At 42.7% G+C, this 131,429-nt stretch overlaps 10 protein-coding genes across 16 annotated transcripts; 3 read left to right on the top strand and 7 right to left on the bottom strand.

Annotated features, from left to right (window-relative positions):
• Positions 1-2,178: 2,178 nt before the first annotated feature.
• Positions 2,179-11,413, bottom strand: wbp1 (WW domain binding protein 1). Its single transcript, XM_084035761.1, has 4 exons — positions 11,221-11,413; positions 10,271-10,373; positions 9,903-10,070; positions 2,179-7,499 (listed from the first exon to the last, which is right to left on the bottom strand). The coding sequence occupies exons 1-4, from the start codon at positions 11,281-11,283 to the stop codon at positions 6,958-6,960; spliced, it is 876 nt and encodes a 291-aa protein (XP_083891887.1). The 5' UTR covers positions 11,284-11,413; the 3' UTR covers positions 2,179-6,957.
• A 1,776-nt stretch (positions 11,414-13,189) lies between these two features.
• On the top strand, positions 13,190-15,035 carry LOC311029411 (ADP-ribosylation factor-like protein 3; the record flags this gene model as incomplete). Its single annotated transcript, XM_084034545.1, has 5 exons — positions 13,190-13,351; positions 13,509-13,625; positions 13,740-13,790; positions 13,919-14,104; positions 14,686-15,035. Coding segments are annotated over 5 exons (564 nt in total), but the record flags the coding sequence as incomplete, so codon positions are not given.
• Positions 15,036-29,687: 14,652 nt separating this feature from the next.
• On the top strand, positions 29,688-40,972 carry pax8 (paired box 8). Of its 4 annotated transcripts, none has more exons than XM_084034535.1 (12): positions 29,688-29,830; positions 32,057-32,214; positions 34,888-35,029; positions 35,140-35,337; positions 35,549-35,625; positions 35,848-35,973; positions 36,632-36,807; positions 36,985-37,105; positions 37,315-37,551; positions 37,899-38,000; positions 39,189-39,275; positions 39,942-40,972. In XM_084034535.1, exons 2-12 carry the CDS (start codon positions 32,193-32,195, stop codon positions 40,010-40,012), a joined length of 1,359 nt encoding a protein of 452 aa, XP_083890661.1. In that variant the 5' UTR covers positions 29,688-29,830; positions 32,057-32,192; the 3' UTR covers positions 40,013-40,972. The 4 variants fall into 4 exon arrangements, with proteins under 4 accessions (XP_083890661.1, XP_083890660.1, XP_083890662.1 ...); XM_084034534.1 differs by having other exon boundaries at positions 34,864-35,029; XM_084034536.1 differs by lacking the exon at positions 32,057-32,214 and having other exon boundaries at positions 34,864-35,029.
• Positions 40,973-47,314: 6,342 nt separating this feature from the next.
• Positions 47,315-56,394, bottom strand: LOC311030122 (uncharacterized protein). Of its 2 annotated transcripts, none has more exons than XM_084035702.1 (16): positions 56,009-56,394; positions 53,679-54,390; positions 53,254-53,335; positions 52,764-53,088; positions 51,628-52,629; positions 50,845-50,925; positions 50,640-50,752; positions 50,475-50,533; positions 50,294-50,383; positions 50,160-50,203; positions 49,879-50,051; positions 49,534-49,604; positions 49,291-49,436; positions 49,068-49,212; positions 48,271-48,417; positions 47,315-48,182 (listed from the first exon to the last, which is right to left on the bottom strand). In XM_084035702.1, exons 2-16 carry the CDS (start codon positions 54,204-54,206, stop codon positions 47,895-47,897), a joined length of 3,294 nt encoding a protein of 1,097 aa, XP_083891828.1. In that variant the 5' UTR covers positions 54,207-54,390; positions 56,009-56,394; the 3' UTR covers positions 47,315-47,894. The 2 variants fall into 2 exon arrangements, with proteins under 2 accessions (XP_083891828.1, XP_083891829.1); XM_084035703.1 differs by lacking the exon at positions 56,009-56,394 and adding an exon at positions 54,734-55,247.
• A 1,108-nt stretch (positions 56,395-57,502) lies between these two features.
• Positions 57,503-61,331, top strand: LOC311030121 (uncharacterized protein). Its single transcript, XM_084035701.1, has 2 exons — positions 57,503-57,812; positions 58,528-61,331. The coding sequence occupies exons 1-2, from the start codon at positions 57,614-57,616 to the stop codon at positions 60,123-60,125; spliced, it is 1,797 nt and encodes a 598-aa protein (XP_083891827.1). The 5' UTR covers positions 57,503-57,613; the 3' UTR covers positions 60,126-61,331.
• Positions 61,332-61,583: 252 nt separating this feature from the next.
• On the bottom strand, positions 61,584-64,263 carry hcar2 (hydroxycarboxylic acid receptor 2). Of its 2 annotated transcripts, none has more exons than XM_084034709.1 (2): positions 64,131-64,263; positions 61,584-62,995 (listed from the first exon to the last, which is right to left on the bottom strand). In XM_084034709.1, the coding sequence occupies exon 2, from the start codon at positions 62,953-62,955 to the stop codon at positions 62,098-62,100; it is 858 nt and encodes a 285-aa protein (XP_083890835.1). In that variant the 5' UTR covers positions 62,956-62,995; positions 64,131-64,263; the 3' UTR covers positions 61,584-62,097. The 2 variants fall into 2 exon arrangements, with proteins under 2 accessions (XP_083890835.1, XP_083890834.1); XM_084034708.1 differs by lacking the exon at positions 64,131-64,263 and adding an exon at positions 63,769-63,834.
• Positions 64,264-67,351: 3,088 nt separating this feature from the next.
• Positions 67,352-77,592, bottom strand: sapcd2 (suppressor APC domain containing 2). Of its 2 annotated transcripts, none has more exons than XM_084035724.1 (6): positions 76,589-77,592; positions 73,627-73,760; positions 70,311-70,457; positions 69,844-69,945; positions 69,047-69,154; positions 67,352-68,944 (listed from the first exon to the last, which is right to left on the bottom strand). In XM_084035724.1, exons 1-6 carry the CDS (start codon positions 77,376-77,378, stop codon positions 68,816-68,818), a joined length of 1,410 nt encoding a protein of 469 aa, XP_083891850.1. In that variant the 5' UTR covers positions 77,379-77,592; the 3' UTR covers positions 67,352-68,815. The 2 variants fall into 2 exon arrangements, with proteins under 2 accessions (XP_083891850.1, XP_083891849.1); XM_084035723.1 differs by having other exon boundaries at positions 69,047-69,157; positions 76,589-77,591.
• Positions 77,593-80,020: 2,428 nt separating this feature from the next.
• Positions 80,021-82,340, bottom strand: tmem141 (transmembrane protein 141). The gene is made up of 5 exons (XM_084035278.1): positions 82,198-82,340; positions 81,947-82,013; positions 81,187-81,270; positions 80,990-81,100; positions 80,021-80,817 (listed from the first exon to the last, which is right to left on the bottom strand). Exons 1-5 carry the CDS (start codon positions 82,249-82,251, stop codon positions 80,756-80,758), a joined length of 378 nt encoding a protein of 125 aa, XP_083891404.1. The 5' UTR covers positions 82,252-82,340; the 3' UTR covers positions 80,021-80,755.
• A 2,611-nt stretch (positions 82,341-84,951) lies between these two features.
• On the bottom strand, positions 84,952-90,298 carry zmynd19 (zinc finger, MYND-type containing 19). Its single transcript, XM_084035220.1, has 6 exons — positions 90,028-90,298; positions 88,324-88,383; positions 88,134-88,240; positions 87,425-87,565; positions 86,996-87,176; positions 84,952-86,770 (listed from the first exon to the last, which is right to left on the bottom strand). Exons 1-6 carry the CDS (start codon positions 90,076-90,078, stop codon positions 86,627-86,629), a joined length of 684 nt encoding a protein of 227 aa, XP_083891346.1. The 5' UTR covers positions 90,079-90,298; the 3' UTR covers positions 84,952-86,626.
• Positions 90,299-111,784: 21,486 nt separating this feature from the next.
• On the bottom strand, positions 111,785-128,684 carry LOC311029410 (uncharacterized protein; the record flags this gene model as incomplete). Its single annotated transcript, XM_084034544.1, has 12 exons — positions 128,614-128,684; positions 121,520-121,631; positions 120,234-120,717; positions 119,485-120,081; positions 119,192-119,341; positions 118,690-119,050; positions 118,078-118,146; positions 114,548-114,659; positions 113,277-113,760; positions 112,529-113,125; positions 112,251-112,400; positions 111,785-112,156 (listed from the first exon to the last, which is right to left on the bottom strand). The coding sequence occupies exons 2-12, from the start codon at positions 121,603-121,605 to the stop codon at positions 111,785-111,787; spliced, it is 3,462 nt and encodes a 1,153-aa protein (XP_083890670.1). The 5' UTR covers positions 121,606-121,631; positions 128,614-128,684.
• Between the last annotated feature and the right edge of the window lie 2,745 nt (positions 128,685-131,429).

The raw sequence follows: 131,429 nt of genomic DNA, 5'->3' as shown, positions 1-131,429 counted from the left end.
GGTAAAATTGCTTTCACTTTCCCAAACAGCTCCTCAAGTAATGGCGTTAGGTTCAAAATGATGAATGAAAATGCTTTGCTCTCCCCCTGAAATTATGCACATTTGCCGTGTAGGTGTGAGGCTCTTTTACCACATTAAATCACTTCTAAATCATGTTTTTTCTAAATATCCAATTTACTGACTCTCAATTTATAGATAACCATGATATCATTTCCCTGAAACTCTACCAACTGACAATGTTGCGGAGTCGAAAGGAAGAGGAAGAGGAGGAAGAGGAAGAGGAGATAACTGTACCCAGTGTGGATAACATTGAGCTCCTCAGATGTAAGATACAGACACCACTCTCTCCTGCTGTCTCCATCCTCCATCTTTCTATCACCCTCACTGTCATCTCTCCATCCATCCTCTTTATTTCTCATGTCACCCTTCCTTCTCGTTATAACTCCCTGACTGTCGTCCTCTCTTCCAGTGGGGTCAGAGTGACGAAGGGATGAGTGGATTGGCCATTTTCTTCACCGTGCTCTTGTCCATGCTGGGTTGTATCTTCCTCATCGTCATCTGCCTGGTGGGCTACGGCCACTGGAAGGAGAACCGACGCAAGCGCTTCTACTGAGGAAAAACAAAGCGAAGATGGAGGTGGTGACGGCCGTGGACGCAAACGCACTGAGTCGAAAGTGAGACGCTGTTGGTGAGCAGTAGAGCGCAGTAGGTTGTTTTATCCTGAGGACACTATCGGACAGGAGTAGATGTATCACCTGCTACAAACAGCCTTGTCCAACTTTGCCATTGGTAGTCACCAAGCAGTAGGAGGACTATGTTTTTGTCCTCAGCTCTGCCTGATGCACACCAACTCTGCAGTATGACATCTTAGCGGCAGCTACTGTTTTTGTCACCGTTTTCTGCAAGTTACAAAAGTAAATTCTGAGATTTATTTGTACTGATTCTCAGTTCACTGATGTTTTTTTGGCTTAAAAAAATAAATGTATAAGCCATGTTGTTCCTACTCTGCATTATGACCTGAAGTGCTAACCCACTAGCAGTAAAAAACAAAACAACCTTAATGCCATCCTTACTGTAGCCCCTTGCTGCCTAAAGACGCATCTCTGCTCTTCTTCATGCTTTGATATCATATAATGTGCTGTATATTCTCAGCCTGTAGTTGTAGTATGCATGACATATGTTCTGGTTATTTTTTATGAATCGTCTAGGCTACTGCTGTGCTTGGGTTACATTATGCTTGGCCTTGTGTTCATGGAAAACTGATGAGCATCATTGATGCATGTGGCAAAGATTTGGGAGTTTTGGGGGAAATATTTAATTTACATTGATCAGTGTTCCCTTCCCCACATTGTATGTGTGTAAAATGTTTTAAGAGTAAACATTTCTGAGCATATTTAAATAGAAATGTCAGGTATGAACTTTGCACTGTAGGGAATTTTAATGACTACTCACTTATTCTAATTATTTGACACTATCTTTTTGCACATTGAACTCTGACCGACATTGTGTCATATGATGCTTTTGCAGTGAACTGAACAAACACGCTGGATTGGCCTCAGGCTGCCTCATGTGGTTGGAGATGTTGGCCAGCAGTTGTTCTCTGTACGCGTTTTCTCTCAATTGTGCAACGAGTGAAGACTTCCTTGTTTCCTGTAACCACTTTGACAACCGCCCTACCTTATTTATATTGTTTTGTTTGAATGGAAAACTTGTGCCTCATGTATCAATTCAGTCTTTGTCCTGAACCATTTGTATCATTAAAGACCAAACAAGACCTCCGTCGATATCGTTTATGATCACCTGTGTGAAGTGGATTTACATGTAATGTATGGATTAAACCAGTTTATGATAAATAGCACACTGTAGAAACTTCAAACTGAGCAACAACATTGTAAATTATGGATGACATAGCACCCCGTCAATGCTTTAAGCCAACTGCCTAAGGTGCTTCTCATCCAGCTGTGCGTGTGATGATCCTCCAGATCGATATCAGCTTTGTCATGTTAGGGTGGGGTAGCATTTTCACTCTCAAGTTCTTAAGGTCGGTTCCCCTTGATGCATTTAAGGAAGCTTTTTCAGTTCTGGCTTTACAATTGTTACAGTAGTATACCAGGATCCAACAAAAAGGGTTATTGAGGTTGAATGGATGAAGTTGAGTCAAGGAATGGCAAGAGTTAGTCAGTTGAGTGCCAATCTTTGTTTTATTAAAAAAATAAAATACAAATGATGACCCAACAAGTACACAGCAGACTTCTTACTATAGCAAAAAAAAGAAAAAAGATTCAGTGCTTTAATTTAATTCATTCTCTTCCTCTTAACTCATTTTGGCTTGTTTAAAGTTATTGGGAAAACCATGTAGAAACAGTTCTGTGTTTAAAGACACCCTCTTCCTTCTCAAAATAAGAGGTTTTTCATTTTGGCAAAAAAAACAAACAAAAAAACTATCGCACCTCCAATCAGTTTGGTATTAATCCACGGTTAAGAAAAACTTGTAGGACAGAAACAAGGAGGCTGATAAGTTCAGTGTTCCTGTACGAGCCAAATCAAATGTAAGCCGACTGTGTTCCCTGTTGAGGTCTTTCATATGTATATAAAAGTCTTGAAATTGATGGTGTTGTAATAACTGAGGATTAAAAGGCAACAGTCAGTGAAAACACATCATGACAGGAAAAAGAAGAAAGTCGTTGCTTTAACTGAGAACACACTGAATTAGTTCAACAACAGTGAGGGATGGTAAAGTGGCAAACGGATTAAAGATATCAAACACGAATAATTCAAACAGAAACAATATATTCAACTTTTCCCCTCCGGTTTAAATATCTTAATGTGGTTTATCCATAAATCAGGGAGTAGAAAGTGTTAGTGGCTGAGGGGGCAGGAAAGAAAACGCCAAAAAAGAGGGGGGAAAAGTACATATAAACCAGAATGGCTTTTAACTCAAGCCCCCTCAGCCGACACCGAAGCATACGTTCTCACATCATTGCAGTAGCATTACAAGTCTCTTTTTACAAGTTTTCTTAAACAAATACACACAAGTACACTCGCACAAACCAAAGTAGATTACAGTACAGTGCAGTGCCACGAGTACTCAGAGTTATATTGCTTGTACTGGTGCCCACACATAAATGACAGAGAAAGTGAGAAAGGGGTCGCAGCATATAACAGTAGGTTATATATTTATATGTTTTTGCATAGCCTAGTTGAGTAAATTACAATAGACTACATGCGCGCACACACACACAAAGAACTGTGTAGCATGGAGATGGCAGCGACTTTGGTAGGTTATTTTGTTGACATTTTCACATGGGTGGCTGTGCCCCCACTGTTTCCAAGGGCCCACATGCAGAGCAGTTGGCTACACTTTCTGTTACCAAGACAGAGCCTGGTGGGGTCACGGCCCACAAAGAGCAAAGTAAAAAAAACCTGTCACAACCACACCTGCGGTTACATAGGAAATGATGGTTCTGGTTAGGCAGGTTGTTGGGAGGGATGTCGCATCGCGCAACTCCACTGACAGAACAAAAAAAAAAGAAAAAAGGCAAAGTTAAAAGCCTATGAGACAAACATACAAAGTTATATACAATCAGCTATTGTTAATTATAAGCACCACCACGACATTAAAATAACAAACCCAAAAACTGACCATGTTCAGATAGTGGATCCCAGCAACTTTAAGTGAACAGCACATAGGAAACGAATCACTCAGTGAAATGGATGGAGAGATGTTTGTCCGCAACTGATGACTCATATAGCCCTTAATCTTGGTAAACATGTGAAAACCAGAGAGACATAGTAGGACCTCTATGGACCTCCAGTTTAGATCATGTACAAAAGAACCCCCACCATCACCCCCTATTATTTTGTCTACAAAAAAAATGTATACAAATAAGCAAAAATGCACCTTAGCAAGGTTAAAAAGCAATCTATTGGAGTTCATTTTCGACCTCCAAAAAAGAAAGGATGAATCAAAATAAAACCATAGAAAAAAAATCTTTTTTTTTTTTTTTTTTTTTTTTCCCCCTCATTTCCAAGTGACCAGACCATAGAGCAAAAAACAGACTGAGCTCCAAACTCCAAATCTGGTCTCGACTAATTCCATCAGCGCCACAGCTAACTTCATGCACGGCATTTTGAATTCAACACAAACAGCCTTGATTACAAAAACAATGCACGTAAAACTCTAAAGAACAGGATGGTTTCAATCTTGTGGCTTTAAACCACATCCTCATAAAGCGAGCACACGTTCTCGGAACAAGCGCGGATGCTGCGCAAACACAACTATTACCATTCAACAGAAAACGATCTACTCTAATAAGGCAGTGGCAACGTCTGTTTTCACAAACAGAGGCTAGATTTTACTGGACGACTCCATAATCAAGACATTTGCTCTCTAGAGATGCAGCAAGGCAGCTTGAGGTGTGTTGGTCAAAAAAAAAAACTGTCTTGTATTACTTCTGCTAATGGGTGTGCAGTCATGCTCACAGTGTAACAGCTCCTCTGAAAAGGTCGTTGTCATGTTAGTTTGGCTTCACGCTTAAGCACCTGCTCGGCAACACAACACAAGGGCCACAAACCTCGACTCGGCCACGAACATAATCTTCATTCAATTTAAGCCTCAAGGCGGCCGTGCATTCATTTTTGGTGCAAAGGCCCTCGTGTGTATTTTTCCGTGCTTTAGCCAGAGAAGCTCAAATGACACAAACAAGTCAGCACAGAGCTGCGTGAGGACACACCTATACACAATGTACAGAACCCAGAGTGGAGTCTTGTAAAGAGGCCAAGAATTTCCTAAACGTGTCCTTGTCAGAGTTCAATCAGTGCCAAAAATAAACAGACAATTCATTTTAATGGCTGAGTAATATATCTGGCAAGCATGAAACGTTGGCCCCACATTGCCAGTTGTTAACGAATGATTGATAGCCACATGTTTGGAGTCTGTTAAGCGATATCAGCAATTTCTAACCGCTGATTCAGCAAAGACAAGTATCCAGGTGTCTCTTTTTTACCTTTGATTGATGTATGTAGGACAGAATAATAATATGGAGGCTACAACAATGATGACTACAATCAGAAGCAGTACATTGCGAGCGTGTGGGCTCGTGTGAAGCAGAACAATCGACCCGAGTCTTTACACTGTGACTAAATGTTCTTCCACAAAACGTTTATCTTTAAACAAATCTTGTTTTGCTGTGGTTTACCTGTATAACGACAACCAATTTCACTGCAATGCTTTGAATACGTATGAATGTTATTTTGGCAAGCAACATGCAAGGCAGCGAAGCAGGCAGTTAATCACAATAGTTACTGCAGCTGTGCCAACACGGACTAGACTGCAGAGCAGAGCCTGCAGCCACCTCAACTTTCTAATGCACCCACCCTCCGCTGCCAATGGAAAATACCACTGCAAATCTCTTACACTGTAGGAGAGAGCCAGATGGATACAGTGACAGCATCAGCTAACTAGCTACCAGTACTGTACAACAGCATAACATGTCTCGCACAGTCCAACACAATGAAACTAGATCCAGGGCATCCAAACTTAAACCACAGTCCATTTCTTTAGCCCGACATCTGGGTACACAGTCGTGTTGCCACCGTAGCCCACTATCATTTTGATACACAGATGAGCAAAGCAAGTAGCTTAAATGCTTGGAAACGACGGCAAAATATAAAAACGCAGAAATTCATGCCTCATGCAAAATAACAGTTAGCAATAAATCCAGCACTTGCATTACAACCAGATGCTACAGCACTATAAAGATAGACAAATGCACATGACTTCCCTACCGCACTATAACATCCACTCACTAGTACACACTCAAGCAGCCCCCAGGAGCTTTGCTGCAATTAATGATGACACACGCGGCCTTTATTGAAGCTGGTTATGAAAAAAAAAGTACATCCTCCGTTATGAACATCTAAGCTATATACTACTTTTGTTTAGAATGAGCCACTCCTCTGACATAACACACTAACTAAAATTCAGAGCCTCCTTGTGGCTTTTTATGGATTACTAAAATTGGTGGCATAGCCCTCTTGGCTATTGCTATGAATTTAATACAGCCAGAAACCGCAGTGATGTGCACATAATCAATAAATCATTCTTTACCTACAGTAATGCTAATAGGTGACCACAGAGCTGTGCGGAACACAATCAGGATATCAAAAAGCAATAATGGGCTGGGGGCATGACTGTATGACATTTGAAACCCAGAGACAAAACAAACTCAACTACTTGCATCTCTCCTCTGCCGTTTGCCGTTGTTTAGATGTCAAAAGTCCCACAGACTTCACACCAGATGCCGGTTGCCATGACCTCAGAGCTGACATCATCCTGCAGCTGTGCCCTAGATTTCACAGCACACACACCAACTCTCCCACACACACACACAGCTTTGGGTAAAACGAAATGTGTGCTCTCGTCGATTCAGTTCGTATTGGACTCCTCTGCTTCAGAGTCATAGTGGGTACAGGGGAGAACTGTTGTTGACCGTGTTGGTATGTCCCTAGCTGACCATCACACCGGAGGTAAAATGTCAGATGGAAGGATGGCCAGAAATGTTCTGACCAAGGATAGCGGCGAAACGGAAACATGGCGGCATAACTCAAGGTTAGGGTAGGAGCAAGGGAACCGGTCAATTCTGGTTTCAGTCACAATCAATTGCCGCCTTCTCACTACCCAATGACATTATCGAATGAAAAAAAAACAAAGAAAAAAACATAACACATACCAAATAGAGCATCAATATCGGTTTGCTGGTTTGTCCACACAATGTTATTCATGTTGCCTAATCAGAAGCCATTAAGGATAAGTCATCATCATCATTATCTTCTTCTTAACGTCATGCCTATGCGTTAGTTAAAATAATTAAAACAGTCTCTGTGGTGATGATGACAGCAACAGATCTTTGCATCACCCTGCGTGAAGCCGAAAGCCACGCTGGTTTATGTTGCGGATCACACCATGTGGTCTCCAGTGCTGGTGCTGGCGGTCTGGCTGGGCAGCTCAGAGGAGTGCTCCTTCTGTCTGAAGGTCTGCTGCTGGCGTCCGGAGCAGCAGTCCTGACCGGTGACCTTGCACATTCGGTGATCCTCGTCACTTTCCTCCTCGAGCCCTGAGCCCTCGTCTACATCCAGCTGGCAAACGCACACCTCGATCCCAGAGTCACCGGTCACGTGGCGACGCCGAGTGATGAGCTCCTCATCCTCCTCTTCCTGCTCTGCTGCCGCCATCAGAGAAGCCTCAACGTTCTCCTCTGCCTGACATTGTGCCTGGATCGAGCTCACCGCTGCTTCCTGGACTGATGATGAGCCTGAGGCCTGACTGTCCACCCTCAAATCTGCCTCAGGCAGGGGGGGTGCTGTGGCTTCTGGCTGGCTCACTTGTGGAATGATTGCTGGAGTAGCCTCAGGAGGGTTTTCAGAGTAAGGAGGGGGTGGTGTCGGGGGGTGGCCTACTACCTCTTCGTAGTCCGGAAGTTTGCAGTCATTCCAGAATCCTGAAAGTCAGCAAATACAGATAGATTCAGCTTTCAAATCATCATCCACATAAAAGGCTACATTCATGTAGAGCTGCCACAATAAGTAATTTCATCGATTAGTCAAACAAACCTTGGATCATTGATTTATTAAATAGGGTCACGATTTCTGCCAAATTAAAATCAAACTGAACTTTTGATTTTGGCATTCAAAGTCAAAAGTAGGATTGCTGATTCTCAGTATTTTTTCCTCTCTTTTTTTTCTCCTTACATGTCCGAAGGAAAATAGAAAACCAACACATCAAAGACATCATAGCATAGGTTACCGGTAGCCTGCAGCTCTGTCGGAGATGACAGAGAAACAATCCTCCTTCACTGAAGTCACCGTTGTGACAACATTAAGTCTTCCCCGCGAGCTACGTGAACAATGGACACGTCGTTGATGGAAAAACTATAGTTCGTAGGCTGCATAATATTTAGAGACAACAGCAACTAATGGAGCCCCCACAAAGGAAATAGCACTCAGTGAACGGTTTGAAAATCGCATCAGTGGATCTCTACATAAAATCAATTGTGTCTCGATGCTTTGCTCAGTAAAGCACTGGAGCGCCAACAGTAACTTCATGTTGCATTCACATGTACCTCATAAACTCTGAGAAACTAAGGCTGTTATTGTAAAAGTTACCCCCGGGCATCACATGCATCTTCTTTTTGTTGTTTTAACAGTTTGCCTGGTGACTGGTTTGACTGGTGAAATAAGTTATTTTTATTACATATTAAATCATTATTTAAAATTTGACCACATAGTGCCTTACATTCAAAAGAAATGATCATGCTTGATACCATGTAGCTCGTCTTTTTAACAATGGATTTTTTTTTTTTAATTGATTCGTGACTAGCCTAACAGTTAAGTTATGGGCATGATTTACCACAATTTTATGGACCAAACACTACATTCTCACTCATCACTCTTACATCCATGCTAATTATTTCAACGCGGTGTTATACAGGCCAACCCACTCACCAATGGAGCCAGAAACACTTGCAACTACTATCCTGTCACTGCACACAATTGTTACCCAAGCTAACTAGTCCCCAGACTCACCATGTTATTTCCTCTCTAATTAGAACGAGTTACAGACACTGTCTCAATAGGAAAGTGCATCAGGTAAATATCTCAAATGTATTTGATTTGGCTTATATTGCTGGGTAGTTCTAACATTATACAAGTAGAAGCAATGGATGGAGATTGTACAACCACTTCAATAATAGTTAACCGACTACTACTGGGTGACGTTTTTGTATACCTACGAAGGATCAACTTTCCCATGTGTTGAAACCTAATCTAACCACCCATGAGTACCGTCGCTATGATTTGTTGATCTATTTCGGCACACACTTTATATTCCTCTCATCTATTCAGCACAATAGCATTTCACACCCACATGCCATTCCTAGACACCAGTTGAAACTAGAAAATTTCAACAGGACATTATGTTGTCTTTGAAGCTGCATTTAAAATTACGATAAAGGGGGTTAAAATGCCACTGTATACAACAAGGCTAAAGGTGTTTAAGCTCTAATAATGTCAGAAGGCATGCCCAAGAAAACAGATAAAATGTCTCCCTAGTATTTGGAAAAAGCTTATTACTACGCTCCCCATGATAGCCTGTGGAAAGAGATTAAAGAGCATGTTACCACAGTCTCTGTGTGAATATCTGTCTGTGTACAATTGTCTCCACAGTCTCTGTGTGAATATCTGTCTGTGTACAATTGTGTTCACATTCTTGACGTTAAGTCAAATCATGTACACTGTAGACCTTGGACTCGTGACGTATACCTCATCCCATTCTTGTTTGTAATATTGGGGGACACACCATAAACTTTCAGCCCAGGTCAAGAGTGACCAATGACATTAGGGTGGCACCTCTACTGTCAGATGCCCCTCTGACAATATGAGAACAATATGTTCTCCAATATACACTCAGGGATTTTGCAAGAGAATAGAACAGGATCAGGATGAGGAACAGCATCTCCAATTCGAAGTTTATGACTCTCAGTAAAAGATGGCTTGATGGAAAGATGGTTTCATTCACGAAGAGGAGCTGCTTCAATGTGAGCGCAGGTATCTTGTGGATCTGAGTAATCGAGATTGGTAGATTTGATGCCATAATGTGGATGTTGTATCGTACTTTGGTAGTCGAGAACATTAAGCCTGTAGGAGTGCCTCAATGTGTCCCATAGGTAGAGGAGTTAAGTTATTGACAACCATGATATAGACCTGCAGCTCTGTTCCGATTCAGGGGAGACCTTAGGGCAGACCCAGTAGTAAGTGAATGTCCCAGCAGGTCCACAAGCACTTGTAACTGTTAAATACTGGAGGGCCTCTTTATCTTTGCCATAGAAAACACAAAGACTACTCACTTAGATTGAGTGGTGGAGGTGAAATGAAGGAGCTGGAGGCTCCCTGGTACGCCATGAGGCTGATTTCACGTTGGCGTTGCTCCTGCTGAAGGCGCATCTTAACCCTACGGTGTCGATAGGCACAGCAGCAGCTAAGCATGATGATCAGGGTCCATACCAACCAGAACCCTATGAGGGAGGACAGACTCAATGTAATCTTATCATTCACATGCAACTAATGAACAGAGCCAGGTGAAGGCAGTAAATCCATGGGTATTTTGGCTACAAATATAATAAATCAATCTTAAAATTGCAGGCTTAAGTGACTTTTCAGTACATTTTTGCTAAAGTAAAACTAAGAAGAAGAAGAGAGAAAAAAAGGAACTTACACCAAAGCTCATAGTAGTAGGTGCAGCACTCGGTCTCGCCACAGCAATACCCCATCTCACAGTGGTACCGTTTATTGTTTACCCCATAACACAGCTCCTTCCCCTTAAAAAACACACAAGAGGAACACAAAGTGAAAGTCAATACTCAATCACACAAGTCAAAACGAAACTGCACAGCCATCTCTTGATAAACTGACCTGTTTTAGAATGTATTTAAACTTGGTCGTTTATTGTGTTTACACGTATGAGCTCATTTTCTGCACTGTGACGCATATTTATACCAGGCAAAATACACTGAGATTAACATACAGATTTTTAAAATTTACAGAGACAAAGCCAGGAGCCAATGCTAAATGTGACGGTACAATTATGTATTACTGCAACAACATTTAAAGTTAATTTAAAATCGGTTTTGAGAACGACCTGAAGTAATAAAACAAAGACGATAAATGTTACTGCTGAACAAGGTCAACGCGTCAACACATTTGCAGATAAAAAAAAGGGGGAAATTGCTTCAGTGCCATTGTGACGTTTAATGTCGTTATTAACTTACTTTGACTTAAGTTAAAATAGTGGTATAGTAAAACTGGATAAGCTGGGGGTGACTGCCCCGTCCCGCTAGCTAATATCAACAACTGTGAATAAACACGTCTATTTGCCGGGGCACCAGTTAGCAATGGCTAACGTTAATCTTGATACCGTGGTTCAAACTGTAAAATGTGGGTAATAAAACCCACCCGCGTATCGTCGAGTTATAACCTTAATATTCTAACAAGTAAACTGTCGAAATATAAATTAAAACTTTGACTAAATGACGTCATTCGCCAACCGTGCCCAGTTTCCTTTGTGGAGGAAACAAAAAGGATAGGAAGAAGGCCTTCACCCACCCCAAGAGCAGCGGCCTCGCCTAGAAGCGTCAGCCGACCCCGGGAGAGCTAGCGGCAGCTTACCTGCACCAGACAGGTCCCGGTACAAAGAAGACCTACAATGGATCCCAGTGCTTTCTGCGGCATCTTTCTGGGTTGTCGGCGGGAATCATATAGCAATCGGTGGAATCGATAACTTATTGAGATGACTGAATGTGGCTCTTGCTGGTTAAGGGTTCTGCCTTGTCGCACTCGGACATGTTTTTGTTGTTCCTTGACTCTCAGAAACAGTAGTAGTAACATGAAACGGAGACGGCTTTTAAACTCCAGGGGGCGCTGTGAACGCGCGTTTGAAACCGTGGTGATCTCAATGGATGTCTTTTAATGGCGAATTTGCAGCCTGGTGCATTGTCGACACCAAACTAAGTCCCGCGTATTGTAGATAGGTAAGCCATTCAAGTTAATTGCCGAAGATTACTACATAAAACGACACCAGTTGCTCATGATTATTTAATAGTATATAATCATTAATCGTTATTATTCACAAGGTTGGAGCGTTAAATGTCGACACTAATAACTTGTTTCTGAATGTATGTGTTATCCAATCAGCAGACACAGATTATTACATAAATAGCCTAAATAAAACTGCATAAAAGGCGGTGAATGCTTGAAAAGGCAAAAGTGCTTCAAAATAAGACCCAAATAGGCTTACACACAATTTTAAAATAGTGTTATGGCCATAATTTGCATGGTACATTTTAGTTTTCCGGGTTTCTTTGTTGTTGCGGTCTCATGCAGAGAGACGCCCTGCTATCACGTTGTTTACGCTGACGTCACAGTTTCCCTGGCAACAGAGGTTAACAGCTGTTCTCCCGAGAAGCATGGTCAGAAATATGTTAATCCACTCAGTCTGAGCGAGGGGCCGCAACACCAACGACTGACAAAAACATGGTGAGTTATAATGATTCACGGACGGGAACAGGAACCTTTCTTTTTTATATTTTATATATATATATATATATATATATATATATATATATATATATATGTAGCCTATAGTTTTATAGTTTATAGTATAGTTTATATTTTGATTGAATAATAATGACGTTTCTGAAAACTGTTAAAGCTATAGCTAAAATTAACTACATCACAGTGGATGATTCACCTAGCTAGTTTGGATAGATACTTAAAAAACTACTGCATTCACTTTGTGTCACTGTTTAGTTATGACGGTAAAAGAATATAACAATATAATAATATAACAATAGGTCAATACTGATGCTAATGCCGATGATGATACGTGTTAATTGCCACTGTAAATAACTATTCCAAAATTCTAATTTAAACACTGTTTTATTCTAATTCTTTGGACCATTCACTCTCAGCAATCCAAGCTCCTTTGTAGTGCAGGATAGCAAGCACATTTTATTAATATAGCACTTTCCAAAAAAAAAAAAACAGTGGTTACAGAGTGATGTAGGCTACAGGAGAAAGAAAACCGAGAAATGGGAGATGGAGGAGACAATAAAGGGAAATAAGAAGTGGACTAACCACAAATAATACGGTTTCAAAACAAGGTTTGAGACCGTTTTTAAAGATGGACAATGAAATGTGCTGTTGAAAATTGATTGTTTCTGCATTTGGCACAGTGCCCAAGCTCCATGTTGCAGTGAGTGCTGTATCGGCATTGTCATCTAAACAGAACACACTTAATGGCTTGAGCCAAAGCCTTCCTTACCACCTTCTGGACACAACCCGTTCACAGCACACATGCTTAATCTTGTCCAATGAGAGCTTTTGGCCCTATTCATGTGTGGGTCAGCGGCTAACAGCTAAGTCCTCGCGTTGGAGATGGTTCCTGGTCGGGTGTTAAACCCCCTTACACGCTGCATTGGGTTCCTCTGCCAACCCCTGACGCAATGCCGGCCTGTGACGCCCGGTGCTTCACCTGATACAGCTTAGGCCATGTAACAATATAATGAGACTATGTTTGCAGACTTCTCTGTGTCAACTTTGAACCTGCGGTTCCATTGAAGCTCGTCACCTCTAATGCACTCTGATCCACCTGAAGGGCCTGCTGTCCATTCTTCGGAGGCTGAAACAGTCTCCAGAACAGGAGGTGCGCTTACTGCTGCTCGGCTTGGACAATGCTGGAAAGACCACTCTGCTGAAACAGCTGGCAGCAGAAGATATCAGCCACATCATCCCTACACAAGTACAAATACACACACACACACATCCAGTAGCCGAGTCACCCACTGAGAGGATAAAACTTTTCCACAACTTTTCCATTTCTTCATTTTCCAGTCAAATAGATTTGCTTTATTTCTGTGTTAAATAAAGACTTAAGCATTGGCGTTATCTTTCAACAGGGCTTCAATATAAAGAGTGTTCAATCAGCTGGCTTCAAGTTGAACGTTTGGGACATCGGAGGTCAGCGCAAGATCCGCCCCTACTGGAGGAATTATTTTGAGAACACAGATGTACTTGTAGGTTCTGTTTGGTGTATTAAAACCAATTGTTACACAAATTCAACATCTCCAGATAGTATTTCATCTATGTTATGAACCATGTCGGTAATATCTATGACTCTGTTTTTGCAGATCTACGTGATTGACAGCTCAGACAGGAAAAGGTTTGAAGAGACGAGCCTGGTGAGATACAAATGATAGTTTCTTTAAAGGAGTGCACTGATAAGATATTATACTAAGGCTCGACCCTTCTACTGCTGACTCACACAGAGTACACGTATGTCACAGGCTGCTTGCATGTCTTCCTCCAGGAGTTGGCTGAGTTGCTGGAGGAGGAAAAGCTCGCCGCTGTGCCGCTGCTCATCTTCGCCAACAAGCAGGACCTGATGACAGCCACCCCGGCGTCTGAGCTGGCAGAAAGTCTCAATCTGCACACTATCCGGGACCGTATGTGGCAGGTCCAGGCCTGCTCTGCAGTCACAGCTGAGGGAGTGCAGGTGCATACCGACACACACTGTCTGCAAACATGCATAAGCAGGTTGAGACACAACCAAGCAAATGAAAAATTTCCATTTCTTTTTAGTCCGTTTGTATGTTTGATTACATATAAATGCAGCAGGAAATGGTGAGCTAATAAACATGACTGATTTTAGAAGAATGCTGTAATGTACAATACGGCCGCAGCCGAACCGATAATAAAACGTTAATATTGCTTCTGTATGCCACATTAAAACGTCCTGGCAAATATTCACTGCTCTAGCTGTGTTCATGTTCACAGCAGAAACCCTGCAGTTACTTCCTATTATATTCAGCCTCCTCTGGGTGTTGAACTGAGAACTTCTCCCTCTTGGCAAACTATACATAGATAAAAGGTTGAGCGTGTTTCTTACAGTCAGAGAGGCTTTGCTGTTGTGTAAATGGCTCCTATGAGAATGTCATCACCAGCTGCAATAAGAAAGTCTTCTTGAAACATCATCTCAACATATTATAGATGTCATAAAATTGTTTTATTATGCTTTCGAGCTGCGGCTCACATTGATTTCTCACTGACTTTATCACACTGTCTGCTTCTTTCCAGGATGGCATGAACTGGGTTTGCAGAAATATAACATTTCGAAAGAAATAATTCAGGAAGCAAAAGACCAATGAAGAACTGCAGTCGCACTTTACGTTTGACCTACGCTGTCATTTGACGCCCGGTACAAGAATGTGTTATTATTTTTTTAATTAACCACTTTTGGTCATTCTGTCTTCACTTGGCAGTATAAAAACTAAGCAGAAGTATTAAATACAGTGATGTTTTAACCCTGTCAGTGCATATCTTGAATATGTATATACTGTATATATCAGTTTGTTTTATTCAAAATGCTTTTGAATTTTTGTAATGAGGCACTTTGCATGTAGGCGCTGACCATCTGAATAAAATTCAGTCTTTAGTGTGGCAGATTCGACTGATTGTTGTCGTTCGACTGTGAGTCTCTGAACTTAAAGCTAGAGGGCGGCCTTGCGCCAGTGTTGCCTCTCACAGCCCAATGCCCAATTTTTACATCCTCTACTTTTCATGAATGATGTGACACCCTGTGCCATGTTTGATTTGTTCATTTCATAATCATTTCATAATCATCATTCCGTTCTCCAGTTAATATAGCATGCTTTATTGCCTTCCACAAAGTCAGTCTTGGGATAAAAGGCTATAAACAAGGCGGGCAGTCATCGGCAGTAATTAATTTAGCGATGCTTCAACATTTTTGCCCATTCACACTTTGACAGAGTTGCTTATGGCCACACCGTGTACTTCTAAGGTACAGAACTAAATCTGTACCGTGAACAAACATGACCTTAAAGTACTTGCAAATGCACACAGGGAGCAGAACTCAATACATCTCTCTTGCATACACAATAAACCATACAGAAACGCCTCGGTCATTCAATTACTCAGCTGCTCGCCGTGTTCACCGTGATTTACCACAAGGCAATTGCATTTTTCTGTTTTGTCTTTTTTGCAGCACACTCGCCACAAACCCCACTAATCTGAACTGGCCGAGTGCTCCGCTGTGGTCCTATAGGGCATTTACATACAAACCTTTTTCAGGACTAATAGCTCTCCAATACAATTTGCATTTATATAGCCCCCTTCATACCAACATGATTTGGCGCCTTTACCCATGATAAAAAATAAACCTCCTCCTTTGGCCTTGAGTTACTGCCCTGCTGCCGCTGGCGAGTGTGTGTTCGCGTGCAACCCTCTATGTATGTAAGGTTGGTTGATTTTAATATGTCAGAGTTGCTTGATCCTCAGATGGAGACCGAAACAAGTGTGGGAAGTCTCAAAATGGACCTCGTAATGATCCAGTGCAGGCTTTGCTCTCGTGTGTTATCTGCAATACAGCACACTTGAATACTGTTGATACAGCAGTGTCGGACACTTGACCAGGCCAAAGAGTCCCAAGGTAAATATTAAGCTACAACAGATTTTTGTGCCTATCGTTATTCAGTTGAAGCTACTTTCAATTTGCCCGTGCAAACGCATCCAACACTTTTACAAGGCTCCGTGGAGCATAGATCAAAAGAGAGAGAAAAAAGTAATGAATAAGGAAATGAAAGTCTACCATGTGAGACTGAGGATAAAATGTCCCCTCTCTTCCTTTGGAGTGCTTAATCATTAACATCTAATCTTTGTGATTATTGCCCAGCCTGACAGAAATATACCCAATTACACATAGAAGTACTCTGATAAATCTTTCCAATTTTATATACCAATAGTATGTGCATCACTAGCAAACGCTGTGGAGTACCTGTAATTCCCAAATGAATAAAATTGGATTTAGCAAATAGAAGAGTGGATCGGAGCAACCAGTCCTCGTTACCTCTGGCTCTATCATCAGTGAGGTGAGGGGCAGTCAGGCCTGCAAAGGGCCATAAATCATGGGACTTTCCCAGCTACTCAGGCCAGCACACCGGCCTCCCACACAGGGGAAACGAAGGGCAGAGAGTCTGATTGACTCCCAGGGTCAGAGAGAGAGGAAGGGGGGGGGGGGGGGGGGGGGCGAGATCCTGTGACTTAATTAAAGTGTTGTGCATCTCACACACTGTAACTACAGCCCAGTCACTTTGGTACTACAGCTGGTGAGGCAATTCAGACCTCAAGTACGTCTGAAGGAACCGCATATCTGTGCCGCTACTGCCAACAGGAACTACTCATTTCGAAACCGGTACTTGAACCAAAACATTTACATATCACCCTCTCTGTGTGTCCGTTCATATATTTGACCACATAGTGCAGGTTTGTCTGTGTCTGCTGTCAACAGAGGGGGTAAGACCATGATGGCAATGGTCACACAACACAGGTGATTCTACGATACGATATATTGCAAGGCAGAGATCTAAAATACATTAATACATCCGTATAACTGAGGAGGAAAACGTACCCTAAACATGAAATGTTTCAAAAACAGGAATCAATGCAGCATTACTGCTTGGAGGGTATCGGTTCTCAGCAGTTTTAGCATGCAAGAAAATGTATGTGCCATAGTTAAAATTAAATAAAAAGTGACAAATGGCTGAAATGCCAGAAAGCAAAAACATTTCCAGAAATAAAATAACTGTAATTAAAAGGGAAATACCTGGTTCTAGCACCTCAAGTATGAGGATTTGACTGTGAATTGGACATATTTGTTCGTCTGTATATGAAGAAATCACCCGAGGCTCTGGGAAATTGTGACGGACATGTTTTCACTTAATAGACCACTTAATTAATCCATTAATCAAGAAAATAATTGTCAGTATCAATCAATAATGAAAATGAATCTAATGATGTATGGACACCTGATATATGATGCCAGTGTATTGATGGTGTATCATAATATTGTTATCAGATGTCTCCCCCCTATGCAACCCAATAAAAAGAGAACATGCTACGGAGCATCAACAGTGGAATAGCTGCAGCTGATCCCTCGGATGCATCTTTACCATCAACAGTTTGTCCTCTGCACGGACTTGTGACGTTTAAGCATTTCTTTAAGTGAAACTCCCATGTACCCTGTAAGCTGCCACAACGAAAACAAACCGGCCTCATCCCTCCAGTAACAATATCCGTTTGTTTGGCCGGCACAGCGTCCCTCCTGCCTCATTCCCAGGCCAATCCTTTATGATTAAGCAGATAAGTGCTGGTACTGGATGATAAAACAAACAACAAATGTCCACATTCCTCTCATAGCTCCTTTGATGTGTGTGTGGTTGCCTCTCCGGGGCTCTTACCTCTCCAAGCCCCCTTTGCTCTAATCAAACTGCAGAGTCATAAAGAGCGAGGGATGGGGACTATAAAAATGATCGGGAGGGTCTATCAGCTGGGGGACAGAAGTTCACACCTCGGAGCGGGTCAGTCTCTCAGCGCGTGGGGGGCTCGGCCTGGTAGGGGGTCCGAGGCTCTGTTTGATGAGACAGGAAGCAGAAGGTTGTGGTGGAAATATAGTGGGAACTCAGACTTTTCAAGAGGAAATTTAGACAATTCAGCAGGTAGACCTCAGGTATGGGTTTGGGAGATTGTGTGTGTGCTGTTTCAATTTATTCTTCTGGACAGAATTCTTTGATCATATCTGGGAGTCCATAAATTCTGTTTTTACGGTGTAATATTCATAATGTTCCTCTGAGGAAGGATGGTCTGTTGATGTTTGGTGCAAAACATAATTTATATATATTGTGTGGGATATATTGTGTCATGAAAAAAACACAGAATTTAACCAAAAAGTCAAGATTTAGTTTTTCTTATTAGCTCTAAAATCTCAATAAATTACTGAACTAACTGATTATTTGCGGCCTGCGAGGCTGCATGGTCAGTGTTGCAATGGTTGTTCTGCTGCTCAATTGAAATGTCTATTGTTTAAAAAAAGAGTATTCTTTCCCCTCCATTCTCCTTTTGGAAAACCTAACCATGTCTGTGCCATTTTCTTGCCAAATATTACGTGCATGATGATGATTTCCAATATCTTTTATAGAAAAATCATTGTTACTTGCTAGTCAAGTCCTTGCCACTCCTTTTGTGTTATTTAAAGTCATTTCACTACAAATCACTGTAATTGGAAACCAATCATGTCCAATAGATAATAACATGAGTAAACTGTGAAGACCATGAATCAATAACTGACCGACTGGTGTCTCACTCTTCACTATAGCACCAGGGCAGAGGTCATACTCTTGACCCCTCGCCGACCCTTGACTCCGAACTGCACTGGGAGGAAATCACACTTTCCATCGTCCGAAACGCTCTCAGATTGACTGATTGTTCTTATCATTTGACGGATCTGGTCCAATTCTCTTTTCTCTGTCTTTGCTCCCCCACACTCCCTTGTCCCTCCCCGGCACTCGTAATACCACTTTTTTATCACCTCTCGCTGAAACAGAGACCCAGCGCCATCCGTCATTACGCCGCGCACTGACAGCTCCTCACACATGCATGGATTTCTACATTTGACTCAATCCAGGGGCTTACTTTACTGTAACCGATTCAATATTCCTCAAATGAGCCGACCGATCTATATACACGCCACGGTGGATGGAATGATCTATAGCACTGCCTTAATAGATTTCCCAGGCCTCGGAGACTGGCTAGTTTAGGGGACAGGGCATAATTTGTGCAATAAAAACATAATTATTCATTTGACTTGCTTGATAATTTATGTTCTCAAGCATTACAGCTAAAATGTGTGTGTGTGTGTGTGTGTGTGTGTGTGTGTGTGTGTGTGTGTGTGTGTGTGTGTGTGTGTGTGTGTGTGTGTGTGTGTGCCTGCTGGAAACAGGATTGGGCGGCACCATCTATTCATGAATTTATTAATACGTTTGTGAATTTGACAAAGTGAAGTGCCCTGAACCAGGAGGGACTAACTGGTATTATTCCCGTAGTCAGTTTAGAGTGATAGGGAAATAATCGATAAGGCTAACGTTATCCTGATCATCATTTAGGCAAATGCTGGCAAAACAATTTCTATTTTTAGCTAATTGTAAGTTTAAATCCTCATTAATCAGCATTTTGATCATGTGAAGTCCTCTGAACCGCTAGGGACTAGCTAGCAGTATTTATGTACTTATAGTAATTATGGTAAATACGATTTGCCGACTGGGAAATTGCACGTGAAGAAGTCTTCATTTCGAGTGGGAAACGGAGATCATTTTGATACCCGAGTCTCCGAGTTGGGCCGACCAGAACCTTTCAACATGGTGGGGTAGAGGACACACTCAGTAAGGGACGGTAGTTAATTCTTTATTTTTAACAGTGCTACAAGTATTAGCTGTGGTTTGTGTACATAATTTTAACCTGGAATCTATGGACACTTAACTGAATATATTATAAATATGCTATTTATCGTTCTAACCTTAACACAAAGAATATTAGCCTGCTAGTGTGGTGCAAAGTTAGCATAAACAAAATTAGCATAAAAAAGATTTTCCTTATATGCAGGTAACGGCAAACCTTATGTCTGCCACTTGTCAAAATCATCCCGACAACAAAGCATTTGAACATGACATTCAAGTAATTCCGTCTTCACAAATGGGAAGTGTGATCTTCCGACTACGTGAAGGTAGCATTCGTTCGAGTTATGAGAAAATATCCGATTAAGTTAACGTTAACCTCACCAACGTTGGCAAATGCTGGTAAAACATTCTCTCATTTTAGCTATTTGTTAGTTTAAATCCTTATTAAACAGCATTTTGATCAAGTGGAGTCCTCTGAACCACCAGCTTGTATTTATGTAGTATGTTCAGAGTTATACAAAAATGTCCAATTAAGCTAACGTTTAGGCTACCTAACAAGTGTTTGGGCTAATGCAGGCAAAACATTTTCTAGTTTGAGCTATTTGTTTACATCCTCATTAAACAACATCCCCTCTAGCTAGTAGTCTTCACGTATTTATGAGTTATACGGAAATATCTGATATAACTAAGGCTGACCTAACTGACGATATTTGGTCATTTAAGCTAACATTGGCATAACATTTTCCACTCATCCACGAGGCATTTGTAGGTTTACAGTATTTTGATTTAACGTCAGGTTAGTTATGTCAGCCATATTATCACGTTAACTCTTCAGTCTAAACAGGAAGGCTAATATACCAGCAAGCTAACGTAACTTTTGTCAGCCGGTTCAGTTCCACGGTACAGTAACAACGATGTGTGAGAACTAGTTTGTGAGGTGCAACCTTTTTTTAAAATGTAGTGATATAAAGTAAATATAAATATCCGCTTAGTAAACGTTAGTTTTATATGTCATTTATGAACAGCTTAGCACTCGCATCCAGAACTAGACATAGCTTAACCAACTGAGAACAAACGGAGAGCTATCACAGTACACACAGCTTTTGTGTTACCTTATCTTTAAATAAAAACTCTGATGTTTATTTCCTGCAGCAGAATGAATGAAATGTTCATGATGTCGCTTAAATAAATTACAGCAGAACAGCGGTGTGTGTTTGTGCACAAATCTCTGCGCCGTTGTGTCTGACAAGCCCAGTGAGTGTGTGTGTGTGTGTGTGTGTGTGTGTGTGTGTGTGTGTGTGTGTGTGTGTGTGTGTGTGTCAGTAGAGAGAAAAGGGAAATATTGTTTGTTTTTTTATTTTGTTTGTATCGCCCTGCCTTTTATGGCCGACGCCGTAGCTTTGCGAGTGCCAGAGAGGGTAAAAGAGAGAGAGTGTGAGAGAGAAAGAGAGTATTCTCAATTTCCTTCTAAAAAGAAAATTCATTTGCAGTTGCTAATGTAATGTCACCGTTGTGTTTACTGAGCGTGGATGATGTATAGGGGATGTTGCATTGAGTGAGACTGCTTAATGATGCATAGAATTAAGTCTGTGGCTTTCAGCTGAGCTCCCCTCTCTCTCTTTCTCTCTCTCTCTCTCTCTCTCTCTCTCTCTCATACTCTCCCTCCCTCCCCTTCTCTCGCTCTCTCTCTCTCCCTCTCTCTCTCTGAGACTCCCCATTCCCCTCCTCTTCTCTTCCCTCCCTTTTACCTCTCTTTTCGTTTAATCCCCACCCTCCTCCTCCTCCTCCTCCTCGCCTCCTCCAGCACCACCAGCCTCTCTCTTTCCCGTCTCAGATGCAGGCTGTCTTGGACTGTTGGCCACACGTTGCTCTGTGCTCTGTTGCCTAACTCCATCAATCACTAGGAAGGGGAGAGGAGAGTGTGAGGAGGGAGGGTGCAATAAAAAAAGAATAGAAATAAGATATGGCTCGGGGGGGTGGTGGGGGGTGAAAACACACATTCGGTATAGACGTTGTACAGTTTTAAAAACCTGGAGGGAAGAGTGCAAACGAGTGGGAAGAACACCTTCTTCCGTTTAATGATTCGCTGTGCGCGATGGCAGTCCAAATAATTGCCCGAGTAGCGCGTGAATATATGGGATGGGACTGCGTTATTCCTGGCTCCAAATATGATTGTAAGTGTGCTGGGACCAGGGATGATGATGATAATGATGATGATGATTATGATGATGTGAGTTTAGCGCTTATGCTAACGGTTATTACCTGAGCGAGATGACTATCTGAGTGGGATGAGAGCTGAGTGGGAGGAGTGAACTGCAGGAGAAAGAATAAAGATGCTTTTTTAAGCTTACTATTCCTTAATTCATACATCAGGATGTGACTGAAATACATATATTCCTGGTATGTCAGTTTACTGCTTAAAACTACTCACTTGCTGAGAAAACTGAAATGCTAATTCTTGAAAAAAGCTTTGGTTTAACAGCCTGTTAAAGTTGTATAAGTGACATCTCTGACAGTTACAGTATTTTAGTCCATACGTAGATACTTAGATCTAAAGGTCACAGTTCAATCAAAAGGTCACTCATTTCACAAGCTGCATTTTATTATCTATTGCTAGAATGATGCTGCATTAAGTTTAACTGGGTCATTTTCATTAATTCTTTGCTAAGTGTGTAAAATAAAAATGCACTTCTAGGCATAATAACATAATTAGATGTAAAGGTTTAGTTATGCAGCGTGAATAAATACATTTAAAAACATTTTGTTTGCCAGGTCCACCAGAGATATTATTTTACAGTCTGGTTTGGAAGATCTGAACTTCATCCAACAGCTCTGCGATGAATTTGAGTGCACGGATGCTCTGTGGGAGAGAAAAGGCCTTCATAGCAGGATATAAATGCCTGTGCTTTTGAAGTGAGATGTCCAACAAACACAGGTATAGGTCCAACATGCAGGTGTACACATTTGGGATTTGGCCCATTTGAGACCGCATGTGATCAGACTCGTCCACCCAGAGTTGTGAGTAACAAAACAACCACGTTTTGTTTGTGTGTTGATTTTACAGTTTCTCTCACACATCTTCCTCCTTCATCTCTCTCTCTCTCTCTCTCTCTCTCTCTCTCTCTCTCTCTCTCTCTCTCTCACACACTCTCACTCACTCCATTGCTCCGTTGTGATCCAGCTGTCCACCCCATTCATCATCCCGCCACTCTCCCTCGCACAGAATTATTATTTCTTTGATGTGTTACTAGTTGAAAACAAATCCATTTTTCTGGCCATCAATTTATCATTCGGAATGGGAAGTCACACTTGAATTGTAGGGGCAACCCCATTTTCCCAGTTCCAACTGTGTGTTTGTGTGTGTGTGTGTATGTGTGTGTGTCTGTGTGTGTGTGTGTTTCTGTGCATGTGAAATACATGCCTCATGTTTAGATCAGAGCTTTGTACATGTGAGATGCAGGATGAGACAAATCAGAGGTAAATAGAAGTGATGGGAGGAAGTAGAGGGAGGAGTAGTTTGGGAAAGTGAGTGAGGCTGGGAAAAGGGTGCGTGTGTGTGTGTGTGTGTGTGTGTGTGTGTGTGTGTGTGTGTGTGTGTGTGTGTGTGTGAGAGAGCGAGAGAGAGAGAGAGAGAGAGAGGGCTTCCCTCTTCCTCCAGTCACCCTCCTTCACCTAACGTCTGTGATAATTTATCACTCCTCCTAGCTTGGCTGACAAACTATTTGCAGGAAAATGAGTTTTTCCGCCACGGATTTGTCCTCTGGGAATCGAAAGGGGAGCTGCTGTGTTTTTATTCCACCACACACACACACACACCCACACACACATACAGATACGTGGTTGTTCACGCGCTCACACACACACTAACGCACACACACACACACACACATGGATTGAGGTCTCCAGTATTTATTGGGGGGAGGGGGAGGTGGTTAAGATAAATGAGGTAAATTAATAGAGTTACTGAGGGAAAAGATCTGCTTCCGCACCAGCAGATCTGCGACTGACACACAAGAGATGAGCACACACACACACACACACACACACCCTCCCCTTCCTTCACCCCCCTCTACTCCTCCCTCCCTCACCTGCCAGGCCATCCCGCCTTCCCTCCCCTCTCTCACTTTGCTCTCCAGTCCCGCTGATCCCTTGTTTGCCCTCCCACAGATGACAAATGTAACACTCAGACAAACAGCGATCGGGGCCATACAGCATAATGTCAGCTTAGATCAACACTGGGACAAAAGCAAATATCACAGCATCAACACTGCATCACAAGTGTGTGTGTGTGTGTGTGTGTGTGTGTGTGTGTGTTTAGTGTGTGTGTCTGCGCGCATGCACGTTAATGTGTGTGTGTGCCGGCATTACGGTGGCTGACCCGGGTCACTGGATTCCAATCTCACTTTCAACCTCATCAACCAAGCTATTGACAATGTGCTTGACGGAGAATTACACGACAGTAAAGGCCTAATTACATTGCTATTACCCTGGGCTGTCCATAATCATCAAACACGACGCATCAGTGGGACACCGCCGCAGTAAATCTGCAGGCGCTCTCCGTCTCACTTAACGCCTGTTACCAATACAGTGTTAACATTTCTTTCCATTTTATTATGTCTGTTGACAGCAGAGGCAGGCGGATATACTGAAGTCAGTCACTCGCACTGTATCAGTCCAATAAATATAACACTCAAATATGTAGGCCGCAGGGGAAGCCACATGCCTAACTCTACTCTTGGATTCTTACACACCTTCCCATGTGCAGCTCCACAATAAATAGAGCTGAGGCTGATGGGAATGTCATAAACAACAGTATTGGACCAAATACAATGTTTATGGATGAAAAAATGAAGTTCTTCACACACAAAATCGCAAATGTATACCTCATGATGGTGCAGGGGGGTCGCCAAAGGCATCAGGGTTCATCATCTGGGTACCATGAATGTGGGCGCAAAATTTTGCAATTCATCAAATAGTTGTTGAGATTTGGACAAAAGAGGCGGAGCAACTGACTGACCGGCTTACAGCCATTTCTTCCATCACTTCCTACTGAAGGCCATTTGGTTGATCTAACCTTTTCGGTTCAGTGGATTATAAATCTAGAGTGTTTTTCAAAGACACTTATGCATTAAAAAAATCTGGTGGAAAGCGGCTCTAATGTGTTTTCTGGCTCTGTTTGGCAAGTTAATTAGAAGCTGAGAGTAACAAGATTGTTACTCAGACAAATTGATTTGGTTTCCTCTCTGACAGTCGCTCAGCCCGCCAACAGAGTGGTGCTTTGATATCTTCTGCATTAACAACACGGTGCTGTTCGGATAAACTCTTCTCCCTTTGGTGGACTTGCTGGTCTCCTCTCATTAGAGAAGCAACTCAGTTCCCATGAGGACTTTCAACTCCACAAGCCTCAAAGCCTATCGTCACCTGCGTGATGCCCGTCTCCGTGGAGACCAACTCTGACTGGCTGGCATGAAGACGAGGTCCACTCTGGTGGACCGCTCTGATCATCAAAGTCTAATGCAATCACTAGTGTGTGTCAATGGGGGTGCGTGCGTGTGTGTGTGTGTGTGTGTGTGTGTGTTTGGCCTGCGTCACCCACATTGAATTCATTCACATTCAGTTGGTAAATTCTTTCACTGTTAGATGTTTTAGGCGTTAAGAAGGGAGAGGGTAGCAGATTAAAAACTTGACTCACTTGACCACCAAACCGCATGTGGACTAAACACTACGTTGCACTGCCCGCAAGCCGAGCCCCTCTGTTGCTAATGGCCATTACTGCCTGTATGCCATTGTAGGCCCCACAATAGCAATCAAGCTGGGATTTTGTGTTGAGCTTGCTGGCAACAGTTATTAGCCCCCCGAAGGAAGAAAAAAAACTTAAAGGGGGAGCAGTCAAGAGAAGAACAAGAAGATTTGGGGTCCTGCACAGAGGGGGAACGTCAGCAGGAGGGACGGGGTGTAGGGGGGACAGGGTGTGGGGTCAGAGGGCAACACCAAAGCGGAAATGGGAGGCACAGGGGGAACAATGGACGGGGCTGGACTAAGACAGACAAAGCTGGAGGGGTGCACAAAACACAGGAAGATGAGGAGAAAAAGATGAGAGTACAGAAAGGAGAGGAGCCAAAAACAGATGGTAAAGGCTCGTCGCAGAGAAAGAGGGCGGCACTGAAAGGATGAACGGGGGGACAAGCTGAAAAGCTACTGGCACATGACAGTGCCACCTTAACATGACTGAATCCCATATGGTAACAAATGGGCAACACACAGACCACAATATGATGTTAAACAAAACTCTTCATGTACCTTTATCTGTTTGTCACTCAGTCTGAAGGGGGGATGTGTCCCAGTTGTCATGGTGACATACTGGGACAGTTCCCAAATCCCTGAACAGAATGTAAAATGTTATTTTATTGAAGTCACATATTTGTGTGAATAAACGTGAATTATGACGTGAATTCTCCTTCATATGTTGCAAAAGCTGTTTTTTTTTTGTGAATGTCCAAATGAACGAAAAACGGGCCAGAAAATATACGTTTCAGCGCGTGCGAGCTGGGGAAATCGTCGCCCTAATGGGATCATCAATAGCGAGGTGTTTCTGCAGCTATTACGACCTAATTATCGGGCTCATCTCGACTCGCTGGCCGCCAAGGAGACGTGCGCTCGCTCGGCTGGATTTTATAAAAGTTGCCATTAAGTGGGTGGCATCCATCTTTGCGGGAGCGCGCAGGGGACCAGGAGGCGACGCATCAGAGCGGGAGCGCGCGAGCTGCGAGTCAGGCGGTCGGTCACGGCCGTGGATGTAAAATATCTGCTTAGTTTTTTAGTGAGGGGTGAAGGACGACAGTGTGAGTGTGATAGGATTGGTGGACATCAGGACTTTTTAAACAATAAAATCCCAATAGCGTCTTGTGTGTCTGACACTGTGTGAGATCATAATTCATCCTCAACAGGTTTCACTTTAATAGTCTTCAGGCGCAATCTGATTTTACTCGTTTATAATGGGCTTTATATTCTTTATGCACTTCTCCTGTTATTACTTTATTTCGCCATGTGGGTTTTAGTGAAGTTGTTTCATCGTAATATTTCTGTCATGAATTATATTAGACGTGCTGAATTATCTACAACCTGCAACTCAACTTCAGAAGTCAAAAAACAAACCTCAAAATAATGGATTTGATATTAAAAAAACAAAAACAAATAGAATCGTACCTTTAAGTAACATTTACGCATTTTTTGAACTATCCTCCAGACATTTAAGTCGTTTTGCATGTGTGTCTCCTTATCTGTGCAGGCGGAAGTGTTGGCTCTGACATTTTGGCCTCACCTCTTGTTGCCACCTGTCGCCGCAGGTTACTCCGCTCCACCCCTCCTTTTTTTTTTGTTTTTTTTTTGCAGATAGCACTGCAAACTTTGCTCGGGGAAGTAAATCCGGAGATCAACAAAGACACACCCGGAGACCAGAAATAGAAATAAATAAACATAATTGCCCAAAGTCCTCAACCCCCGCGTTTACAGTTCAACTTGTTCTGGAGAAACTCAGCTGAATTTGCTCCACAGAAGTGCATTAATGTGAAATCAGCAGATTTACGTGTTAAAGGTTTGAGTATGGATATTGTTTGGAACTATAACCCTCAGTTTGCATCAAAAAATAAACATGAAATATGATGTGCCAGTCGGTGTATAGCCTACATGCAAAAGACAGTTTAGAAAAGCGTTGGATATACTTGGTTGTATTCCGAATTTCTTTCCCAAATTGCACCTTGTCATGAGTCAAGGCGTTTTATTGAGCCTTTATATGTCCTTTAAAAACACATGTTAAAAATGTCTTTAGACATCTGTTTATTAAGGCAAATGGCCTCATGTGCAAGTTCATATTTACACTCGATGTACATGTTGTTTTAATGAAACTGACCATTGTCTTCTTACCGTCTTATATTTACTTTGAACATAGGAAACGGTATGATTTTACACATTTGTTCAGTTCGATTGTTAATGACATTAAAGCCAATAATTATAACGAACCATATCTCTGCCCATGTGTCTTATTCTTGGATTTCTCTGACTGTGATCTGCTCTTTAGATGTCAGGATGCTGTCTCAGTCACTTGAGGAGAACACGGAGATGCTGCAGTGGGATCTTTCCTATAAACATGGCCCTCTATGCGTTACCAGAGTCCGTATTTAGGGCGTATAGTGACTCCTGGCCCTTGGCAAGTGGACCCGTATAATTAAGCGCTATTTTAATTCACGGCATCATCAATGATAGATACCAATCTGTGAGTTTTAATCCCTTGTTAAACTCTGCGTAACCTCCCTTTCTTCTCCCACCTCTCCCCCTCCGGGCCACTTGTCGTTTCTCTCTGGTCACTTTACAGAGGAGCTTCTCTGTTTCCATCTCAGGTTATGATTCCCTTTAATGTCCTGACGGGGTTTTATTTATTTCAAAACAGTCGCGCCATTGTCCCGCAGAGGCGCGTAAATGAAGGACTTCAATCACAAGCGGACCAGATAAGGACTGAAGTTGTATTTCGGGTCCCCTTTCTTCTCCTAAACCCCGACGTGAAACTGAATAAAAATGTGTATACGACTATTATTTAATTCCCGCAGATTAACAGTGACTCCGATGGAAATCATTTCCTTAAATTGGCCTTGTTTTCTTGCTCCATATGGCGGAATAACGCTGCTCTCGTGGCAGACAGACGACGGACGGCGCTCATCAGAGGCGTCGTGTTTGTTTTACAGGCGCGTGAGAAACAACATGAACAGCGATTTAACTCAGGGGGGGATCGTGACACCCTGGTGTGACATCACGAGCCCCGTTTCACGCGGGGTGCAGGAAAGTTAAAAAAAAAAAAAAAATCAGCTGCACTTTCCCCCGAAGCTTCGAGTCGTTTTTACGCACGAACTGTGCGCACTGCACCGAGATCATCTCACAGCGTTCCCGAGGCAGCATCATCACTGTCGCCTGTTTTATTACTTATTTTAATCTGGCCTCGTTTCATTTCCAACACATTTCCAGCATTCCAATAATATGATCTATGAGACAACCCAATCAAACGTGATCCATGCAGCTTTATTTTATTGTTATTATTATGTTTTAGATTTTCTATTGCGGTGCCATTTGAGTCCAATATTCAGAACGTGATTACGAATTAATTGACAAGAAAATATGCGTCTGTGGAAGAAACACACTTAAGATTGAGTTTCATCATTTCACGTGTTTTCATTTATTTGAGTCAAAGATGAAAATGTCTTTATCTGCATTTTACAAAGAAGTGAAGAGATTCATGGAATTCATTGCCCTTTAATGAAACGCCTGATTCACTGTCAGCCACCGTCAGCTTGGAAACAGCAACACGGTTTGGACCGAAATCTGCTTCCACTTTCTCCCACTTGCATCAAATAGTCCCCCCTGGTGTTTTCAGCAACAGGTTTTTGAAACATATTTGGGGTCAAGCCGCCGGCGTAGCTGTCAGGTTCAAACTGTGACTGACTGCGCCAAAAAAAAAAAAATGACGCAAAATAGAGTGTGAACTCAGTCTAATTAAATCGGCGCTGTCGCTGGAGGTGAATGGAAAACAAGCCGTCTCCTTGACAAGAGTTTCCGTACAGTCACTCACTGGGTGTAATGTCATCAAAACACAGGGTCAGTCGTACTGTCTTTTTTTTTTAGGGTGGGCGCTCCTCTCGTTTCCATAAAACCACACCTCCTCCCCCCTCCTCCTCCCCCTCCTCCTCCTCCAATGGCTGCGGGGCTCCGTCCCGTGCGCAGCCCCGGTTGGATAAAACCTGGCAGAGTGCTGGCAGCACACACACAACACAACCGCAGCCCTGCCTCCTCCAACACGGACGGGACACACACACTCACACCGTACACCAGCCTTCAGCACCAGACTCCTCGTCATTTTGGATAATATCACAATATCTGCTGGGGGACCTTTTTGATATATTTTATTTTTTGGTTTTTATCGCTGAAAGGTAAGCTGTCGTTTCGATTCCTCACTAGTTGTTATGTGATGTCTGAATGGCCGTGTCGGTCCGCAGTCCTGACAGCGCAGCAGAGATGTGAAACAGAAACAGAGGGCTTCAGTTATCCAGAAACGCACGAGAAAGACGCACGAGAGCTGTAGACTTCGTCTCGCGCTGCTCTGAGGAGACAAATGAGACGTCACGATGAAGAGCAGTTTATTCGGGTGTAAAGATGTGGCCCAGGTGCTCATGAGCAGAAAGTTAAAAGAGCAATGATAATACAAAATAATAATAATGCAGATTCAACTCTTATAAAATGCACCAAAAGAGCTGAAAATGTGGTGAATTCCCCGGAATGAAAGGCCAACACGTGTTTGTTCATTTATTCATGCAGGATCCTAAAAATGAACCTTTGGCTGAAAACTTATGTACAAATCTTGATTTCTGTCATCCTATGCAAATTATACTCTGTAAAATAACCGTGAAAAGACAAAAAAAGGCTATAAATCAGTCAAAATCTTCCGTAATATAAACAGTTAATTAATTATTAAATTAATTAATACAAAGCAGATTTAAATACTTCACAGAAACACAATGGAGAGCTAGATGAGTCTTATAATGCAAATAGCCATTTTGAAAGACATTGACAGACGTGAGATGTTAACTGCTGAAAAATAAACGTAAAGTTGCTGCATATTCTGCAGAAAGTAATTGTTCAAATGTCCATGTTAATTTACAGGCTGAAGAATGAGTATAATAATACAAAAACAATTAATTATCATTTTAAATAAGAATAAATAATAACAGCAGGTAACAGTTGTTATATAGTATTCATATTATAAAGGCTAGTTACAGTCTTCTTCACATTTTTAAAAATGTAAAACTTTGTGTTTTTTATGTCCCTCGTCACAACCAACTGATTCATTAGTGATATTTTATTAACAGAGATTCATATAATTTTGTTATTAATAGTTATATGGTTTTTCTACATTTTATTGTAGCAAATTAAGCTGTAAAAGTATTACATACTGCATATTTAAAATCATGTTAAATGTGCAAACTTGCTGTTTATTTTTTAATCATATGTTTTCTTTTTATTTACTTCCACTCACAACTTGCAAACGTTCATTCTGACTTAAAACCCGCCACGAATAATTAACAAAAAAATTACACTGCAATTTCAATGCACAGTAGGCAAAAGGTAAAATGTTGTTAGCTACAAACCAAAATAAGTTTGATGTCGTCAGTGATCACAGCTAACAGATATCTAACAGCGTGTGACAGTCGGCTAATTATTTGGTTAATTTTTAAGTGTCCACCCAGCAGGACATGACAACACCTGATACGCTTAAATGGCTTTAAAACAGCTCCACACACCAACACAACCAGTGGCTTTAAAAACAAGAATTGCACAGTCCTTTTTCCACTTATGTCGCCTTTAAAATAATATGATTGCAATAATTGCAGTGATTTTTATCACACGGTGTTTTGCAGTTAGTTAGTGTGGAGCTGGAAGTTCATCAGCAGAGTGAGAGGTGTGCAGCAGCTGAGCAGATGGAGCCTGTAAACAAGGCTCACATATGGGCAATGACTGCTGCCAGCGACCACATTTACAGCAGATTTAGCATCTTTTAGTTAAGAGTTGTGCTGCAAATCATTTTTCACATCTCTGAAGTCCGTCTGTGTAGTTACTTATTTCTTTTTTTTCCATTTCATTCCTGTTCAACAAGCCAGAGATGAAGCAGTCACTCTTTAAGAGACGTCCTTTCATTTATCTTTGCTTGGTTTTCGTGATTTGATTCAGGTTTATTAGGTTTAAAAGACACGTAGTGCATTCAAACACAGTCCTGCAGTGAGTCTTTCTCCTCAGACTTTGCTTTTTTTTTCTACCTCCACATGATGCAGTCATCACTCGTCCAGATTTCTGTCCAAATAAAACACACTCTCTGGTTCTAATAATAATGAGCTGATTAATGCAACCAGTCATTCCTGATGACGACGACGTTAATGAAGGGGAATTGTATGTATAACAGGAGCAGCCATCTAGTTTGGCTGGAGGGGAAGACATATCTCTCCTCTTCTTTATGGTGTTACGGGAAGACGGACACGTGCAGACGATTTGAAGACAAATATTTGGTATCTTAGCCGTATTTTCGGACCACCAGCTGAGTATCTGAGCTCAGAGGCATCACACATGACAAACAGCCAGTTTGATAAAGCACTGTCCTCCTGCAGCGTGTGGTCGACAGTGCGCTCAGGAGCACACTCATGCCAGACGAGGCAGGACGGGGAGTAAAAACACTTTAACTGGGACAGCGTGGAGTCGACAGTCACGTTCAGCTGGTGGAGCGAGGACCAAAAGCTCAGGGATATGTCCAACAACGCTGGAAGAGGTAAATACACAACACAAGTTGGCCTCTCTGACTCCTGTGAACAGAACTGTGATCTGTCTTCACATTAATAACCATTAATAACATCCACTTTCCCCTTTTATCTATACAAATCCCCTAAATCGCCTATGTATTATTCAAACATGTACTGCTTAATGTAGTTGTAAGCAGATGGAAGTGCTTATTTATGTATTTGTCACGTCTCCTGTGGAGGCTGCTTTCTAAACAGATCACAATCTTCATAGGGGACGTTATAACAAACATTACAAAATACCCACACAGACTGTCTTTATATCTGCTGACAGCTACATTACAGTGTATTATAAACCATTTATTTAAAATGTGCATATGTGCTGCTGCTACATGGGGGTCTTAAAGTTACCACATGAGCTCGTTCCAGCTCTTGATGATGTCCCCATGTCGCTCGTGCATCATTTTATACACATCTATCCAGCATTCGGCCTGGCATTTGGTGTATTTGGAGATCTCCACTAGAATTTAAAATAAAGCCATGTGTCTGGCTGACTTTTAACAGCAGTTCGGTCACATTCGGCCCAATATGAAACATTGTTTGGAGAGCATAGGCCTACAATGGGATGCAGCTCGTCATACTCACTGTGATCCTCGAAGGAAGTGTTATGTTCCTCTGGTCTTGTGCAGGATTTCCAGGAAGTTAATTGGTTGGCAGTTAAAGCTGTCAGATATAAATTTAGAGTCACTTCAGCTGGGTCGATCACAGAGCATCTATCTATCTATCTATCTATCTATCTATCTATCTATCTATCTATCTATCTATCTATCTATCTATCTAGTTTTAACATAATGAATTCACGCTGTGTTTTTTGGTGTGCACGCGGTGTCTGTGCACGGTGCGCGTATACGTGCGCGTGCTCCCCCCCCCCCCCCCCCCCTACTCCCCCCCGGGTCTGCTCGGCTTTAATATCCTGCAGGTTGATGAAGCTTGGCGGGGAGATTTTTTTCCACACTCCGCTGGCAGCGTTAATAGAGGCTCCCCTCCCTCCTCCTCCTCCTCCTCCTCCTCCTCCTCCTCCCCCCCTCCCTCCTCTCTCCCTCTCTCCCTCCCCTCCCTCGGCCTGGTCCGGACGCTGTTTGATGTGGAAATGAAAGCTGGGAAAAGGCTGAGAAAAAAAGAAGCGTTTCAATGGGTTAAATTAAAAGCAATGGTGTTCTTGCGGAGTCACCACCGTGCAGTCTATAGAGAAGATAGTGGAGGCCGCTGGTTGGACGCAGCGAGCGCTTTGTCTGCTGCTGTTTACCGGGAAAACCGGTTGTTATGGTGTTGGAGGTTATTTTGCAGAACACTTTGACAGATCTGTGGGTTTTATTTTTTTTATTTTTTTTTTTTTAGATCAATGCACGTGCAGTATATTTGATATTCAATCAAATTTAGGCTTATTTTTTGTTTTTTTTTAGTTATCTAACAATATTTTCAGCAAACGACATGACATTAGAAATAAATTACCAGCTTCATGCATTAAAGTGTCATTTATAATATGGATATTTCTAAAAACGGATACCATAATATTCTATATTGTTTCCCGAGGTAAGATTATTTCTATTATTAATAATAATAATAATAATAATAATAATAATAATAATAATAATAATAATAATAGTCATTATTATTACAGTCATTATTTATATTTTTCATACAACAGATGCAATGCCACCTGCTTCAAAAAGGTTTCAAAAATGCACATAAAAAATATGGATAATTAAAAAAAATAAACTATATACTACAGTCACTGATGCCCAACAAGCCTCATGTTACAGCCCTCAAAATAAATTTGCTGCAATATAAATGAGAATTGGGAGAATAAGCCTGTAGGTATTATTATTTATAAGGAGTTGATTATCCTCGAATTAATCAAGCAATCATCAATTTAAAAGTATGAGCTTCACTCTGGGGTAAAGTTAACATAATCTGATAAGTATTAATAATATTCACATAATGAATATTTGATACCGTTTTTCCAGACTAATATCCTAATAAATTAAAAAATAACAAGTATGAAAGTATTGAAAACAGACTTCTCAAAACTTAAACTAGATCCAATCTCCCCTTTTTAAGTCAGTGTGAATAAATCAGCTGTGAAACACAAATGTCACAGTCTTCTACCATCACTCACAGCCTTCTTCTTCGGTCGCTGCAGTGAAGGTGTGTTTTCTTCTCACTGCTCTCATCTTCTCCCGTGTCCTCGACTTTTTTATATTAAAAAGCTTCATTATGCTCCTGACAACGCCGGCACTGCTACTGTTATTTATTACAGTTTAAGACACATCTCATCTGCAGCCTGTTCAAGAATGATTGACAAATGTTGCAGGTCATTTTAGGGACGATAAGAGGGACAACATATGTCATATACATAATCTTCCTTTATACTTTATAGATTTCCTAAGCTTTTGTCTTTTTTTACAGTTCATTTTTCATTATCACTTACAACAGTAAATTAGTTGATGGCTTTAACAAAAATGTGTGTGTGTGCGTGTGTGTGTGTGTGTGTGTGTGTGTGTGTGTGTGTGTGTGTGTGTGTGTGTGTGTGTGTGGGCGTTGTAGTCCGGTGACCTTGGCATGTCTCAGATCTCGGGTTCCATGACATTTATAAGTGTTCATCCCCCCTCCTCCCCCAGGTCATGGGGGTCTTAACCAACTAGGTGGAATGTTTGTTAATGGACGTCCACTTCCGGAGGTCATCCGGCAACGCATCGTGGACATGGCCCACCAGGGGGTTCGACCCTGTGACATCTCGCGGCAGCTCCGAGTCAGCCACGGCTGCGTCAGCAAGATCCTGGGACGGTAAGTCTTCTGACTTCCTGTTTAATCGCCCGGCGGTGTTCTTTGACCTCTGAGAGTCTGTCGACTTATCAGGAACACTTTGCCTAATGGCTGGAAAACTTCTCTTCCAGTTATTACGAGACGGGCAGCATCAAGCCCGGCGTGATCGGCGGCTCCAAGCCCAAGGTGGCCACCCCGAAGGTGGTGGATAAAATCGCAGAGTACAAGAGGCAGAATCCCACCATGTTCGCCTGGGAGATCAGGGACCGGCTGCTGGCGGAGGGCGTGTGTGACAGCGACACGGTGCCCAGCGTGAGCTCCATTAACAGGTGACAAGCTGAGTTATGAAGGAAATCACGTTAGAGGTGCGGATATGCCACTGAGGATCAGCCGCTTCTTGGGTGTTAGGAGACATAATTGAGGATATAAAATCAGCTTTTATATGCTCATCATCCCGACAACGCTCCCACCCAACGAGCAACATTTACACACAGCTTTACGGTGACATTCACTCACATGTGTTTCTCCTTTCGGTTTCAGAATAATCCGTACGAAGGTCCAACAGCCGTTCAACCTGCCTCTGGATGGGAAAGGCCTGAGTCCGGGACAAACCTTAAGTAAGTCTTCCCCATTTACAAACACGCGCATGCACAATGGAGGCGGCATCACCATCCATATCACCGAGCATTATCATGTGGTGGTGAAGGATTAAGGTTAAAGAGAGCGTGCTCATTGTTGTGTAGGATTAAGCTTGTGACCTTGTGGAGAACGAGACTAGTGAGATGTACAGTATGGCTTCCCGTTCCCCGTCTCAGATCTGTCCCCTCTTTGTTTTTCAGTCCCGAGTTCAGCAGTCACCCCTCCTGAGTCTCCCCAGTCCGACTCGCTGGGCTCCACCTACTCAATCAGCGGCCTGTTGGGTATCCCCCAGCCCAGCGCCGAGGGCAAGAGGAGCCATGATGACAGTAAGAATCAGATCGCCACACCATTGGCGTCATTGTTTTTTGCCATTAGATGTGTATCTGTGTGAAAGAGGGAAGATTATTGCTTTATTTTTTGATGAAAAAAAGTTTTGCAGCAAACACTTTTTTTCAGGTCGACATTTAGCATTTGCCCGGAAGTCATTCACTCGGATATATCATCTCTCGAAAAGCTAAAAAACATCTTAAATTGCTTTATTTACTGTAATAACTCTTTTGACCTTTTGTTTTACCTGAAATTCATTAAGAACAAGTTCCTCTGTCACAAGGGAGAAACGAGCCGAGAGGCACCAAACGAAGAGCGGTGAAGTGGAGAATAAAAAGTTCTGTTAAATCAAATTCAAAATACTTAATTCGCCCCTTAAAGGGCAATTTGAGGCTTGTGTTGTGAGCGTAAAAAAAAAAAAAAAACACGAAACAATTTATTCACACACTTAAAAGACAAACCTCATCTTGTTTGGTTAAATGGTCGCGAGTAGCATTTTAACATTTGAATAGTGACGTTTTTCAGCACAGAATTCTTGGTATGTTTTATATTTTGCTTGGGGAATTTCAGATGTGGGAACTTTGACCTTTAAGCAAACACAACAATGCATGGCTTCCTACCACACACATCACATGGGCTCTCCTCGGTGTCCATCAGGTGATCAGGAGAGTTGTCGGCACAGCGTGGACTCTCAGGGCAGCGGAGGCGTCCCGAGGAAACAGATGAGGGTGGATCACTTCTCTGCGGCCACGCAGCATCTGGACTGTGGCTTCGATCGTCACCACTATCCCCCCGACTCATTCGGCTCCACCTCCAGCAGCAAGACAGAGCAGGTAAACAACGTCTCCAAAGTCATGTATACTTGAATCATTTTCTTCAATTTCAGATTCATTTAGAGCCGTAAATTGAAAACATAAAATCCTGCTTTGACTTGCACGCAAACATTTTTGCTCCTTCTCGTATAAAAGCACACTTTGCAACAATAGCTGATCTCTGTTCATCATTCTCAGACCTTGTACCCGCTGTCCCTCATCAACGGCAGCCTGGACGAGGCCAAGACCAGCCTCTCCACATCAGGCTCCACCATTGGACGCAATCTGACGGCGCACCAGAGCTACACCATGGTGACCGGTGAGCCTCTTAATGTTCCCTGGTGACCTTTGACCCGTCAACCGTCAGCATCTTGTTAGACTGTTGCACAACCGCGTACCGGTGTCCTGAAACCACTCGCTCCTTCTTTGTTTTTTTACATCTCACTCTAAGTTTGTCGCACCGTGCTCGTGCTCACCATTCGTTTTCATTTTCTCGCCCGCCCCGCACACCGGCCGTCGCCGCCTCAGAGCCCCTGCCGCTCTGTCTAAAACAGGAAATGTCCCCAGAAGTGACCAGCACGAGCCCCTCCCCACACATGGCAGCGTCCAACCTGGCGTTCGTGGAGCTGCAGGCGCTGCAGAAGCCCGTTTCTGTCAGCAGCAGCAGCAGCTGCAGCAACTCCACCCATTTCCCCAACACCTTCAACTCATATTCCCATCATGCACCAGTGTACGGGCAGTTCAGCAGTCAGTCTCTCATCTCAGGTAATGACAGCATCCATCTCAGTCATGTCCACACTCATCTGTGCTGTACAGCTTTTCGCAAGGGGCAATTTGTGCACATTTCTTTTCATTTCTGCTTAATCTGCCATTTATTTGTCTCGATTAAGAGCTCGATGAATTGACATAAAACTGTGAAAAACCCTTCCTCTTCAAATATCTCAAAACCAGCTGAAACCATTTAATTTTTGGTATTTTTCAGAAGGAAATAACCTCAAACGTTTATTTCTATCTATTCTATCTTCTATTTCTATCTACTATGAGTGTGGCAAATGATGAAATAATAACTTAACTTCATGTTAATGGTTTGTGTTTTTGGTGTGTGCTTTCAGGGCGTGACATGGTGAGCTCCACCCTGCCGGGCTACCCACCTCACATCCCCTCACATCCCCAGTCAGGTTACTCTTCGTCTGCCATCACGGGCATGGTAGCAGGTAATGGAAAATAAATACATCTACAATCAAAAAGTCAAACAGGGAATAAGGTGGAAAATAAAAAGCACCAAATGAGTCAGGTAGGGAGAAAAGGAAAGGAAGGGCGGTGAAGGCAGAAAGAGAAAGAGAGGCAGGGATGGAAGCTTATGGATTAACAGGAAGACAGGCTGAGTCAATGAGTAGTCTTGCCAGGGTGGTGAACTGTGTGTGTGTGTGTGTGTGTGTGTGTGTGTGTGTGTGTGTGTGTGTGTGTGTGTGTGTGTGTGTGTGCATGCGCGGGTGCACGTGGGCCCAGGGGGTATACAGGGAACAGGCTGGGGGTTCCACCCTGCTGCCCACACCCCCCACCCAGACACCTCTGACCACACATCGCCATGGGAACCAGGGGGCCCAGGAGGGAGATGCAGGGTGGGCGGAGGGGGTGTAAAGTCTGGGTATGAGCAAAGAGGAGGAGGCGTGTGTGTGTGTGTGTGTGTGTGTGTGTGTGTGTCTACGTCAGGATGCCTGCATACGAGAGAGAGAGAGAGAGAGAGGGAGAGAGAGAGAGAGAGAGAGAGAGAGAGAGAGAGAGAGTGTGTGTGTGTGTGTGTGTGTGATGTGCCTTTTTTATTTGAAGTCTGCCCTCCGAAGCGCGAAATGAGAGGGTCTGATTTATTATTTTTCTGGTGGGCTCGCTGTGAGGAAGCGTTGATACACAATTACTGAATTAAGGGGGGGGTTAGGGCAGGAGGGGGGGGGGGGGGGGGGGGGGGTGTAGGGATTCATTCCAGCCAACATAATTACCAATTAGATATTAAAAAAGAGAAAAGAAAGAAAGAGGAGTGCCAGAGAGGCTAAAGCAGGAAGTGTAGGACGTAGAGAGGAGGAGGAGGAGGAGGAGGAGGAGGAGGAGGAGGAGGAGCGATGCGAGGGGCCAAGTGCCGAGGAGAGAGGGCGTAGAGGCTGGCTGCATGCACCACTGGGTCGAGGGATTTTACCCTCAGCCATCCACCTGCACCACAGATTAATGGTTTACAGGCTGCTCTAACTGTTGGTAAATTATGAGCTAAACCCGAGCAGACGCCGGCACACAAACAACCCAACTCTATAGAGCTATCGGCGACATCTTGGGTTCGCCTTTTAATAACGATGTTTGTTGCATCGATGTGGCGTTTGATTAAATGCTGTTGTTTTTTCTCTGTCTTGCAGCAGGCACAGACTACTCGGGTCAGACCTACAGCCATTCGCCCTACACCTACAGCGAAGCCTGGAGGTTCACCAACTCCAGCATACTGGGTGAGAATACTGCAGCGTTTATGCACTGTTGACTGCTCTCTGAATAGATTCAGCTTTACTAAAGATAATCATTTTGACCTCCACAATAAAAGACAAACTACTAATTAAACTTGTAAAAGTCCCCCGGGAGTTTAGAAAAACTCACTTCTAGAATTGAACTGAAACAAGGAAAGGAGTCATTTATTCAAATACTAAATTCCTTTTACAGACTATTCCAGACAACATGGAGGCATGAGACGCCTTCAAAAAATAAGTGTAACAAATGGGGTGGGACACACAACAGAATTGTCTCTTATAGTCTGAGATAATGATTGACCTTTTTGTCACATGTGGGTACAAACAAACATGCAAGTTATGTGTTTTTGCTATGATAAAGTCGACTATGATGAATCGTCATCAGGTATATGAGCCTAGAAGCTGATTTTCAGAGGTACAGAGCCAAGTTTTGGGGGAAATCTCCACCACAATCACCACACCACTGGCTAAAAAAGAAAAGCTCGGCATGAGCGGGTTAAAAAAAGTCAGCCTCTCTCACGCAGGACAAACAGTCCAAGCAGCTCAACCATCTGCTTTAAAACCTCCGATAAGATGGATAAAGAAAGTCTGATCCACCGCCCGCCAACGCCTCCCAGTTATGAAGGCCTCCATCTGTGTCTCCCCCCGCAGGTTCACCCTATTATTACAGCACGGCCTCCCGCACCGCTCCACCATCTGCAGCCGCCTACGACCACCTCTAGTCCCCCCCACCCACCCCCCAAGGCTGCATGGGACCTGACTCCACCTGGACCAGGACTGGAGAACATCAGCATCAGCGGACACATCCGGTTACAGACCGAGGCATGAAAGTCAAAACTGGATGTGAACTTGAGACTTTTTTTTTTTTTTTTTTTTTTTACAGCACCTACTCAAATGTTATTTATTTGCCATTACTGAAACCGTTGCCCAGGGTAACTGTGATTCATGCACGTTTACACATTGCTTAAACTCCTCCCGTGCAGGGCCTGTTTTCCAGAGACTCAGCCCGCCATCTCACATCAAGGTGCATACTTTCACCTTAGAGCTCTTTAACGCTGTTTTGGCCAAAGACTTTCTTTCTTTGCACACCTCCAACTTGACACCGCCGATCCAGTGAATTTCAGATCTGCAACTTCTTTTTTTACTGAACCACGCCTGCTTTTGTTTACAACGCTTTCCGCATCACAAATTGATTCCTATTTCTTGATCTGTGTCTGCTTGCAAATTAATTTTTATGACTTGTTTTCACTGTAAATTCAGTTCTTGGGAGCTTTTCTGTCGTGAAAATAAACTAAAGGGTGACACATTAAATCACAATTACAACCAGATGCCCGCATATGCCCCTCAAAGACAATAAATGTGTTTGTCTAGCAATATGTACATATTGTAAATGATGAATTACTTATGGGGAAGTGATGCAATTTTACTCAGAGAATGACTGATGAGGGAGGGGGATGATAGTGATTTGGCTACAAAAACCAACAAGGCTTGAAATACATTTTTGTTGTTGCTTTGAATACATTTATTTTGTTGTCATGCTGATGTTCTGATTTTTGGTAAGAACTGTGACCTATTTTTTCTTATACTGTTATTAATATTATTGCAGATGTAAATATTGAATTTCTAAAGAATTATTTTAATTAAAGCATGACAAATTTACTGTTGTTTTTTACTGTTGTCTTCTTTTAAAGGGTGGCTTTGATTTCATAATGATAAATTAGTAATAAACTAATGATGTTTTCTGTAATTAATACTAGCAGTACTCATGCATTTAAAGTATAGTTATCTCAAAACATGGCAGCCAAGGTCGTTCAGTGGGTTTAAGTTTATTTTCAAGAGTATTTGATTTTAAATAGCTGAGTATATTATTCTCATTATTATTATTATTACTATTATTATTATTTTTATTTTTGAGGAGTAGTACTAACTCTTTTATACGAACATGCCAAAAGTCAGCTTTTTTTGCACCTCAGCATTTTAAAAGGACGAAACCAGCGATCCTGAAAACACGCGCATCTGTTTAATTCCTTTTTTTATTTTCTGCATCATGTAGTTTTATTCGCAATTATTTCGTCCCTCTTTGCGGCCTCATAATTGCGGCGTGCTAACGACGCCACGGTTCGGCGGTGCCGCGGCCCACCTGGTGCCGTCGCGCGGGAAGGCGCGAGGATGATGGAGAGGGAGAGCTAGAGGGCCGCGCGCGCTCCATCATCGCTGAGACCTGCAGCACGTGAAACTGGGTGTTTAGGCACGCGCTCCATTGTAATGACTGTGTTCTATAAGACATTAGAGTTTTATGTTTTATTGTTAAAATCAAATGACTTACCAACCAAAAAAATAAGGTTTATTTATCTATCTAAATAGATAGTATTCATGTGTAAGTAGGCTATACATATTTGACCAATAATCAGTTTATTATCAAGCACGTTGTTCATTGGACAAACAATCTCAGTCCTGTAGCTCATTTGGAGCTTTTTTTTTTTTTAATATTTGTAATAATACATATTAACAAACTTTAAACTATATACAAAATACTCAAATAGATGAAAATAAAGTTTCAGCCTATAATTTCACCAAATTTAAATACCAATATATGACCAATAAGTACTATTTGTTTGTATTTGTCTATGTTCTCTTTTTGTTGACTTATTGACTTTTGACCTTAAAAAAAACACACTTTTTTATGGGTTTTGTACATTTTTAAATTAAACTGTATCCAAAAATTGTCATCGGTGGGGAAAACAAACGTGGTCATTAGACCAATGAGAGTTCTGCAGTTACTCTCAGTCTAAGAACTTCATGGCCTAATTCGCCATTAAAGAAACCCTCAAACCTGATTACGCAACCCTTGAGTGACGGTTTTTGTCTGACTTCTGAGACAATTACTCAAAGTCCTGGATATCAGTTCAGTCGGAGCGATATCCGTCTGCCGATGAAGACCAACCCTGACGTCTTTCTGTTGACAGTATGCGCTTCTCTCTCTCCCTGCCTCTCCGAGCCTCCCCTCTCTCCCCGACTCACCTCTTTACACCCCTCCCTTTGTATCCCCCTCCTGCCGCCGTGCTACTGTACACACCCTGTAAACTTTAAACAATAGCTGCACTTCATCCCATTGTTGTCCAAGTGGCCTGGCCCACTCCAGACAGCCCATCAACTGACTGGACGCCCATTCTTTCAAGTTCCCTGCTCAGGCATGCAGAAACACACACACACACACACACACACACATCCATATACACTCATACATACAGAAGAGCTTTCGAGTTGATGCGCCTCACAGGGACGAGGTAAACCTTTCTCCACCGGACCCGGTTTCAAATTCCTCCGCCAGCTGATGGCCGGCCAGAGAAACGAAAGCAGTTAACGTTAAACATTAACAGTCTCGCTGCCAAAAAGAGTAAAAAAACAATACATTACACTGCTACACACCAGGCCCCAGCAGAAATAACCCCTCTCTGTCTCTCTCTGGGCCTATTAGTGAGGAGGTTTCGGGCCACAGTGCTTCTGGTAATGAGCCCGGCAGCACAATACAGGCACCGGGCCGGAACAGCTGAGGGCAGACAAAGCTGGCAGGACGGGGACTTACTACATTTAACACAGAGCCATACTAACACAGTGTGTGTGAGAGAGTGTGTGTGTGTGTGTGTGTGTGTGTGTGTGTGTGTGTGTGTAGGATGGAGGAGAAGGCATGTGTCCCATCACCATTATGGGGACAAACTCAAAGACAGAATGGGGGCCCCTGGAGAAATTGCTGCCAAAAAGGCAGTAGAGGAGTGTGTGGCAATCAGTGGGATGACGGGTCGGGGTTGTCCTGCGTCAGTCATCTGGAAAGTTCTCCACTTATCTCCGGGCTCGAGACACTGCGCCAACCAATTCGGCCCCGGCGAATAAGTATTATGTAGGCTGACAGAATTTGTCCGTCCAAATGAGCTGCAGAACACGCTGTTGTTTTAAACCTTGAATGGCGGCGCTGCTGTGTGGGCCCCGCCCCGGGCCTGGGCTTCTTTGTGGCCCTCCAGAGAAACCCCAGATTGTGTGAGTGAACCCATCACCTTGCTTGTTAATTGTATGCTGATTATTTTGAACCCTTTGTCATCTTATTGCACTGAACCACTTTTTTTCTGTGAATATTCTGCTCTTTCAGAGTGTGAGATTCTTATTCTGTTGCATTGACTTCGCCGGCACCAGCTCCTCATTCGCACACTTAACGATACCTTTCTGACATTGGGACAATCTCAACCACTTAACGCAGCAGTCTAAACAACAAAGCATCGGACTCCATTCTGGCCTGATGATGGCACTAAATGACAAGGTCAGGGATCACCAAAGATCACCAAAATCAGCAGGATTCTTCTTCTGAGAACCATGAGTTACTAAAGAAAGGTTTGAGTAAATGTTGAGAAATATCCGTGGGTAACTGAAACATTTAACCTATTGGTGGCGCTATAAGTAATAGGATAAAGAAACTCACTAGGATCCATTTATGAGGACCACACATGTCAAAAATAGATATTTCCGTCTGGACCAAAGTGGCGGACCGACCGGCTGAATGTATGAAAGAAAAAAAAGGGGCCTCCGAACACCTGAGCGCACTTCAAATGACAGCACCTTCCTCGAGTTTCAAGAAGCTACCTAATCTTCTCCACCTTTAACCATAATGCACCTGGAACAAATGTGCCAGTCAAACAGAGCTAAGTGGCCAAACAGAGGGTGTTTCTGTGTCGGTGCAGGCCGAGGGAGGAAACACAGGTGCCCTGTGTCCGAACCGGCCTATTAAACAACACGCGGGGCCCCCGAAGGCAGGAAGCTGCTATTGACTGGAAGACATCAAGAAAAACGTGCCTTTCAAGGCACACACACATTCAACACTATACACACACACGGAGGTGGATAAAATCTGCCAGGTATCAGGTACTGCCCCGAGGGAGAGGGTTGACCCACAGGGTGAAGGAGGGGGGGGGGGGGAGTCAAACACACAGCTCATTCAACACAACGCACACATCTCCGTGGTTTTTTATCCCCGAGTTAAAGATTATGAATCAGAGAATGAATTCATGCAAATGTTATTAGCTTTGGGTGATAGTTAAAAGTGATTTCTGTGCGAGTTGAGAGATGGAAGGAGATAAGATGGAGAAGATAAACTCTATGTGTTGCGTTAACTCACAGAGCGCCGTGTTTGTCCTGCATCTTAAAAGCTGCCGAGTCTGTGCCCGAGGAGTGTTGTCAGAGGTAGGAAGAGGAGAGGGCAAAAGGAGGTCATGCGTTTAAATGCCCTTAAGCAAGGCACTTGCCTCAACCCTCTCAATGAGAGGCTCCTTTGCTCCAAAAAGCCTACATTTATAAAAAAGGGATACGAAGGGTTGGCTCTGATGTAATCTAAAGAGCGATTCGTGTTTGGGTCTGATAGGCAAATAAAATGAAAACGTCTGGCCATGGGAGAAGCTAAACTAATGAGTGCAGTCTGCAGGGGGAAAGGAGGCCGGGAAGATGTTTTTCTTCAGTGCCTCCCTCATTTCTTTCAAATCAAGACACAGCGATAAAAGAATATCACTTCCTCACTGGAAATTACACTCATGGAGGCCGAATATGAACGTACAGGACGGAGTTATTAGTTAATGTCTCGATGAAAGAGACGGAGAAACAAAACCCCTTAAAAAAGAGTACAGAAAGACTTGGAGGGCCCTGGACGGAGAAATCACAACAGCAGCAGTCAAGAGGGAAGGGTGGCGGGGGGGGAGGCACACTAAGAGGGAGACAAAAATTGTTTTTTTTTTCAATAGCCAGAGTGGGAGGAATCAAGTGTTGGTGCAGATAAGAGATAAAAAAGTAACAAGTAGAGCGTGCGAGGCGTCGGCAGCAGATGGGGAATGTGCGTCAGGAGGAGCATTAAGGGCAGAAAAAAATGCCAGGGATGAATGTGAGTGTTTACAGTACAGTTTATGTTTGTTGGCAGTGTTTGCAGGCGCTTGTATTTACGCCACATTTCAGAGCCATTGTGGATGTCGAGCAATGTTCAAAGCAACGTTGTGTGCGAGAGAACGGAGGAGGAAAAAAGAGGGTGACCTTACGTCTCAGGGTCTTTTTTTTTCGGAGCCCATGCTGGACGAGCCCCTAATGATCACAACTTGAGCTCTTGCCTTTTTAATTACCCACCCAGGCCTGACTGAGTTGCACAAAGCTTGAGAATGGAGTGGCGCAGATGGAACAAAAACAGGCCAAATCCTTGGGAAGGATGCCCTCTGAACCCAGCAGCTAATGCAGCCCCTGCTGCTGCAGCCGGTCATTATTGTTGTTGGAGAGGAGGAGAGAGATGGCACTCCAAAACAAGGCCACCACCACCGCTGAAGTCATGGTCCACAGGCCATGTGAGAAGGGGCTTTTGGTTCGAGAGCTCCGGTGTGACGCCAGCACACAACGAGCACCACCAGCGCAGATTGTGTCCCAGTCAGAAGCTGAACACAGCGGATTATTAAACATTTCGTTTTTCTGAAGAACAAGAGGCACTAATGGCTTCCTCCCGCTGCTGATATTTCGTCACAGTCCCGAGAGCATGTGGGTTAGAGCCAAGATGGCGTCACCTTTTTCGGCGTCGCCTTCCGCCCCTCTTCAAGGTGCTGTGATGGCCCCGGGCCCCTGTCACTCACGGCGCCCATCAGTCACTCTCATCTGCAGAATCTGACTTTATCTTAATGAGCTGTTGTTATTCCTGGGAATGAATGGAGACTGCTTCCATTCACGGGGACAAGAGGTTGAGCTTTTATCACGTTAAATAAGCGCCACACATGATCAGGGTTTCACCCGATGAAGGAGACTCTCAAATAAACCTGAACAAGGAGCTCGTCGGCTCGTTCAGCTTCATAATGAAACGTCTGCTTTGATCCAATTCAGACACAACAGTCCCCGTCTGTATTGTCTGTGTTCTTCATTGCATTTCCTATTGTCACATCACATTCCTGTGTGTGTGTGTGTGTGTGTGTGTGTTTGGAGATGGGGTGTGTGCTGGGGTGAGGGGGGGGGCTTAATTCCAGACATCCTGCTCTTATTGTTGACCGCCCCAGGTCGACTGCTGCTCAACATGTCAGGCTGAAAGAGAACAAAATGGGGCCCGTGCCACTGAGAGCGATCACACACACACACATACACACACACACACACACACACACACACACACACACACACACACACACACACACACACACACACACACACACACACACACACACACACACACACACACACACACACACACACATACATATGAACACACTCCCAGGTCTGCTCCATCTTCTTTTTAGTAGTTGAGGTGACATACCACGAGAATAATTCAAATAAACAGCTGCAAAAGGGCCAAAAGTAAATTATTATCATACTTGTGGTTCATATTGTAAAAGCCCCCTTCCTCTTTGAGCTTTCTTTCTTATTAAAAAAAAGATACATTTTGAGATAAGAAAGTACATTTTCTCAACACACAAACACTCCGTAACTGTTTTACCACGTTTGGCGGCTTGTAGCTAACAGTGCTAGCAGTACAAACTACAACAAAGCTGCTGACAGAGCCAACGGTGTTTACCTGAGCGGTAACCAGAGGGTGGGTGCTACGCTTCTGCTGAGGGTGCTGTCGGTCAAGACGGCGTCATCAGCTGGAACAACCATATCAGAGCAGGGAGCAGCAGCCGGTAGCTAGCCAGCGGTGTGCTAAAAGCAATGCAGCCCGGCTGGTTTCGTTAACGAAGCAAGGAGAAGCTCTGATAACAACACACACAGAGGGAGAGTTAAGTACACAAAAATGCACTGTTTCTTCACATAGAAAATAGTGAGCTGCTATTTTAATGCTGAAGGTTGTATATTGCCCCTTTAATTAAAAACAAAGCAGGTTTTGGGGGGGAAAGCATCAAAAGCATGTAACTGAAAGGTTGAAGATTACTAGTAGATTAAAATTACTACTAATTGTTGTATATAAATTTAAACTGAACGGCCCTCAAACCTAAAGTGTTGCCATCCATAAATAATCTCACCCATACTGATTGAACAGAAGTAACGTTTTATTGTACTTGGAGGAAATAATACATGACATTTTGGAAATAAACCCTTCATTTGGAAACAATATGTAACGATAACATCAACATATTATACACAATATTAAAAACTATAAAAGTGCAATTAGGATTCTTAAAGAAACAAACATACAATCCTCACTCACCGTTGTACTGTGCTGCAGCACCCTCTAGTGGTTTATATTTTAAAGGCACATTTCTTTTGCCCAAAGTAAAAAACAACAAATGGAAGCAAATTTGTAATATTTTGAGTACAAATACAGACCAAAGTTCACACAATAAAACTAAATAAATTAGGTCCAGACATTTGAGTCATTCAGCAAAATGAAACCGGTTCCTGCTTTCTATCCTGAGGAATTTAAGTTTTGGGATTCCCTGAGGTTTATTTTTGCAAAAGTGCACAAGAAAGAAATGCATAAAAACTCTAAAACAATAACTTGCTGAGGCCTCAGATATGACTCCGGTGTTTCTACTATTCTCTTCTTGGTGCTTCAACAAACCAAAAGACTCGAGTCCCGTCAGTTCACAGCAGAAGCTCATAAAACACCGTTCAGACCTCTTTATTCCACCGAGGAATGATGGTCCTGCGATAAGTCCGTCTTTCTGAGATGTTGCGTCTGACTTTGATCACCGCCGGAGGAGCCAACTCCAGGTCCAGAGAGGGGCTGGAGTGGGACTTTTTCAGCATGCCTTCATCCTCCTCTTCCTCCCCTACAGAGTCTGCACACACTGTTTTATCAAACAGTTTCAGATCTGGGATGCTCAACACGCCGTCGCCCGTCTTCTTCATGCTCTTCCAAGCCTCCAGCGCCTGGATGTAGATCTTGTAGCGACACATCTACAGGGTTTGAACAGCAGGCCCGGGGTCATTTGTGGGGATGTTTACACTCATATAAACACACAGTCACTCACGGCTCTTTCATTACCTCGTGCTGCAGGTACTCCGCTCTGATGCGAAGCTCCTCCAGCTCCTTGGCTTTGGCTTTCTTGCCCTCTGGTGGGCTTTCCTGCAAGTGCACCAAGTCCGCCTTGAAGGACTCCAGCATTCCTGCATAAGACTGCAGCTGACGTTCCTGCAGCGAGAGAAGAGCAGTGAATCGGATAAAAGGCTTCATTCAAATCCATTTTAAGCAAATCCTACTGGTGAACAAACATAGAGTGAGTGGAAACTGTGTCTTGCTCTGGCTGCAGAGATGAAGCACTCCAGGAGAGTTCACAGTACAGGTGTTCATCATTAGAAATGTGCATCATAGGAATCACATCGGTACTTTGTTAGCTGTTATGACCAGTAGGTTAATGTCAGCTTATGTTGAGATAAAGTAGATGATAATTTGACAAAAGAGGTTGTTCGAAGTCCCTGTCTTGTTTTGTACATTCTAAATAAAGTTTAAATAAAAAAAATAAATACATTGCTTGTAATTTGTGATTTCTGACTTCAGCTGTGTAGCTGGATTGTTGTATTTTTACAGCTATTTTGAGACGTACCTACTTGCGTAGGTTGGGCTAGATTCGTAACATAACAAGGTTCAGTAAGAGTTTTGTACAAAACATTTTTGGAGCGGTTTGGATAAAGTGGCGGGTCGGCATATATCAAGAAAAGTCACCATAGACATGGGATTGCTAGAATCTCCCAGGAATTGAGCCTGTGACATTTTCATTGAAAACAGCCAAAATGTGTGAAAAAATATTCATACACAAAAATTGCAATTATAAGCGTGTGTACCAGAGTGTGAGCAGACTGCGACGAGGGGAGGATGGGTCTGAAGAATCTCCTCTGAGAGCCGACGGCGGCGGGGAATGGAGGCGAGGAGTGGAGGGCCGAAACCAGGTTGATGCGGCTGATCCACGAATACATCTCCACTTTGGATCTGAGAGGAAAACAAACAGTGGCACTGACCGTCCGGCTCACAAACACACGCACACAAACACAAACCGCTGTGACTTACGAGGACTGAAAAAGGAAAACCCTCCAGTCAGCCGTCTGCAAACGGAAGACGTGCGGCTTCTTGGTGTACTCGGCTGCCTCCTCGGCCAGAGAGTGGTGCAGACTCACCACCTCCTCGTCAGTCGGCTGATCCCTCCTGTAATCATCCTGACACACATATATAGACGCCACGTTATCCATGCTGCAGAAACAGAACATTAATCGTGACATTGAGTGCGACTGGAGATCCTATCAGATAACTGACCTTCTGCAAGTAAAGGACCATTCCCCTCAGCACGCCGCAGAAAGTCTTCCAGCTTCTCTTCCCCCACGGAGCTGCCACACAAACAGTCGGCAGCGGCAGGAAGATTTGTAAGTATTGGTATAAAAGCCCTCAGTCAGTGCATTTTATGGTTATGAATAAAAACTATAAATGTAATAACAATAATAATGTTAAATAAAACAAACCAATAAGTACACCAATATACAAACATTTTAAAATCTTAAAAAAAAACACAAATACCAAACATTAAATCCCACTACAACACCGCCACATCTCATTCTGACCTGTAGGAGGTCAGAGTTTATCATTTTAATCAGCGACACTCACTGCGTTTGCCGTCAATGTCAGCATGCATCTTCCTCTGGAGGAATCCCTGTTTGACCACCGAGGCCGTTTTGTCATGAGGAACGTCCTGGAAGGGGTTGGCTTTTGAACGCAGCGGCGCATCTTCTCCTGCGTCTTCATCCACCAACACAGAGCTCTTCAACTCCTCCTCATCACTTGAATAATGCAAAGAGGGATTACTTACTGCGTGTGTGAGATGACATATGTGAAGAATGAAGAAGAACACGTGATGTTTTATTATGTATTTATACCACTGCACTTACACAGCCCACTGCAGAGGCTCACTCTTTATGGAATTGTAAAGACTCTGCAATGTAGATGAAGAGGAAAGGGTTCAATTATTTTCTCGGACAAAGATTTGACTTTGCTTTGTGAAAGAAATCAGGGACAGCGTTACCTTCAATAGATCCTTGCTGAAGTTTTCTCCTTCATTCATTCCATCGAGGTTGGACACAAATTTAGACGAGGACATGGATTTTCCTACATTCTGTTAAAACACATAAATCATTGACTAAATGATAAATCACAGAGTGCCATGTCAAAACAAATCTTAAGATGTAAACAGAAGTGTGTTCCACCTGTCCATGCAAATCCGTGTTGAGAAGCATCAAAGCACACGTGAGTGCCAACACAGACTCTGAGGATATAAAAAAAAAACAAAAGAGGGAAAATGATCACACATCAGTGCTCACTGCTGTATCTTTGAGAAAGGTGACAAACACTTAATCGTGACCGGCGCTCACCTGAAGAGGTAAAGGAGTTGGGGTTGCACTGATGGAAGCGACAGGCGAAATGCTGCAGCACGCGCTCTCTCTCCTGGGTCTCTCCTATCAGTACCACCACTTTGAGAAAAGATCTGACGGAGAGAAACCGCAAGGAAATACAAGCATTTATGGGATGCAAGCAAGAAAAGTATGAAAATCTAACCTCCACCTCTGAAATTCTCACCTCAGGGCATGATCGAGAGTTTGCCCAGTGAAGTCAAAGAGCTTGAGGTATTCCTCCCCGACAGCACGACTGAAGTCATTACTAAATAGGCACAAATCACATTCTGTTATCAGTGTTATGACAACTTTAGAATGATAGAAATATATCAATCTGAGGGTGTTTTTCTTGGTCAGAATGGAAAACAAATTCATTACTGCAATTCAATATTTTCACAAATATTTCAGGGTTGATTATTTGTGCCATTTAATCTAAACTGGAGGCTAAAGAGGATGATGATGAATGGAAAGTATTATATCACACTAGCGTACCACAGAAAGTTTTTAACAGAACAGTACTATGTTTTGCCCTCTCATTCAACCCTTCACACACACACACACACACACACACACCCACAGACACACACACACACACACCCACACACACACACCCACAGACACACACACACACACACACACACACACACACACACACACACACACACACACACACACACACACACAGACACACACACACACACACACACACACACACACACACACACACACAGAGTTCAGTGTCTTGCTGAAGGACGCTTCAATATGTAGTCAGTATTTTTTTTCCAATGTCATGCTACACAGGAACTTATTGGTTTTAACACATTGAATCGGTCGACAAAGTGCAGCAAACTGTTAAAATGTACTGCATGTGACTTGTTGCAGTCACATGCAGCTGCAGTGCTTATAAAACCACCACCCCTCAGTTCTAAAGAAAGAAAGATAAAACAAATAAATAATGCGTGCTTACTCTTTGTCTAAGTGCTTCACCACGTCCGCACGTTGGATCCCGTCCAACTTGTACAGCTGCTCAGCGAGGCGGCGGGCCATCTCCCTGTTCACCTCGTCTCCGTTCATACGAGGCACTGCCGTCTCAGAGGGTTTGGGCTGCTCTCCATTTGCAACGACTGTTTGCACGGACCCATCCTCAGCACCTCCTACTTCTTCACCCCGACGTGACGTCTCAAACTGTTTGTCCACCTGATTGAACTCGGCCTCCGCTGTCTGCTGCGTGACCTCGGGCTCGGGAGACAGATGCTCCGTGATTTCAGGCTCATCTGTCTCCGGCTGGACCAGCTGCCCGGAGAGCGTCGGCTGAGGCGCGTCGGCCGTTTGCAGCGTCTGCTCATTCTGCTCTGCTGGCTCCGTCTGGTCTTGCTGCTCTGCCACTCCGGGGTCTTCAGCCTCAACACAAACTGTCTGCTCTGACTGAGTAGACTCCTCCGGCAGGTCTGCGGTTTCAGGTTGGGTTGACTCTTCCGTCAGCTCCATCTCTGGTTCTAGATGTTGCGACTGTCCTAACCGGTCGGAGTCTGGTGACACCTCTGCTTGGACCTGCTCTGACTCTTTGGTCATCTCAAGCTGCTCAGACTCAGCAGGCTGCGGTGACAGTTCTATGTCCTGTGAAGTTTGGTCACTATCTCGTCGCTCTAAACTCCTTTCCTCCTCAAGGTTTTCAGTCAGCTCTTTTATCTCCGGTGTGCTTTCGCTCCTCTCTGCATTATCTGCCGCCTGTGTCGAAGGTTCTTCGATGTCAGACTGTTCAGGGTCCACGTGCTGATCTACATCTTCACGCATTTCTGGCTCTGCAGCCTGACTGGTGGGATCTTCATGTAACCCTTCGAGTATCTCTATGTCCTCTCCAGTCCCTGAAGGTTCCTTCAAAAGCTCTGACTGCTGCAGATCAGTTAGCTTATCTGGGTTTACGGTTGGTCCAGTATCATCGGTTTGTAGTGGCTCTGCAGGAAGCTCCCTACAAGGTGTGGATAAAATATGCATCGTCGTCAACGTTATAATAGCAATCTGACATGATTAACATAATGAAAGCGTTTACCGATGATACACACTTCCTGTTCCCCTTTCTCAAGTTAAGTCCGTGATACTCACACATCGCTCAGAAGACTGACAGCTTTTGCCTCGACGCTTTCTTCAGTACAGGTCACATTTATCTGCTCCTCCTCTTCTTCCTCGCCTTCCTCCTCAAGCTCAACACCATTCACTGAAGTTTGCTCTTCTTCTGAGTCTCCACGTCCAGTCAGCAGACCGCCGGGCTCCTCCTGTTCCTCTTCTAGTTGTACATCTACACAGCTGTTCGCTTCATCTTCGGAGCCGTCAGTCTCTTCAAGAATATCAATTAAGTCCACAATGCCAAGAGGATATGAGGTCACTGGCGGTCCCTCCTCTTCTTCTAAGTCAGTCCTCAGAGGGATTTCTATTAAAAATAGTTCAGGTCTCTAGCATTAATAAAGCTTTCTAACTACACAAACTCCAGAAACCAAAAGTCATGATTTGTGAATTCTCAAACAGACAAATTAACAGAAAAAACATTTGCTTTTTAACAACCAATTCAAGTCGTCTCCCTCCAAGTCATACGTACCGTTATTACTGTCTAACAGCTCATGTGTTGAACCTTCCCTTTCCTGTGTCGGCGGCTCTTGCACATCTGCAGCATCACATGGCTGGAAATTGCAACACAGGCCATTGATCATGAACATGAGTTGTGGGAGAAAGCTTGTGATTGCCAGTAAGACGCTGCGCTCTCAGCCTCATCTGACCAGCATTATGTCCACGCTATTCCTCCCACCTCTATTCAACCTTACAGTAATCCAAACACATGTCTCTAAAGAGATCAAGACTGAGGTGGTGAAGCCAGAGTCAAGTCAGTGCTTAGTGAAGAAATGGCTCATGACATAGGAAATCTTAAGGTGGTCAAACACGTACAGCAAACACACAAAAATAGACAAAATACTAAATAACGTCAGCATGACAACATCACACCTCGCTCCGTCTCCGCTCACATACCTCTGAGCCGTTTCCTGTCCACTCTACAGCTGAGTTGCGACGCAGTGAATGGAACTCATCTCCTTCCGCTCTGCCGTCTTGTATGAAAAGCTCAGCATTCACATCTTGATATTGGTGAAGTGATGGGGAAGTGGTTTCTAGACTCGTCACGCCGGCAATGTCCAGCTCATTGGCCAAGCTGCTTTCAGTCATGAGCGGCGGCGTGTCCGCACAGGGGTAAGGCACGTCCCACTGTACTGTGGCGAAGGAGAGTGGAGGACTGGTACAGGTCATGGGGTGCACCGGCCATATGACCGGCTCCCACTGCTCTGCCTCCTCGGGAGTCTCTCGTCCTGGCTTCGGGGAGAGTTGATCTGTCCCACGTGCCTGGTTTATCTGCACCTCTGTGTCACCCCACACTATGGTCTCCTGCTCTCCGTTGATGTACTGGTGGTCTATGGAGGTCCATGAGTCCTGTTGAGGCTGCTGAGGGACTGAATCTGTAACATCTGGTGAAGAGGAGCACAAGGTTTCCTCCTCCATTAGCATGTTTCTCAATCAGTTCTGTCGTTGGGGCGTTTGTGGGTTTTAGTGAATGAGTGCTGTAGCTGTAAACGTCGTCTTGCTACAAAACGTCCTCTCCTGCTGTATGATGGATGATCATTTTGTAAGATCCCAGAAACGTGAAATCCTGAAGCGTTTTACGACCTCACAAACGGTGCCTTTCACAGATCTGTAACGAGAGAGAAAAAAACGTTCACAGATATTTTACCACACTCCCTTGTAACATCATATAACAACAAATTATTTTCTGAGGAACAGATTCTCCTTAACATGAAAAAGAAAAAGAAAAAACTGGTTGGTGACCTCCGGAAGGAACATCTGATAAGCTGAGGGACAAAAAGGCCATTCATAAGACTCTACTATATTTGGTTGTAGAGTAAAAGTGATGATTTGTGGGTTATCTTTTGGCTCTATTTACTTTCTATTCATCTGTGAGAAACAGTACATTTTAAATTACACATAGGAAATATATTTTACGGCCCTGATAGCACAAAAACACTCCAAACACTCACCACTTGTGTGTCAACAGAATCCAGTCTGGAGAAGGTTTTTGAGCATTTGCTTTTCTAGCTCGCAATGCTCATTCGTCAATGTTTTTTTTACTCAGCAGTGCAGCAGTGCAGGTGTGCAATGCAATAGACGTTCAGTGGAATGCTACAAAAGCAAGACTTTACTTCCTGACCACAGACGCAGAGAATCATCAGAGAAAGTGAGCAAGAGACATAGAGGAGCGTGGTGCAGATCGAGGCAGGGGCAGAGGGGTGGGGCTGAGGGGCTGTTTCAGGGGAGCAGTTCAACTGCCTGCGTCCTGTGGTTATCATTTTATCGCCACGCTGCATGGAGTCTCTGGGCAAAGGATAAAAACCACGAACCACCTGCGTGTTGTGAACACAAACCAAGGCCAGCTACAAAATATTATGTGTTTGTATGTGATGAACACAGTTAAAATGCCTGCCTGTTTTAATCTTTGATGTGAGCCCACCATCACATCTTCCACTCTTTCTTATAACACTTTTTCTTTCTTTTTTTCTCTCTACTTCTCTTCCTGTCTTCATTATTCTATTCACGTCATGAAACCAGCATCCGGCACAGACCTTTACCACATTTCCTGTGTGGGTGCTTACTTCTCAGTTCCTGTCAGGGTGGAACACGCACTGGGGTAAGAGGGTTAACGAAGATGAACAAAGATGATGTTTGTCAGTGAGAATCGGAGTTATATAAACTGAATTTCAAGTTGGACCACTCGGATATCATATCATACTGACAATCTCTCACTGCTCCTTGATAAAAAATATTGTGTCACATGATTACACAGTTAATCCTCTGTCTTTGAAAACACTGTTGATGATTTAAAAAAACTGTAGCAGCAGATCTGCAGAGATTTCTAGAGATTTCACCTTCAACAAATATAAAACAGAAAAGACATCAGTGTGCCCTAAGTGGAGAATACCAGAAGTTGCATGTAATGCATAGGAAGTTTATAAAGCACATCACAGCCAAGAGAGGATGGTGAAGACAAAATGAAAGGAGAAGTTAAAAAAAGAATTATACAAAAAATAGAAGAGAGGATCATATTAAAAGAGGAACACGGCCACACTGGCTAAAGCGAAAGTTTTGAAAGATGGGTAGTTATAATAATAGAATTTCCCTAGAGACGATAAACACTTGCTGTGTTATTCATTACCATCACACGTCACGGACATGAATTTGAACACTCTCAAACCTCAAAGAGCTCAAAGTGGAAATCTCATTAGTAGGAATCTTTTCAACTGTGAAACATGACTTACCCCCTCCAGGCTCTTTAAAGCACCATCATATGATCGGCAGACTTGTGAGGTTCTAAGTCTTGTGGGAGTGAGAGACACGCTGCTGTGTTATACTGGGTTTATATCGCTGTCAAAGTGCTGCACCTTCACAGGCATATTCACCCAGCATACAAATAACCCTCAGTTGGTTATGTCTGATCCTGCTGCGCACAACAAACAAGCCTCACATCCGCTCCTTCTAAGCCGAGCAGTTTGTGGTGTCGCATAACGATGCATGCAAGTCACAAGTCCTAGTCTGGACCAGGTCCTCCCCCTTCTTCTTCGTGCTTGCTGTCCATTTTGGATAGATCGAGATCAGACCTCAGTCTCCCTCTGTCCCTGTGCTTCTCCCAGCAGGTACGGCTGTGGGGAAAAAAGGGAGGGAAAGGTGCAACAAAGAGGAAATTAAAAAGGCTACATTGCGATTGGCAGATGACTCAAAAGCTCAGAGACACCTGAGAGGTCTGGGTCCACGCCCACTACCCCGGAGGCATGCAAGCAAGCACACACATACAGTACAGGTCAGGTGAGGGGAGTGGCTCAGCTTCATTCCTGCAAATGCACCTAGGAATGATGTGGTAGAACCAGATGGTGTCCACATTCAGTGTGCTCTAGTCATCAGCTGTGCCTTTTACTATTGATTTACTGGCGAGCTGTGGGGAGAAAAGCCTGTTTCTCACAGACGCAAGTTGTTGTTTTTAGCCTTATCAATAATAGTAATACTAAATAGACTGCAAACTTTTGTAGCCACTACTTAACCACTTTAATAATGATAATAACAATAGAAAACAGAGTGAGTTACTGTTTGCATAATTAGTTACTCACGTGAATAACGTAAGAAATCATTATTAGAAGCATGTTTAATTAGCATTGTTGTTGTTACTGACTTTGTTGCAGTTACCTAGCGTTAACAGTATAGCATAGTAACTATCACATTAGCTAAGAAAAGCCTACATAACACGAGGTAGTAACACTCTTCTATGTATATTCGTTTTTAAACGAGAAGCATTATTGCTAGTAGCTACAATCTTTGTGTAGCTAACTAGCTAACTTGACTAAATATAAGCAGTGTCATTAGCATTGTTAGCATTCAGATGATTAAAATATTAGCATTACCTAGCATCTATGTGAGCATCCTTGAAGCCGTTGCTAGGTAGAGCTAGTGGTTGCAGTAGCTGACTTAGTAGGATTATTATTATTATTGGTGGTGGTAGTAGTAGTGATAGTAGTAGCAGTAGTAGTATTAGTAGTGAACCAGTAGTACTGCTATAGTTCTTCTTGTTATAACTTAAACCATTTATCCCTGTGGTTATTTGTGTAAACTGTCACAGAAACCTCTCAGCTAAAGGGCCGCGGCTAATAACGACTCCCCTCCACGCCAGCAGGGAGCGCTACTTACTTGTTAGCGATAACAGCTTCTCCTCATCGTCACTTTCCTGCGACCGTCTCTGCTTTGTTTGTTCCGCACACGGCAGCAGAGTCGCACACACCCACTTTTTTTCCTCCTCTCCCTGTAGCATATACTTTCAAGCGTGTACCAAACCATCCGGTGGCGAGTTGTCCGCCGCATCGACCGCTCGGTCTAACATGGCCAAGTCCAGCGACCTGAAAATCTTTCTGGAATCTTCTCTGAATGAGATCTTTAAAGCGACGGTGAGCGACATCCTGGACTCGGTGGACCGGACCCTGTCCGAGTACCAGGGCACAATACACAGGATCGAGTCTGAAAACGAGGGCCTGAAACGGCTGCTGTTCGCACAGAAGTGCTCCGAGTCCTCTGCCAGAGGTATGCTTGTCCACACACTCGGGTGTAGCTTCGTGCCTTTTTGTCCGAGCGTCCCCCTGCGTTGTCAGCAAATTAATGTGTTTACCTACGTAGATAAAAGGCAGCGATGCGTTTATGAGGTGGGAAATATGCCCTGGGGTCACTGCGTCACACAGTAGCCTTCTAATTTACACTGTAGGACATGACTGTCACAGTGTCCTGCCCATGCTAATGATGGTGGCACATCACCGGCCATTCTACAGCACACAGTGGACCACAGTGTCTGTGTACCCGAAGATGCTATTATGAATCACATGTTTTTATTGACAGCGTCATCTAGGACGCAAATAATATGTTAATAACTGCAAATAATGTGTGCGCGTGCGTGCGTGTGCCTACCCAACTCAGTATTTGACAAGTAAAAACAACACTACCACTGACTTTAATGGTACAACAGATCAGGAAAAAGCTCTCATAATCACACTGTATACTACCTATCCAACACCAAACAACAGCCGGATAATTCCCTTAGCGAGTAGAGATAAAAACAGAGGGGTTTTGTCATTAATCATATACAAATATTCTCCATGTCCATTTATCTTACCCATGTTGTAGGTGTATATTATGTACATAGAACTTATATTTGCATTTTATGCTATTGTCTTATTTTAATTTGTATCTAACTTGCTGTTTTCAACCTCTTTTTGACTGTTTGATCATTGTTTTGACTTTGCAGATAGTTGTGAACAAGATGGCAGTGAAAAGCTTTCCACTTCAGAATGGAGCAATCGTCCCATCAACGCCAGCCAGGGCACGTTCAAGATGTCCATATGCAGCAGTGACAAAAAGAGCTTCAGACGGAAGCAGAAAGACAAGATGAGGGAGAGCATATCCTCTTCAGCCTTTTTACTGCAGACTGATCATATGGTAGCAATGCCATGTGTGACCACGGCAGAGGTTGGCGTGTCGCCCCAAAACCTGATATCGGTAAAAGCAGAGCCAGACCTGGATGAAAGTGTTGCCGTTGACCTCTCCCAGCCTTCTTCCCTCCTCAATCTGTCAGTGAGGCCAATAAAAAACGAGACAAGGGAGGTCAGTTTTGATAGTTATGATGCATATGTGCCTCTACCGCCATCTACAGGCCTCGAACAAGACTCCAGAGGCAGCAATAGTGAAGTCAAAGTCACCATTGTTTCTGACTCTTACATGCATGATGGACAGTTTATCAAAGCGGAGGACGAGGAGCAGAGTGGTGTGTTGCAGTATGGTGACTCCAAGCAAGAGCTGAAGCATGCGTTGAGATATTACCCTGAATCCGATATACAGGAAAGACAGGTCGCAGAGCCAGAAGTAGCGGCACACGAGGAGAGCGCTGTCGTTCCCGCGGATGAGTTTTTGGAGATTCGTGACAACTTTTTGCGTTGTCCCACCTGTCCCAAAACGTTTAGTCGAGCAGCCTTGCTCAACGTCCACATCAAGACACACAGCGGTGAAAAGGCCCACGGCTGCAGCTACTGCGGTAAACGCTTCGGCCGGGCTGATCTCCTCAAATCCCACAAGCGCACCCACACGGGAGAAAGACCCTACTGCTGCACCCTCTGCAGTAAAACGTACGCCCATCCCAGTCAGCTCAGAATACACAAGCGCGTCCACACTGGAGAGAAGCCGTATTCCTGCTCGCACTGCGGGAAGCGCTTCAACGAGCACAACCAGCTCAAAGTCCACTTGCGGACTCACACCGGGGAGAGGCCTTACAGCTGCCAGGAGTGCGGCAAAACGTTCAGCAACGCAGGTAACCTGCGTATACACGAGAGGATCCACACCGGCGAGAAGCCATACTGCTGCGCTCAGTGCGGGAAGAGGTTCAACGGTTTGGGGGACCTCAAAACGCACTACAGGATTCACACTGGAGAGAGGCCCTACAGCTGTGAGCTGTGCAAGAAGACCTTCAGCCAGGCGGGCCACCTCACCATACACATGCGGATGCACACGGGAGAACGGCCGTACAGCTGCAACGAGTGCGGCAAGAAGTTCACGGTGGCCAGCAGCCTCAAACTGCACCAGAGGACTCACACGGGCGAGAAGGAGTACAGCTGCTCGTACTGCAGCAAGAGCTTCAGCAGGTCCGGTCACCTGAAGAGACACGAACTGGTCCACACCAAAGAGAAGGTCTTCCTCTGCAGCCAGTGCGGGAAGACCTACACGGACCAGTCCTCCCTGAAGAAGCACCTGAAGATGCACGCGGCCAAGGCTCAGAGCGAGGGAAGCACCGGCGAGGCCGAAACGAGCCAACCGTCGGCCTCAGAGACACTTTCAGACACTGATAGAACTTAGAACCAAATTCTTAGAAGAGGAAAAACGTAAATGCTGAGAATGTGTGCTGTGTGTGATTTCACAGAATCGTCTTAAATCCAGCTTGACTTGCGAGCTTTTTCTGAAATGCATCTTGCAGCCTACATCAGCAGGTCTGCGTTCTGGTTTCTAAGAAACATGTAAAAGGCTTTAATTACTCAAAGTGGACCTCCCTATTTCATCGTCTTTCTGGTAAGTAACAAACCTCTTACGACGTGTTGATGCAGGGCTGCTATTGTGGTTGAAAACTCCAGGAAAAGCTATTAAGTGGAGCTTGAGGTAAGATTATGCTATTCTACTGCTGTTCCCGAGGTGAAGAGTGACCTTTCACGCTCAAAACTGTATGTCATGTTTGTGGTACAGTGCAATACACTGTTGTCTGATCGTAGCTGTGATTTAATAGATCAAAGTATGTAGCAATACCTTTATGATTGACTGACACTCTTAATATTCCTCTCCCGAGGCGGGACCCGAAAAGAACTGTTGTTCTTTTAAACATACTGTCTGTTACCAAAATGTTGGTAATATGTTTTTTTGAAATGCTTTAAAGGAAAAGTTATTGAAATGATTGTGAGATTGGCAGGACGGATTTTAACCCCCATGCTGGAGCGAGTGGCCGAGGTCCAGGTTTCTGTTCTGTGGTCCTGACCTTTGACCTCTCTGTGGAGAAAATGAGAGTCAGTAAAAATATAACAATATAATTGTTTTAGACTAAGATATTAAGATGCTTCTACATGCGTGCAAACACTTTGTCGTAGCCAGAGGGTTAGAAATGTGCACCAGTGTTTTAAGGTGAAAATTATTAATATATTGCTGTATATAGCTTTAACTACACAGTCTGATCCATTGAACTGACACGAATGTAATTGTGTAATACTATTACTGGAATTAATGTTACTGCAAGTATACTGTATTGATTGACCGGCTTACAATAGTAAATTAATAATAGTTTTGTAAACCGTGCTGATATTTGAAGAGTGTCGAGCTTTTAGGGGATTTGGTTTTGCGTCTCTTACTGCAAATTACAGCTGACACACACGGGAATAGAAGCGCCATGTTTGTGGTGATAGGGCTGCTGTGTGTCATGGCAACGTGTTGCTATACATGCACAGCAATGCATACTAAACTGAATGTTTGCTACTAGGAGTTTATTGTGAACTACTTTTGTGTGATTTGTGTCTAAATTAAAGGGAAAAGTTAACCAAAATATTTTTTATGTCTTATGTATACTTTATATTTGAAATTGAAGGCAGTGCTATAGAAACATTAACAACAGTACAAATACATGCTGACACAATGTAAAAAAAAAAATTAGTTGATAGAGTGGAAGTGACATTTAATAAAATGGAGATAAGGGGTGTTGAAAACATAAAAAAATAAATAATTTAAAGACAGAAATCAAGACATTGCTGTTGTTGTTGTTTCCATGGGGACTGTGGAGACAAGTTGCTGTTTAAGTTTTGTTTTGGTGTCGTATTTGAGTTAATCAAATAATTAAGTCTGAAATTAGGAATGAAAAATGTAATGCCCATCACACTGTCCCATCTTCTGGAATTTCTTTAGATTCTAGATTTTTTTTTCAGTCCAAAAAGCCCAAATAATCAACTACCATGTAAGAAAAGGAAAAAATATTATTATTATTTAAATTATATGCTTAAAATTACTTAATTGATTAACCGTAATGATTGAGATGGCTGGCAATTAATTTTCTATTGATCAAATAGTTTATCAGTCGAGTAATTGTTCTTCTTACAACCTGAGTTGACAGAAGGGAAAGCTATCCATTTTAACAATATGCTCTACAACTTTAGAATCTTTAGAGCCAGAACGCAGGATAGGAGCCACTTCACAAAATCTTTTTAACAATCAGCTTTTTCAACATCAGATAAAACAAGACTAATAGATTTTTCACAGCAACAGAGCGTTATGTTATCACCTCACATCAAACACGTGTCTATGAGATCTGTGTGGCTCCCCTGTGGCAGCAGTTGAGCTTTTCCTTGGACAGATAAAGCATCGGCTGAATGCTGCTGCTGAAGTCCATCAAGCCAAACGCCACATAGTGAATGTAGCAACGAAACACGTCGGGGGAGAAGTAGTCCTGGAAGGGGAACAGCGCCACCGGCGGGAAGTAGTTGAACACTATGATGGCCAGGATGATGAGGACCATCTTGAAGGCTCTCTTCTTCACGGGGTGCATCTCGTCTCGGCCGGGCCCCGACTGCCTCAGTGCCCAGAGGATCGCAATGTTGCAGAACACCATGAAGGCGAACGCCGCGAGGATCATCGCCGTGAACACCTTCTCGAAGTTGACGATGTTGCCCACGCACTTGGCGGCGGCGTAGGCCAGCGTGATCAGCCAGACCACGATGGCCAGGGCGGCCCTGTGGTGACGGTCCTTGAGCTCGGTGAAGGTGATGGGGTGGACCACGGCCATGTAGCGGTCCAAGCAGATGCAGGAGAGGAAGAGGGGCGACGAGTCCTTGATGCCGTAGAAGAAGCGCAGGACGTACCAGGTGCTGCTGGTGTTGAGGAACACTATGTTGGCCAGCTCGAGTGGAGGGATGAGGCAGAAGAGCACGTCTAACACCGCCAGATGGGAGATGAAGATATCCGAGGTGGAGGTGTCCCCCTTGGTCCTGTGGATGAGCCACAGCACCATGAGGTTGGCCGGGATGCCCAGGAACATGTTGACGAACTGCAGGCCCAGGTACCAGATGATGACGGCGGGCATGTCCTTGCAGCTCTCGTACACCGTCTCGGGTCGGAGCGAGACGAGCAGCAGGGAGGAGTTGATGTATAAAACCTCCATGAGAGACGGATGAGAGGACACCAGCCGGAGGAGCAAAGGTCTGTCAGGTATCAAAACAGAGACGCATCAGGTTCAGCTGTTCAATAAAGTTACATGTAAAGCAGAAGTCAAATCTCGCGTGTCCACATGCAAATCTTTTTTCAAAGGAAGTGACAGTTTCTCAGTCCGAGTTCAGGTGAAATACTGGATGAAAGCGTTGAATGTCAACACATACACTGTTAAAATTAACTCAGCCGCTTCTATGTGATTCACTGCAGTAAACAGAATTAACAGCAATGAACGGGAAGTGAACTGTTAGGTGCTAAACGTATCACTGTTCTTAGAAATCCAACTTTTTTGTTGAAAAAACAGTTTCAATAAATGCACTGCAGAAATGCCCTTCTGTTTTTGTTTTGTTTAGTTTTGTCATGTTTTCCCTTGTGTAGTAAATGGCTTACAACTGCATTTCAACCCTTGAATCCTTGAAATATACATCCCCTAAATACACTGAAAATAAACCTCCTGACTCATCTACAAAAAACTAAATTATACTGTAGACCACAGCAAAAAAAAAAAAGAAGAAAAAAGTCAGAGTCATCAGGTCACTTAGATAAATAAAATAAAGAAAAATGCATATTTAAGCAGCTAATGCATTGGAACAAAAAGAGAAAAACAACATTGTTGTATCAGATCTAAATTAATACTGCCTCAAAAGAAACAAAAGTTGTAACATGAAGATAAAATTGTCTTTCTTTCACGTAGTACTTAAAAAACACTCACATATGTGAAGTATCCATATTTATCTACGTTTTGTATGGTGAGCCAGTCTCTTACCTTGAATTGGCACTCGGTCGTCTAATGAACTGATCTGCTCTAGACTGTCTCTGCCTCACACTTGCTCTTCAGACTCCTCAACCCATTTCCTTTCCACACGGCCACACAAAGAAATGACAGTGTGTGTCGAATGTGACTTCATGAAAGGGCTTGCACAATTATTTATTTTAGTTTCCAACGGGTCAACAGCTGGCTCATTCCACTATCTCTGTATCTAAGGCGACGGGTAGATGTGCAGCCTGTCTGCAAAGAGGGCCTCGTCTCCTGCATCACATAATGAAGTAGTATTGCTGCTGTAAATGACGCGGCTACAAGACTGGAGGAGTCTTATCTAATTGAGAGATCCGAAAAATGACACTCACCTGTTTGACAGGAAACTGGTGTCCCAGCTCCACCTAATCCTTGTGATCCCTGTGTTCTTCTGTTCCGGTGGGAGGAAACATCGAGCCCTCGCACCTCAAAGTGAACACAAGACATCTTTTCGGAAGATGACCCAACACTTCAGGGATCCTGATCATCCAATCACAGCGTGGAGGCGAGGGCGTGGAAGCAGATTATCCCCCCCCGGATGTCTCGTTTGGACTCATGTACATCCATCGCACATTTAAAAATGAAGGAATAAAATAATCGTTAAACAAGGATGAAGATGAATGACACAAACATGTGAAAGTGAGTTGGGGAGTGGGGGCAGTAAAATATTAAAACAGGTGTGTGTGTGTGTGTGTGTGTGGAGGACGTGTTGTGGCAAGTTATCATCCATTCACACCAATTGGCAATGATGCAACAAACCAATGGCGCCTGACGGAAAATCGGCAGTAAACAACTGATGCAACAGTCCAGAAAATCACTTCTGATTCAAGTCAGTGTAACAATGTGTAATGTGTTACATAAGGATGACACGTTTCGTGATATGAGGTCCGTCGGTGGGTTCGTGCCACACCCGACATGCAGGACGGGGACGCGTATCCCTGCTGAGAGCTACAGACGACCGCCAACGATTTGGCACATTTAAACACGAACGAGTGTTTAAATGTGCTTTTCTGCATCCAAGGAGAGAGAGAGTTGTTTTCCAGGCTAGCGGAATGACCTCTCAGATGACCTTTTGACCTTTTACTCCTACTTTATTAGACTTGGAAAAAGCAGTGGTGGAAGATTGACTACAAGTAGCAATGCCAGAGTGCAGAAACATGCCATACTTCCAAAGTAAAAATTAAAGTAATAGCATCAAGATATACTTGTATACTTAATTGCTTATTTTAGAGAATAGCGGACATATATTCAGAATGTATGGTATCATATTATTGGATTATGGATAATGTTGTGAATGTGTACATTAATTGTACTTTAATACTGCAGCTGGTGAAGGGGAGACCAATTTTAATTTATGTATATATGCATTTTAAGTACATCAAAATTGTGCTTAACATGATCAATCATTGTTAACATAGTCGATATATTATAGCATGTTCCTATAAGGGCCCATATTTTACTGATCACTTCTCTGCAGGTTGTGTATGTTCATGGTGTCCTTCCGTGTGTGTTTCAGGCTGTTTGAACAGCTTGATGACTGATTTGAAACTTGACCCTGGTTTGTTTACCTTTGCGTGTCTCTTTCTGAAGTTGTTGGTATGGGTGTCAGGTTCACAGGAGACGCGTCGCCTCCTATAAGGTTCTAAGATTCTCACGGGTTTGCTAAATTCTGCATCAGAGCAGAAACACACACAGCAGCACACCGCGGCTTTTGTTCAAACAGAAACTAGTGGAGCTTCACAGTTGAACACATTATCTGCAGATTAGTATGATGCATTTATTTTCCTATCACAAAATCACTTCTAATATCTCCACTTTACTCAGATTTTGATCAAACCTAACCTAAAAAAGATACATACAGTATATACAATGTTTGTATGTAGATGTAGAAAATTATGAGCTGTCATATTGTAGATAGTAATCCTTTATTTGTTTATTTTTACACATGTAGATAATTATATTTACTATATATATATAATATATAGCACTTAAAATAATATTGTGCTTAACAGCCACATAACATCAAACAAGAGGAAACATATAAACAACTGGCTTAACCAAAAAAAAAAAAAAAAACCCTTACCTATAGCACTCTGATCGTAGCACTGTTGCTCTTGAAGTACTACTTTACTCAGATGAGGACCTAACACTTGTTCTATTTTTAGCTCTTACCTTATCGGCAATGATTCGTTGTGGTTTCCATGTTTCCTTCTTTTGACAAATGTACTTATTGTAAGTCGCTTTGGACAAAAGCGTCTGCTAAATGACCTAAATGTAAATGTAAATGTAATGTAAACCACCACAAATGTCAGCAACAGCAAACTCATAAAACAACTACTTCAAGCATAAATTACTTCAAGCCATAAGACGTAAGTTATTTAGCCTAAGGATGTTTGTTTTGCATTTTTTTTATTTTTACATTCAATTTTGCTTGTTTGGTTTACTCCATCTACCTCATCGAAAGAATGCAAAATATCAAAATATTTTTCATTTCAAAAGTTGATTGATTGATTGTCTTTAAAGTCAGCTTTAAGGTTCAGCAGAAAAATATAACAGTAAAACGTATAGCAAGTATATTCTGCACAGTGAAGCTTAAACATCCAAGTAAAGCTATATAAAAAAAGCCACTAAGCAAAACACAGTTGAAGCAGAGGAGGGACTAGTTAAATGTTACAATGAAAAAGCTGGCATAAATGTATATTATATGTGGATAAATGTACATATTCATGACTATGTAGTTTCTTGAGTTCTCAGCAGCACCCATCTATAATTCCCTGCACCCACTGTGCAGCTCTCCAGCTATGCTCCTCATTAAAGCCCAGCAGAGCTGATCACATCTGAGGGTGAAATGAACAATCAGATCATCCTCACTGTCTGAGGACATTGCCTTAATTCATGACAGGAAACGATAACAGGACTAAGCAGCGCAGGCCCTCCTGGAAATTCAGATCCTATAATAGAACGTTGAGTTGTTTCTTTTCAACGACTCATTGAAAACCAGATGGAGACACTGTATGAAATCGCTTCCCATGGTCGCTGCAAGATATGGAAGCATAAAAGGAGATGTAAAACTGCCAGGCGGTTAGGGTTTCTCTGAAACTGAGCCATCATTTACCACAACATCCGTACAAAGATCTTACAATATCTTTTCTCTGCTTTTCTTCAGGCGACTGTGGCTCAGTTGGTAGAGCGGGTTGTGAATGTGTATGACTGCTGTATGTTTGAGGTGGTGGTCGGAGGAGCCATAGGCGCAGAACGCCAGCCACGCTTCCATCAGTCAGCCCCAGGGCAGCTGTGGCTACTATCCTAGTTTACCACCAACCTGGAACCCTGTCAGAGCGCTTTGAGTGTCTAGAAAAGCACCATACAAATCCTATCCATTATTATTGTTATTCAATAAGCTGCAAGGTCTTCACATGAAATATGACTAAAACTGTGAAAAACGTTTTCTTTTAACTTTTTACTTAAATGTAAGTGTTTAAACAATTGTATTTCGGCTTTTTATTTTATACATCATGAGAAAAACACATTGCAAGTAACCACAGAACCATAGTCAGCATTGTTCGGTCGTATTTATTTCTTTACATTTTATCTGAATTTGAGTACTCTCGATAGAAAGCAGAAGGAAAAAGAGTTTCACTCATAAGTAATGTAGTTAAAGCAGCAACAAACATACAATCAAACAAGTGGGAAACAGACACCAACATGTGCAGACATCCCAGCAGTACCGTACAGAGCCTTTATAAAACTACCTTTCTTTTATTCTACCGCCACCCACTAACTACATAATTCTCTTGTAAACTTTTGTGGAGTGTTTTTTTTTTGTTTGTTTTTTTTACAGTTTTAGTCTAGAGCCAACATTTCCAGGCTGATCCTGTTAAAGAGGGACACTTACGGGGACAAAAATGGGTTCATATACATCAGGTTTCACACAGAAATCTCTTTAGAAGATAAATACTTTGGAGCTGAAAATATGACCCATGCTGACCCATGCTGACCCATGCCCATGATGTAGTAATATATCGCCAAAGTGACATTTTCTTTTGTTTCTGATGTGGCATCAGAAAATCTCCCAACCAAGGAGCTCGGGCTCCGACATATTCCCCGTCTGCCATGTTTGTCCTCCTCAGCTCTCTTCTACGTGCAAACTTCCACACTTCTCCCGCCCATCTCCACCTCTACAGCTCGTAGGCTGTCCTTCCATCTCTTTTCACCAACCGAAAAATAAAAACATCTCAAAAATTCATAAAAGTTCTTAACGTTAAACATGCTACCGTGATATTAAAAAAAGAAGAAAAATCTGTTCTTTTCAGTAATTCCTGTCTCTCAGTGTTTGAAATGAAACACTCTAAAACCCAGAAAGCCAAAATAACAGGTAAACACATTATTATTAATTGACATTAAAAGGAAGGGAATACTGAAAGACAAGGGAAAAGTGTATCTTATTATCATTTATATCAGAGTACCAAACTAACAAAAATGGAATTGATAGGTCACAGCAAGCAGATGCAGCTTGTGATTTGTTTCCGTATTAAACTGGAAGAATATGGCATTTTATTCCAACAGAAACCCACTAAGTTCATGTTTTGTATACTACCTGTCGAGCAGCAGAAGTAACAAAGAAACAATCCTTTGGGTGTGAGAGTCGAGATCTAGCAGATGCTGTAATCCTGCAAGAATCGGAGTGGTGAGATCTCATGAGACCCGACTGGTGTCGTTGATAGCGTTCTGGTCTTTTCAGCTTAGTTGGAGTGTTCATGCAGGAAACGTAAGAAGACAGCGAGTAAAAGACTCCCAGGTCAGGTTAAGGCTTTCCTCGCCGCGCTCTCATCTAGGTAGTGCATGGTTTGGTTTGGTTTCGGAGTGGAGTGGTCACATGGTACAGTCGAACGGGTTGGCGTGTCGTGGCTGAAAAGGTGCATCGCTGCTACAAGTGTTGGTAAACAACAGTCAGTTTACAGTCTTATGCTGTAAGACTGGGTTTGCTGACATGCTACGGGGTTGGGTGTGATGGTTTTCAGATGAAGGTGGAGTCCATGGTGCTGGTGTCGTGCGCGCTGCGGGCTCGAGCCTCAAATAGCTGTTTTATCAGCGACGACTTCTCCTGCTCCAGCTGGGCGATCCGCTCGCTCCTCTCCGTCACCTCCTTCAGGAAAAGAAAGAGTGACTGTGTGAGTGACTGAAAAACAACTGCACTGACTGTTAAGCATCAGAGACTTCCGCCTATTAATGTAGACTGCATCAAAACCTGTGTGAGAAGTCGGTTCTGGTCCTTCAGTCTCTGGATGGCTTGTGGCGGAGCTGGACCCGGAGGTTGGCCGTTAGCTGCTGTCTGAGCAGCGCTGGAAGGAAAAGACTGCTGGGAAACGAAGAGGAACCGGTGTCAGGTACACCCAGCTTCCCTTCTACTCAACAATATTTGGGGTTTGAATATTCACTGCATCAGTTGCACTCAATTCCCCAAAACAAGTGTTTTGTCAGCATTTCCAAATTGTCTACAGCGATGTTAGCACTACACTGCGAGCTAAATGCTAACGGTACCATACTAACATGCTCATAGAGACGCTGTAAACATGCTGATGTTTAGCAGGTATAATATTGAGCGGTCTAAGTTTAGCATGCTAACATTTGCTAATTAGCACTAAACTCAATGGGAATGTCAATGGTTCAAAAACATTTTGTAGAAATCTCAAGTCTCAATGCAGTTTCATGAGATTGCAATCCCGAGAACCAAGTCACAAAATATGGCTAAAAAGCTCCACAAATCATAAACCCTGCCTAGTTAGCTAAAATAGGGACATGAATATGTCCAGACACAAGAATCACATGAGCCTACTGGTATTCATTTCCAAAACATTGTGCAGTTCTAGTCTCACAGTGAATCGCATCCTGGATCGTTAACAGTGAGCAAGTATTGTTTCATCTATGAAAAATAAGCATATGTCCATCCACATGATGGTTTCTAGATTCTATTTAAATTACAAGACACTGACAATGCTTGAGAATTGCATAAAAATGCAAGTCAACGGGGCAGGCAGCACTCACCATCCCGGAGCAGGAAATAAGGTCGTTGAGGCAGCGGTTGACTTCTTGCAATTTGGGTATTAGAGCATTCATGCGACTTTGATTGGCTTCTGTGAAGAAATCCTGAGATGAGAGAACATAACAGACAATTACGATGAAATTCAGAAAAGAAAACAATGTCCTTTTAAAAAAGCTGAAAAAAGAAGCCATTCTTTTCCCATCCTGTGAGATCGTGTTTATTTTTTAGGTCAAACCATAAATCTCTGCCAATAGAATTAAAGTTCATACATTATTTTCTTTTGAAAACGTTATTTTACTTTGAAACATAAAAAGGCCACATTCAACAACTATAAATATTTATCAGATAGTTGCTGGAAATATCTTCTCATGATGAGATACTTTCTATTTTTGTACAGTTATACATACAAATAATAATAAAAATGCATCTCCAATCCTTTTAGTGGTTTTAGCCCAGTGTTTGAACTGACCGTGCAGTGGGAGCTCTGGCCGACCTGCCGCTGTCTCTCTGTGACATTGTGGATCTGGCCCTGGTACCAGTCACGGGCCCGCTCCACCACCTCCAGGCCCGTCAGCAGGGAGTCCTTCTCCTGCTCCAGCTCTTTCATTTGCTTCAACTGTGTGAGTTGAAAGTTAAAAGGGAGAGTGTGTTGTTGGTAAGTGAAAAGGAGAGGGACAGCAGGGTGGGAGAGAGAGGAAAGACAGATTTGATTAAGAGCAGAGAAAAAGAAACTTTCTGTGCAGATCTCACATAGAGACAGAAAGCATCTCCTTTTCATATTCCCATCGCGATTCCAAGCGCTGCCAAGATTACATCTAATTACAGATTTTTGGCTGCCAGCAGTCTGCATGGTAGACAAACTCCCGTCTTTCACCAGGGCATCTGCAGCAAACCCTTTGTGCTGGCGGAGACAATGGCGCCGTACCAATTGTGCCGGACTCTCCTCCCATCCTGAACAATGTTTAGAGGAGCAATCAGTCCGGCGTCATGACAACCGCGCAGCAACCTAAGAATGGGATAAACAGCACTTCAACTATGGCCACCCCAGTGTGTGTGTGTGAAAGAGAAAGAGAGTGTGTGTGTGTTTGTGTGTGTGTGTGAGTTGAGTTGTGCTGACCAGGCTGTCCATGCAGCACACTGCCACAGTCCAGGCCTCATTGCTGGCATTCAGCCACCTGGTGTGTCATCTTTCTATCCAGCCATCGTCCCTACATCCCCTGTGTAGCTCAGTACATTCCTGTGGTCATCGCTCATCAGTGCCATTTAAAACACTGCCATGCTCGAACACATTGTGAAAGTAAACCAAACCAGGACAGGTTCAATAGTCTTTCTTTAACATATTTGTGCTCTTTCCCAAAGAGCCTGAAGCAAGAGTACACACAGAGGAAGAGAGTAAGGGGGGTTTCGGGAGAGGAGGGGGGCATCAGAGGGGTAGGGTCTGTGTCTAGAATGAAGCATGACCCAGTGTCAGGCTGCATGAATGTGCCGTAGTCCACGGGCAAGAAAACCATTAAAAAGAAAGAAAGAGAGAAAGAAATAGAAAATACACACAGAGAGGGAGCAGAACAGCAAATGGCTGAAAGGTTATAGAAAAGTGCATGTATGTGTGTGTGTGCTGGCTGAATGAGCAGGCATGAATACACACAACAACGCACATACAATACCATGGCACCCATTGCACAAGCGGGTGAGCTAAAAACACAAAGAAGAACATAACGGCCTTTCAAACTGCACCATGAAACAGTGTGGTCTGAACCTTGAGGCTCCACAATACCACAGCAGACCCAAATATATTCAATCTAGCTTTAAATTATAGAGAGAAAATCAGCAAGTCTACACATTTAAAAGAAAATAGAACCAGGATATATCAGCATTCTTGATCAATGACTTGTGATCGATTAAATTCATTGTCATTCTGACACTCAACTGATCGACTCTTTTCAACGCTCTACAATACCACAACAGGTTTGGACTAACAAGACTCGAAAAGTGAAAAGATTTCATTATTGATCTGCCAGTTATTTTTGTGATAATCAATTCATTGATGAGTTTATTAAATGTTAGAGAAACACAGAAAACTGCCCATCAATTATTAGTTTGTTTTCAAACAAAAACTTCATAAATCAAAGATATTCAACTGACAACTACAACAAAGAAAGTAGTCTGTTTGTAACCAGCACATAATGAAACGTTCGCTTGATAAAACACCTGTAAACATTGTAGTCGATTCAATTCTGGCAGTTTATTATTCCATTAGTCGTCTCAGCACTAGATCAAACCCTAAAGCTCGACAATACAACAGCAGTTTAGCCCCAAAGTCCGTAAAACTGGCTTAAATAAATAGTTTAACATGTTCAACAAACTGAATTCCCTCTTTTCTATCAATCACCATTAAACATGATGCAAATTTTCAAATATCGAAAGATGCACCAGTTACAGAACCACCTCAACAGATCCTCTACAATCATCTCTCCCTGTCCTTCTGCGTCTTTCCCTCCCTCTCGTCCTACTCACCCAGAGGAAAAAGTGCAGGGCCTTGCTGCTGTAGAGGCTACTGCTGAGGGGGATGAAGACGGTAGTGTAGGCAGCCAACACAGCTGTCCAGGCTGGGCCGGGCCGGCCGAGCGGGTCCTCTACTTCTATCAGGCCCCTGGGCCGGACCCGGCTCACTACCATCAGGGCAGCGGCGGGCCAAGGCGGCCTGGGTGGGAGGGCCAGAGGGAAGGGGGAGGAGGAGAGGGGCAGGGAGGGGAGGGGAGAAGGAGGGGAGGCCCTCAGTCAGCCGCTCCAGACACAGAGGCCAAGGGGAGAAGACACGGAGACGGCGACACAGACAGGGAGAGAAAGAGGGAGAGGAGGCGTGCTAGAGAGAGTGAGAAATGTTGAGGCAGGGGGAGAGAGACGAAGAGTGAAGGGAGGCATGACCTCCCGACTGGAGGGTGGGAGGGGCAGAGTGAGGGGGAGGCAGCGGGCAGAGGGATGGGAGGGAAATGTGGGGGCCAATAGAGAGTGAAATGGAGACGAGCTGCTCCTGGAAAACCCTTCCTTCATGATTTTACTGTTTACTTTTCCATGTTGATGAAATATTTTCAAAGCCTCAATCCTTGTTATGCAATCACACTTCAAATCATCAAAGTCCTAGTCCAAGCTGACCTCGGCCTCTCTACTACAGATCTGGAATCTTTTGCCCAATGATGATAGGTATCCAAAAAAAATCGTTCAAAAGAATTCACGTGTAACCCACTAGTGGGTGAAAAGCTGAAAATTCTTAAAAGAAATCTCCCCTACAACATCATATTTAGTTACTTAGTGTAATACTACACCTTCATTCACTGTTGTTATTGTCAGGCCAACAGCACAATAGCCAAAGATATTCAAGTCCTCATATACGGTGGAATGGGCATATTAACAGAACCCACTGATTGCTAGCACACTGGGTTTTTTAGCTGTCAATACCAGAGGTTGTCAAACGAAGTGATATTTTATAAGCAGCGGGTTTGAAACGGTGAGTGCAGCCGTCTAAGTAAGTAAAGCAACACAAACTGGGTGGATCCACAGCACCCATGCAACACTAATTTCAAGGTGGTTAGCTGTCTAGGCTGGGCTGGGCCGGCCAAGCGAGTTCTCTACTTCAATTAATGAAATGCATGTGTACAACACTGACATTCAGAATCGTCTCTCATGGGTAAGACTATGGCCCAGGCGTGGCCCCTTCATAAAAACTTTTAAGATGCTTTGTAGAGACACTACACACTGTGTGTGTGTGTGTGTGTGTGTGTACCAACCATTCCGTAATCCACTCCATTGGATATGGTATGCCGCCTCTGCTCTTCCCGACTCCGCCCATGTCGCCTGGAGACGCCCGTAAATCCTGTTGCTGATTCACTGTGAGATCTCGGTAAACCTGATTTCACAACACCTAGACAAATGTGAAACATCACAGATTTAATCAATATACACTGTAGTCATGCACTCGGCAATTACTACAGTTGTACTACTTGCCTGCTAAACACAGCTGTGATAACAGTATAGAGGGGGAACACATGTTATACAATATTTTCTGAAACCAATTTGATAATATGACTCATATGTACTAATTATTTAGGCAATTCAAATGTACCACTTTAGTAGTTAAGAGGCAGTGGTGGTAAAAAACATTGTTATTACAGCGGGCATGCCACGCACGCAAGCTTTATTTTTTTATTATTATTATTATTTAGAGGGAAACATTCAAATTGAATCATCTTAAAAAAGGTCTCATATTTATGTTAAACTTTTCAGTTATGAAGTCTAAATCAGTCCCTGGTCTATACAGCATGAGATAGAATTTCTCTGGGCAAAAGACGTCCACATCTGTAGACAGACAGTAATGAATGAGTTGCCAGTGTTTACCACAGGAGGGAGCTGTACTCTGCCAATGTGTGTGGACACTGAACTCCACCATGCTCCCTTGTTTGATTACGTGACCGAGGATGAGTTCAGTGGAGCAGACAGAAATATGTGAAGTATCTGATCTTCATCGAGCCCTGGAGAGCTCCGAGAGCTCAACGAGACACGACAACCCACTTGAATTAATGAAACCTAAAGCAAACACCACTTTTTAGGCAGGGTTTCCCAGAAAACTGCTAAAATGTTTGCTTTGTTGTACAACAGGAAGACAGAGTCGGAAATCTGTCCACTTTAGTGAACCTCATCTTCCAAAGAGATTGTGTAATATGATCGAAAGCTCCAAAAGAGCTACTAAATAGACCTCACGTTGAGACTGTTTTGTCAGCTGCTGTTTTCCCAAACTTTGGAACTCAACCCAGTTATTCCAAAAATAACATATAAAAAAGGGTTTCCTGTCACAGCTGAAATACATGCAGGTCCGATAAAGCAGAGGCTGAGAGCGTCAGGACTCTGGTGATGTCCAGGGTGTTGGGGAGGATTTCACCACTGCCGTGATTCAGTGAGCCCTGATCGGTCTGCTGTAATCTGGCCTAATCCAGCAGGGTTTGGCTGCATGTGAGAGATTACAGCACGGTCACTGCTGGTCTGCTGGTGGATGCCCGAAACAAAATAAGTGGACATAATATCACATACACGTGTGATATTTGGATACAACATCTCTTATCAAATCTATGGGATTAATAAACTGCTAACACCCTCCACTCCTGGGGAAACTTTCCATAAGATTTTAGAAACTCACTGCAGCGGTTTGCTCCCATTCAGCCACAAAAGCAACTGATGCTGAGCGATTCATCCCAAAGGTGCTGAAATGTAGGCTCAGTTTAACTCAGAAAGCCTTGTTCTTCATGGATCTCGTTTGGGCACATCGTGATTGTATCATTGCATATTTTAGGATTACGATATCCCTTTCTTTAAGATAACAAAAAACTGACAAATAGCACAAAAAAAGCATGTAAACTTCCATCTATCTATCTGAACAAAACCACTGTATTAGTGTAACGCAAGTGGTGTAAGCAGTGAAAGCCCCGAGGGCTCGACAGGGAGAGTGTGCAAAAGTGTCACTCTTATCACTCGAGACAGGCCTGGCTGTACAGAGATCAGGCAAACTCGGACAGACTCTAGCTGAGGATGTGTGTGAGTGTGTGTGTGTGTGTGTGTGTGTGCGTGTGCGTGTGTGTGTGAGAGAGAGAGAGAGAGAGAGAGTGCGTGTGTGAAATAACTCTTATGATTGTGAGAGAAAGAAGAACAAAAGCTTGTATGAGAGTGAGAGACTGTATGTATGAACAAGATAATGAGCAGGCAAACTGGGAATTTCTCAGCAGCGGCAGCTCGTACCAGCCTACATCCGGCTCACCAGGGAGGAACGGATGAAGAAATGAACGTGCATACAACCGACCATCACCAGTTTCCCAGTCAGAGGGGCCGTGGCAGGAATGACTGAGCCTCCACAAGACGAACCCCCAAGATAGTTAATGCTCTGCAGGAATTTCTGACACGACCTCTGACCTGACCGGGGTTAACAACAGCAATTATTCAACTAGCCACCCATCGATGCAGCAGAGGTCATTAAACAGGGCCTGTTTAAGCTGTGACATAACACTGACACCTGAGAGGTGTCAACAATAACGGTTGTTGACCCCCACTGAGACTAAAGACTCCCTTTTAACAGTAACCATTTTAACGTTACAATACTGACATGCAAATACAAGCACTCTGCATACACTAAACAGTGTTCTACATGGACCGCTGCATCCAATTTCAATAGAATATGAGATCGAAGCTGGCAAGACTGCAGTGGACATATCAACTCAGTTATGCATGTAATCAAGTGGCTCACGAATTCAGCCTTAAGTGTATTTTTTATTCTGTGTTCTGTCTTGGTGAGTTAATTTGCATTTTTAAGTCAGCAGCAAATTGATAAATTCTGAACTTAGGATGGGAATAAAATGCAGATGCAACTGCAGGCAGCAGCATCTTAGATGACTATTTTGGTAGTGCAGATGTGCTGAGGGTTTTTATTATTATTATTTTTTATGTCATTGCAAATTTAGCATCTTTGGGTTTTGGGCAGTCAGTGTATTTGTGGCTTTTTGTGATGGATTTTCTTCACCATTTTATGATATTTTATGAGCTAAAAATAAATAGAAAACCTCTGCAGTCCTTGTTGATTGTCAGATGAGTTGAGGGCCAATATGCGGTGTGTGTGTGTTGATGTTATATCTGGATTATGGAGTTTAATTTATTAGACATGATTATTCCGGGAGACATCATTGATAAGTATTTGCTTTCGCCACTTACTTGGTCCTTGGAGCTGCGGGGACTCCAGAGCGAGCGACTCGATGGTCCTGACCCGGCTCTGCTGCAGCTGTGTGGGTTTGGTGGCGTGGGCCGGGTCGGCCCGGTAACACCCGCCCCCCGGAGCGACAGAGTTCTGCTCCAAACTCCGCCCGGTCCTCTCGAAGCCCGCGCTGTACCGCACCGGTCCACACGCGGGGTACCCGGACCCCTCCTCCGGCCTGGCCCGGCTCTGGAGGGAGGACGCCCGGTGCTGCATGGTGTTGGTCACGTTGCTCGGCCCCAGCGGACGGACCTTGTTCTCGACCCGTGTCCCGACGCCGCCCGCGGACAGCGGGGCGGGTTTCTGGGTCTGCTTCGGTGCCTGCTGCGGGTGCACGGCAGCCTGGGCCTTGAAGTGGGCGCTGTGCTCCGGGTTCAGCATGGAGTAGCGCAGCCCCGCGACGAACCGCTCAAAGGTGAGGCAGCCATGCGGCGGAGTGACCCTCCTCAGGCAGCTCAGCACCCCGCCGGGCAGCTCCCGGGTGTCTGCCCCCTGCCAGCGGCTCTCGATCTCCGAGATGTGGACATACCCCCGTCCACCGTCATCCAAAATGTCAAACAGGGTCCTCAGGCTGTGTAGGAAGGCTTTGGGCAGGCCATCTGTTGAATACTCCGTCTCTTTCGGCTGCACTTTTGCCGCTTTAAAGCCCTCCGCTTTGCCTTGTAACGCTTCTTTTCTGGGTCCAACACGGCTGTAAATCGCCGACGTCCCATTCAGTTTGCAACCCTGCTCGGTCGCTATCAACGCCATGATTGTACCGACGTTCTCCACCGACTAATCAATCAAAAACTCATCAACAGAAGTTGGCTAACTTATATAACTAATATTTAACACACAGCCCGAACCTACAGAATAACACGAGAGATACACGCGTACCGAGCAGTAAAATACATATCCTAATAAAGCCTTTTTACTCAAAACAGTCCCGAAACTTCACCGTTCTGCCTGCCTGTCCTCCCCTCGAAACTCCGCCGATCTGTGATCCATACTTTCCTTTTTCTAGCGAGGACCGCCCTTCAAACGGCTGTGCGCGAGCGTCCCGGGACCAGCCATTGGCCGCGGTGGGCACGAGCTCGGCGCTCATTGGTGCAGGCCCGAGGTAGGCTCCAGTTTGAGTTGTGTGCTTTTGTTATTACTAATGCTGAGACGTTATTCATACAGCCTGGATATTATTATCCTCCCCTTCCACATAATCAGAAGGAGCTGGATAAACGATCCCCTTACGGCCCCACACACACTCACAACGGTGCTTTTGTTTCACATTATTAAATAACCTGGGATAGAATGAATATAAACAGTTAACCCATTAATGTTGATTATATGTCACACAAATCACACAAATGTTTACTATCATTTACTGCAACATAGAATTCCGTGAAAGTAATTAACTAGTAACCAGTAATTACTGTAAAAAAAACAAAAACACTTAATCCTTCAGTTTATCACAAAAAAACAACAACCACCAAATAGGGAGTATTTAAAACTGTGATCTTAAAAGTAACTAAGGCATTAAGACACGTGTATTGGAGTAAAAGTATAAATAATAAAAAATTATAATGTAATGCAAACAAAATAGGGTTTAATACCTCTCTGGCAGAAAAACTGAACAAAGAGGTCCTTAAAATGTAGAATTCATTATAGAGCTATTGTTCCATGTTGCATTAGATTGTGCATTATTGTACACACAGCCTTGCTGTTAAGCCTATTAGCCTACCTTCCATAATCTTCTAGAATTTAAAATAATCTTATTGACCATACATGGGATACTTGCCTGTATACATTTTAACAGTAACCACTGATGTTAGAAGGATTTGGTAACACAAAAGTCACAATGATCATATTCAAATAAAGCGTTAACTGTGTCTCTTCCTCCCTCCAAAGACCGTTTCGTCATGCGGAGGCTTTGACGTGACCTACTGTGATGCATATCAAGTTTTTCTCTCGGTCAGGCTGCTCCACACAAACACATCGCAACCATTTCTGGCGTTTCAGGGACACTTCTGTTTTTCTTTCTTCGGCGATGAGTCACATGAGAGAAACTCCCTGCATAGAACCGTATTTATCTCTGACCTGCCCAGACTTGAGCTCTCGTCTCCACATCGAGTGTGAAAGCCTTCGCACTGATTAACGTTAAAGATATTGGCACACTCTATGTACCGCCTCACATGTTATTCATGTTATTTGTTTAACAAATGCAACTTTACATTTGTCTTTCGTAGAGAAGAGCCTGAACGATCAATAAATGAACCCTCCCTCTGACAGTCAATCCCACACACCAGTTGTTCTTGTTAACACATCAATTTGTGGGAATGGATTATGACTCAAGGCTAAAACGGCCAAATAGATCCAATTTTCAAACACTCAATAGTGTGTCAGATTATACTGTGGGGCTGAGATAATTAAAATAAAATAAAAAAAATGCTACAAACTGTGTGTTTCAGGGCTGGATTGTTATATAAGACAAGGTGAAAGAAAGAGCAGGAGACAAGCTCGCTGTCCAGTTGCAGCCCAGTTAAGTGTGATCACTCAGGGTCAGACACCCAAGCTCTGACTCCAGCTCTGCTCATCTCTCTCTCTCATGTTGTCACGCACATGCACTGCTGCCAAACACACACACACACACACACATTAGGCTTCATAAACCATGCCAGTGGTTGCCAGGCGTGCCAAAAGAGCCGGTCCATACCGCTGTTTGTTTTAGTTATTGGACACGTAGCACCGCGGGCCAGTCACTCCTCTCATGTAACACACAGTCTTCTCCCCTCATTATCTCCCTCTCTCTGCTTCTTTAATGTCTTTTCATTCAGCAGCATCAATGTGCATGTGACAAAGGATTTGAGAGCTTATTCAATTCATGAAGCCTGCTGGGTTTTTTTTGGTTTTTTTTCTCCTTTTGGATGGAGAGAGACAGAGAGAGAATTCAAACCCTTCAAATCTTGGAGGTGTTAAATCAGATTTGGATTGCAGTGGGAGGACGAGAGCGAGAGGAAGCGGGAGTGGGGGTGGATTCGGGGAAAGGGAAGAAAAAAAACAAAACCTTAAAGCTTAAACCTTATCTGCTCTTATTCAGATTGCCTTAAGTAGGAGACATGTTTTCATTTTACAAACGCTGTAAAGATGTTTCCCGCTGCAACGACATGAGCTTGTTCTCAGTAAATGAGACCTGGACTTTGGTCACTTCATTCACTCGAGGTGTTAAAGCTTGAAAGACTCTATTGTTTCAAAGGCCTGCACTGCATGGTGCAGCATTTACGTTACTAACACCTTATTGTACAAAGTGGTTCAGCTATGCAAATAAACTGGAGTCACAGTGTTGTTTTAAGAAAGCAAAATGTAACCAGAAGCACTTTTTTTCTGTCGTGGACAGGGTTACCAGAACAAGAGACTGAGGGTTATCGGAGATTTTGGAGCATTTATTCAGAATTTAAAAAATAAATGTTTCACTTACATGCATCTAGAGCCACTTTCAGCCTTTCAGGAGTATGGCAGCAGTTGCATATCTGAGTCAGAATAGAGTGTCATCATCCGTTAAGGGTCTGGAACTGGGCCTCTACTCAACATTCAACCATTTGGAGAAGAGTGCAGCACCTGGATGAGCTTGTCATCTTCTATCTGAGGGGTGCTGGGCACTTCTCCCTCATGTAGTCCAAAGCACCCATGGTTTAAATCATCAATGTGTAATTTAGATAATCTGCTCACCAATTACTACAATATACAGCTCTGCAAATCCCATACCGTGACAACTAGTGGCTGGTTTTGGTACAGCAGCGTTAATTCTGTTGCATGTCAAACAAACGCATCCAAATAATAATACCGGATCACAAGCTTAACATCAGATTCCTCGTAAAAAAAAAAAAACACACTAATTCCTGACCTCCGATTGGGGAAACTCATCTGTTTATCCACACAGCGATACTGTTATGACATTTAAAAGCTCCTCAAACTCTTGAACCGGACAAAATGACTTCATTCATGAGCTGTATTGCAGAAACAGGGGGTGAAAATTTGAATGCGATATGCATCATCTCACATCCACCGCTCTCTCTACAGTCAGTAGAATATCTAGTGCATTTTCTGAAAAGGTGTAGTTATATACAGCAGATACACAAGTGTGTTTAAAGCTCTGTTCATTCCATTGCATCGCCATACTTTGTCTTCTCAGGTCCTGTCGGTGCCTCTGGTTTAGACACTGAAAGACAAACAGACACATATTGACATAAAGCGTTAAAGTCTGCAGGACAAAAAGGCCGATTTACTTCCATAAAATGACTGTTGCTTCTCCTGTTTTGAGGTGATCTAACAAGGCATTTACTACCATAAACAAATTTCATAACGGCCCAGGATGAATCGTGTGTGCTCACCCTGCGGTGGTGATCTGTCAGGGACTTTACCGGTTTCCAGCAACAACCAAAGGTCTGTGCATTTCTGCGTTTCCCAGCGAGTCACTGCGTAACTTCCCACTGAGGACGCCACTGAGAGGGAAGAGAGAGGCGTGGTTGGAGAGGGGAGTAAAGGTGAGCCACGCATGTTGAAACCTATTGACGGGTTCATTTCTCACCGATCGCAATGAGAAGGTTCCATTGAAGAGGATAAGGAAGCTTCCTCTGGAGAACCTTCTGAACAGCAAATAACCCAGCAGTGCCTGCACAAGGAAGCCAGGAGACATCTCAACAGCAGCCATATCGAACATTAATACTTTCTTCGATTCGTTAAACCACAACATTCATTTTCATTATGGCAACATCACAAATGCTTTGTGACACTATTGTCCTCTTCAGCTTCAGATTTTTGGTTTTCTTTTTTTCTCCCTCTATTCACCAAAGATCGAAACATTATCGATTGTGGTTTAGTCAGTCTGCATCTACGTTGATCTAGATTTCAGTCAATTAAAAAGTACTCCAGTGGAAAAGTGGGTTATAATGGCAAAAATGATACTTTTTATATCAACACCTACGATATCACAGAGTCCTGTCTGAAGTCAGATGAAGCTGGTGCTCTCATGTATTTTCATAAAGTGTTTGCAAATAATCCATATCAAAGCTTGTATTATTACCACTATTATGAATATACAACCATCGTCATGACTCTGTGTAATGGAAACATCCTGCTTTGCTGACACTAGAAACATTGCAGAATATAGCTCCCTCCTGTGGTTTACACGGGAAAAAATAATAATGTAGTTTCCTTTATCTTCTTACTATTTCCTTGGCGTTATAATATAAAATCCAGTATAATGTATTATTTTAAAATGCCTGGTAATTCAGTGATGACGATATAATAAATAAAAGACAACAGTGTATTTCCTAGTAATGACTTACCAAGTATAAAGGTCCCAGTCCCCTTCATGAATGCATGAGACTGACAGGCAGCATAACTCTGTAAACCCTGAAAGACAACGTGAGACAGCGTTTACTACTACTACTACTACCACACTTTACCACGTATATAATATAATGCAACATTTCCAGTACGTTACAAATGTTATCAGCTAAATCATTTGACTGTCACTGTCCTCCAGAGACGAAGAGAATAAAAAGGTTAAAAACAAAACACAAACGAAAAAACCCACGGGATGTTTTGCTGCTAACGCGTCGTCCACTTTGGTGAGCCCGATATTGACCATTTTGCCGGCTGTTGGTGGAAGTCCTACATGAGAAATAACATTAGCTCATACGAGACTGTTTTCGTAAGCCCACTGTTATAAAACTTCCGTGCTGCAGAACAAGAATGGGTAGAGAGAGGACCGGCATTTTGCATGTACACCAGCGACGCCTGACGGACTGGAGGTGGTACTGCAGCTCACCGCCAAAGAAAACTAAACACATTTAAAAAGATAATTTATTAAAAATTATAAAGACGTCTCACAAAAAAAAAAACCATAGCTTTCATTTAAACAAACTAAAAAAATTAAATGATTCTGAAACAGATACTTCCAGTAAGATGAATAATTTATAATTATTATAATGTAATAATTATTATAATGTATATCTTTACTGTTCCTTATTCATTACATTCTAATCTCTAATGCAATATTATGATATCCAAAATCTGAGACGATATCAAGTCTCATGTCACAATATCTAAATGACATTGATATATTGATATATATGGGATTGCCATTACTGACATTCATTTTAAGGCCCTGTAAACAGATTAATACATAAAGGTTGGTGCTTACATAAATTCATCAGAGTAGCCAGTCTGTAAATTGACATGTGTGACCTCAGACCTGCCACGCCACAGCACGCTGACCCCTGCAGCCCCTCTGTTGACCTTTGACCCCACAGTGACTTTGAGGGTTCTGCTGAACGCTGGAGATGAGCGGGAAGAAGAAGAAGAAGAAGACAACGACGACATATGGAAGGAATCCAACTACTGTTGAAACACAAAGGCTTAAGTTACCAGACATCTGTCACTTGTTACACAAGACAAAGCATAGAGAAGACTCCATGACTCCACAGATGCAAGTGACAAAGCCACAGGCTTCATGTGTTTACAAGGTATTTTAAATACAGGGTAAAAAGACGACAAATCAACTACAAGTATTAATGGTGGTACAGTGGTTAGCGCTGTTGCAGCACTGTATGGTAAACAAGACTAAACTGCATGAGCGATCAGGGTTAGGGTTAGGTTAACATGTAACTCACCATCAAACCAGAGGGGGCAGTGATGTAAGAAATTGATCTGATTTGACAGTTGGTTTGAGTGGGGGATCAAATGTCACTGATCCCTCCATCAGATATCATGTAAAACTACTTCACACACAAAAAGAGGGAAATATGTATAATTATTTCCATTCCCTATTTTTTCCTATCTTTAGATATATTTTTTTAATTGACTATTGATCTTGATAAAATGTCAGAAAATTGTGAAATAAGCATCGAAGAGATTAAGATATTTAATTTACAATTGAGTAAAACAGACAACAAAGTTTGAACAGCCTGAATTGACCTTAGTTTTCTTGCTAAATGACTTAATGACTAATCTATAATGAACATGCATGTTGACTGATTCTAAATTGATCGTAACAATGAGTCGTATTTGTAGCAACAGACTCCTTTGGTGAATCTTGGAAATGATTTTAACATAATGTTAGTGAAAAGTCTATGGAGGGATTTACAGTCAAATAAATAAATAACTGGTAACACACTTTAATTCCCTTGTTTAGCATTTAAAGGCCATATGGAAACATTAAGTAAATGGTTTATAACACTATGAGGTACAGTAGTGGTAGGCAGATATATGTTTGTTCATGTATTTAACAACACACATACTTCGGAAACAAATAAAGATCACAATTATAAGACCTGAAGATGTTCAGACTATTCAGGCTGGTTGGATTGATTTTCTTGAAACTAACTTTCATTATTAAGGAGCTTCTACGTGTTCTTCTGTCTGTGACCAAACACTTAACTATAAGCCAACAATTAAACCTAAACATATATCATTAACTTCTTAACCTTGCGCAACCTCCAACTGAAATAAGCATAGTTTGAAATGTTACAACACTCCCCTCCCACATTTATCGGCATTATTCACACTTAAACTCCACAAGCCCACTCCAACAAATGAGGTTCATTTTATTTATTATCATTTAACATTGGAAAAGCAACGGTCAGTTAACCCCCCTCCCCTCCCACCCAAACTGTACCATTCACATATTGTAGCTCTTTATTTCTAGGTGATTAATGTGTATATTCTTACAAAACAAAGATTTCAGACACAATCTGTACACTCCAAATCCAAGTCACACCCCTCCCGTCAACCCATCGATGACAAACACACTAACATGGGGAAGCCAAATGTTTTAGTGCAGTGTTGAAAACCTGTTCGCACGCACATACAAAATAAACAATCAACAAGTCGCATGTACATCTGTCAGTTACATGCTCGCTGTGTGTCTGGACTCCTCATCGAAGACACGAGAGGACACATGAAGCAGGTGTGCGTTGTACGTAATACAAGGAAGGCAGGCGATTGAGGAGAAAGTGGACACAGAGCCAGGACTGCCGTGTCTTCGGAAAAAGAAGCAGGAAATGGTTCAGTTCATGAAACCACTGTCCAAAATTAAATATACCAAAAAGGTGAGTAAAAAGGGGCGGGGGGAGGGAGGGGGGATTCAAGTTTTACACTCCAAGATGTTTCTCACATGGAAGATTTTTAGTGATGACAGTGTGCAGTGTGGAAAATCTGGAAGGGCAACACAGAGGCAGACTCACTCACTCATGATCAGAAAACACAAATAAAATAGATCAAAGTTAACAGAGTTGAAATCTTCAGTCCCCCTCCCTGCCCAAAAGATGTGACATTAAAAAAGGTCCCATAGTGTACACTTTTTTTTTAATAATGTTTGCCTTCAAATATCACCAGGACAAAATGACATGTTTCACAATCAAATGTTTTAAATAAATAAAGCTCCATTGATAGAATTTCTAAAAAAAAAAAGAAATAATAATAATAATAATAATAATAATAATAATAATAACCCTTAGAGCAAACTCACACAAGAAACTGAGCAAATCCCCCCCCCCCCCAAAAAAAAAAAAAAAAAAAAAAAAACACGCATACCATAACCCTGCAGGTGCAAAAAAATACAGTTTGAAAAGACTGGTGTCTGTTAAAAAAAAACAAAAAAACAACAGCAAACTAAGACTGACTGGAGGGATTTAAACCAGTTGACACGGGAGTGCCAAACTACAGGTCACAGTAGACTTTGGTAGAGATAATCATCAGAAAACCTTGAGAGCAAGATACCACACTTCTGGAGAACATGAAATAAATTATTTTGAGATCACAAGTAAGAAGTTTCTCATACCGTGACCAACATAACAAGCTTTGTTTCTGTGGGATCATGACAAAGGCCCGTCAAAGTGCTCATATCAACCGGAACAGCTTTCTAAATAGCAACTGGAGAATTTTGACAATCGTTTTTTAAATGTAAGAAATCCAGTTACTTCAGGTGATAAAACTTTGTACCTTGTCTTAAACAACAAGTCCGATCAAATTGATAGAAAAATTAAATTACTCAACGGTCAAGAAAACCTCTAGAAAAATTTACTTTGGCAGCTACTTTATTACAGAACAGCGAAAAATATTTTAACCCACCAATTTATGATTAAATATGAAATTTAAAACTGTAATATGGCCCCTTCAAGAAGAGAATAGACATACATTAACCCTGCCCATAACCCAGGTTGACCATTTCAATGTCCTTCAGTACATATTGGCAGCACATACATACTCTCACATACATACTCTCACACACACACAAGCATACGCAACTACACACTCAATACTGGTAGTGTGATTCAATCAGTGAAATCTCTGATGTGTGTCGTGGTTGGCTGCGCGGGGGAGTACGACAGACAGGGAGGCGGCTAAGGTGTCGATGACCATGAAGACAGCAGCCGTGTGCACCAGAGAGGTCAGAGAGGGAGCAATACAGTGAAAAGGTCCATGTCCCATTGTACCAGCTGAATGACAGGTACTGCAGCCCCTGCGTCCCCCAGTTTGCACAGACGTCACCACACCCAGCGGCTGGGTGGAGGAACAAAAGTGGATGACGACAACGGTCCATATTGTGGTCCAAAGAAGCTTGTCTAGTTCATCAACAAGACTACTTTTCCACCTCACATAGAACCATAGCAGCAGGTAGAGCTCGAGGGCCTCTCTCCTCGAGAAAAATGGAAAAAAAACAAAAAACAAACAAAAACAAAATAATACCTTTCCCCGTCATCCAGCAAGCAAGCTATGGAGAATTACCAGTTCTGGGAAGTGACAGATGTCTTTTTGCTCTATTCTCCTTCCCCCTCCTCCATCTTCTTACCCCCTGAATCCATCAAACAATCAACCAACATTGTCCTCTGCCGTTAGTCTCTTGTCATCAATCCCCCCCCACCCCCCCATTTTGCACTTCATCCCCGCTCCCCTCCCACAAGTCTATACCTAACCCCCCGCCCCCCGTTCGCCCTCCTCTCCCAGGCGAGGATGAGGGCAGATCATCGTTCAGGCTCCGACTCCAGGGCCAGCACCCGCTTGCGCTCGCGACACTGCTTCTTATGGGCGGGCCAGTCCCTCTGCTGGCACTGGGAGCCACAGTAGCGCGCCACCTGGCAGCGGCCGCAGATGTTGAACTCCCGCAGCTGTGGAAAAGCAAGGAACAAGGTCACGTATGGCTCTGGGCCCTTCTATCTAATGCTTTGGTACTGTGACTGTAGGTAACAATTTGAACGCGTGGATGGGTTCATGAGGGGGAAAACTATATAGTTTTCATCTCACACTAAAATAACTTAACCACACATCGAATTGATTAAAATCTGACTTGAAAATCATGCAAGTATCAGAAGAATGCCAGTTTCAGTACATACCCTCCTCTCGATGAGTGAACAAGGGGGATAATGACACTCATAGTAGGTACAGGAACACTCCTCTTCCTCCACCAGCTCCCCATTAGCGTTGTAGTAGCGTGTGCGGCTCAGCTCCAGATACTGCTCCTCCACGGGGTCGGCCGGTACCTGCTGGATGGCCAGCCAGTACAGAGACTGCTCTCTGGACAAGTAAGAAAACATGGGGAAACATACAGTCACGTATATGGGCTTTTACACACAGCAACACAAGAAGCCAGTTCTTAACTTTTATATATTACTCACTCAATATTGTTGAGAACCGAACATAATTATTTTCCCCTAATTTCCAAAATACATAACTAGTAAATGTACACAGTGTGATGCTAATGCAATCCTAATTTTCTGGGACCAAAAGTCAAAATGTCAGCACCAGTATGACTGTATTCCTACCTCTGTTTGCTGGAAATTTCTTCTGGCTTGGGACTCCAACCCACTGGGACAAGTCGCAGGTTGTCTAGCCGGTTGTCCACTGTCACAGAGTTGATATGGATGACTTGAAAACTGGGGGCAATGCCTCCTCTGTGCTTCTCCCTGGGTCAAGACATGCATCCAGATCATAAATCAACCAGTCTTTTACCAGCTACAAAACTCATTAGGATGAGATCCACTAATATAGGTGTGTTAGCAAGACAGCCAGGCCTGCATGTTGGCCACTTCCATGTTTAATTCAACACTTCTCACATAAGAAGAGCATGGTTTCTAATGGCCACAAGCAGGGTTTTTTAAAAAGAAAGGCAGCTCACAATTTTCACAAATAATACTGTGCAGATAAGTTTACACGCTGATAAACATGTGATAATACAACATTATATGAAAGGTAAATAACAAGAAGAGATGCAATTTGTGCATAATAGTAGCCTCTTCAGCATTCCTCTTGCAATTGTAATTGTTTTCAAATTGAAAACTGACTGTTGAAACTATATTCATCCATCTCCTGTTGTCCTATTCAGAATATACAGATCAATTATAATCGGAGGACCCCATCAAGGACACTTCCCGCATAAGAATGATAACCTATGTTGTCCAAGACTTGACCCCAGATGCTCCAACAGGAAAGAGGTGCTTATTCCACACCTGACATGCTGAACAATTTACTCACCAGAGCAGCTCATGCAAAGGCCTTCCAGCCCAGCGGCCTTTGCCAATGTCGAAAGCGTAGGCGAAGATCTTAGCTCCATTGCCATCTGCATCTACCTCCATGCGTGCCTGGAAATGGTATAACGTAACGTTTTGACAACAGTACTATTGGAAAGCGGTAACAGTGATTAAGTTAAATTATCATGGCTTACCTCAAACGCATAGTTTTCCACAAGCGGTATGTCCTGCTCATCAATCAGTGTGTATTTTGTCTGGAACGAGAATGGAGGGAGAATATTTTCATGTCAACAGCCACGACTCTTTTGTAGGCCTGCTTGAGCACAGGCCCGACTGTGATTACATTTTGGGAAACTTTACAAGGAACTTTACAAGGAATCCAAAGGTTAAACAGACAATCTGAGAGTAGGACCCATATAAGCCTTCAAGCATTCACCACCAAGTAGTAGTATGAAAATCTAAGCAGTAAATGATGAGAGAATTCAATCTGTGAAGATGTATAAAACAATTTGATATGCGCATGCTTGTCTATTGCAGAACCGCCTGTTATTTAGCTATGGCTATCAAGAACTTTGCATTCATTTACAACTTATTTACAACTGTGTCCAACCTGAAAAAATGAATCAGATTCAAATCACGCTTTAGTGAACACCTATCCACAATTCAACTGGTTTGCACAGACGTACAAAGTCAAATAATGATAAGCAGCTGAAGATAATGTTCAAACTCCTGCATGGGGAATTTGCCCTGCACGTGACAGCTGCAACACAGATATCAAACATCATCAGACATGTCCACCTTAACAACCCATTTGAACCAATCAAACGGTTTCATCTCGTGTTGACAATTTCGCAGCCATCCGAGCTCCCGGTTAGTAGGAGGGACTCGCAAAATGCACGTGACGACATACCAACACAATAGCCCCACGCTACACCGAGCGTGGTACAAAACAGCACAGGGTGGTGTTGTCCACATACCAAAAGGTCGACACATGCAATGTGACACTTTGTGTGTACTGCCAGACTATTGTGGAGCTCGTATAGAGGGGAAAAAAGCAGACACGCGGCAGGGGAAAGTGACATCATGTTAAAAAAAAAAGTTTCGTGACTGCTGACTGGAGCCCAGGAGCGCTGTCACTCAGCAGGTGGGCAATGGATTTGAACCAAACTGCCTGCATCATCTATCCTGAGTGTCTTGTGACACGAGCGGCCAGCCAGCAGCCTATCTTGACCCATCATTCAGCCACAGTATAACGTCACAACCGGCGTGGTGCTCTAGTGATGCTACTTAAGCAAGAGATAAATAAAATAGAGGCAGATTTTGCGCCACAGATGTCGGCTGGTGTGCCCGTCTTGCCGATGCTTTGTCACTTGCACAAAAGAATCAGTTGATGGAGCATGGCAATGGCTTCCTCATTAGCCAGACACTACACCATGTAATCCAAATAACACAGCTAGCGTGGCACTGCTAACTCCACCGCCGGCCGTTGTAATGCGACCCGCCGCTCGGAAAGAAAATAACAACGGTTCGCCGTTTCAACCCGACACCGGTCACGACAAAATAAGCAGCCCCTGTGTTTACCTTGTGGTGCTATTCGACCGTTAAACGTCAGCCAACGGCTAACGTTACATGCTAGTTAGCGTTAGCATCATAGCGAGACTGTGTGGTGGCGGCGGAGGCAACACAGAGAACCAGTCTGGCTCGGCCGGCTTCTCTAATCCGTTCAAGTGCAGTTATATTCGGTAAAGCCGTGCCACTCCCGCATCGCCAACGAGTTCGTGACCATAAACGCCGCTGACTAGCACCGACTCATCACCGAGAAACCCATTTTCCATCGCCTTTTGTGGTCCCCGCGGGCCCTCCCCGGCCGCACATGGCAGTCCTGCGATCCAGCTCACCTTCCCGGCCACACGGCCGAGCCGTACGATCCCGAGCTTGAAATCCGACATCAGGAGGACGGGGCGGTGGTGACAGAGAGAGGCGTAGGGTCCAAACGAAGCTGGTTTCAGGTCTAACACTCGCCGGGGCAGCCTCTCAGCCCCACCGCGATGCCAGTTTGGGTTAACTGGTTGGGTGTTCGCCCTGACTCCGGGTCTCTCCAGCAGCAGCCCAACCTCGGTGACACACCGCTGCTGGCGCAGGAAAGCCGAGCGAGCTGCTGGGGGCGGGGGGCGACGAGCCACTAATCTCAACGTCCAATCAAACTCGACGTTACGTTTTTTTAAAACAGGAAGCGTCCGATCACGTTGTCCAATACTAAACGAATATTTATAACGACCGCCCTTTTCAGTTATTACGTCATTGAACTCTCGTGACCACATCCAGCCTTTTTCGCGCGAAATGTTTGATAGATGGGTGGGAATATGTCTTTCTCCATAAGAGAGCTGAATACCACCGTATCTTTTATTATTGTCCTAAAAGTATTTCCCACATAGTCCACCATTAGAAAATACACACTCATAACGCTGTTGACAACCTAAAACTGCAAGAACTCTCTGTATTATATATATTTTATATTTGCAAATGTTCCCACGAGTCAAGGAAGGTTTGTTTATTTGCATGACATCATTATGATCTAAAAGTCAATGGGGTGAGTGGAAACACATGAGCAGGCACGGAAACACTACTGGCCTCTCTGAGTCAATCATTTGCCTTGTGTTCATCTGTTAAGTGGTGTTTGACATCATAAAGTTTGCTGGAAAATTGTAGACTTAATCATGCAGGGCCATAGAGGCTTGTATACTGTACATCAACAACCCTGCACTGCTACAGTACCACAAATAATACAACAATGAAAGCAAATACATTAAAGTTTCAATGGGTTTTTTTGTGTCATTTTTGTTTAGCATAATTGATGATGGTAATCTTTGGGCTATTTGTTATTTGGTTTCTTTGTATGTCAATTATATATGTTTTTACAGTTCAAATATATTTATTGCAAATATATTTCTTATAATGTTAAATAGACATTTCAATTGCCCGTCATTTTATTTCCATTCATTTAGAGGAATGAACTAGAAATGATTTAATCCTCACATAATCTAATGCTCCTTTGGTAGCACACTGGAGGATGTAACTAGTTGCATTCATTATTACCTGTCCGGATACAAAAGACTTTCAGTGAAGTGAGTGAGCACCCTCTGGAGATCAGGACCTGTATTACAGAAACTTAATAATATGGAAAAATTGTACATTTAAAAAAAAAAGAAAGTTTGAGATTAAGAAGAAAATTAGAAGAATAATCGGGGGAAAAATCTAATATATATATACCTTTTTTTTTTATACATAATACAGTTAAAGAGTTTCCATTGCTTTGTTGAGTTATTGAATGTCTTGGTTAAATACTTCTAAACAAACACAGGACATTTTTTCCAGGAAACCACAGCTCGTGTCCTGTGCGAAACTAAAAGAAAACATTGACATTAGCAGTACAGGGCATGTTACTCAGAAAGTGTAATAAGCATGTTTTTATTTATTACTCCATAAAAAAAAGTGGCAAATGGAATAACCTTTACTAAGGCAGGAAAGTCAGTAAATCAGTCTACATTGATGAATGTGGTTGGTTCTTACAGTACTTGCTTTATACTGTTGGAGAAGCTCCTCATTCAGCTCATGAAGTCCCTGCAGCATCATAGCACGACACGTGTTGATACGTTTGCAGCCTCTGAGAAGTGCTAGAGTTGATAGACGCAGCCATTCACTTTATTTGTCACTGCCTGAAAACATCACCAGGCTGCCACGTTACAACCATAACTACCCCAGCACACATCACACTGGTCAGTTATGACTCCATATTTCTGCTTGTTTATAAGGAGGTGTCCAGTTAAGTAACATTTAGTTGTTTTTCCACTTTTTTACCAGATAATATTAACAATAATAAGAATTAATTTAATTTACAAAGCACGCTTCATACAACGCAATCTAAAATTGTGTCACATACAAGGAAAAACAACTATAGTACAAAACTAAACAATTTACAGAAGAGAACCATGCAGTTTTAAGGGTTGGAAAAGGAGAAATAAAATGATTAAAAAACAAAATGTTCCAAGCCCAGCTTAAGACCGGTAAGTAATCAGCTCTTTCTTCCACAACAAGCTTTACTCAACTTTTGTTTGCTACCTTTTTCCATTATAAAACAGCTTTTTATGTTGGAAACAATGGCAGCCTTGTGCCTCCGCTGTTCCCGATTCAGAGTGAAATATGTGGAAACTCACCTTGTCTCAGCCAGAAGGCAGCACGCTCTTCTGTCAATCACTCCTATCCAGTTACTCACAGACATGGAGCTGGGAGGAGTGGGAGGTGTGTCACTTCTTGTGCAGGTTTAAATTTCATGAGATTCAAACTCTGTCCTTCCAAACGTGTGTAGCTTTAACAAAAAGTCTTTCATTTAAAGTTGTAGTTTAAGTAATGGGTAAAGGGATCCAAAGAGGTTTACAAAGCCTTTTACTTCCCTTTGATTGAAACCGCTCATCCTCCTCTTCAAGCATTTAACAGGAAGTTAGCAGCCTTTTATAACTGGCGTCCACTGGTGAAAGCTAAGCATGTGGGTAGAAAAAGGTACAAATAAAATCCGCAGTTAAAACAACAACAAAATTAGTTTCATGTGTAAAACATGGGATATGTCTTCTCATTTTATATGGCACGATACTGTAAACATTTATGTTAACTTGACTTTACGATAGTTATTTTAGGATATTTTATGGTTACATGCTGGCAACCATAAAATACTGGTCATTTTTAATTAATTGAAAAGGCGTAGAATAGATTACATGAAGTGAACACTTTCTCAGAGTGGTTGACTGATTGTCTGCACCTCCTGATTTGCTCCCACCTGCTGTAGAAGATATTTTCACGACATACTTTTTCTGTAACTTCCTGAAGAAGGCTGGATGCTGAAACACATCGAGGTATTGTTTGTATTTATTTTCTACCTGTGGGGGATGTGATCGTTTTAATAAAGGCATTTTAAAACCTTCTTGGAGACGAGTGTCTGGGTTCCATTCACCACCACTGTATTTGGGTGTTCTTGTTGAGATTGTTTTGTGCATCAAACTGAGAAATGTGAAGAGCACTTCAATGATTTAGGCTAGAAGTCACATGAAGAACACATGAAGTGTCATGCAGACTTTTACTGTTTCAACCCACTTCATCACTCAGACGTACTGCAGTGGTGGAGACAGAGATTATTATTAATGTAACTTCTACCATTACTATTCTACTAAACCATACCACTGTGATGTAACTTCAGACGTGACACACCTTTGACCTTTTATACTAGTATGGGATTAATCCTAATTATTGTTGGTGAGACAGAACAGATCAAAACAAACACACAGTGGTTCAAATGGACATTATGGAATCAGTTTTCTCCAGATGTGCTGAGAATCAACACAAACACACAATGTGGCTTCATGTGAAACTGCTTTATTAAAGACAAATGCAACAATAAAACAAACATGAAGGATGTTGATCATGTGACGACAAAGATGATTTTATTGGACGGATTCATCCATGATTGATTCAAGGAACTCAGGATTTCCATGAAATAAAAAATATTTTCACAATTTTACTAGCTATGTTGCCTCAAAGCAACAATATGCAACAGTGGAATGCGGATTCCCAGTTCTTATGCTAGTAAGCAATACTAATAGCAATATAACATTTCACACAGATGGCAGGATACCAAGAATTATTAAAGTATTTGTCAGTTAGTGCCTTGTTTTTTATTTTAAAATACTTAATAACAATAGTTATGATGACAGTTTAGCTATTAGTATTCATAGGCATAGACTAGAATTTATAGCTTTGTAAGCTCAGATGTGCATGTGTGTGTGTGTGTGTGTGTGTGTTTGTGTGTGTGTGTCAGTCAAATGTTCAATCTGCCACTAATATTCCTAGATACATATAATAATTGTGTAATTATCCTTTTCAGTGACAGTGGACCGGCCCCAGTCTGCTTGGACCGCATAGACCACTGGTCTGTCTACAGTGAAAACAGAGGGAGGTGTAAATATCCTGGATGTAATGGCATAATCAAGGCCATAAAAAAAAAAAAAAAAAAAAAAAAAACTGCACTTTTTGTATTTATTCCACTTATTGCATGTTGTTGCACCAAAGTAACATACCCAAATCTACCCCCTATTATTATAATTTGTCTAAATTATGTGTTGAATTGTTCAATGTGCTCTATGACAGGTAATAAAATGTGTGGAAATATTTTTTTCTCTCTATTATTTCATATATCATGCAATGGAGGGTTAAATCAAATCTGGTCATCTGGTCTGGTCTGGTCTGGTCTGGAGTGGTTTCTTCCTCATTTCCTCTCCTCTCTCTAAGAGACTAAAGACAGACAAGAGGAGACAACAGAAAATAAATACATTTGGCAAAATTATTTAACTATAAAATAATTCTGATTCTGAAAATGAGAGTAAAGTTACCTTTTTAAAATGGAGGGGTCTCAGTGCATCCTGTCTCCTTTGGTCATCTGGTCTGGTCTGGTCTGGTCTGGTCTGGCCTGGTCTGGTCTGGACTTGTTTCTTCCTCGTTTTGTCTCGTCTCTCTAAAAGACAAACAAACAAGACAATAATGAATAAACCAAATCAGGAACAAACAAATATTAAACTGTGTAAGAATTCTGATAACATAAAAAATGGTATATTTGTCTTTTTAAAGGTGAGGGTTCCTGGCTCCTGACATCTCTAAAACAAACGACAAGAGAAGAGGATAGTTAATAAATGATGTCAACAACAAGCACAATCATTATTATTATTTAACTGCATAAGAATTCTGATAAATGTAAAATAAATGCATATTGATCTTTTTAAAGGCGAGGGTTCCTGACATCTCAACGACAAAAGACAGAAAATAAACAAATCTGGCAAAATTATTTAACTATAAAATAATTCTGATAACATAAAATGAGAGTAAAGTTACCTTTTTAAAATGGAGGGGTCTCAGTGCATCCTGTCTCCTTTGGTCATCTGGTCTGGTCTGGTCTGGCCTGGACTGGACTGGTGGTGTGGTCTGGACTGGTCTGGTCTGGTCTGGTCTGGACTGGACTGGTCTTTCTGGACTGGTCTAGTCTGGACTGGTCTGGACTGGTCTGTCTGGACTGGTCTACTCTGGACTGGAGTGGTCTGGTCTCGTCTGGACTGGTCTTGTCTGGACTGGTCTGGTCTGGTCTGGACTGGTCTGGACTGGACTGGTCTAGTCTGGCAAGAGGGGACAATAGTTGTGTTATTTTAGGACATCTCAGTACAACATGAACACAATCTATTTCACTTCTAGATTTCCTGTAAAGGACGACTTACTAAAGCTTGATCTCAGCCGATGATGAGTCAGCAACATGAAATGAATGAACTATTTACAAATGTACAATATTTACCCCTCAGACACCCATATCATTCATATGGTGCAGTATGTCCACAGGGGCCCCGGTGCAAGACGCTACCAGGGGCTTCACCGGCCCGGCCAGACGCACAGGCCGGCTCTGACAAATAAAATCCAAATGTCTCTCAGCACGAGGATGAAGCGGTGGACAGTCCCCGGTGCAAGTCGCTACCTGGGGCCTGAAGGTTTCCTTTACAAGAAATCCCTTCACGCCATCCAATCACAGTCTGAGGCGTTTCTTTGCTGGATGCAGATGGCTGCTGCTGCTCTCCTCCTCACAGTTCTTTCTTTTTCGTCCCTGAGTCTTTAAACACTGAGCAGACTCTTTGGTGAACCGACAGAGGGTTGACATGAGGACTTGTCCATCTGCCTCGTAGTCGCTCACCCTCCAGCGGTTTGTCAGCTTGGTGCTGGAACAGCGGTAAACAGGAGAGATGACTCTGGTAACATTCCTGCCATCAACCTCCATGTGTCGGACACAGTTTCTGAAGTCCCCCTTCAGGGCTCCCAGGCTCGCCTTCTCAGGAAGAGGTGGTGTAAATATTGGACGAAGAGAAGGAATGGAGCCTGCAGGGGGCTCCACCAGACCTGACGGTGTGATGCCCTCTTTCTCCTCCTGCTCCGCATCGTCGAAGAAGGGTGTGGCGGTCAGCTTGGAGCGGAAGTTTCCCTTGTAGGGGATCATCGGGAAATCTCTGGAGCCTGTGATGAGGTTGTGGTACAGGCTCAGGATGGAGTCCCTCATTGACTCGATGCTGGAGCTGCTCAGAGGACGGTTCCTCATGTTAGTAACCATGAGTTGGAGGTCTCGTCCTGGCCGAGGCAGAGCAGCTGAATGGAGGGTCAAGAACAGGAAAAGGTTAGTGACATAATCAGGATGACATGATTGGACTCATTAAGACCAAGATTAACGAGTCAAAATAGTTTCAAAGACACACAGAACAACATAAGAGAGTCTTAATGAGGAAAACCTTATTTAAGATGATTCATGTGGTTCAAGTCCAGCATGACTAATGTGAAGACTTTACCACACTACATGATGTTAAAGAGAATCCTATTTATTACAATTCAAACTAAAAACGGAGATTTTGACACACACACACACACACACTTACACACACACACACACACACACACACACACACGCACGCACACACGTCCGTCTCCATGGCGCGTGCAACATACAGAACTTTTAGCATAGTTGGTCTATGCTTCCCCAATAAAAACACTTTCTCTCGGTCACAACTTCAATATTCAAACTTATTTGTTCTCGGTAAAATCCATCGTCTGTCGTGATTTTATATGGAGATAACAACTTTAATCATTCATGTTCCCTGTGTCTGTGCTGTGATTTACCATCACGGTCATCCAGCAGGCGGAGGATGCTGGCAATAAGCAGGTGCTTCTCCCGCAGGAAGACCATCGTTCACTCTCTCAGATGTCAGGAGGTCAACACAGATGTTTTACGAGCACAAAGTTTCTCTTTCAACAAATCACCGCTGGCTCGTAACAAGTCTCTTCACTTTCTGCACTTCACTGTCAGCGTTCAGGTGCGGAATGTAATAGAACGATGAGGCTTCAGCTAAATGAGCGGCGGAACGTATGGAGTTAGATTTGTGTCTTTATGACATGCGAGAAAATAAATGATCTGAGAGAAAAAAAAATATTTGAGAGAAAAAATTATCACACTGATAGCAAAAGATAATATTTGAGACTAAAAAAAGTTTTGAGAGAAAGTATTTTTTCATAGAACATAAAAAAAATATAAATTTTAAAAATTATTTCTGAGAAAAAAAAATCTCTCTCAAAATATATTTTTTTAACTCTCCAATATAGATTTTTTGCTATCAGTGTGAACACATTTTCTCTCAAAACGTTTTTCTTCTCGCTCTCAAAACCTTTGCTCTCGAAGCAATTTCTTCTCGTGTCAGGATTTTTCTCTCGTGTCAGGATTTTGCTCACGCCGTGAAAATGATGTCAGGGGCAGGGCCACGTTCCTATTGGCCGGTCGGGTGAGCCCGACGAGCCTCCTATTGGCCGGTCGGCTGAGCCCCGTCTTGGGAGTCGAACTGAATCATTACGCCATTGTCGATTCACAGGCATGGGCTGTGTTTGAAATGCCATACTAACGTACTGCCTACTACATACTCAACGTGTATGTACTGCATACTGCCTACTAAATGACCGTTTGAGTATGCTGCTGTTCACATGGAAGTTTACACATATCATACTACATTTTTTTTGTTTTTTAACTTTATTGACATCTTCTCTCACGTAACTGAATCGATTACATTAGCGGTTCTAGCTCCCGTTTAATGGAAATTACTTATCAAAATATAAAGCATGATTATTATTACACTTAATTAAATATTTCTAAATATTTTAAAGTCAAATTACAATTGTCAAATGTTTTCTACAGTTTATATGCGCGCTCCCACGCTTTCCCTCTTTCTTCCTCTTACCTGAGTAGCTGCTTCACTCGCCATCGATCGCGACTATTAAGCAGCTTTTATCGATCATTAATCGTCCGTTCATAGATCGTATTATACCTCTGACCAGGGAACACCAGCAACCTTCACCGCGGAGACGACGGAGGCAATCGGCCCGTCGGAGGAGCTACATTATTCACATGCACATGGAATTTGGATTTCCCTCTGAAGTAAGTAATATGACTTATCTGGTTTAAATACGTTCCTTTATTATTTGATTATCAATAGATGTGCATATGCATGCATAAACAAATGTAGGCTACATGTAGGCTAATATAAGTGGTTTTAATAATATCATGTATGAGTTTGGTGTGATTAAAAATAAACAAGTACAAGCAAGTGGGATATTAGTGAATAATTTATTAGACAAATAATCCATGTTATATATACAGGTTGCAATACGTGTATGATAAGAAATAAGTAGTTTATCAACAAATGAATAGGAAAGCATTCAGAATAAATGTAATATCTGATGTTTTCTGTTACAGGTTGGTGCCAGACGGCCGTACTGCAGGTCAATCCTCCTGTTCCCCCGCTGGGCCTCTACTTCGGGAAGGGGATTTAAGGAAGGACTTCTGTCTTTCAAGGTGTTCCACGGAGATCCTCGTCCACTGCTTACTAACAGAACAGATGGGTTCCATGTCCATAGTTCCACGGTGGTGATGGGGGTGACAGCGACGAAGTCAACGAGCCACTCCAGCAGTCCTGGGACATCCTCAGAGGCTCGTAGCTGCAGTGTCTGCTCCAAATGTCCAGATCCCTGGTGTTGCAAGAACATGATTATTGTTGAGGTTTTATTTGTGTTTATCAGTAGTGCAGTTTATAAGTAATACCACACAGTAGTTCTTACAGACAAATGTTTCCTGTTTAATGATTTACGATTATTAGGTTGTGTACAAATCTAAATAATAAATATCTGAATATATATGATTGTTGACTCATGTTTTAGGCCTGCAGGTCTTTTTCCCTCCTGCTCTGGAGGAGAGACCCTGCTGCAGTGGTTGGCATCATGGCTGAGGAGATGGGGTGTAGTGGAGTAATAGCAGGTCTTTGCTCCATCACCTCATCCATGACAACAAACACTTCCAGTGTGCAGCAGTGACCTCTCCTCCCTCAGTGCTGACACTGTCAGTTCCTATAAACAACATATACATACATACAAACACTTATCGTAATCATTGTTTAGATCAACTATTCACCACTAGTCATATATTAGAATATGGACAATAATACTGTTCCACATGGGATAAACTTAATGGACTCTGATGTTTTAACACATTGTAGATATTACCCAGCACTGACTTTGCCTGATTATTAATAAGAAAGACAACTTCATTCATGTTCAACAGAACGTTTCAGGTAGACATCTCAGGAGAGCAGGACATCTCCCATCTATATACGCTGGTGTTCAACCTTATATCATTGAGTAGCTTAATATGCAACAGTAGTAGTTAAGCCCTGCATATGAGAATTATAACATTTAACACCACATTTTTTAAGTGAAGCCTCTCAGAGCAGCATTCCTCCTGCCGATGAACGTCTCCTCATCGTTCCCTCCACTGAATGAGGCGCTCGGTGTCTGCATCCGTCCCTTTAACGAACGGTGCACCGCGTTATTTACCGCCGTTAGTAAATATATAACCACGGTTTAACATAAGCACTATATTCTTAGTTAACGTCAGTAAAAACGGCACATTTGCCGCTTCGGTTACGCTCGCTAACCTCTATGGTAAATTACCGTCAGTAGGCTAGCCAGCTGGCAGGACCTTCGATTCGTAACGTTAACGTACAATTCCAACAACAATAAAGTAACGTTCATTATCAATACGATTTAAAAGTCAGCTGGAAACATAAAAGTCATGTTACAGTATACTTACATGTGTACCCGGTTTGTGTCGGGCTGTCGCAATCGTCGGCCATTATCCAAAACTTTTCAGAAGTCAGACGAGCTGCAATGCATTTTGGGGAAGTTGAGTAGATCTCCCAAGACTCCCAAGACGGGGCTCACCCGACCGGCCAATAGGAACGTGGCCCCGCCCCTGACATAATTTTCACGGCGTGAGCAAAATCCTGACACGAGAGAAAAATCCTGACACGAGAAGAAAAATTGCTTCGAGAGCAGAGGTTTTGAGAGCGAGAAGAAAAACGTTTTGAGAGAAAATATGTTCACACTGATAGCAAAAAATCTATATTGGAGAGTTAAAAAAAAATATTTTGAGAGAGATTTTTCTTTTCTCAGAAATAATTTTAAAAATGTATATATTTTTTATGTTCTAAAAAACATGAGCTGGAAAGATCTTGGCCGCATAATCACCGCAGCTGAAGAATCAGGGGATCCGTGGGAGGAGAAAGGTGGGGGAGTTAGCTTTTCACCCAAATTGGAGATTTATATCATGCAGCTAAATTGGGTAACAAACGGTAAAAAGGCTGTTCATCTAAAAGGGGGGAACAAACAAAACGTGGCAGAATGATACCAATTAACTGAAGAAGAAGAATCAGTTAGCAGGTGTTCCACTAATATTATGGTCAACTGCGTCTGCAGATGTGGGTAAGATATAGAACCGATAAAAATTACACCAAAAGGATCATTAAGACCATATCAACGTCAGTATCCACTAAAACCAGAGGCCGAAGCAGGCATAGAACCAATCATTAAAAGATCTGGCTAAAGCAGGGATCATCATAGAATGTCCTGATTCACCCTGTAACACACCTCTGTTTCCAGTCAAAAAAAGCAGCACCATCTACAGGATGGCGCATGGTTCAAGACCTGCAGGCTGTCAACAGAGCTGTGATACCAAGGGCGCCCGTAGTGCCAGATCCACATACGCTGCTAAATGAGTTAAGTCCACAGGCCAAATTCTTCTCAGTTATTGATCTAGCAAATTCTTTCCAGTGCACCCAGACTCACAGTTTTGGTTTGCATTTTAATACAGAGGAAAGAAGTACACTAACACAAGGATCCTTCAGGGATATTGTGAAAGTCCTACCATTTTCTCGCGGGCAATGTCATCAAATCTAGCCAAATTTAACCCACCAAAACAAAGTCAAATTCTGTTGTATGTCGATGATATTTTGATAGCTTAAAAAACTCAAGCTGACTTTAAAACAGACACTCTGGTGCTGCTGAAGTTTTTAGCTGAACAAGGTCACAAAGCAAGTAGAAACAAACTGGATGGATTGCTAATTACGCTGAATTAGCACAACCACTGCAGGGTCTAATCTATGATCAACCTATGGCAGCCGGGGATAATATTATTTGGACACAGAACAATCCTTCAAACAACTAAAACAGGTTTTAGTGAGCACATCAGTATTAGCACTCCCAGACTACAAAAAAACCTTTCATCCAAACATGTGACGCGAGAGGAGGATTCATGACCAGCGTTCTAACACCTTTTGGACAAAAACTAAGACCGATAGCTTACTACTCTTCTAAACTTAATCCCATAGCAAGAGCTATGCCTCCATGCTTGCAGGCAGTGCAGGCAGCAGCTATTGCTGTACAGAGTTAAGCTTTGCTCGTGTCGTTTCATCCATTGACATTGAAGGGTTTACATGCGGTTTCTGTACTTCTGATGCAAAACAAAGTAGCTTTCATGTCACCAGCACTAGGGGTTTGAATCTTCACTGGTCCCACGATTCGATTCGATTACGATTATCCAGTCAACGATTCGATTCCACGATGCATCACGATGCATCATGATTACTGCACGTGGCTATGTTTTCGTCAAAGGATACAAGCAGTCTGATATATATATGAACTCCCTTTTTATTTTATGTGCTCTGGGAAAGCACAAACATCACAAAAGCTAGAAGAACAAGCTTATGTAGTGCTGTTACTTGTTAACAATATGAACTGACATATGAATTGTTACTGATTTAAATGTTTACAGAAATAACAGATAAGCCGAGCCTACCTGTTGTGTGAATAAATCTTCAAAAAACAAAACATTCTGCAGTTCTGGAATATAAATATCCATAAAAATATATAAAGCCATAACAAATGTGAAAGTAAACAAAAATAAATAGCATAGGCCTAGCCTAAGCCTGTTGTATGCATATTATAACTCTTCAACATTCTGCAGTAACATGCTACAACAAATATAAAAGTGACAGTAACAGCCAGGACACTTCCTGAATGTGCCATACAATGTGACGGTAAACAATAATAAATAGCATAGGCCTAGCCTAAGCCTGTTGTATGAATATTATAACTTTTCAACATTCTGCAGTAACATGCTACAACAAATATAAAAGTGACAGTAACAGCCAGGACACTTCCTGAATGTGCCATACATGTGTGCCATACATCACAAACATGAATAACTGCTCAGCATTTGGGAAAATGCAAGTTTTTCTGTAAGAACACCAGCTGATCCACATGCTCTGGTTTGAGAGTGCTTCTTTTAGCAGTGACCACATCTCCTGCAGTGGAGAAAACCCGCTCTGCAGATACGCTTGTGCCTGGGATGCACAAGTATCGCTTTGCCAGCCGAGAGAGGAGGGGAAATGTGACCTCGTGGACACGCCACCAGCTCAAAGGGTCCTCAGTGAGAGGCAGAGATGGGACTTTGCAGAATCTCTCCATTTCCTCTTCAGCCCTGGCATAGGGGGTCTTGGGTTCTGCTGTACCTTCAGTGTCAGTAAAAGACTGTCCTAGCAAACTCACAAGCAGTGATTTCTTTCTTTTGGGAGGAGAGGGGCTGTTCTCCGTGGATGTTTCATCTTCCAGAGTTCCTGTTACCCCAGGCTCTTCATCCACTCCTGTCCTCCTAGGTGTGCACCGGGTCTATATTTGAACAAAATAATAGAAAATTTAAGATAGTGTACTCAGTCAGTCAATGCAACAGCTCACATCTATCAGGATAACTATGTATACTATAACTTTTTTTTCAGACAAAACTTTAACTTATTGTAGCTACTTTTAATATTGTTATGAGCAATGTTTTAATATATAAAACTATATTTAATATCAAGTTACTTAAATAATTAATTACTTGAATATTTAAAATATATTTAATATTTTAATACATTTTTACAAGTTTTACAAGAAACATGATGAAATTACCTCCAAGGCTGCAGCCTCCTCAGTCACTCCTCTGTATAGCTCCAACCTCTCCTCTTCTGTGAGAAAACGCAGTCCCTTAAAACGGGGATCCAGGGTAGAGGCTTTATGAAGGATCATCTTCTCTGCCTCCCTGCTGTACCTCTTCAGGAGATCTGTTTTGATGGCATTCTTGACCTCATGGACCAGGGGCGAGTCTCCGATGGTGTCTGTCATGTTCTGACAGAGTTGTGCATTTAGAGGAGCAATAAGACATACTGTTGGATTGCTCTCTTCAGACATCAGTAAAGTTGCATCCTTCATAGGCTTTAATGCACTCAAAATGTCCTCTGCATTTGACACATCTGTTTCGTTGAGAGTGCAGAGGTCTGACTCTCCTTTTCTGATTTCTGGAGACAGCAAGGTGGCACAGATTGCAGGCTGTTGTTCCAAGAACCTCTCGACCATGTCGTATGCGCTGTTCCACCTTGTTGCAACATCAGTTATCAGCTTATGATTCTTCATGTCAAGACATTTCTGTTTCACTTTCAGAAGATGGCTCGCTGTAGTGCTGCGGTGGAAGAACGTTGATATTCTTCGGACTCTGCCCAGAAGCCTGGAGACAGTGGGCATTTTAAGAGCCCGCTGGGATGCGAGATTCAGCGTATGGGCGAAGCATTTCACATGAGGGAATTTTCCAACTTGAGCTGCAACAATCATGTTTGATGCGTTGTCCGTCACAAGCACCACATCTTTATCCGATAGCTGCCATTCTTCCACGACACGAGACAGTAGCTCTGCCAGGTGAGCACCAGTGTGCGACTCATAAACGGCTCTTGTTTGCAGCACATGTGACACAATCTGCCAGTCCTTGCTAATGTAATGTACCGTTACTGTTAAATAAGATTCTGTCGTGACTGAAGTCCAAGAATCACATGCTATTGCTACGCGACTAGCTTGTATTGGTATTTTTTCTTTGACTTTAGCTTGGACCCCATTCAGTCCAGAGGCCATGACTGCAGCTCCATCGTAACACTGGGCAATTACCTTATTGGTGCAGGCACAGTCCTCCAGAAAGTCCAAAACTTGACGAGCTATGGCTTCTGTGCGCTTATCACCACTGACATCACCAAACTGGAAAAAGCGCTCCTTGACACCACCGTCAGTGGTGTAACGCAGGACATCAGGGGGGGTCCTCCACGCTGGGAGCTGAGTCCGGGCTGCTGCTAGGGGTGCTGTCCTCGGGTCCCTTCGGCCTGACCAGCTGTTGTCTGTCAGGGTCGGAGGGCCTTGGCACTGGCGCCCCCCATGGCACGGTCTGTGAATCCTCCCAGCGTGGATGGCCCCAATGACAGCGCTTCCTCAATTCTCAGTGCCTTGCCATGTCTCCCTGTTGCCGGTATTGTGCATGTGTGTGTATGTGGGTGCGTGTATGGAGGGTGGGAGGTGTCTACTTTATTGTTTTTATTTTTGTGTAAAGCACTTTGTGCTGCGCACTCAGTGTATGAAAAGTGCTTTATAAATAAAGATTGATTGATTGATATGACATCTGAGCAGTGTTACTGACGTCAGTTGTCTCGTCTACCATAACGGAGACAAAAGGCGTGTTCCTCACCTCCTCCCTCATTGCTTCGGTCATTACATCTGCCACCGATTGAATCAGGTCATTCTGAATTTTGCTGGAGGTGCTGATGAAAACAGTGGCTGAATCCAGATGACAGCGCATAGGGCTGTCATACTCCGCCAAAAACTCCAGAAACTCCAAGTAGTTCCCCTTTTTTTCGGAATCTTTACTCTCATCATGTCCTCGAAACGCCAGCTCTTGCTTTCCAAGAAATGTGACGACATTGATGAGACGTTTCAGGATCTCTCTGTTCTGCCTGACCTTGTTGTGGGCCGTAGTATGATTACGGCGCTGCTCATCTAGCTGAAGATCAACTCTTGTGTCCCCAAAAGTTTGCAGGTGTGCCGCAGAATCTTGATGTCGGTGGGCTGACTTTGTCAGATTTGTAAGGCTGACAAATCCGCCGCTGACCCAGGTGGATGACTTGTCAGTTGTAAAAAGTAAGCAACTCCAGCAGTACAGCCTGTTTGTTTTCTTACAGCCCGTCATCCACGGATATCGCTGGTAATTTTCGGTCTTGAAATGCCTTTCCACTTTCTTAACCTTTTCTTTTAATTCCAGTTCTGGAGTTGGTCTTCCGTTTTCTATTATTTTAAGTTTTTCTGTGAAAGGCCGCCTTGAAAAAGGCGATGCTATCAAGCTAGCCACAACGTCACTCTCATCTTCCGCCATTTAACTCTGTCTCTCAACCGCTCTCACCACTCTGCAGAGATTCGATGTTTGGACTTCATGAAGGCCTACGACAGGGTTCCCCAATTAGTTTTCACTGAGGGCCAAATTATGTCCAGGTTGCCATGTCGAGGGCCAAATTGTCTGTTATTTTTTTCATTGGACCACTGAACATTGTTTTATGTGCAAATGTTATTATTGTTGCTGCTATTATTTGAAGTATTATGATTGTGATGATTAGTACTACCAGTGGTAGTTGGTTGTAGTAGCAGATAGTAGTAGTAGTCATAGCCTGTGTTGAGGGACAGATAAAAAAATGTACACTTGAAAGAAAATAAGTCCAATATCAACGATTTATTTATTTGAATGCCCCTGGAGAATATTTTGATCAACAACAAAAAACAACAGCACTACAGCAAGTGGTGCACAAGAGGAAAACAATATTGTATAATAGTGGAGTTAATGATTTTTGTTTGCAGCGTCTTGCTGTTGTCTTGTAATTTGCAGACGGTCCCTGCGCACTCGCACGGCTGCACATAGAGATCAATGTTCTCCGTCCAGACCGGAGGACAGCTTATTTATGTAAAAAATCTGGGTTTTGGTCCTTTTAGCTTGTAGTCTATGATATTACGGTGGGAAAGAGTCATCTTTTGTGTTTGAAAACGTTTCTCTTCAGATTTATTGATCCCGAATCTGTGAATATATTTTCAACTTTACCGACTCTTTATTTCACCTTATGGCAGGTTTTTAGTTAGTCACTGGGTCCGCACGGGCCGGACACTTTGCTCTTGCGGGCCGGATTTGGCCCCCGGGGCGCTAATTGGAGATGGCTGTCATATATGAACGTAATTGTCAACACATACATACGGACATTTCTTAATTTTTCAACTTTTAAATATCTCTCTCTGTCTCTTATGTATGTTTGGTAATTTCTAGCCTGCTATATTATCAGTTTTGCTTGTGTGTGTATTTTGGGGTGACTGTTTTTTTATTTGTTTTTTATCGCAAACAACAACAACAAATAACCATCAAATTTAAAGTAACTAAATGTCAGAAGCATAACACAAATAAACAGTCTCAGCCGGAAAAAAACAAAATATATCCGAGAGGGAACAGGAGGAAGCAAAAAGCTTATTTAGTCCCGCCCCTTCCTCACAAAATCATATCATATGCAATAAAAATTAAAATATTGTCATTCAATAGCCTCAGTTTATTGTTGACTGTTGATATCCAAGATGATGTCCGCTAATATAAAACATGTGTAGCACCTTTAACCCTGATTAATGGATACTCACATCCCTAGGTTCGGTAGGAGTTAGGTGAATGACTCAAAAAGAGGAGTGGTTTGAACAGGTGATATTTTAATATCGATGAGAAATAAAATAATAAACATAAACAACTTGGTTGTTCCCTTTTTCAAAATAATAAGGCGCCAGAAAATAAAAAAAGAAAAGAAAAGAGTCCTGGGACACTGAGCACTCCTGCTCAGCGTTCTTGTGTGTTCCGTTGAGGGGGATCCAATGTGTGTTCTGAGTGTCAACGTCAATTGAGTTTCCTTGTCTTCAGTTTCTTTTATTACTACTACCCGGGTAGGTGAGAAGTGTGTGTGTATATCTTATCTGCTCTCAATGTGTGGGATTCAGATGATCCGGAGTCGTTGAGGTAGGTAGGTTCTGCAGCTGGCCACACTGCTTCTCCAACTTTCTCTCTCGCTCTCAGAATCGCTGGGCTGGGCTCGCCATCTCGTTCGTCTCGTCCTCAGAAGCGTTGGGCTGGGCTCGCCATCTTGTTTGTCTCGTTCTCTCTAGCTGTGTCCCAATTCAGGGTCTGCAGCCTTCGGAGGACCCAGCCTTCGCGGTCTACGGAGGCGACACCTTCGGAGACTCCTCCGAAGGCTGGGTCAACCGTCGGTAAATGGGACGGTCTAACCTACGGAGCATTTCCTGATTGCGTCGCGACGTCATCACTTCTGCCGGCCAAGCCCAGGAAAAACACCGGTCAAAACAAAAATACGACAGACGAACATGATGGAGAGTTTTTAATATATATATATATATATTTTTTTCTTTTAATTTAATTTTTATTTTTTTGAGCAAGAGGAGAGGCGGCTGCGACGACACCGGCGGCTTGTTTATCTCCGGCTGGGAGAGAGCCGTGGGGAGGTAACGTTAAAGCCGTTATTTTAACCCATATTAATGTTCATACATAGTTAGCGTAGTGCGTGGTAATTAATATACCCGTTAATAAATGATACCGCTAAGTGACAAGCCATATCAAGTATTGACATGGATAATGTCATTTAACCATAATACTTAATACAGGGTTCGTACAGGTGCTTAAAATGTAAAATCTTTGAAAATGCTGTAATTTTAATGCTGTTTTTCAAGGTCTGAAAAGTGCTTGAATTTAAGTCTAAATCCTTGGCTTATAAAGTGATTAAATTGAATAGTAAAATGTTTACGAGCCCTGTAAATAACCCCGACTTAATTCAATATTTTATTCTTGCCTCTCTTTTAAACATTTTAGTGACATGGCATCCGTCGATTGCATCAGCCCTGCAAACCCCGATGATGGACGATGTGGTGGACAGTGGAGACATGCATCCCACACCCCCCACCTTCCAGATGATGTCCCACTCAGAGCCAGAAGAGTCCAGGGTCCTTATTGTGGCATCCCATCCAGTCCAGCAGCACCACCAGGGACTCCTGCTCAGTCAATACTGTATATATGTTCTCTGTAAATAGTTATTTCTGCTCATCTTTTGTAAATAGTTCTACATGTTAAGAACACCCACTTGTCAATAGTTATTGTAACTTTGTAAATATTTGTTAATTACACAAAAAAATAAATTATTTTGTCACTGAAAAGCAGTTCAAAAGTTGACTTTAGTTGTAAATAAGAAATGGAACAGATAATGTTACAGGTTATAATATTTTAATTTAACTATATACAATATTTGGAAAAGAAAATGGAACAATACAATATTTTTAATTAACAATTTAAATTACAAATCAACACAGAACTTAATCGAACAGAAAAAAAACATCCACCACCCCCCAAAAAATTCAATGCCGTCTCAACCTCTCCAATAAACTAAAAAGTCTCTCCATCCTCTCTCTTTCTCTCCTTTCCTCGCTCTCCCTCTGTAACTGCATGTCCTCCCTGATCAAATCCAGCAAGTCATCTGTTTTCCTCTTTCTTGCTGCTGTCGGTGGCCCTGTGTTCTTGGCCTCAACAGGTGGTCGTTCTCATCCCGGACCCGGAGTTTGATCAAATCATCAGTCTGCTCCTTGCTCTCTACAACAAAAGGACATGTGAAGCACATTTCCTGTTATGTCAACATGCAAAATCATTGTACGATATAATAACGATATTAACAGTAATAATGATCCTAAGGTTAGCTCTGTATTCAATCCAAACGTTTACAGTTTTACAGCCTAGAAATACAGCGGGGCTCACAACCCATCATTAACGTTATATATTTAGCTGCGAGAGGAGCGAACTGTAGCCTACACAACTTACAACGAGAACAAATTAACTGAACAGCTCCACGGTTACAATAAGATATAAGTTACCATCGGAGCTTGTAACATTTGAAAGTGAAGGGTTTTAGGCTTACGTTACGTTTAAAGGCTAACGTTAACTGAGCTCCTCGTATCAATAGCCTTAAAGGAAAAGTTCGGAATTTTGGACATAGGTCCTCATTTCCAACTTACCCGAAGTGATATAGGTCGGTGGAGACCGTTTTCAGCACAATTGGTCCAGTCCTTATATTTGCACAAGTCACCGTTGCTAACTGGTGTTGAGCTAGCGCACGTCAACGGTAACATCCAGCCTGTCACTAATACCAGCTTTAACTGCTCCGCAGAACACCCGAGACAAATGTATTATAACGTCGGACTATCGATGTACATGTCAGTGTTGGTAGAATAATTAAAAAAATATTTTTAAAGCTGCTACGAGTACTAGCTGTCACGACTGTAGGGCGCTTAGGTTCCGTTTTTACGCACTACTACTAACACGCAAAGTAAAATTCCGCTGCTGCTGAGAAACTAGTCCCTCAAAATGTTTTATCATTGAAAATACAAGGTTGGTTTAATTTCTAAAATGATTCTACCAACACTGACATGTACATCGATAGTCCGACGTTATAATACATTTGTCTCGGGTGTTCTACGGAGCAGTTAAAGCTGTTTTTAGTGACAGGCTGGATGTTACCGTTGACGTGCGCTAGCTCAACACCAGTTAGCAACGGTGACTTGTGCAAATATAAGGACTGGACCAATTGTGCTGAAAACGGTCTCCACCGACCTATATCACTTCGGGTAAGTTGGAAATGAGGACCTATGTCCAAAATTCCGAACTTTTCCTTTAAGCTACATCACGTAGCTGGCCCTACATTCCGGTGGCTACACGTATTAGCATTATTAACTTCACGCATTTTAACACTCAAATGTGTTTTAAGGCCCCTTGAACGTCCGACGTTAAGCAAAAACCCATTACTTACATTTAAATGTGTATTCGGCACTGCTGCCGGTGCCGGAGCTGCTGCCGTCTTTCGCCGCCATTGTTGGTTGAACAGCGGCGCGCAAAGCATCTTGGGATATGGGAGGCCGCGAAGGATAGTAGCGGTGCATCCTCCGAATACGGGGGAAAGGAGGACACATTTGTCGGCCGCATTTGGAGGAGCCTTCGAATTTAGACGAATTGGGACAGCCTTCGCGCAGCTCTGTGACGTAAGCGGCCTTCAAATGCAGCCTCCGAAGGCTGCAGACCCTGAATTGGGACACAGCTTCTGTTTCTCAGTTCAGACTAGCAAAGAAAAAAAAAAACAACCTACACAGAAAGTGCATAGGTATAAGAAACTTCATCTGATTCTGTCTATATTTCTTATGAGATCTCATCGTTTTCTAAGTTCACCAAAATTTAGGAAATACATTAGAACACATTAAATTAATTATTATGACTTAAAACAATTAGTTTTGACCATAAATGAAATCAATTATTCATGAATTATCATGTTAACAATGATATTTTTAACAGACACAGTTTATGCATCTTTTTAAACCTCTATTTATCCTTTATCATCAGTTTTTAACTATTTTAATTCACCTTTTTAATATTTAACTCTTGAACATAAAATGAATTACAGTTTTTATACACAAAAGTGCATTTTTCTTCATCAATAAATGAAATATACCACACCAGAATGGTGCTGTTACCATTTGCAGTGGCTAATAACACATATAAATAGTTCGAATGGCATAAGAAATGATGAAACTGCATCTTCTCAATGTAAACCGCATGGAAAATTAGCCTTAGCTTAGCGATTAACATGGCGACTAGCATTACTAAGCATAAAACAATGGACAAAATAGCATCCCAACCTAGCAGTTAGCATGTCGCGGTTGCTAGTAGCTTTAGCATTTCAAGCTAGCGATCTTTTTACAAACGATAAACTACGGTAGAAATTGCACAAAAGTAACAGAAAAACATTGGAAGGCATCATATGGCATATTTTAAGCAACATAGACCATCATAACCCAAGTTAATAGCACAATAAATGTATTTTTTTCCATCTGAACGGCTACCGAACTAGAAGCTAACTGTGTGCTAACTCACCGGAGTCTCATGCATTTTACTTCACAAAGGGGGTTTTTCCTCGTCGGCTCACGGCGTATCGGGTCTGCCTGCGGGCGTCTCTGCCGTTATCCGCAGCTTTCTGCTACTCTTTGCGTCGTGTTTTCTTTCTTTTAGCTACCGACTCCCTCTTTCTGGCTTATGGCTTGAGAGAAAATGGCGTCTGCTCTCAGGTGCAGACTTCACGCGATACCTGACCTAGGTTCACGCCGGATACAAACACTAGCAGTGGAATACTGCCATCTACTGGGGGTTTAGTAGAACTGTCTAAATGACAAATATAGGTTTAGTAACCTGATTTTTCATGCTGGTTACACATGTATTATATAATAGCCAAACCTGTTGTATATTAAGACTTACTCATTTGTATGCATTTTACTTTGGCTTTATGTACTTTCAGATGACAAGAATGAATGCGAGAAGTATGATTTTACTACAACTGCTGAATTGAGTGGCTCAGAAGAGGAGTTAAGGTACTGCCATGTTTATATTGACCTTTGAACTCATCACTCTATTTGTCTTTGAAAAAGCCAAAAATGTAAACCTTGGTGGCTTTTTAAATATCAAAATGCCAAATACCATAGAAGCATATCACACTCTAGATATGCTGGAATACACATTTAGCAGATAACAGCCAACAGTTTCATTTTTTAGTTTGACTACCTTATAAAATTCCCCTTCACATGGTATAAAACTAAAAGTTCACACAATCTGTCAGTAGCAGTTTGATGCAGAAAGAAGTTTATTATTTATTATTTACATTAAAAAAAAAACATTAATAAACAGGGTGGGTGGTGTTAGGCAGAACGTCCTGCCTCCTCAGACTCCACAGGAACACTATCCAAATCTAAAAGAGGCAGAACATCACGTGGGACCAGATACTCGGCCATGTTGGGGAGTCCGGACACCACACAGCAGCTCAGAGCACTGCGGCCGATCCCCATGTCACAGACCTCGGACCACTCACCAGTGGTCACGTTGTAGCACTCCACGTTGGTGGAGGTGTCGGTGCTGTTGAAGCCCCCGGCAACGAAGATCCGGTCATCGATGACTTCGATGCCGAAGTTGCTGCGAGGGGTCAACATGTGGGACACTTGGTTCCAGGTGTTGCTCTGAGGGTCGTAGACCTCCGCGCTGCGGAGACGGCTGGCGCCCTCAAAGCCGCCGACCTTTGGGAGGAAGAGGAAATGAAAAGGTCAAACGGAGATTGAACCAGTTTCTCTGAATCTCTATGTGAGGGTCAGCAGTGTTTCCTGGACTTACAGCATAGAGGCGGTCTGCATAAGTAATGACGCCGAGCCCACTGCGGGCGCAGGTCATGAGGCCGATGGTCGTCCACTGGTCGTTCTCTGGGTTGTAACACTCAGCCGTCTGCAGGAACTCGTTCCCATTGAAACCACCGCAAACATAAACCTGGGAACAACAGGAAAGGACTTTAATAGGATTTAACGATTAAACACTTTTCTTGGCTTCTACTGGTAATAAATCATCTGAAATATCGCTACACAACTGTGAGATAATGTGAGAATTATGAGACCCACCTTGTTGTGGAGCGTCGTGGAGCTGGCGTCACTTCTAACCTCCTGCATGGATGAAATGAGACTCCACTGGTTTGTCTCGGGGTTATAGCGCTCTGCAGTGGAGAGTCGTTGATGCCCGTCGTACCCTCCCATGGCATAGATGCACCCGTTGAGTGTAGTGACGCTCACATAGTAGCGGCGGAAAAACATGGGCGACACCTCATGCCAGGTTTTTGAGCTGAGGTCGAACCTGCACATGCTGTTTAAACGCTCCAACCTGTCGAAGCCCCCAACGCAGTAGACACTCCCGTTGAGGAAGGCGGTGCCATGGTAGGCACGAGGACGCTCCAGATCGTGTGTCAAGCTGATCCAGTCGTTGGTGTGGACGTTGTAGGCCTCGATGCCGTCAGTCGGATCGCTGCCACTCCAGCCTCCGATGGCCAGCAGGACGGCGTTTGGAAGGCGAGGACGGGCGAGATGGTGGTAGACATCAGGCTGGTTTTGCATGACTTCTATGGCTTCCCTGACCATGCGCTGGCAGTCTGCGTTGTTATTCACCAGCTTATTAGACATCACACTGATCCTCATGTACTCTGTACCCATGGAGGCCAGCCGCACCTACAGAGAAAACAGGACAGAATGTTTGAATAGAAGTTCATGGACGGCAGTACTTTAGGCTGGTCCTTGACTCTAGAGGTGTCCCTACAGACTACTGTTCAATCAGGATGAAACCACGGAGAAGAAATCATGTGACAGGAAGTCATCCTACCTTAGATAAGAGCACAGCGATGTGGTCTCTCCTATCTTCCAGTGCGTGGGCGATCCAGCGGAGGACGGCCTCATACACAGTCCTCTCGTCTCTCACTCTGAGGTCGTCTCTGTTCAGGATGGCACTGAGTTGCTGCACAGAGAGCTGCGGGAACTCTTCAGAGGAAACGAGCTCCTCAAAGTGGTCGACGATGAAGCTGTAGGCCTGGCGGTGCAGTTGGGGGCAGAAGCAGACGGCGGTGAACTGGAAGATGCCGATGCAGTTCTCTGGGCAGAGCTGGCTCTCCAGGAAGTCGCAGCACTTTTTCACAACTCCCATCACATTAAACTGATCGGCTGCTAGAAGCAGCTCCTGAACGTTGTCCTCCGTCACTGAAACGGAGCCGGTGTATGCAAAGTCGATGAGGAGCTGCATCATGTCAGGAGTCAGGCCGGGGATGTTGAAGACCTTCTTGTCTGAAGAAGACCAGCGTTGGAAGAGAGCTCTGTGGGTCAGGATGAAAACACAAAGAAGAAGAAAGAGAAACTGACGTCAGCTGTTCCTTCTTTGCTTCACACTAATAACTAGGATAAAAATATAGTGGGGCGCTTTTCAAAACAGCAGCAGAGTGAAATATGACTCGTATCAAGGCTCCTCCCAGTTTACTTTAAACCACAACACTGACAAACCCAATACGTTGAATGACACACATGAAGTCTATTAAATAAATGACATCTGGAATGGAAATAGTGAATTATATGCATTTTGTAACAGATGTGTTACTTTTCTGAATGAACTACATTCTAAAATCTGCTTTAAAGTACAGTAGTATGGAACTGAGAGACCAGCAGCTCAAATTCTACTTCACATTTTTAAAAAACAACAAAACAATAACACGTTTGCCAAACATCATAAATCCAACTTGAGCTGAGTCTACAATTGATGTACAAACTTCACATGTTGGAAGTTGATATGAGATGAATGGAAACAAGAAACCTCATTTGAGATGATATCCAGTCAAGTCATTATATTTATAAAAACTATAGACAGAAACTACACCACTGGTTGAATTCTGAATGATCCTAAATATATAAATATTCTCGGGGCCGTCTATCAGGTGTTTAATGTCCTCTTGTTTTTGTTTAAATCACAAATGCTCTATGAGCTTGTTACGTTTTGTGGCTGTTCTCTCAGACTTCACATCGCTAATCAATCAATTTGCTGATACTTTCTGCTCTTTTGAAGGATATAAATTCACAAGTTTCCCCCCTAATATCAGATAATGTACTCACTCGAAGTAGAGGCTGCATCGACAGAGGAAGATCTTGTGGATTTGAAATTCCACGCCTTCAACAGTGATGACTGCGTCGCAAAACGTTCCCTCCAGACGTAAATCATTGAACCCTGAGTCAGGAAACAGGAAAGAAGAGTGGCGTTGATTGGCCATCTTGATTTGCTGATGATAAAGTTGTTGTCTCTGGTTGTTGGTTTATGTGGAGATCAAGAGAGAGACTGGACACCTTCACAGATTTCACTTCTAGAATAGATGCTCATCACATCACTGTGATCTATGATTCATGCATAATGTTATTGTTCAAATGTAGTTTGTATGTGTTTAACTGCAGCTTCCATCAGTCAGACAGCAGGTGAAGGTTCACTAAAGTGGCAGAACTCACACTGTATCATTTGTTTCAACTCTTGGGCCACTTTATTAACCATGACAACGGATGTTGCATTTATTTTTGGAGTTTTTCTCTACTTTTCAGAGGCCACTTTAGTGAACCAACACCTCCTGTCTGACTGATAGAAGCTGCAGTTAAACACATACAAACTACATTTGAACAATAACATTCTGCATGAATCACAAATCACAGTGATGTGATGAGCATCTATTCTAGAAGGTGTCCAGTTTTCTATTATTTGAAGTTTTTCTGTGAAAGGCCGCCTTGAAAAAGGCGATGCTATCAAGCTAGCCACAACGTCACTCTCATCTTCCGCCATTTAACTCTGTCTCTCAACCGCTCTCACCACTCTGCAGAGATTCGATGTTTGGACTTCATGAAGGCCTACGACAGGGTTCCCCAATTAGTTTTCACTGAGGGCCAAATTATGTCCAGGTTGCCATGTCGAGGGCCAAATTGTCTGTTATTTTTTTCATTGGACCACTGAACATTGTTTTATGTGCAAATGTTATTATTGTTGCTGCTATTATTTGAAGTATTATGATTGTGATGATTAGTACTACCAGTGGTAGTTGGTTGTAGTAGCAGATAGTAGTAGTAGTCATAGCCTGTGTTGAGGGACAGATAAAAAAATGTACACTTGAAAGAAAATAAGTCCAATATCAACGATTTATTTATTTGAATGCCCCTGGAGAATATTTTGATCAACAACAAAAAACAACAGCACTACAGCAAGTGGTGCACAAGAGGAAAACAATATTGTATAATAGTGGAGTTAATGATTTTTGTTTGCAGCGTCTTGCTGTTGTCTTGTAATTTGCAGACGGTCCCTGCGCACTCGCACGGCTGCACATAGAGATCAATGTTCTCCGTCCAGACCGGAGGACAGCTTATTTATGTAAAAAATCTGGGTTTTGGTCCTTTTAGCTTGTAGTCTATGATATTACGGTGGGAAAGAGTCATCTTTTGTGTTTGAAAACGTTTCTCTTCAGATTTATTGATCCCGAATCTGTGAATATATTTTCAACTTTACCGACTCTTTATTTCACCTTATGGCAGGTTTTTAGTTAGTCACTGGGTCCGCACGGGCCGGACACTTTGCTCTTGCGGGCCGGATTTGGCCCGCGGGCCGCTAATTGGAGATGGCTGTCATATATGAACGTAATTGTCAACACATACATACGGACATTTCTTAATTTTTCAACTTTTAAATATCTCTCTCTGTCTCTTATGTATGTTTGGTAATTTCTAGCCTGCTATATTATCAGTTTTGCTTGTGTGTGTATTTTGGGGTGACTGTTTTTTTTATTTGTTTTTTATCGCAAACAACAACAACAAATAACCATCAAATTTAAAGTAACTAAATGTCAGAAGCATAACACAAATAAACTGTCTCAGCCGGAAAAAAACAAAATATATTCGAGAGGGAACAGGAGGAAGCAAAAAGCTTATTTAGTCCCGCCCCTTCCTCACAAAATCATATCATATGCAATAAAAATTGAAATATTGTCATTCAATAGCCTCAGTTTATTGTTGACTGTTGGCATCCAAGATGATGTCCGCTAATATAAAACATGTGTAGCACCTTTAATCCTGATTAATGGATACTCACATCCCTAGGTTCGGTAGGAGTTAGGTGAATGACTCAAAAAGAGCAGTGGTTTGAACAGGTGATATTTTAATATCGATGAGAAATAAAATAATAAACATAAACAACTTGGTTGTTCCCTTTTTCAAAATAATAAGGCGCCAGAAAATAAAAAAAGAAAAGAAAAGAGTCCTGGGACACTGAGCACTCCTGCTCAGCGTTCTTGTGTGTTCCGTTGAGGGGGATCCAATGTGTGTTCTGAGTGTCAATGTCAATTGAGTTTCCTTGTCTTCAGTTTCTTTTATGACTACTACCCGGGTAGGTGAGAAGTGTGTGTGTATATCTTATCTGCTCTCAATGTGTGAGATTCAGATGATCCGGAGTCGTTGAGGTAGGTAGGTTCTGCAGCTGGCCACACTGCTTCCCCAACTTTCTCTCTCGCTCTCAGAATCGCTGGGCTCGCCATCTCGTTCGTCTCGTCCTCAGAAGCGCTGGGCTGGGCTCGCCATCTTGTTTGTCTCGTTCTCTCTGTTTCTCAGTTCAGACTAGCAAAGAAAAAAAAACAACCTACACAGAAAGTGCATAGGTATAAGAAACTTCATCTGATTCTGTCTATATTTCTTATGAGATCTCATCGTTTTTTAGGAAATACATTAGAACACATTAAATTAATTATTATGACTTAAAACAATTAGTTTTGACCATAAATGAAATCAATTATTCATGAATTATCATGTTAACAATGATATTTTTAACAGACACAGTTTATGCATCTTTTTAAACCTCTATTTATCCTTTATCATCAGTTTTTAACTATTTTAATTCACCTTTTTAATATTTAACTCTTGAACATAAAATGAATTACAGTTTTTATACACAAAAGTGCATTTTTCTTCATCAATAAATGAAATATACCACACCAGAATGGTGCTGTTACCATTTGCAGTGGCTAATAACACAAATAAACAGTTCGAATGGCATAAAAATGATTAAACTGCATCTTCTCAATGTAAACCGCATGGAAAATTAGCCTTAGCTTAGCGATTAGCATGGCGACTAGCATTACTAAGCATAAAACAATGGACAAAATAGCATCCCAACCTAGCAGTTAGCATGTCGCGGTTGCTAGTAGCTTTAGCATTTCAAGCTAGCGATCTTTTTACAAACGATAAACTACGGTAGAAATTGCACAAAAGTAACAGAAAAACATTGGAAGGCATCATATGGCATATTTTAAGCAACATAGACCATCATAACCCAAGTTAATAGCACAATAAATGTATTTTTTTCCATCTGAACGGCTACCGAACTAGAAGCTAACTGTGTGCTAACTCACCGGAGTCTCATGCATTTTACTTCACAAAGGGGGTTTTTCCTCGTCGGCTCACGGCTTATCGGGTCTGCCTGCGGACGTCTCTGCCGTTATCCGCAGCTTTCTGCTACTCTTTGCGTCGTGTTTTCTTTCTTTTAGCTACCGACTCCCTCGGTCTGGCTTATGGCTTGAGAGAAAATGGCGTCTGCTCTCAGGTGCAGACTTCACGCGATACCTGACCTAGGTTCACGCCGGATACAAACACTAGCAGGGGGATACTGCCATCTACTGGGGGTTTAGTAGAACTGTCTAAATGACAAATATAGGTTTAGTAACCTGATTTTTCATGCTGGTTACACATGTATTATATAATAGCCAAACCTGTTGTATATTAAGACTTACTCATTTGTATGCATTTTACTTTTGCTTTATGTACTTTCAGATGACAAGAATGAATGCGAGAAGTATGATTTTACTACAACTGCTGAATTGAGTGGCTCAGAAGAGGAGTTAAGGTACTGCCATGTTTATATTGACCTTTGAACTCATCACTCTATTTGTCTTTGAAAAAGCCAAAAATGTAAACCTTGGTGGCTTTTTAAATATCAAAATGCCAAATACCATAGAAGCATATCACACTCTAGATATACTGGAATACACATTTAGCAGATAACAGCCAACAGTTTCATTTTTTAGTTTGACTACCTTATAAAATTCCCCTTCACATGGTATAAAACTAAAAGTTCACACAATCTGTCAGTAGCAGTTTGATGCAGAAAGAAGTTTATTATTTATTATTTACATTTAAAAAAAAACATATTAATAAACAGGGTGGGTGGTGTTAGGCAGAACGTCCTGCCTCCTCAGACTCCACAGGAACACTATCCAAATCTAAAAGAGGCAGAACATCACGTGGGACCAGATACTCGGCCATGTTGGGGAGTCCGGACACCACACAGCAGCTCAGAGCACTGCGGCCGATCCCCATGTCACAGACCTCGGACCACTCACCAGTGGTCACGTTGTAGCACTCCATGTTGGTGGAGGTGTCGGTGCTGTTGAAGCCCCCGGCAACGAAGATCCGGTCATCGATGACTTCGATGCCGAAGTTGCTGCGAGGGGTCAACATGTGGGACACTTGGTTCCAGGTGTTGCTCTGAGGGTCGTAGACCTCCGCGCTGCGGAGACGGCTGGCGCCCTCAAAGCCGCCGACCTTTGGGAGGAAGAGGAAATGAAAAGGTCAAACGGAGATTGAACCAGTTTCTCTGAATCTACAAAAAACAACTGCTGATCAAATCTCTTCACCCTTCAGGTTATGTATTATGTGAGGGTCAGCAGCGTTTCCTTGACTTACAGCATAGAGGCGGTCTGCATAAGTAATGACGCCGAGCCCACTGCGGGCGCAGGTCATGAGGCCGATGGTCGTCCACTGGTCGGTCTCTGGGTTGTAACACTCAGCCGTCTGCAGGAACTCGTTCCCATTGAAACCACCGCAAACGTAAACCTGGAAACAACAGGAAAGGACTTTAATAGGATTTAACAATGAAATGATTTAAGAATTAACACTTTTCTTGGCTTCTACTGGTAATAAATCATCTGAAATATCGCTACACAACTGTGAGATAATGTGAGAATTATGAGACCCACCTTGTTGTGGAGCGTCGTGGAGCTGGCGTCACTTCTAACCTCCTGCATGGATGAAATGAGACTCCACTGGTTTGTCTTGGGGTTATAGCGCTCTGCAGTGGAGAGTCGTTGATTCCCGTCGTACCCTCCCATGGCATAGATGCACCCGTTGAGTGTAGTGACGCTCACGTAGCAGCGGCGGAAAAACATGGGCGACACCTCATGCCAGGTTTTTGAGCTGAGGTCGAACCTGCACACGCTGTTGAAACACTCCAACATGTCGAAGCCCCCAACGCAGTAGACGCTCCCGTTGAGGAAGGCGGTGCCATGGTAGGCACGAGGACGCTCCAGATCGTGTGTCAAGCTGATCCAGTCGTTGGTGTGGACGTTGTAGGCCTCGATACCGGCAGTCAGATCGCCACCACTCCAGCCTCCGATGGCTAGCAGGACGACGTTTGGAAGGCGAGGACGGGCGAGATGGTGGTAGACATCAGGCTTGTTTTGCATGACTTCTATGGCTTCCCTGACCATGCGCTGGCAGTCTACGTTGTTATTCACCAGCTCATTAGACATCACACTGATCATCATGTACTCTGTACCCATGGAGGCCAGCCGCACCTACAGAGAAAACAGGACAGAATGTTTGAATAGAAGTTCATGGACGGCAGTACTTTAGGCTGGTCCTTGACTCTAGAGGTGTCCCTACAGACTACTGTTCAGTCAGGAATAAAACCACGGAGAAGAAATCATGTGACAGGAAGTCATCCTACCTTAGACAAGAGCACAGCGATGTGGTCTCTCCTTTCCTCCAGTGAGTGGGCGATCCAGCGGAGGACGGCCTCATACACAGTCCTCTCGTCTCTCACTCTGAGGTCGTCTCTGTTCAGGATGGCGCTGAGTTGCTGCACAGAGAGCTGCAGGAACTCTTCAGAGGAAACGAGCTCCTCAAAGTGGTCGACGATGAAGCTGTAGGCCTGGCGGTGCAATTCAGGGCAGAAGCAGACGGCGGTGAACTGGAAGATGCCGATGCAGTTCTCTGGGCAGAGCTGGCTCTCCAGGAAGTCGCAGCACTTTTTCACAACTCCCATCACATTAAACTGATCGGCTGCTAGAAGCAGCTCCCGAACGTTGTCCTCCGTCACTGAAACGGAGCCGGTGTATGCAAAGTCGATGAGGAGCTGCATCATGTCAGGAGTCAGGCCGGGGATGTTGTAGACCTTCTTGTCTGGGGAAGACCAGCGTTGGAAGAGAGCTCTGTGGGTCAGGATGAAAACACAAAGAAGAGGATGAGAAACTGACGTCAGCTGTTCCTTCTTTGCTTCACACTAATAACTAGGATAAGAATATAGTGGGGCGCTTTTCAAAACAGCAGCAGAGTGAAATATGACTCATATCAAGGCTCCTCCCAGTTTACTTTAAACCACAACACTGATAAACCCAACACGTTGAATGACACACATGAAACCTGTTGAATAAATGACATCTGGAATGGAAATAGTGAATTATATGCATTTTGTAACAGATGTGTAACTTTTCTGAATGAACTCCATTCTAAAATCTGCTTTAAAGTACAGTAGTATGGAACTGAGAGACCAGCAGCTCAAATTCTACTTCACATTTTTAAAAAACAACAAAACAATAACACGTTTGGCAAAGATCATAAATCCAACTTGAGCTGAGTCTACAACCGATGTACAAACTTCACATGTTGGAAGTTGATATGAGATGAATGGAAACAAGAAACCTCATTTGAGATGATATCCAGTCAAGTCATTATATTTATAAAAACTATAGACAGACAGGGAAACTACACCACTGGTTGAATTCTGAATGATCCTTTCAAATATGTTACAAATATTCTCGTAGCCGTCTATCAGGTGTTTAATGTCCTCTTGTTTTGTTTTAAATCACAAATGCTCTATGAGCTTGTTATGAGCGTGTTGTGGCTGTTCTCTCAGACTTCACATCGCTAATCAATCAATTTGCTGTTACTTTCTGCTCATTTGAAGGATATAAATTCACAAGTTTCCCCCCTAATATCAGATAATGTACTCACTTGAAGTAGAGGCTGCATCGACAGAGGAAGATCTTGTGGATTTTAAATTCCACGTCTTCAACAGTGATGACTGCGTCGCAAAACATTCCCTCCAGCCGTAAATCATTGAACCCTGAGTCAGGAAACAGGAAAGAAGAGTGGCGTTGATTGGCCATCTTGATTTGCTGATGATAGAGTTGTTGTTGTCTCTGGTTGTTGGTTTATGTGGAGATCAAGAGAGAGACTGGACACCTTCACAGATTACGCTTCTAGAATAGATGCTCATCACATCACTGTGATTTGTGATTGATGCAGAATGTTATTGTTCAAATGTAGTTTGTATGTGTTTAACTGCAGCTTCCATCAGTCAGACAGGAGGTGAAGGTTCACTAAGATGGCAGCAAGATGGCCGATGAACGCAAATCTTCTTTTCGTGTTTGTGTGAGTTTAAATATTTCAACTGAAGAGATAAATTCCTCTGTGTCTCTAAAGCGTCTCAGCGTTGAGATCGTCCTCCTGTCGTCCTGACGTCCCTGAATCCTAAATGGAGGAACCAGATTTTGTCTCCTGGGTCTGTGGTCCCCTAGAGGTCTAGATAGTAGCTCACATTAGTCCAGAGACCAGACCAGACTATGTGGAGGAACCAGAGACCGTCTGTGGTCCTCCAGAGGTCTAGATAGTAGCTCACATTAGTCCAGAGACCAGACCAGACTGTGTGGATGAACCAGAGACTGTCTGTGGTCCTCCAGAGGTCTAGATAGTAGCTCACATTAGTCCAGAGACCAGACCACAGGTTGGTCTGGTGTCCATCTTTAGTAATTTAAGGCAAACTGTGATATTTTTAGGACCAACGATGTAATTTTGTCGTGTTTTTGTTTTGTCTGTTGATCGTCAGTGATCCAGAACAGACAGGTTGCGTTCTCACTAATCCAACTTTCCTAATGGCTCTACATATATTACACTAATTATACACATATATAGAAACCTGTTCTCCAGGCAGGACCACACGGCCTCCCACAAAGAACACCCCCACTCCACATAGCTGACTGGTCGACAACCACAGCCGCCATCTTGTAACACACACACACACACACACACACACACACACACACACACATACACGCACACACACACACACACACACATACACATACACACACACACACACATACACATACACACACACACGCACACACACACACACACACACACACACACACACACACACACACACACACAGACACACACTTGTATAGTATTTAGTTAGATAGGCCACTTGGACTTAGTGTATGTTTCTTTGTTTATTGTTAATAAACCCCTTATGAACATACTGCTGTGTTTATTAATGTTCTATAAGAATGAATGATATCAACCTCTTCTCTGTGAAGAATTCACAAATCCTTCAACTGTTTGTACTCATATTCTAATAGTTATTAATTATTGGCATTTGAGTACAAACTCCTTTATATTGAGACTGAGTATTGATATTAATAATTATCTATTAATAACTGAATCTGCTCCTGCTAGTTCCCCAACACTGTGTTTTTCTCTGCGATCCAACAAAACACACACCACTACACACCGGTGTCCTATTTATCAATGAAATGGGTGACGTGACCCATCACCATCAAGTTACCGCCCCCTTGTGATGTCATATACTAATACCCAAAGTATATTTATTAAGCTTTCAAAACACAAACAAAAAACACTCCAACAATAACCTTTAGCTGCATTGTGTTTGTTCTCTCCATCAGATGTCTGTGAACTGGAACTGGACACAAACACAGTCAGTAGAGAACTCAAACTGGACGACACCAACAGGGAGGTGACATATGTGTCATATCCAAATCATCCACACAGATTTGTCTCAGAGCCTCAGCTGCTGTGTAGAGATGGTCTGACTGGTCGCTGTTACTGGGAGGTCAAGTGGAGAGGAAGCGTTCATATATCAGTGAGTTACAGAGGAATCAAGAGGAGAGGAAACGACACTGGGTTTGGATGGAATGATCAGTCCTGGAGTCTGAGTAGTTCTGATGGTCGTTACTCTGTCTGGCACAAAAGAAAAACACTCATCTCCTCCTCCTCCTCCTCCTCCTCTGGTGTGGTAGCAGTGTACTTGGACTGTCCTGCTGGCACTTTGACCTTCTACAGAGTCTCCTCTAACAAACTGATCCACCTCCACACCTTCAACACCACATTCACTGAACCTCTTTATCCTGGGTTTAGAGTCTGGGATGGATCAGTGTCTCTGTGTCTCTGAAACTGTTCACAACAAACACAAAGCAGTGTAAATGTATTAATGTTTGTGTAAATGAACTTAAATGAATGGAGTATATCGGGATGGCTTTGTCTTTAGACTGAACCTTGTCGTGTTGAGGAACATGCATTAGTGACTGGAGCAAATAGTTGCTGTCCAGTGAAAACCATCAACATGAAACACAGAGCACACACAGATTAGAATAGAAAACATAATAAACATATTAAGTATTGAAAGGATCTACCAGCCTGAGATGTTTGAAAAAAGCCAAAAGATTTACTCATCTATTGTCCCAAATACACATTATAGATGTAAAGCTAAAAGACATGTTGACTGTGGGCTCATGGGGATTCTACAGTAGTAACTGGTTGATCCCTCTCTTTGGCATTATCTTACCTTGTTCTTATAGGTGTTACTCCACAATGATTAATCAATTATGTAACTGTGGATGAGCGTGGGTGTGTATACATTTAGCTATGTGAGCAGGGTGTACTCTTCCTCTTTTCCAGGTATCGACTTCAGCTCACTGAGACACTGTTATGGATGCGCAATGAAAGTCAAGACAAGGAACATTTAAGTAGATTTACTTGCAACATGAATTTGTGACCATCACAGGAAAACAGAGTCAGTATCAGCAGTAAAGATGATTACATAAGATTAACAAACTGGAAAGATCTTCAGGGCACAACATTAAAATAAGGCCTAATTCGATTATGAAAGTCACAGCATGGGCTCAGAGTCAGGATACAAAATAACCTATGAACAGTGTGACATACCGACCACAGGACCACATAACAAGAATAACTCAGACAAATGTAAAAAGTGAAGAGCATGTCAAGTGATTACAAAGGACTGGTAGGGCCTGACCCTGTGATACATTGACCTTGAGGGGCAGCTATGGAGTGTTTTGCAGTGGTGGTAGTGCAAAAGTAGACAGTGCAGGGATTCAATCAGTGCAAAGCTGTGTATGTTGTTAAATATGACTATGTGAGTGTGAACATAAAAGAATTCCTGAACAAAAAGAATACAAAGAAGATAAGATAAATGGAACAACAGACACACGGAAGATAATACAAGTCAACAGAGGTAAATGTTAGGACCACAGTCCAGATTGTGTAGAGTGGCTAATGTAGCCTGTAAGACGGTGAGATGGATAGTGGATACTAGAAAAAGTGATGTGATGGTTGGGGCAGAAAGAGACTTTTCTCTGCAGCTGACGTGATGAACTTCAGCTCCATGCCAAAAACAGAGCCAGCACTCCTTAGCCGCCTGTCCTAGTGGCCCTCTTCTTAATGCTGCCTCCCCAGCACACAACAGCATAAAAAAGACTCTGGCCATGACAGTGCTGTTTAGTCTTGTTCAGAGTCACTCCCGGTATGGTCCTCAGAATCACTGTCAAAGCTGATGTTCTGTTCCGTCAGAACTTGCACGTAACACTTCTTTGCATGCTTTGACATGCTGTTGCTTGCTTTTAAGTTCTTCAACGTCATGCTCTGTAGACCTAGGATCCCATCTTGTTGCAGGCCCCACGTCTCACCTTACACGTAAAAACACAGAGCCTTTATTCAATAGAAACTTTCTGATATATTGTAATGTATGCCAAATATAACTACAATACATACCTGATGTCATATTCATGTCATATGTCTGCACGGGTGCAAAGACACCTCCAATGATTATGCATTTCTGCAACAAGAATCCTCTTCTCCTCCTCGAGTCTCCTCACTGCCATCACCAGGTCAAAAACCTTCCTCTTCATCCATAGATCTACAGAGTCTGGAATACATAGATGAAACATAAGTCAGTTGTATTTAAGACTAGTATTTAAAGATTTTCTGGGGTTACAATCAAAGCATGACAGATTGTGTGCCACTATGTGACTATTTCACATCAACGGAATTGTGTACATACCACCGTGTGGAAGCTGCCATGGCCAAACAACCTCGTCAGACAGAATGGTGTCCAGGCTCAGGTTTTCTGTGTTTGGAACCATGTCGTGGTATTTTTCCACAGCTGAACTTAAGATTTTTTTTTCCTCCCGGATCTTTCGGCGGATCCGAGCACGTCCTTTGCAACCGTCATTGTCTTTGTAAAGACGCAGGGACCTCCTCTTAACACTAGCGACCAGCTCCTCCATTCGGCTGGTCACAGCAGCAACATCAGCATCATTTGGGGATGTCGTTGATGAGAAGAAGAAATGAAGATATAAGAAATATGCTTCTTGATTTCATGAAAAAATATTATTTCTGTATGGGCAAGCGAGCCTCAACAATCTCTGTAACGGAGAGGCTACACTTGTAGCTAAGGTTGAGTATAGTAAGGTTAGATCTTTATTGTCCCCATGGCGATAATCTTTTCCACAAGTCGTCAGCAATCAGAGTATGTGCTCTTCCACTACGATTACAATGAACCTCTTTGGAACTGCAGCCAAGCTTAGTCAGTTTAGTACACCTGACACACAGGTTTAAGGCTACGTGCAGTTGCTACAAGCTAAATTCAAACCATGAAAAGAAATTCACAGTGATAGAGCTATTAAAAGAAGCTTGTGTCGATGACAATACAAAACAAATGTGTTTATACTTTCATAATTCTACAAGCACAGAAGTGATACATCGAGCAGCATATCAAACAATATATTCTACCTTCTGCCCACTCATTGACATCAATGGTCCAGCTCTCCAGTTGTTTGTCTGTGATGTCCATTTCCATTTTCAGAGCCTCCAAGTTATGCAGCTGGCTTCGCAGGGTTGTTGTGGCCTTTAAACACAAATAGAAAATGACAATGTGGGAATTGCCTACAACGTTGAATATTCTTGATAATGAATGTAAAGTGCCTTCACTATTAGAAAACCACATACAATTAATACTGATTAAATATACAGTATATTCGTATATACATGGACTATCAATATATGTGGTATGAAATATGTGTAAATTACATTCTATATCAAGACACAAAATACAATTGACACTACATATAGAACCATCCGTATATTCCACTGTATCTGGGCAAGTCTATATTTTTGTGATATATGCCACTTTGACAATATTGTTATGCATGTTGCAGAAGGGAAAACTGGTGTCTTTACCTTCTGATATCGGCGGGCAAGCGTGGAAGCCAAGTTGTCAAACTTGTGCTGGTTCCAGCGCATGGCCATGATCGTCAGCATGTCTATGCGTCCTGCAAACATCAAAAATATGAGATGATCATCCTTCTTTCAAAAAGCAGTAGTAGAAGAAACTGTGCAGACTTGTTGGGTACCACAAACTTTTCCCAGATAATAAATTACAGTATAGTACTATGGTACCAACCCGCTGTCTTGTTCCATTTGACTACTCACCCATGAAAGGGCTAGTGGGTAAATAGCACAGGATAGTGAAGATATAGCATGAAACAGTGGCGCAGGACAGTAGGCAAATGGCAGAGAGCACTATGGCAGGACAGTAGGTGAATGGTATGGTATGCCCAACCAACAAGAGTACAGTACATTTCTTTTTATCACATTGCCCCTCATTATCCTCACTTTAAATAAAATAGGATGATGGTATTGTAATCGATCCATCCATCTGTGTTGAATATTCTAAGCTTTATATTTTCAGAGTCAGCATATATGCATGAGCTCAAAGTGGCTCACCATTGTCATCAGGATCAAATTGTACTGGTTACCATACCTGCTTTTGACATGTGCTTGGATGTAACAGCAATCCTCGAGAGGAAGGCGTTGCACTGCTCGACCTCCTCCCCAAGAGTCGAACCAGCCCCCTTCTGATATGCTCCGCTCCATTTCACCTTTAAAAAGAAAACAAAAAAAGAAAACCAAATGGCAACAATCTTATGCAGGTTTTCAGGGAACAGAACATCTCATTGACAATCATTTTTTCTTACCTCACATTTGAAATCGTGGGCTTTGGCATGAAACACTGAAAGAAATGGCCTCATGGTGAGGAGATGCTGAAGCTCAGGGCATTTCTCTGCCACTCTTCGGAGGTAAGGCCAGTACTGACATGCCACATCCATGGCAAAAAATGTCACTGGCTTACAGGCTATTTCTTTTTGGAGGAACAGGGGGTAGGCAAAAATCTCCCCCCTGAACATATTGAGGGCACGAAGAAGAACCCCATGACGACACACAGCGAGTTCCAGGCCCTCCTCGTCTGTTTTCACTGATGACTTAGTAGATGTTTCACGTGCCGCTGACCACTGCCCTCCACAGACACCTCTTCCAGAGGCCTACAACATGGAAAATGGTTAACAGTCCAAACTTGTTCAAAAAATGCTCTCTTTGTTTTATAGGTAAATATAATGAAGTTGTGCAAGTTTACATGACTGGTTGAGGAATGGACATAGTCCACGAATCTTGAAACATCCTCATCTTTTGCAATGAAGACGCCATCAAAGATGGCTGGTTCCTCAGATCTAAATAAAAGACATACTTTTTTTCAAATTCACAACAGTTACTTTCAAAATGATGAGCTGTCTATGCAAACACAAGATTTAGTAATTACCTTGCAGCACTCTTGAACCTATAGTTCTTGCGGTTCCCATCAACTGAGACCGCAAGCATGTCTGGGCTGCACGCTGGGCAGTCGAAATGGTCCTCCCTGCACAATTTCTCCACTTCGTATCGGACGGCCTCCCACTCCAAAAAGCTGGTTCGGAAGCTGTCTGCTGTGATGTTCCCAGTCTGATTCAAAAGAGAACAGTAACAGAGAACAAGAAATTAAAGAACTTCGACAAAGGGTCGCAGGTGTATCAATGTTAATGTAGTGTAATATAGTGTTAATGTTCATGTATCATGATCATATCATATAACTCACAGTATTATCTCTTGAGTTACTTAACTTATTCAATACTTACACGGCCAAAGCGGATAGTCCGTCTGTCCAGCATTCTTAAAAATGCTTGGCTTGACATCTCTGGTGCTGCCATCTTCACCTGTTCAAAAGAATAAAGGATGTCCAAAGCATATACCGTTGCAAAGTGAGAGGTGGCAGGCCAGTAGTCATTGCAGACTATGTCATCCAGTCCAGGAGTCCATGAGGCTTCACAAGCCTCGCATCGAATCTCAGGCAATTTGAGATCATATCGCCCTGGAAAAAAAAGAAATATATATATGTAAGGCACAGCCGAGCTAGTATGTGCTTATGTTTGTTATTTAGCAGACGCTTTTGTCTAAAGCGACATACAAAAATACAACAATCAAAATTAACATCAATTTGTAATTTTAATTATTATGTAAATCATATAATAAGCTTAGGAGAGAATAAAAAGATATAAAATCCCAGGAAATAGGAACAGGTGCCAACATCAGTAACCCTCATTGATGTTGCAGGCGTTAAAAATCCATTTTGCAACAAACATCACTCATACATACCGGATCATTTGAATGACATAACAGTCGCTCATTAGATGAGTGCAGTGGTCTAGATGGGGTGTAAGGTATGCGGTCACAACGTGAAGCGGAGTGGCCTTTACACCTCGGAGTGCATTAACATTTTGATATTCGAACGTCGCAAAGTCCATTATCTTGCTTCTACCACTGTTGCCAAAAATGATGCTCATAAACTGTCAAAATGTGGTCAAAAACTTTATGAGATGTGCAAATATCTGAATTTGAATGCACATTCTAACATCACAATGGGAGATTTAGCCAAACATTTGTATAATCACATACAGATAATACATTTGCGTCTGCATGATGCCGTCATATTAATATGTCATAATAATATGATATTAATATGTCCATATTAAGATGACCCTAAGCGTCTTTGTGTTTAGAGTTGATATGGTGTGTGATCAGGAAATAGCTGTGGGTGACATTCTGCAGCCACTTTTACAGAATTGACCCCATCCCGACCCCTGAAGTTCTTCTTACCATTCATTGTAACCACAACTATGGACTTTCCTGCGATGACACGGGATGATCCTCGTGGACAGCTGCATATTTCTGCTGACATCTCCAAAGGTATAAGACGCTCTTAGAAAAAAAGAAACATGTATGAGAAATAAAGCACAACATATGTATTTACTGGCAGCTATTTTGAAACCAGGTAGGACTTCATGGCTTCATCAACTGATCAGAAATCAGTATTCAGTTTTCCAGATGATAACTGGAAAAAATATAGTCTGAGAAGGGGACTCTCAAAAACTACAACTTACCACACTGGGTAAGAACACTCTCCACAACACAGGTTGTCGGAGGCAATGGTTCAAAGAAACCATGCATCATGGAATCCCTGTTGTGGAAGACTCTATCTCGATGGACCCTGATGTCACACTGGCCACAGAGGAAAGGGTGTGGTCGGCAGTCACAACAGCGGATAACTGCTGGATGGTCTCCACATTGTTGGCAGACTCGAGTTGCCACCTGCCGTTGTTTGCCCACCAGTCGGTTGCGGCTTGAGGTGGTGTATCATCCACATACAGGTCCTTAGCCAGTGAGCACTCAAGCTCTTGAAGGAAAGACTCTGTTAAGACAATGCACAATACTGAAAACCAACGGCGTATAACAACAAAAGATAATGGCATTGAATAACAGTCATTTTGAAATGTGTAATGTTATCTGTTATTGATCAAACACAAAACAATCAAAACACAAAACTATGAAATATACATTCCTATCGTAATAAATGAACATACTGTTTTGCATCAGTGCAGACAAAATAAAGAACATACCAGCAGTAACTGAAGGAAAGTTGCTGGTCACTTCCCCACTGGTTTCCAGAGCCATGACAGGAGGAGAGACACCAGTCTTCCGAGTGTGGCTGTGACTGGGACCTGCTGTAGCAAAAAAGCTGTTGCTTTTTACACTCGATGACACAAACTTTTAACGTCTCAGTTTCCTTGATGCTAGGCACAGGTATGTAATATAACCTCAGATATGTTCTAATTCAGACCCAAGACTTGTGATCATGTTGTATACCATTCCAAGATAAACTAGATCTGGAGATAAAGTCTACATTTCAATTAACACGAATGTAAAACAAATCTGACCTGCTTGTTTTCGGGATGATCTGGGTCTGCCATAAATAATGTTTCCATCGCAGTCCCTCTTAATCAACCTAATACCTTGATTGCGGTTTGATGGCTGGCTGGTGGATGGTTCTGCCTCCTGGTGCAAGCTGATGAGCTGTTGGAGGTTTTGGAGGTGAGCCTGATGTTCAGCCTGACCAACAAGGTCACTCAACTCCTTCTGGAGCCGGTTCGGCTCAGGATCAGACATTGTACAGGGAGGGAGAGAGGGCAGGTTAGGGGAGAGGGAGGGAGAGAGGGGGAGAGAGAGAGAGAGAGAGAGAGAGAGAGAGAGAGAGAGAGAGAGAGAGAGAGAGAGAGAGATACACTGTAAGATAGTAAGAGAGAGAACAAAAAGTAGAGAGACTGACAAGATACAATACAAATGTGGCTCTTAAAAGTGCCTTTTTGTTGTTATAGGGTGCTGCTAATCAGTAGTTGGAAGTGACAGGGATAAGGGAACCTGTTGAGAAAGAGAAAAACAAATCAATATAATATAGAATAGATCACCTAACTACAAATTACCATATGAAAAAACTTTAAGTGATGTGTAAGTCCATACTTCACATAAAATAGTTACAAATTCAGTTCACACAGATTAAAAATGAATATTTCACGTTTTTAATACACTATTTCAATAGTTCACGTTCAGTTCATTTTAT

Source organism: Eutrigla gurnardus (genome assembly GCF_963514095.1).
Source record: "Eutrigla gurnardus genome assembly, chromosome: 19".
Lineage (NCBI taxonomy): Eukaryota > Metazoa > Chordata > Actinopteri > Perciformes > Triglidae > Eutrigla > Eutrigla gurnardus.
The sequence above is the reverse complement of the archived record's forward strand: the minus strand, read 5'-3'. Positions and strand labels throughout refer to the sequence as shown.

Coding starts and splice junctions, on each gene's coding strand:
- wbp1 (XM_084035761.1), bottom strand. CDS start 11,283: ATGCCGCAGAAAGCACTGGGATCCATTGTAGGTCTTCTTTGTACCGGG. Junction 10,071..10,270: donor CTACTACTATGAGCTTTGGT/GTAAGTTCCTTT, acceptor CCTCCCTCATAG/GGTTCTGGTTGGTATGGACC. Junction 7,500..9,902: donor ACCTCCACCACTCAATCTAA/GTGAGTAGTCTT, acceptor GCTGACTTTCAG/GATTCTGGAATGACTGCAAA.
- pax8 (XM_084034534.1), top strand. CDS start 32,193: ATGTCCAACAACGCTGGAAGAG. Junction 35,626..35,847: donor GAGTCCGGGACAAACCTTAA/GTAAGTCTTCCC, acceptor TTTGTTTTTCAG/TCCCGAGTTCAGCAGTCACC. Junction 37,106..37,314: donor GAGCTACACCATGGTGACCG/GTGAGCCTCTTA, acceptor TCGCCGCCTCAG/AGCCCCTGCCGCTCTGTCTA.
- LOC311030122 (XM_084035702.1), bottom strand. CDS start 54,206: ATGCTAATGGAGGAGGAAACCTTGTGCTCCTCTTCACCAGATGTTACA. Junction 50,052..50,159: donor GAGCCTCTGCAGTGGGCTGT/GTAAGTGCAGTG, acceptor GCATTATTCAAG/TGATGAGGAGGAGTTGAAGA. Junction 49,213..49,290: donor GTTTTCCTTTTTCAGTCCTC/GTAAGTCACAGC, acceptor TTTTCCTCTCAG/ATCCAAAGTGGAGATGTATT.
- LOC311030121 (XM_084035701.1), top strand. CDS start 57,614: ATGGCCAAGTCCAGCGACCTGAAAATCTTTCTGGAATCTTCTCTGAAT. Junction 57,813..58,527: donor CTCCGAGTCCTCTGCCAGAG/GTATGCTTGTCC, acceptor TTGACTTTGCAG/ATAGTTGTGAACAAGATGGC.
- hcar2 (XM_084034709.1), bottom strand. CDS start 62,955: ATGGAGGTTTTATACATCAACTCCTCCCTGCTGCTCGTCTCGCTCCGA.
- sapcd2 (XM_084035723.1), bottom strand. CDS start 77,378: ATGGCGTTGATAGCGACCGAGCAGGGTTGCAAACTGAATGGGACGTCG. Junction 73,761..76,588: donor CCCGCAGCTCCAAGGACCAA/GTAAGTGGCGAA, acceptor ACATTTGTCTAG/GTGTTGTGAAATCAGGTTTA. Junction 68,945..69,046: donor AGAACCGACTTCTCACACAG/GTTTTGATGCAG, acceptor CTTTTCCTGAAG/GAGGTGACGGAGAGGAGCGA.
- tmem141 (XM_084035278.1), bottom strand. CDS start 82,251: ATGGTCAATATCGGGCTCACCAAAGTGGACGACGCGTTAGCAGCAAAA. Junction 81,101..81,186: donor GAACCTTCTCATTGCGATCG/GTGAGAAATGAA, acceptor CTTCCCTCTCAG/TGGCGTCCTCAGTGGGAAGT. Junction 80,818..80,989: donor TGACAGATCACCACCGCAGG/GTGAGCACACAC, acceptor TTTGTCTTTCAG/TGTCTAAACCAGAGGCACCG.
- zmynd19 (XM_084035220.1), bottom strand. CDS start 90,078: ATGTCGGATTTCAAGCTCGGGATCGTACGGCTCGGCCGTGTGGCCGGG. Junction 88,241..88,323: donor TGGAAAACTATGCGTTTGAG/GTAAGCCATGAT, acceptor TACCATTTCCAG/GCACGCATGGAGGTAGATGC. Junction 87,177..87,424: donor GAAATTTCCAGCAAACAGAG/GTAGGAATACAG, acceptor TTACTTGTCCAG/AGAGCAGTCTCTGTACTGGC.